Raw genomic sequence first — 144,179 nt, 5'->3', positions numbered from 1 at the left:
GAGCTACTTGTATGTGGTGGTGTCTGACTAGCAATGTGGAAACGTAGTGCTTAGCTGGAATTATTATTGGATGTTTTTCTTCTTCTTGAAGATCAGCTGAAGATATCCGACCTCCGACTCTGATCTTCATCTATGACTGGACTTTGCTTAGGAATTTCCCATCCTTCTAAGATGTGAGTGATTTCTTCTTTGAACTTCTCAAGCTGAACACATCGTACAATGGTGATCTTGGCTTGAGTGAATTCTGCTGAAATGTTACCTTTCTTACAGCAGTGCCAATGTTTACAAGTGACTGAGCATGCAGAATGGGAGTAGGACCTGGCAACATGAGTAAGTGTAGCAATACCTCTCACAAGAGATTTCCATGTTGAAAAGTGCTCGAACCGGTGTGATCCTAGAGACTTTTCTGTCACCTTTGTTGCATAAGTTGTAAGCCTGTGTTCTAACTTCACTATTCCCGTCTGGTTCAATGAGCTCAAAGCATCTTGCATCCAACTCTTGTAGTGCGTCTGTGTGTCTGAGGAAAGATGGTCCGGACAGCCAACTGGTGTGCTGTAGGAGTGCTGCTGGAATAACTCTAGTTCCATGATCTGCTGGGTTTTGTTCTGTACTCACATAATGCCATTGATGTGGCTGTGTAGACTTTCTGATGTGTGCAACTCTGTTTGAGACATATAGATAGAATCTTCGAGATTGCAAATGTAGCCAAGTACCACTCTGCTGTCAGTAAAGAACTTAACTGCTTGTAGATCAACATCCAACTCATTAGAGATCAGCTCTCCCATCTCCACTGCTAAGATGGCAGCACACAATTCCAAACGTGGGATTGTGTGAGCAGGGCGTGGAGCCAACTTGGATTTGCCAATGATAAAGCCAACATGACTTTGTCCACAAGTGTCTACAACTCTAAGATAGGCTACAGCTGCTATGGCCATCGTAGAGGCATCTGAGAAAATATATACCTCTCTTTTCTGTGTGAGTGATGGTGAGACCTGTGCATATGGTCTATGAACGCAGAGCTGCTCGAGATCAATTAGAGAATCAGTCCAGGTCTTCCACTGCATCTCTTTGTCTACTGGAAGGGGAGCGTCCCATTCACACTGCTCAGCAGAAAGTTCTCTCACTAATGCTTTCCCTTGCATGGTTACAGGAGCAGCAAATCCAAGAGGATCATACAGGCTACTGATAGTGGACAAAGTGCCTCTGCGAGTGAAGGGCTTTACTTTGCGTGAAACTTGGAAGGTAAAACTGTCAGTTTCTAAATCCCAACTCACCCCTAGACTTCGCTGAAGTGGCAGAGGATCGACTCCTATTTCCAGGTCTTTTAAGTCTTTCGCCCTGTCCTCTACAGGAAAGGCTTCCATGACTTGACGGCGATTGGAGGCTACCTTGTGTAATCTGAGATTGCACTCGGCCAGCATTTCCCTCGTTCCTTTCAAGAGACTAACTGCCTCTGCTTCTGTGTTCACAGACGTCAATCCGTCATCGACGTAAAAGTTTCTCATGATAAACTGCCTGGCATCTACACCATGTTCTCTCTCACCTTACTCAGCTGTACGTCTTAAGCCATAAATGGCCACTGCTGGCGACAGGCTGTTACCAAAGACGTGCACTTTCATTCTGAATTCTGTTATTTCTTTGCTGCCACCTGATCCTTATGGAAGTGCATGAGGACAACTAAGAGTGAGTTATTTAAATCTGGGCCGCTCAGAAGAGTATCATTCAAGGATATCCCATCGTACTGAGCGCTTGAATCAAAGACCACTCTTATCTGCTCTGGTTTTTGAGGATGGTACACACCAAATATAGGGAGATACCAACAATCTTCACCTTGTTTCAGAGGTGGAGCCGACTCAGCCTGATCACTATCAAACATTTACTGCATGAAGGTGAAAAAGTGCTCTCTCATGCCTGGGCTTTTCTCCAGTGTGCGCTGCAGATTATGAAGACGTTTAAGTGCCTGCACTTTGTTGTTTGGGAGAGGTTGTTCGAGGGGAGTGAAATGGCAGTGGTGCTACCCAGTGGTTCTCATCATCCATATACATCTCTTTATCCATGATATCAAGAAAGATCTTATCTTCAACTGACAGACCAGGCTTGTCATCATCAGGGTTTCTCTGGAACACAGCATCTTCAAATTTGTCTGGGTCTACGTTAACGTGTACGTCAGCTTGTGACAGAAGGCCTGCTTGAGGCCGCTGTGAAAGAACATTCAATCTCTCCTCTGGATGTTATTTCTGCAGGGACTGAGAAAGGACGAGCGCCCGTTCTGTAAGATGTTGGTTTTGAAGATACTAACATCGCTGGGTTTATGGGCACCACCCAGACAAACTTCTCCTACAACGACCCAGCCCAGGTCTAGGCGCTGTGCATATGGTGTGTTGAGGGGTCTGTTATACTGCTCGCGTACTTTATGCAAGCTGAGAATGTCCCTTCCTAGCAGGAGGAGAATAGGAGCACTGGGATCAATTTCTGGGATTTTGCCTGCTATGGGTCTAAGGTGAGGGTAGTACTGTGCAATCTCTGGCATTGGGATTTCGGACCTGTCATCTGGCAGCATGTCACATTCAATTAGAGTTGGAAGCATTACCTGAGTTTCCCCACTGATTGACTCAATTATGAACTTGCTTGCTCTCCGCCCTGTAACCTCCACAGTGCCTGAACATGTAGGGAGGTGACTCTCCATGGATGTCAATTAATTCAAAGAACTCAGATTTTGCCAGTGACCGGTTACTCTGGTCATCCAAAACTGCATACATCCTCTCAGCTTTCTCAGGATGACTGGAAGGATATACATTTACCAGACAGATCTTGGAACAGGATCTAGGTCTGAAAGACTCATCACAAATCTCTGTGCACTTTGCTGTAACTGGAACTGCTGCAATTTCTTATCTCTCCCCGCCATGCTCTCTCTCAGGTTTGGAGCTTTCTACTAACCAGGGAGGTAGACCAGGATGCAGAGCAGAGGTAAGTGTGTCACTGTTGCACTCTATACATTTGACGGACACTTTGCAGTCTTTTGCTGTGCGGTCAGTGGAACCACAGCATCTGAAACAAATGGACTTCTCCTTCAGGTATGCCTTCCATTCGTCTATATGCTTGCTTCTAAACCCACGGCACTTGGATAATGGATGTGGCTTGTTGTGAATAGGACATTGATTGTGTGGCTCAACTGTTCTATTTTCCTGATTGACACATTTAGCTACAGGCATAGCTGCTACCTCAGTCTTTCTCACTGACACAGGCATCTTTTTACTGTAACTCACTGGCTTCTCTGTCTTCGGAGATGTCAGGTTTGTGGATGTAGAGAACGCAAAGCTTGGATCATTTCTTGTCTTTGCATGACTGCAGATGAATTGTGTAAAGAAACTGAAGGGTGGAAAGGATACACGATGGTCTTCTTTATACCTAGAGCCCTGACTAGGGGTGGGAATCTCTAGGCACCTCACGATTCGATTCGATTCGATTACGATTCAGAGGGCTGCGATGCGATTATAAAACGATTATGGATGCATCTCGATGCATCTTTTTTTTTCTATATAGCATTTATATTTTCTCACTGTGTGAGCTCAAGTTTCAAGTTTATTTGTCATTTGCACAACATGTCAGGACATTTATGCATTGAAATGCTTGTGGTGAGGCTCAGCTAATCACTCTTCAGAAAGTAAATAAGTAAAAATACAAATACAAGAAAAACCAACTGAAATATTAAATATACACAAAATACAGAGACAATATACGTTTTAAAGTGACTAAGTGACTCAGTGTTGTTATTTAAAGTGACTTGGTACTTTTAACGCAAAGTATTTGTAATGATCCATAATGAATTTACTTCCAGTATCTTTTTTAATAAAACAAATGGAAGTAATGTGGCAGGTGAACTAGAAGGCTCTCATTCAGTGCTCTCATTTGGAGCACGAGAAGCTGCTGCTACTCGTCTGCGATAAAATGCGCAGTTACGGTGAAATAAGATCCTGGGGTGATGGATGTCCACGCAGCACGTTACAGATATTCTACCCGTTTTCTTTAATGATTTTATAACTTCGGTTTTGGTCTCGCTGTAGAGACGGGGGGTGGGGTGGGGGATCGCTGTGTCAGTAAAGTATCTTTGAGACGGGTCGTGTGCAACATAGCGCGAAAGCCCTGTTTCGCAACGACTGAGATCCGGCGTGCAAACTGCAGGTCACATAGCAGCGATGCGTTATTCGCATTTATAAGCAGCGCAGTTGGTTTCCTGGTACGTTAAATCTGCAACGAGAGACTGTCAAACAGTAAATAGTTGCGAAGCCTTTAGTCAGCTTCTCTTTCGAATTCTCCCATTCCACCTTAAATGGTGCCGCATTTACCTTCGGTGCCTCAGTCAGAATTTAAGGTGGAACGGGTAAATTCGAACAAGAAGCTGGAGAATAAGAAGCGACTTCAGCCTCATAAAACAGTCGAACATTTTACAAGAAACTGATCTACTTCTGAGGAAAAGTTTTCTGTCGGAGATGGGAGGAAAGCGGCTACAGCTGAAGCTTAAAGCAGAGCAAAGTAAATCCGCATTTTCTTTTACATTGTTTAGTCTATACTAGGACATTATCACATACTGGACATTAAATGTTGCGGCTCCCAAGGTGGTTTGATTTTTGTTGAAAGGACAAAATGTCTCTTCTTATCATTTGGGTTGTGACTCCTGACCTAACCTGGCTTTAACACAGAGGGAGCCGGTCAGATTTCTCACTCATCCAGTAGTGTTTTTGTTATGTGCCGCCACAGACTGTCCGGGCGCTACACTTCCAAGTTCTGCCTTTTGCGTTCCGTCAACATTACTTTATAAGTTAAATATTTAGAAAATCGATTTTTGACATTTGTGAAGCGATTCAGAATCGTTCACGTCCGCATCGCGATGCATCTAAGAATCGATTTTTTCCCGCACCCCTAGCCCTGACTGATCCATTTTTCTTGCAAACTGTAGGGAAGCTTTTCAATAATAGGACTGACACCTCGCGCTGCGTCCAGATATGCCAGACCAGGTAAACGCCCTTCTGATTTTGCAGATTCAATCTCCAGCAAGACATCTCCGAGCTCTCTTAGTCTTTGACTATCTTTGTTTGAGATTCTAGGGAACTCTTCAAGTTTCTTTAGCAGGGCATGCTCTATGACTTCGGGACACCCGTAACATTCTTCTGATCTCTGCCACAACATGTTACCACCAGCTACAGGATTATGAACATGCACTGACCTGATTCTTTTGGCTTGCAGAGATGACTCGGGCCCGAGCCATTTTGTCAAGAGGTCTAGTTCTTCCCTAGTGTTTAAGTCTAGATCTCTTGTGACACTTTGGAAGGAGGATTTCCACGCCCAGTAATTTTCCGGACGATCATCGAATTTCAGCAGCCCGGAACACACCATCTCTTTGCGTATCAGGTATTTGTTTAGATCACTTGGTTACGAGTTCTGAAATGCATGGTCAGAGAGGCTGGAAGCATGAGAGCGTGGAAGAGGGTAATAACGTGGCTGAGCTGCGTTTGTCATGTGACGATGCATGGGCTTTAAGTGGCACTGAAGTTGTATTTGGCAGAGGAACTTCAACATCCCTAGGAGTTGACTGTGGAAGCAATGGAGGTTGCTGCTGAGCATACTGTACAAAGGAGTGACTATGTACATACTCATTAGTGCGCTGAACTGGGTCTTGAGTAGTTATTTGAGCTAACCCTTCAAGATGCTCCTCTTCAATTTCTGCTGCTGCCTCATACACGGCTGCCTCAGCTGAGGCTGCAACTGCTGCTCTCTTTAACTGAAGCACATATAAGTTTGCTTCGACGTCTGCTTTGCGCCTTGCTGCTTCCGCGGTAATCTTTTGCTGCTCTTCCTCAATTTTTGCCTTCTCTTATATAATAGCAGCCTCTTTTTCAGCGTACGTGAACTGCGCATGAGCTGCCTCTGCTTTGGCTCTTGCTCTGGTAGCTGCTGCGCTGGCTGAAGTCCGGCTTGTTCGCCCAGAGGATCTAGAGCCAGAGATCTGTGACTTTATCTCAAAGGTTTGCTGCGTTAGCTCGGACTTCATGACTTGTTCCAATTTACTTGAGCACAGTAGGCTGTCTGTAACAGTTCCCTTGTTTTCACCTGCTGAAGTGATGACTTTTTACTATTCTGCCCTCGCAAATGCGTGTTTGAGCAAAGCTAGACAGATAGCGAACAGGAATTCCAAGAAGAATCAAGATCTTTGTAAAAGGAGTGGCTTTACTGAGGACTTCGGGTTCAATCACATCCTTTGTTTTTTGTTTGATTCTTTCCGTTCATTCTTACTTGTAAAACTGCAAATACAAATGAAATATACTTTTTAGTACATGAGTACATGAGAAATAAAGACATTAATGAGCTAACATTTGTCTCCAAGTATGAACTGCTTTTAACCATGTAAATAGTTCGCTATATTACCCTTGTAGATATTCACAGAAGTAAGCATAAATTTTAACCAGTAATACTGCGTAAGTAAAGTAAATAATCAGACTACGGTCACTGCAGTAACAGTCACGGGTTACAGACCAAAGCTAACATACGGTGCAGTAAGCCTGGACATGCTAGCATATACACCGATACAGCACAGACTGAACTAACACAAAATACACAGTGCAAACGCTACCATAGAAATGTAATTTCTCGTTTTTAGGCTTCTACAAGCTGTTAACATTGCTCAAGTTTTAATATTTTATAGACTTACAGGCATATATTTTCCTAGGCTCAAACGAAAAGGGGAGAATGAGGAAGTCCGTGCACACTACAGCTTGCCTGAACTATGACTGCAAACAAAATGGAGGAAGACTTGCTAAATGCAAATTGAATGCCTGCAGTACACAAAAAACAGTCATGCTCATATTTACTGAGTGTGTTTTTAATGAAGAGACTTCGTTAGAGCTTCACTGAGGTTCGCTCATATTCCCAGCTGCCCCGTTTGCACTCGTGACTCAATTTAATGATATGGTCTTTAATTTTCCCCTCAGTGCACCAAACAGAGCCGCATCTCAGGCAGAATTACGGCAGAAGTCCAGCTCTATTTAAAATCATCCTCTGTCTGCTCAGCCAGAGATTTTAATAAGCAAATTATTCAACATCCATATAGTCAGTGTAATTACTTTTTTGTGTACCAACATCAAAACAGCCTTTAAGTTCCACACAAATGCAGGTTTCATTTAAAATGAACACTTAAAAAAGGAAATGTGGCTTTAATTTGCAATGATCTTGTGTTTTGGCCTTAAACATCCCTTAGTAGAACTCATATAGGTAGAAAATCATAGATGATTGAAATTAGATCTAAATTTGATGTTATACATTATATATAGTACTGCTACTACTTCTACTACTACTACTACTAATAATAATAATACTAATAATAGTAATAATAATGATGATGATGATAATGATAATTTTGTGGCCATAATTGCTGACTCTAAACTGTCAGATGAATCTGGCCCTGAATTAACTCTTACAGTGCTCTGTGAATACAGCACTGATATTTTGGTTAATTGAATTTTATTTTGTATAGCACAGTTTGATTAATGAAACATCCTGCAATCAAAAAAAATAAATAAATAAAAATAAAAAATACAAACAAAATGCTGAATATACTATAACTGTTTTTGTGCAGAGTACAGAGTGTTACAGTTTGGTAGAAAACTGTAACTTTGTCTTAAATAAAAATGTTCAGAACCTGATACGTTTTGTCCTGTGAACATTCTTCTCTCGAATATCACTGGATCCTCTGAATTACGAGGTCGCTAAAAAGTTGAAATATGAATATTGCTACATGTAAGCTAAAGCTACTGCGCACTGAATTCGCGTCATTAGACTGGCTGTCTCCTTAAGCGGGTTTTGGCAGCGTACATTTCCATGTACAGACTGAGGGAAGATGAAAAGAAGTCAGAACAAATTCAGCAGGTTTCCCTGCAGTTCTCTGTTCTTCATCTGATGCTCACTGAAACACGATAGATCTATTCTTTTACCTTGATTTGAAAAGATCTACAAACGTACCTGCACTCGGGCTAATCCAGTACAGACTCCGCTTAAAATATCACTGCTGACCCCCGATAAACTGATTGAGGCTCTCACAATATCCTAATTATTATTTTAATGCTGGTAAAATTTTTCTGAGGACATTCGCCAGCTTTTTGTTCGACTTTTCCCGTTCCATCTTAAGTGGTGCAGCAGTCACGTTTTGAACTGCTGCGCCATTTAAGGTGGAATGGGAAAATTCGAACAAGCAGCAGCGTAAAAGTAGCTGACTTCAGCTTCATGGAGGGTTTAAAGGCATGATATGAGGAGGTTTCTCTATTTCCACTTAACAGCTGAGTAACATTAACTTATTTTGCTGTTTCACAGAACCGACGGGTCAGTATTTTGTCTCGTTTGCTAATAGACCACTGTAGTCGTGCGTCATAGTCCTCGTTATGCCCATATTAGGAACTCTGGGTCTGAGCTCCATTTCTTTATGGCCAGAATGAATAGGGTTTTCGAAAAATCGCCTCTGTCGCACCCTGTGTTAAATAAAAATGTTCAGAACCTGATACGTTTTGTCCTGTGTACATTTTTCTCCCAAATACCATTGGATCCTCTGAATTACGAGGTCGTTAAAGAGCCTTAATACTAATATTGCTACATGCGAGCTAAAGCTACTGCGCATCAATTTGATGTCACTAAGCTACTCGAAACGAAGGCGGGCTGTGGCGGTGCTATCACGAGCCGTGCTACCTTATCAAAATCTTCTACCGTAGCGCACATGCCTAGATGCCGCGTTGGGTCCAGTCAGGCACGTCAACGGCGCTGCCATTTTAGGGTGGTCAGCATCGCTCCTGAACTGCATTCAGTACCATTAGAGTGACAGTTTAAGAAAGATACTGTCAAAAATTATACTATTTAAAGAATATTGCACTCAGGCAGTGAGATAGGATTATATAACGGAGGGAACGCAGCAATCCACGCTTATTTTGTGTGATGAGTATTTTTTGCTGGTTTATTAAGCTTATTTCATTTAATAGTCTATTCAGGGGATCTTAACTTTATGTAGTAGTTATTTATTTACAATGATGGTTATTGCTTTTAGCTATAGGTAAATTATAGCATTCCTTAATCCGTGTAGATATTCATAATAGATTAACATAAGTTAGCACCTTACACGAAGCTGAAGCTAAAGCTTAAGTTTCTTATTTGCCAGCTTCTTGTTCGAATTCCCACCTTAAATGATGCATCAGCCAGCATCTTGTTTGAATTTTCCCGTTCCACCTTAAATGGTGCAGATTCAGGCACCAGAAAGAACCTCGCGATTAGGAAGCCAATTTTAGCTTCATCCTTCTTACTGTGTTTTGGGGGGTTTATTTTATGTGTATTAAGATTAGAAGTGATTCCCACACTGATGGATTTGCTGATGTGTGTTAGATTATGTTCCTCGCGCTAAACTTGGTTTTTAACGTCAGGTGCAGACTGAATACTTTCCCGCTGGTCCGGACGGATAATTAGCACAGTTATTAAAGAAATAAAAGCTACCGAGAGAAAATCGGGTAATAAGGTAGGTGTGGCCGATTTAATCCAGAGAATTCATCATCTCTCAGTACAAGCGAATTTGTTCACAATTGGATCTTGACAGCTCCAACATGGCGGACGCGCAGACGTATCACCCCAGATAGAGAACAACAGGAAACGCGGCATCTAGGTATGTATATCTATGGTAGCGCATATTTACAGGTATACCCGTAAATAAAACCTCTAGGTAGAATATTTTGATAGGCTAAAACTCCTTATCAAAAATGCTCCCCATGTTAAAACTACGAGGCTGAATTAAGTTTCTTGTTGGAATGTTCCCGTTCCACCTTAAATGGTGCAGCAGCTGTGACTAGTTAGCTATCACAAACATTAGCAAACGAGACAAAATACTGACCTGTCGGTTCTGTGAAACAGCAAAAATAGTTAATGTTACTCAGCTGTTAAGCGGGAAAAGAGAAACCTCCTCATATCATGCCTTTAAACCCTCCATGAAACTTAAGTCAGCTTCTTTTTCGCGGCTGCTTGTTCGAATTTTCCCGTTCTATCTTAAACGGCGCAGCAGTTCAGAACGTGAATGCTGCACCATTTAAGGTGGAACGGGAGAAGTTGAACAAAAAGCTGGCGAATGTCTTGAGAAATCAGAAAATGTTACCAACATTAAAATAATAATTAGGATATTGTGAGAGCCTAAATCAGTTTATCAGGGGTGAGCAGTGATATTAAGCGGAGTCTGTACTGGATTAGCCCGAGTGCAGGTACATTCGTAGATCTTTTCAAATCAAGCTAGAAGAAAAGATCTATCGTGTTTCAGTGAGCATCAGATGAGGAACAGAGAACTGCAGGGAAACCTGCTGATTTTGTTCTGACTTCTTTTCATCTTCCCTCAGTCTGTACATGGAAATGTTTTCTGCCAAAACCCGCTTAAGGAGGCTGCCAGTTAAATGGCGTGAATTCAGTGCGCAGTAGCTTTAGCTTACATGTAGCAATATTCATGTTTCAACTCTTTAACGACCCCGTAATTCAGAGGATCCAGTGATATTCGAGAGAAGAATGTTCACAGGACAAAACGTATTGGGTTCTGAAGATTTTTATTAAACACAGAGCCGGGGTTCCTAATATGGGCATAAGAACACGGTGCCGACTACAAAATGACGACACGACTACAGTGGTCTATGTTTGTGATAGGTAGTCACAGCTGCTGCACCATTTAAGGTGCAACGGGAACATTCAAACAAGAGGCTGGTGAAAAAAGAAGCTTAATTCAGCCTCGTAGTTTTTGATAAGGAGTTTTAGCCTATCAAAATATCCAACCTAGAGGTTATATTTATGGTTATACCCGTAAATACGCGCTAAGGTAGAAGATTTTGATAAGGTAGCACAGCTCGTCAGAGCACCGGCACAGCCCGCCTTAGTTTCGTGTAGCTTAGTGACATCAAATTGATGCGCAGTAGCTTTAGCTCGCATGTAGCAATTGGTATTATAGCTCTTTAACGACCTCGTAATTCAGAGGATTCAGTAGTATTCGGGACAAAAATGTACACAGGACAAAACGTATCAGGTTCTGAACATTTTCATTTAACCCAATGAGTTGTTTTTTGTGATATCACAAAAACTATGAGCTGGGCTGTTTGTGCAGTTTAGTTCCATATATGGACTGTATTGTCCCTCAAACTCTTATTTTGGAAAAAGGAAGGAAAATCCAGTTTTCCCTTGTATGGGCCCTTTAAAGTCAGCCTTTATAGGGCACCATGGATTGGTCATTTCCCAGCATGCCTAGAATTGTGGTGCTGTTTGAATTTCAAGCCAGCTGCTGTTTTCAGTGTTGGAAACTCCAGAGCGGAGCTGCAGGTGGTCCTAGGGGTCTGGCCCGGTGGGGGAAATGGCAGGACCCAGCGGGGCAGCTGCTGAAGTTGCCTGATAGTTTCAGAGTGGATTTGTCGCTCTGGTGGCTCGGACAGTTCCTTGCTGTGAGAGGGAGGAACCGCAGCGTCTCTCAGCAGATTTATTCATGAGCAGAACATCCACAAACACTGACCTCCAACATCACAGGGTCTGAATACGAACGAGGAGCTGAGATCGACCAAAATGAGGAATGTTTTACCCCAAACTGCCTCCATGCTCATACGAATGTGTTCTGAACCGTTCGATTTATTCTGCGTACAGTCTGTGTTTACGCAGAGCTAATCCACAGATGTTTCACTCCACAAACAGCTATCTGAGCTAAATCACAAATAGCAATGCATAAAAAGCCTTAAACAGCATGCAGAACAAACAGAGCTGAGATGCAGAGCTGAGTTTCTCCTCTCATGCAGGTGCCTATGTTAATAATTAAAGGGCAAAAATAGCCCATTTTGTATTCATTGTTTTTTAGTGAATTCATGGAGACTCTTTTATTTATATATACTCACCTATTCAGCCTACAGCAGCTCAGCTCTGCCTGTTCTTGCTGCAGCTGTAAGCAGTATTTCAGCTTTGTGAATGAGGCACAATACAAGGCAGCCAATCAGAACAGAGCTTGTTTACATATATGAGTTCTAAAGGCACAGTAATTAAAAAGTCTGTTTAATTCTAAGAGATAGAGAAGCATGAAAAAGGTAATGTAGTAATGATTTATGACTTTTCATGGTACATAAAACCGTGTGAGGGTCATTATGAGGGCCTAGTGCGAGGGTAACTGTGAGGGCTTAGTGCAAGAGTCCATGCGAGCATCATTGTGAGGGCCCAGTGCGAGGGTCCATGCGAGCATCATTGTGAGGGCCCAGTGTGAGGGTTCGTGCAAGGGTCATTGTGAGTGCCCAGTGCGAGGGTCTGAGTAAGGGTCATTGTGAGGGCTCCATGTGAGGCTTAGTGTGAAGGTCCATGTGAGGGTCACTGTGAGGGCTCTGTGCAAGGGCCTAGTGCAAAGGTAACTGAAGGCTTAGTGCGAGGGTCCATGCAAGGGTCATTGTGAGGGTCCGGTATGAGGCTACGTGCGAGGGTCATTATGAGGGCCCAGTGCGAGGGTAACTGTGACGGGTTCAGAGCGATGGTCCATGTGAGGGTCACTGTGAGGGCCCAGTACGAGGGTTGGTGTAAGGGTCATTGTGAGGGTCCATGTGTGGTTCACTATGAGTTCTTATTGCAAGGGTCACTGTAAAGGCTTAGTGCAAGGGTCCATGTAAGGTTTATTGTGAGGGCCCAGCATGAGGCTTTGTGCGAGGGTCATTATGAGGGCCCATCGCGAGGGTAACTGTGAGGGCTCAGGGCGAGGGTCCATGTGAGTGTCATTGTGAGAGCTCTATGTGAGGGTCATTGTGAGGGTCCGTGTAAGGGTCATTGTGAGGGTTCCATGTGTGGCTCAGTGTGAGGGTCACTGTGAGGGCTCAGTGCAAGGGCCTAGTGCAAGTGTCATTGTGAGGGCTCTGTGCAAGGGTGATTATGAAAGCTCCATATGAAGCCCAGTACGAGGGTCCATGTGAGGGTCACTGTGAGGGCTCAGCATGAGGCTCCGTGCGAGGGTCATTATGAGGGCCCAGTGTGAGGGTAACTGTGATGGGTTCAGTGCGATGGTCCATGTGAGTGTCATTGTGAGGGCCCAGTGCGAGGGTTGGTGCAAGGGTCATTGTGAGAGCTCCATGTGAGGCTCAGTGTGAGGGTCATTGTGAAGGCCCAGTGCGAGGGTCCATGTGTGGGTCACTATGAGTGCTTATTGCAAGGGCCTACTGCAAGGGTCACTGTGAAGGCTTAGTGCAAGGGTCCATGCAAGGTTTATTGTGAGGGCCCAGCATGAGGCTTTGTGCAAGGGTCATTATGAGGGCCCATCGTGAGGGTAACTGTGAGGGCTCAGGGCGAGGGTCCATGTTAGTGTCATTGTGAGAACTCCATGTGAGGGTCTGTGTAAGGGTCATTGTGAAGGTTCCATGTGTGGCTCAGTGTGAGGGTCATTGTGAAGGCCCTGTGCGAGGGTCCATGCGAGTGTCATTGTGAGGGCCCAGTGCGAGGGTCTGTGCAAGGGTCATTGTGAGAGCTCTGTGTGAGGGTCTGAGTAAGGGTCATTGTCAGGGTTCCATGTGAGGCTCGGTGTGAGGGTCCATGTGAGGGTCACTGTGAAGGCTCAGTGCAAGGCCTAGTGCAAGGGTCCGTGCAAGGGTCACTGTGAGGGCCCAGGATTAGGCTCCATGCAAGGATCATTATGAGGGCCCAGTGTGAGGGTAACTGTGGGGGCTCAGTGCAAGGGTCTGTGCAAGCGTCATTGTGAGGGCTCCGTGCAAGGGTGATTATGAAAGCTCCATATGAGGCCCAGTGCGAGGGTCCATGTGAGGGTCACTGTGAGGGCTCAGCATGAGGCTCTGTGCGAGGGTCTGTGTGAGGCTCATTGTGAGGGTCTGTGCTGTCTTGATGCCTTACTGTCCTTCTGTAAAACCGTGAATAACTCCGGGAGCCCCAGTTTGGTAGTTTACAGTGTTTGAGCAGCTAAAGATCTGAGCTATGAACTTTGGGCTAAATTGAGTGAGTTGACTCCTGAGCTCCTGACGTCAGCAGATTTCAGTTCAGCTCCAGAACAGAATCTTCTCAGTTATCGTTCGTATCATGCGGAGTGTCAGAACTTCTCAACAGTGTCGCTCTGAAGCCACTGACTTCTAGAGGGTAGAAATGATCCAGAGCTACTGGGAATAAAAACTTTTTGCTTAACCTTAATAAAAGTTAATAAGACAAAGCTTAAGTGGTTTTCTGTCTCTTGTAAAGTTATCATTTTAGAAATGAGAGTTTCTTTTTCTGACAGTGATGATCTACAAAGTGCTCAGTAATGGAAATGGAACATTCTAGAAATCAATCTGAAATCAGGACAGGTAGCAGCTTTACCTCAGCATGAAACTCCACTGAGTTTAATTCGTTATTAGCCATGTTAGCGTTGTGGCTGAGGTGTTGAGCTGCTCTTTGACTGAACGGTGATGCTCTTCTGACCTGCTGACCTGCCACTGCAGTCTGAGTTCAGTCCTGCAGCTCTAAAGGCCTGAAAGAGGCTGTTTGTCCTCTCAGCCGCAGTCGGCACTGTTGGACTGTGTCAGTGCCCCTTGCTGGCTGTGGCTGATGGTTCCACAGGGCAAAATGGAGCTCCAGAGTCCAGCTGAGCTCTGTGTGTGTGTATGTGTAGATTATCTCAATATTCATTTCTTTAGTATCAAACATTCCTGGAAGTTTTGTATATTAATGGCAGAAAGTGATATTTGTGCTGTGATTAAATACATTACACTTTATTCTGATGGTTTCCTGTAAATTAACTGGAAAAACAGCATTAGGATTAGTTTGAGTGGGATTAGGATTGAGGTAAATTAAGCATTAATATCAGGGTTTAAATAGATTCAGTGTTAGGATTAGGGTTTGAGTAGATTAAGCATGAGGATTAGGGTTTGAGTAGATTAAGCGTGAGGATTAGGGTTTGAGTAGAATTAAGCATTGGGATTAGAGTTTGAGTAGATTAAGTGTTGGGATTAAAGTTTGAGTAGATTAAGCGTTGAGATTAGGGTTTGAGTAGGTTTAGGATTGAGGTTAGGATTGGGGTTAAAGTGAGTTTGAGATTAGGATTAGGGAAAAGTTGAGATTAATTTAACAGATATTTAATTAAATGTCATTTAAGGGTAATGTAAATGAGACTACCAAGTGTCTACAGTGGAACATCAGAATCAGAAGGCTTTAAATATTCCCAGTTTTGCAAACTGCACTTCATTAAACGTCCTGCTGATGATGGAATGTGTGTGTGTGTGTGTGTGTTTGAGTGACCCAGTTGGCTCTGTGCCAATTCTATTAGGCCCAGAAGCCACAAACACACACTGTCTGGTTCCTGCACATGTGTGTTGGACAACTCCACTTTTTTTTTTCAAAGCGACTAGTTATGATTGCAGTTCTGTACTTTAATATTGTAAAAACAGTTTCATGGCATCAGTGAAACGTGTTGTTTGCCCCTCTCAGTGTAACAGCACACACTGCAGTGTTGGACTGACTCCCAGTGCTCCTCTACTCAGTGAGACTCTGTCACTGGACTGAAAACAGTTCAAACTCTCCTGTTTTTACTTCTGATTTATTTCAGTGCAGTTGTACAGTTTGCGGAGGAGCTGGTTTAATCTGGCGCAGTTTAATTACACCAATACAGTGCTTTGTTCTTATGTGTTTTCCCAGAAAAACACAACTGTGTGTGGGTCAGTGGTGTGTGTGTGGTGTGTTCCTGTGCTGTTTCTGTGTGTGTTCGTTCATGTGCTGTTTCTCTGTGTGTGTGTGTGTGTGTGTGTGTGTGTGTGTGTTCGTTCCTGTGCCATTTCTCTGTGTGTGTGTGTGGTGAGTGTGTCGGGGCTGAGCAATGCCCCCTGGCCAACATCTGCTCTCTGAGGCTCTGACTGACTCTTTCGGTGTGATGTTAGTTTATAATCTGAGTGACCTGTATTTACAGATTTATGCCTGAAAGACAAACGGCAGCCCAAATTCACTTCATTCAGATCAGATATCCGCTGTAGTCCTGAACTCTGTATTGGTGCTAAGAGGAGCTCTTGGTGTTTAAAGCAGATGGAATCAAACCTGCACTGCGGTGTTTGGATCTATAGGTCACGGGATAGTTAGAACAACCTTTACAGACCTTTTCTGTTAATCTAATCCAGCTCCAGCAGAGTTTAAGAGTTCATCCGAACAGCTTCCTCTTCAGATGAGCTCTAAGAGAGAGCAGCGTTTAACATCTGCATTTAAATCAGTGGTGGCTGGTGATCCAGGCTGAGTATTAAGGACAAAAAAGGCAAAATGAAAATACTGAGAGAAATGAGGAGGATGAGAAAGAAACAGAGGAAGAAAAACATCAAGATAAAGAAAGAGATAGAAAGGAGGAGGAATGACTGGGCAAATGAGCAGGAGAAGGTGAGTGAGATGTAGAAGTATTGACAGATAGATGTGCAGGTGGAAGAAGATGGACAGAAAGAGCAGAAAGAATAAAGGATGTGTTGAGGCCTCAGACTCTGACCCATCAGCTTTCGTTAATTCTCCTGATGTCCAACAGAGTGTCCACTGTCACTGCGTGTTATTGAGAACTCACTGGAAATGCCCGTAGGGTTCTCAGTAACACACAGTGACGGGAGACAGAAGGAACCCATCTTGTTCCTGCTCTCACAGTTCTTCTCTTACTAACAAAGAAGTTCCAGCTCCCTGCAGTGTATGTGCAGTCATCGAACATCAAGAACCAATGGGTCAGAGGATTCACACCTCTGCAGCCCCCAACTGGACTCTGGACAGAGCTGGATTTGAAGGACCACAGGCCTCAGGAGATGGAGAACTTTTGATGGAGAGACGGTGTTCGGTGTTATGTCTTTGTGAAATCCTAGTAGTATGTTAGCGCTACACTAATGGTAAGGCACATAAACATTTACACATGGTTGTTCTAGATTAATCACTGATATTTAAAGCTTGTAAAAGACGTTCAATATGTTTTAAAGACATTCCAGATGTTTTATCTGAAGCTTGTAACAGACATTATCATATATCTGAGCTTGTCTGTATCAGTGTTACGGTGACTCTTTTAGTAAAGAGTCCTGACATGGAGCTGCTGCCACGGTTTTCCTAACAACTAACTGGAATACTGCTTAGGCTATGGCTCACATTCATACTCAGTGACATATCTAGGACTTCCAGAATGATTAGAGAAGAGATGCCCAGTCCCAGTCCTGGAGATCTACCACCCTGAAGTTTTCAGATCCAGCATACCTGGCTCTAATATTCAGATGCCCCTGAAGGCCTTCATTACCTGAATCAGTTGTGTCCTGGCCTGAAGTGATGTTTTTCTCACAAAATTTGTCAAAAATCAGAGCGGGATTGGTTGGTTCCTCTGTCACTTCCTAATTATGTTGGCAGTTAATCTAACATATAAGGCCTTCAGTCCAGCTCCTGAAGTCCTAACCAATGAGAGAGCAGCTCGGCTGTATCTACCTAGATACCGCAGAGAGAACAACCCTGACTGAACAATTTTCTGTTCTGTGTTTTAAGATTTTAATTAAATAAAAATGACATTTTTTAGTTCCCAGAAATCATTTGACCTTCTCTGAAGACCCTGAAGGCCATGATGGTCCCACACTGGGTAAATGCATGTTTCATAAATCTGAAAATAAAACTGCTTTAATGTTCTAAAGCTGTAGAGCCTCTGTAGTCCTGACTGTAAACATCAGCATTGTGTTCTGGATGTGGCCTTTTGGTCCTGAAGGTCTTTATCATTCAATCATCACTCTGACTCAGGAGAGGGTTTTTGGGAGGCGGAGTTGGAGCTGCTGGAAGCTGCAGACATTTCTCCTCAGTAACGGGCTGCTGTGTGTTAGTGATGGAAAGCATCTCAATGTGAATAAGCAGCGGCGAGACAAATCTGTTTCCTAATGTATCAGAGCGCACTGCTGTTTGCACTTGCTGATCTGTAGATGTTTTTATTTGAAGCTCCAGGAATAACGTTTATCCATTTCTTTTTATTATTTTTTGGTGACTGATTGAAGGTGCAGTGTGTCATGGTGGGAACTCTGATGATGTAATATTTTACATACAAAATATATGAAAAACAATAATAATAATAATTGTTTTTCAAAATTGTCATTCAAATTAAGAGTTTGTGACCAGAATTACAGAACCATACAAGAGAATTTAGAGTTCTGAATTTTGAGAGAGTCTTAGATGCTCTAACTTCTTTCATCAGATGTTAGCTTTGAGTCCAGGGCCTGTTTCCACCTAAGGTTTAATTCTCCTGAACATGTGTGGTTAAGCATAAAACTAGAAACTCCATGTAAGGCATCAGTAATGATTTAGTAATGATTTCATTGATTTAGTAATGATTTCATTGATTAGCCGATCAGGCTTCAGTTCAAACACTCTATCTGGAGACTGATGATAAACACTTCCAGTCACATTTTCTGTCAATTATTATTTTGACCAGTGGTTTTCATACCACTCCCTCTTCTATGTCATGAGGCCCTTAAAATGCACTGTAAATCGCTCTGATCTTCGGATCTTTGATCTCATGCCTTGATCTATAATTTTCTGATATTCTGATTTCTGCTGTAAGTCAATACAAACTTTTGCCTCCTCAAAGCAAGAAGGGCCCGAGTTCAATTTCCTGGCTGGGCGATCAGGGTTCTTTCTGTGTGGAGTTTGCACGTTCTCCCCTTGTCTGCCTGGGTTTCCTCTGGGTGCTCCTCATGTGTCCTGTGGTGCAAGTATGATCATGTCCTGTTGATAAGTCTTATGTGGGTGTGGATCGGGGTTGGAATTGGGTGGGGGGGGGGTGCTTTCCTTTAAATGATAAAATAATAACAAAATGAATAACAAAAACTACAACAACACGGTGTTGCTTTAAAAAAGAAATTATTCAAATTTTGCAAGAACTTTGGGCCTCATTTCAAGTTTCTTCTTAAGTGTGTTCTTGAGAAATGTCCTAAGAAAAACTCTATATCAGATTCATGACGTGTTCTTAAAACATAGAACTGTTCTCACCTTTGTGCTCTTGAGTGAGTGTACATTCTGTTTTTACCTAGAACAAATCCCAAATAAGTGGGATTTAAGAAGAAATTCTTAAGAACGGTTGGTAAGTGAGGGTCAGTGTCATCACATTATTTACTGAGATCTGATCTGATGCAGCAATTCTGTGTCTGATCAAACCGGCTCTGAGACTGAAGAGCGGCTGTTTTGTCATTAGTGGTGGATGTGTGTGACTGTGTAGACATTCAGCTGCTCTGCTGGTTTGTTAAAGTTTTGTTTCAGGGGCTGAACTGAAGTGTTGTTGTCAGTGCAGTGGACAGTGTCGAGCCCTGAGTGCAGTGAAAGCTGTGTTTCAGATCTTCGGCGATCGTCATGTAGTTTATTTAAAGAGCTCTCAGCTCTGATTCAGACAGATGGTGTCCTTTTTACTCTGTGTGGTCAGTATGTCCCACCTGAGATGGCGCTAAGGGTCTGCTTTACAGGTGAGATGGGGACAGTGGGCTGTGTTCTGTGTTTTGGGTTCTCAGCTTTTTGATTTTCCGGTTCTAATGCTGGAGTTGAAAGTTGCTCCCCGTCCAGTTGTGTGTGTGTGTCTGTGTTGCCCCCTCACAGGTCTTCTGTAATCCATTCAATATATAAGTATATATAAGTATGAAGAACACAGCCTGCCTGACAGAACATTTCTCTTTCACACATTAATTTAGCACACACGCTTCTCAGAAACAGTTCAGTCGTGTTTATTACTAAGACCAAATGACAGCATGTGTAATTCACTATCCCACTGTCACATCTGTGTGTGTGTGTTTTATTTGAACACATCTTTACCAATAAACACACATGCTTTTTACACACCTGAAAATATACAGCGGAGGTTTCAAGGATTCAGTAAAATACACTGATATTAAGATATTAACCATTCACTGATGTTTACTAATATTCACCGATATTCACTAATATTTACTGATATTTACTAATATTCAAACACTCTGACTGTAGTGAGTCCTGTGGATGTTGAATTTTGGAAATTGTAGGTTCTTCATTATTAGATGATGAACTGTGTTTTTTCTCACCTCCTGATCCCGATGGCCTGTAGGTGGCAGCGTCGTCATGCCAATGGAAAGCCTTGGCTGCGTTTCACTGGATACCTGTCTGATCAGATCTCTGATCATCAGCTTGGTGAAGTGTGTGTGTATGTGTGTATGTGTGTGTGTTATTGATCTGCTCCAGTGCAGCAGAGTTTGCCTTCAACAATCACCCCCAAACTTACACAACAGTAAATTTACTTTTAGCCAAACCTACCACAAATACCCATAATTCAAAAACAACTACCCAAAAATGAAACAAAATTACCCACAAATTAGCCAAAAATATTTTTAAAAATTACTCGAAAAGTTCCTAAAAGTGTGTGCGTGTTGTCGGTAATGATCAAATCAGTCCAGTTCAGTTCATACTTAAACATATCATCAGAAATATTTTTCTATTTTTTCTATTTTTTAGTTAAGATTCTTGTGCAACGCATTTGATTGATCTTTTTAAGTGGTTATTATTCTGTGTCGTGTGATATATATTTTAAGTATTATTATTAAGTATTATTCTTCAAATTTTTATTATTATTATTATTATTATTATTATTATTATTCAATACTTCTGTTTTTTTCTATTCTACTCAAATCTGATTTACGAAACTTACATTTTGATGTAATTGTTTATCTTCCCAGATAAATAAACAGAAATGACCTTCCGTTTTTACTGAGGACTGATCAGTTTATTAGTGCTTTTAGAAGAGTTTAGTTTAAAGGTGAAGCCGACTGAGGCAGTCCGGCAGGTGAAGCCACTAAACTGTCTGTAAGTGTACTAAAGTCAAACTAAATTCACATTAAAGCAGATTATATTTTGTTTCTGCTGCTGTTTATGTTCTGCAGCTCGAGGTGTCACAGCCAGACCATAATACTCTCTCTCTCACATATGCACAGCAATCTTCTGCTCGAGCGAGTGGACTAATGCATCGCTATGGAAACCATCACACACATACACACACACACACACAAAAACACTCATGTGATGGTGATGGTTTCCATAGCGATGCATTAGGAAGGTGCTGAATTCCTGATCAGAATAAAGTTCCAGGTGTGATCACAACAGGTAAATGCAGTGCATGCTGGGAAATGTCTCTGTGTCTGAGCCCCGGAGCTGTTTATGGAAATGCTGGATTTAATAATGACTCCTCACACACATGACTGGGGGGGTTATTTTACACTAACACTGATATTAATAACAACAATAATAATTTTATTTATAGAGCACATTACAAACATGAAGCAGCTCATACTGCTTCATAATCAAATATTAACTTTGTAAAGTAACAGCAAAAATATTAAACAATAAATGAAAAGTAGTAATAAACCATAGTAAAACCATATTAATAAAATTACTATTAAAATAAAGGAATGTAAAATAAGATCAAATAAACAAAATCAAATAAAAAGATAAACTGAAAGCAAGATAAATGAAGCCAAATATTTAAAAAATAAAAAGCAAAAAATATAAAACACTGTAAAATTAGCAATGAAAATAGTAACGGAAAGATCTTTGGAATGAAATACTATTTTAAAATATATAAAACCAAAAACAATCAAAATGTAAAAACAGTAATAAAAGATAAATAAAATTAAAGTAAAATAATTTGGAGAAAAAAACACTGTTCAAAGCTCAAAATAATGAAGTAAAATAATCAAGTAAACTAAAAAGATAATAAAACTGAATAAAATTTGTCTTTATCATTTAAAATAACAGCTGAATCATAAAAAAAAGTTTTCAGATGTTTATTAAAAGTGAGTTCTGTGTTTTGCAGAAGATTTAGAATTCAAGGAAATAAATAGCACATTTTTTAAATAATCGTGATTGCAGTATTGACCAAAGTAATGGTGATTATGATTTTTGCCATAATTGAGCAGCCCCCCGACACAACACAGCTGTACTCTGACTGAACTACACTCTCAGAAATAAAGGTACTAAACTCTCACTGGGTCAGTTCCCCTCCTGTCACTGGGGTGGGACCCTCAAGGGTGCATCCTACACATCTGTACCATAATGACTCCACACACCCCGTCTCGTCTCTGGGCTTTTTATTTTATTGTTCTGTTTTAAAACATTAGGTTATGAAAAGGTACACATATGTACTTTTCACCTGGAAAAACCTATTTATGGTGCATAATTAGACCTTAAAACCACTGTTGTACCTTTGAGGGAACATTTACACTGTTTGTACTTTGCACAGAACCTTTATTTCTAACAGTGTATCAGTTGAGTGGAATGAGGAAATGTTCCAGGTGGGGTTTAGGGTTTGGCTCCTGTCAGCATCACCATTCCAAACAAACGACAAACAAGCGCAGCCTGGCATCTGAGGCTGAGCGCCGCCAGAGGTGCAGCTGTGTTTCTGATCGCTGCTGTACAGCAGGTGAGACAGGCTGACAGGTAAGGCTCAGAATGGGTGACAGATTTGGCACTGGATCTAATTTATGTGCCACAGCCAGATACACTAATGATGTGTTATGCTGAACATGTTAATAATTAATAATAACTTTCTGAAGAAATAATCCTGACTTAAAAATAAGAGGGGAAAACCAGCGAGAGCTCTGACCTCATACTGACAGCAGCAGAGAGAACATCAGATTTACATTCCACTCATCAGACATCCGCATACGCACTGTTTAGGGAAGGATTAGCCAGCTATGATTAACTTTTAACCCTCTGGGTTCCACAAACTTGCCCACTCGTCAAATTCTCTGTTTCTATATCTGTGTCTGTATCTTTGTGATGATCCAGTTTAGAAATCCAGTTCAAACATTTCCTGAATCTGTAGAGTCGCCCTTTCCATTCCTTCTCATCACAAGATTGTACATGATTCACATCTGGAATTATGAGGCTATGAAGAGGGGCTGAGATACACGTCATCCGCCTCTCACCGTGTGGAACTGGTGGATTTGTGTGTCCGTCTACATTTTTTCTACATTTATGTGAAACTGACCAAAGGACACTCAGGAAATCTCTAAGGACTGACCCATCACGCCGGAAACCCTTCATTCTTCATTCAGTCCACATTGGAGATACATGTGAAATGGCGTGCAGAGAGTTTATAACTGCTGAGGTTGCTGCAGCAGTTTTGGAAAGTAGCGATGAAGTTAACAGAGCATTATGAAACATATGAGGATCATGTTATATGAAAAGCCGTTACAAGGAGAATTTAAGAAGCTATGAACAAATCGAGAAAATGGCCTCAGAGAGTTAAATGTCCTGTTTTGTATAAAATTGACATTAATCTCTTTTTTCCCAGTGAACATGAAATGCAGTTCTGAGTGTTGTGGAGCTCCATCAGCTGAACTGAGTAATAATTTTATGCTTCAGAAACATTGATGTTGAAGATGGAAGTAAGTTTTATTTACAAAATCAGAAGCTGGATGTTGGTCTTTGTAGGTGAGTGAACAGGTCAATGTTTATAAAAGTGCTATTATTGTGTTTTCTGTGTTGTTTGTGTTTATTGTGTTTAAATGTGCATCATTGTAGACAGATCTAAAATTTATTTATTAATTCATTTACTTATTTCTGCTTCTTAGTGTCCTGCTAATAATTTTAAAACGTTTTATATTATTCCAAACCTTTGAATGATGGTGTAAGTGGACCTGCAGGATAAGACAGACGAGAATGTTCACAGAGATCAGAATGAGGAACCAGGAAGCGAGGACCTGAGAAACGGGGAATCTGGAACACAGGAAGTAGGACAGTGACACAAAAGGATTATTTATCTCCAGTCATAACAGCACAGGAGCAGACAGTGATGAAGGGGCGGAGACAGAAGCTTCCAGAAAGAGTAAGTGCTGAAGTTTGAGTGCTGACGTGTTAAGCGTCAGTGTTAACAAAGTGTTAAATCACCTTCAGCACTTCAGAGAAACTGCTGCACCTGAAACACACCTTCACTCTAAGAACTGCACATAAACATCTGAGACACACACAGCAGATGACACTTCACACACTTTACTGACCAGTACAGTTAGTGCACTAAGTTAAGCCAGCTCCAACACTGCGGCTCACTGAAGCTTTGAGTCACTTTTACAGCACATTCGTATTATTTTCTATAAAATCTTAGCTGTACAGAGTAGATTTAAATCTTACAGACAGCAAAATGTATTTTTTATATATTTAATTCAATATTTAAAGCATTTTGTGTTTTTATGTACTGAGAAGTCTATACAGTATCTATTTCTATCCTAAAATTTAATTACTGCTTTTCATTAATGAGGCATTCTGAATATGAATTTGTTTGGGGGGCTTTGTGTTTACATCTATGATGCCTGGTGTTGCGACGCTGTTGTGGTCTAAAAACACTGCTCACCGTTAGCCGAGTTTATGGCTATTAAGTGCAGGCCATTCTACATCCCGAGGGAATTTACTGTTATAATCTTCGCTGTTTATATTCCTCTGAGCTCCAATAACAGCAATAGGAGTGAGGCACTGAATGAGCTGTATCGACACATCAGTGAGCAGCAGACAGCCCACCCTGATGCTTTTCTCATCTTGGCTGGAGATTTCAATCATGCAGACCCAAAAAGTGTGTTTCCAAAAATATATCAGCACAAACTTTTCAACACAGGGAAAAAACACACTGGACCATGTTTACACCACCCAGAAAGAAGCTTACAAAGCCATTCCCCTCCCCCACCTTGGCGTCTCTGACCACATCACTGTTATGCTAATGCCAGCATACAGACCACTGGTTAAAGTCACCAAACCAGTTCATAAGCAGGTACGAGTGTGGCTGGAAGGGTCTTCAGAGACATGTCAGGACTGTTTTAACACCACAGACTGGAATGTGGCTGGGGCTGAACACTTCACTGCGCAACTGGCTGTTAGACTTCCTGACTGGGAGACCACAGGCAGTACGGGCCGGCAACAACACATCCCGCACCATCACACTGAATACGGGGACCCCCCAAGGATGTGTACTGAGACCCCTCCTATTCACTCTGATGTCCCACGACTGCACACCGTCGCACAGCTCCAACCTCTTCATCAAGTTCGTGGATGACACGACTGTGGTGGGTCTCATCAGAAACAATGATGAGACAAACTACAGGAGCGAGGTGAGCCGCCTGGCCTTGTGGTGTAGACACAACAATCTCCATCTGAACATTGATAAGACGAAGGAGATCGTTGTGGACTTCAGGAGAACGTGCACCCAGCATGCTCCTCTGACCATCTACGGTGCTGCTGTGGAGAGGGTGAACAGCACCAAGTTCCTGGGCGTGCACGTCACAGAGGACCTCTCCTGGGCCAACAACACAGCATCACTGGCCAGAAGGGCTCATCAGCGCCTCTACTTCCTCCGCAAACTGAGAAGAGCCAGAACCCCAGCCCCCATCATGTGTACCTTCTACAGAGGTACCATCGAGAGCATCCTGACCAGCTGCATCACCGTGTGGTATGGCGCCTGCACCGTGTCCTGCCGCAAGACACTCCAGCGCATCATGAGAGCAGCTGAGAAGATCGTTGGCACCTCCCTCCCCTCCCTCCAAGAGATATACAACTCCCGTCTTACCCGAAAAGCCCTCTGCATGGCAGGTGATACCACTCACCCACTACACAGCTTCTTCAGCCTGCTGCCATCAGGGAGGAGACTGCGGAGTCTCCGGGCCAGGACCAGCAGACTGGGGGACAGCTTCATCCACCAGGCTGTCAGGATGCTGAACTCTCTCCCTACTTTGCCCCTTTAGAATTTCATTCTGGACGTTAATTTTATAAGAACTTCGATACAGGTATAGATCTTCATTCATCTGCTTTAGTTCTGTATTAATATCTGTGTTTTCCATTAGAGATTTTATTTTGCTAAATAATGACTGATTTAAGGTTTTTCCTTCTAAACTGTGAGATAATACACTGAACCTCTTTGTGCTGTACACCCTAAGAACTGAATACAGAACCACCAACACTCAGAGGTTAAAACTGTTGTGTGTGGTTCTTTAAAACAAAGATGTGGTACAAGGTGGTTCTATATAGCACCAAAGACGGTTTCACTGTTGTTCAAAGTCAGAGAACCTGTTGTTTTGCTGTGTAAAACCCTTTTAGCTGAGAGCGTGGCGAGTTTGTCAGTGCTGGTGACTCTCCATCTCTGCTGTGTTTGAAGGTCATGATTAGCTCTAAAGTCCATCTTGAATAGAACCTCAGAGTTATCAGAACCCACTGTGTTCTCTTTCAGCTGAATTTTCTGCTTTGGGGGGGGACTTTGTCTCTTTGTCTGAGTCGGTACCTCTCGGCATTCGGCCTGGATTTTTGGGGGTGGGGTTGGTGCTCATTAATATGCATAATGCAGTGTTGACTGACAGCTCTTTAGGAATCTTCCTGGTTGTTGTTGATGATTGTGGAAGTTCATTCTGTTTCTGCTCTGTGGGGGGGTGGAGCTTGTGCCCCAAGTGACCTTTTGGCTTTATACACACACACACACACACACACTCTGACAGTCTCAGTTCTGTTATTGAACTAAAAGATCATCCAGATACGTCAGTAAAAGATCTGTTTATAGAGAAATCAACACGGATCAGAATTATTATAATAAACTAGCAGTGAAAAAAGCTCATTAACTGTAATAAAACACTTTTCAAAAAAACATTTTTTTTTTGAAAACTATAATGTCCACTCACAAACTACACAAACTGAACAGAAGGACTGAAAATAAAGCTTTAGTTGTAGTGTTTTCAAAGTGAATGAGAGTTTAGAAGTGTGTTTCTGTGTTTGTGTTTGGTCTTTAAGTAAAGCTGTAGCTGAGCTGAGTTCAGTCACTGCTGTGTTCATTTTATTCAACTCTCATAAAATACCTGCTATTACAGTGCTAAGACAACTAAAACTGAAACTAAATACAAACTAAACTAAAATTATTACTGTTCAGAAAATAAAAAATAAAATAATTCATGCAGCCTTAAAACTAAACTGAAATCAAAAACCAAAATGAAAAACTAAATTAAACTAATGGAAATTTAGAAACTCTTAATATTGCTGACACAGAGAAACAGAACTTTTCGGTCAGACAGGAGGACAGTGGGGACAGATGTTGAGGTTTAAGTTGTTATTCTTTACTCTAATCAGACACTGAAACAGTAAAATGCATCCATAGTTAAAAAACAAGCTCAGGATAAGTCTGAGTGCTGTGAGTCTGTTTAATTTTTTCCTCTGAGCTTCACGTTTTACATCTGTGTTCTTTTAAAAACGGTCGTAATTCATTTCTACATGATGGTGTTCCAGCCCCTCTCACAGTTAAACAGGCCGATTGTGTTACTCTGCCTTTAAGACTAATATATACAGTCAGGTCCATAAATATTCGGATTTCGATAGTTATTTCAGCTGTCTGCCACAGCATATTGGAGTTAAAATTAAATAATGAACATCAGGATAAAGTGCGGCTTTAATCTAAGAATATTTATGTCCAATCATTTTCATATATAGCCACCCATTTTTAGGGGCTCAAAAGTAATTGTACAGTTGGCTGCCATCATTAAAATCAAAACAAGCCCATCAGAGAGAGCAGGAACATTAGGAGCAACCAGATCAGCTATTTAGTACATTCTTAAACAGAAAGATCACACTGAGGAAACACCAGAAGACCTTGAGGACCACAGACAACACTCACTGAAGGTAAAACACAATGAGAACAAGCAGGAAGTGAAGACAGCTGCAGTAAAGGTCTGACAGACCATCACCAGGGACGAAGCCCAGTGTCTGCTGATGTCTACGGGTTCTGGCCCAAAGCTAGACACCGTTGGTCACTCACTTCATGCACCTTGAGTATCAGGATTATATGTGGATGAGGCCACATAAAAATGCAAGTGTAAACACAGCCAAGATGCATTTAAAACAGAGACAAATCTGATCATTCAGACCCCTTCAGGAGATGGACTGAGACATTCGAACCACGTGTTACAGCACTGACCGGAACCCCTCCCAGTACAACAGAAACTCTTCCCAGTAGAACAGAAACTTCTCCCAGTACAACCAAAACCCCTCCCAGTACAACATAAACTCCTCCCAGTACAACCAAAACCCTTCCCAGTAAAACAGAAACTCCTCCCAGTACAACCAAAACCCCTCCCATCACAACAGAAACTCCTTCCAGCACAGCCGAAACCCCTTCTAGCAGAACAGAAACCCCTCCAGTACAACTGAAACTCGTCCCAACACAACTGAAACTCCTCTCAGTGAAACCAAAACCCCTTCTAGAACAGAAACCCCTCCCAGTACAACTGAAACTCCTCCCAGTACAACAGAAACTCCTCCCAGTAAAACTGAAACCCCTCCCAGTAGAACAGAAACTCCTCCCAGTACAACCAAAACCCTTCCCAGTACAACCAAAACCCTTCCCAGTACAATAGAAACTCCCCCCAGTACAACCAAAACCCCTCCCAGCACAACGGAAACTCCTTTCAGCACAGCCGAAACCCCTTCTAGTAGAACAGAAACTCCTCCAGTACAACTGAAACTCCTCCCAGTACAACTGAAACTCCTCCCAGTACAACCAAAACTTCTCCCAGTACAACAGAAACTCCTCCCCGTACAACCAAAACCCCTTCTAGTAAATCAAAAACCCCTCCCAGTACAACTGAAACACCTCCCAGCACAGCCAAAACCCCTCCCAGTAGAACAGAAACTCCTCCCAGCACAGCTGAAACCCCTTCCAAAACTGGAAGGGGACAAAACAAAATGTTTATTATCAACATGTAAAATGACCTTGAAAATATGAGGAAGGTCAGAGGTCAATGTTTTGCCCGCCCCCGTCCACCCACCACAGAGAAGAGGGAGTGTTGAAAGGCTCTCTGATGAAGTGAAAGGCCTCACTGAGGCTTTCATTAGTGTTAGACAGACTGTTTGAGCTAGTTGGTCAGTAATGCTCGGCCGGCTTCTCTCTGCAATCCAAGTGTTTCTGTGTTATATTGGAAGAGTAATTGTGCTGGACAGTGATTGGCCGTTCCGGAGCTGCTACTAATTGTAGTCTGCTGTGGCTCTGCGTCCGCTTGGCATCATTATGCAGGTTTGGATGATGTTCAGCTTCTGAACTACAAACAGCTCTGAGGAGCATAAATACAGTCACGCAGAGCCGGCTCACCAAAAACTCAGAGTAATGACGTTGGTCTGCAGTGTCCACCTCTCTCTCACTCTTTCTCTCTATCTATCTAAGAAGAAAGAGGGAGTAGAATAACTGCGCTAGCATTAGCCTGCCCTAGCTAATGGGACCCAGACTGTGAATGGATCTCAGCTGACAGCTGTGATGGAGAAGGAGGTGTGTTCTCTCCAAAATTACACCCCAGCTCCAAACATCCGCCGTCTCCGTCTCTGCTGGCTTTCACATTCCAACATAGTGTGTCAGGTGTGTGTTTGCGTGTTTGCCAGCTCTCCAGCTGAAAGCCTCGCAGGCCAGTGAAGTGAAGTAGAGCATCCTTCTCCTGCCAGACCACCGTCCACTCAACACACCAAACCATAAAGATTCTGCACCTTCTGGATGATGTAGACCTCATGAAGACCTCACTAGTCAGTCGTCACTGTCCAGAGAAAAACATCTCCAATTATAGTAACTTCACAGGGAAAAACAGGTATAACATTCTTTACATTAATGTAAATTATGTAAATTAATAAAAATAGCTTTTAATCTAAGTGATTTTGGAGCATCTCTATTAATCCATTCATCATCAAAACTTTACACGAGGTAAAGGACAGCTGCTCTGTTCAAATGATGCAGAAAAGTAAAGTCTAAAAATATGGAAATACTCCTTTTTTTTGTTTGGAAAGTGACAAAATGTTTCTGAAGTTAAAGGACTTAAAATCTAACCAAAGCTCTGAGGCTGCGTTCACAGGTAACAGTGACCACTCTGATCTTTTCTAACAGATTTCTGCTGTTATCTGATTATGAAGTGCTCGTGTAAACACACACTCTGGTTTCTTAGATTAGATGAAGGTCTATAAATCTGATTAAGAAATCTGATAAAGAGGCTTGATATGAGCTCAGTAATGGGGTTTCTCAGTGCATGTAATCCCTCACTCTGATTTCTTTCATTTCTCTCAGTCTGCACATGTGTGAAAACAGAGCGCTGACCCAGAAGCAGCAAGCAGCGTTTAACACAGCACAACACTTTTGGAGCGATGCTGAAACAACTACATGCTCGAGGACATGAGGGATTTAAATATTCTTCATCTTTTAGATGATGTTTGTTTATATTTTCAGCTAAAGTGACTCAAAAAGCCATGGTGTGCAGTTTGAGTTTTACAATGCGTTTACGTCATGTCTTACTCTGTGAGTTTATTGGTCAGTTGTAAAGCAGAAATTTGATCACTGCCTGACTCATGTAGACCTGGAGTTTCCCCATTGTCTGATTACACAAGAGCATGAAAACACACTGAACCAGTTACTGACACAATCTGATTTTCTGCAGTTATCAGATTATTAAGTGTAAACACACCAAACCAGTTATTAACCAGTTGTTACAATGGTTACGCTTCACGTCTTTCACTTTAGAGGATGAGCTTAATGAGCTCAGGTGGTGTAAACAATCAATTTAACAGTGATTCAAAATCATGTTTAAAAGGATATTTTCAAATGACAACAGACACAAAAGGAGCCTCTTTATCTGGTACATCACTGTTTTGGCTCTGAGTTTGTGTCCCTTTACTTGCACAGCAGGTAAACTGAGGGTACTGAGCTTCCTCTTTCTGTTTGATCAGCTTTCGCAATTAACAGAGAAATTCACAATTGTAACTTTTTAACAATAAACTTTATTCAGTGGGGACATTTTAGTGTCTGCTTTTTGTTCACACAGCTCATTTTGGAGTTTATTGATTGATGTTTGTCATCCTCAGAGTGAAATTTGTTGTAAAAATGTTCAAAACAAATAATGATATAAAACAAACATAGCAAAACATTCACAACCACTTAAACTTCACTTTAAGAGTTCATGATTTTTACTGCATTTGTGACAAACAATCTCCTGTAAATGTTTTTAGAGCCCTTGGCATCCTTCATCTCCCACATGATGGAAGCAGATCAAACTGTGAAAAATAAATTAACCTTAAGCTGTTTGTACCCAAATCGTCCCTGTGATTTTACACTTTCTGATATTCTACAGGTTCAACATTGATATCCCCCTAAACCTACAGCCCCTCTGAGAGAAAGAGGGCGTGTATGCTGGGGTGTGGATTCCAGTGGTGAAGTGCTGTATTTGCTCAATGAGTGTGAGTATCAAATATAGGGCACATTAAAAAAGATAATGTGAAAGATCAAACAAACAAACAAATTGGATTTGGGAAATAAATCAGATTTGGATCATTTTGAGCTGCAGTCTGAATGTGGGCTCAGATAAAGATTTGGATACAGACTCTGAGAAATAAGCAGAATAATGGAGCATAAAGCAGGACTGAAGAGGACGAGCGGGAGGAGGAGCTGCGCTGGAGTGCAGCAATGACTCTCTCCTCCAGTCTGTCACAAAGCACTTCCACAGAGAATGTGAGTGGAGATGTAGGTCAGACCTGTCAGACCCAGCCTGCCCTCACGCTAACTGATGAGTCCCCTTACACCCCCCTAGCCTCAGGGGAAACAACCCCCCATCAGGGGCTGTAGTGTGTGTGTTCAGACTCACCACTCAGAGGAGAGAGGTGAGACAGCAGCAGTGTGAGATGGCTATGAGGTGGAAGAGCTTCTGCAGTGCTGTTAGAACCATCTAGATAAAACCACAGTCAGCTCGCTACAGCGCAGAACTGTGGAAACCAACATAAAGGGGACTACAGGGAACAATGGGGACATATGGGGATCTACACAGAACTGTGGGGAGTGACAGGGAGATATAGGGAACTACAGGGAACTGTGGGGAATGACAGGGAACGAGAAGGAAATATAGGGAACTGTGGGAAAAGAAGGAGATATAGATAACTACAGGGAACTGTGGGGAATGACAGGGAAATATAGGGAACCACAGGGAACTGTGGGAAATGACTGGAAAATATTAAGATCTATAGAGAACTGTGGGGAATTACATGGAAATATAGGGAACCACAGGTAACTGTGGGAAAAGAAGGAGATATAGATAATTACAGGGAACTGTGGGGAATCACAGGTAAATATAGGGAACTACAGGGAACTGTGGGAAAAGATGGAGATATAGAGAACTACAGGGAACTGTGGGGAATGACCTGGAAATATAGGGAACTACAAGGAACTGTAAGGAATGGCACGGAAATATAGGGAACTACAGGGAACTGTGGGAATGAGAGGGAAATATAAGAAACTACAGGGAACTATGGGGGACTGTTGAGAATGACATGGGAATATAGAGGGACTGTGGGGCAGATGGTGAAATGTAAGGAACTACAGGGAACTGTGGGGAATGACAGGGAAATATAGGGAACTACAGGGAACTGTGAGAAAAGACAGGGAGATATAGGGAACTACAGGGAACTGTGGGGAATGACAGGGAATGATAAGGAAATATAGGGAACTGTGGGAACAGAAGGAGATACAGAAAACTACAGAGAACTGTAGGGAATGACATGGAAATATAGGGAACTACAGGGAACTGTGAGGAATGACACGGAAATATAGGGAAGTACAGGGAACTGTGGGAATGACAGGGATATATAAGAAACTTCAGGGAACTGTGGGGGACTGTTGAGAACAACATGGAAATATAGAGGGACTGTGGGGCAGACGGTAAAATATAAGGAACTACAGGAAACTAGGCAATTACAGGGAAATATAGGGAACTACAGGGAACTGTGGGAAATGACAGGGAGATATAGGGAACTACAGGGAACTGTGGGGGGTGATGGAGAAATATTAGGGAACTACAGGGAACTTTGGGGACTGTAGGGGGATGATGGAATGATATAGAGAACTACAGGGAACTGTGGGGAACTACAGGGAATGAAAAGGAAATATAGGGAACTACAGGGAATTGTGGTGGACTCTGGGGAAGGATGGGGAAATATAGGGAACTGTATAGAAAACTATGCAGAGCTGAGGGGAATGATGGGGAACTGGGGAAATTGTGGGAAACTTTGACAAACTGGAGGATTGTTGGGAAATATGTTTAGCTCTGAGGAACTATGGGAAGTGTGAAAACTATAGTAAATTATGGGGAACAGTGAGGGACTATGGAATCAACCAGGAAATGTGGGGGCTGTTGGGGGACAGTGGGTAACTGTATAAACTGTGGAGAACTATGGAGGGCTGTGGGGAACTGTGGATAACTACAAGGAACTGTGGAACTTTGAAGAACCATACGGAACTGTGCTGAACTGTGGAGACATTGACTGTACTGAGTCTGAGGAACCACTGACATTAGTGAGTCTCATGAACTATTAGCTTTGAGTTTTTTGGGTTGGATAAAGAATTTAACCCCCTAAACTCTTAGAGTCTGAATGTGTGTCTGCACACCTGGTCCTCAGGTCCTCACTCTCATAATTTATGCATCATTGTTTTCAGTCGATACTGAATAGTTCACAGTAGTTACTGAGTAATAATCCTCTAGAGGAGCTGGTTATATCTGGAGGGTTAATAGATATTGTGGTGAATATAAGATTTATACATCAGTAAATCCTGCAGTAACTTTGTCTCCTGAGTAACATCAGCCTTCAGTGAGTCCTTCACACACTCTGATACTGTTCATCATCAAAAATCAGCCACTTTGATCAGTCATGCGAATGTATTGATTACTGCCAGGATTCTGAGCACAGCAGCCTCAGTTCCGTCTGTCTGATCCAGGTCCTGTAAATAGAATGTTTAGGCCCTTAAAACTGATCCAGGGCCAGTCTGATACACTGACCACTGATCCAGGACCAGTCTGACACACTGACCACTAATACAGGACCGGTCTGATACACTGATCACTGATCCAGGACCAGTCTGACACACTGATCACTGATCCAGGACCATTGTGACACACTGATCAATGATCCAGGCCCAGTCTGACACATTGATCATTGATCCAGGACAAGTCTGATACACTGACCACTGATCCAGGACAAGTCTGATACAGTGATCCAGGACAAGTCTGATACACTGACCACTGATTGAGGCCCAGTCTGACACATTGATCATTGATCCAGGATCACTCTGACCACTGATCACTGATCCAGGACAAGTTGGATACACTGATCCAGGACCACTCTGACACTGATCACTGATCCAGGACAAGTCTGATACACTGATCACTGATCCAGGACCAATCTGATACACTGATCACTGATCCAAGCCCAGTATGACATACTGATCACTGATCCAGGGCCAGTCTGATACAATGACCACTGATCCAGGACCAGTCTGATACAATGACCACTGATCCAGGACAAGTCTGATACACTGACCACTGATTCAGGAAAAGTCTGATACACTGATCACTGATCCATGACCATTCTGACACACTGATCAATGATCCAGGTCCAGTCTGACACACTGATCACTGATCCAGGACAAGTCTGATACACAGATCCAGGACCAGTCTGATACACTGACCACTGATTCAGGCCCAGTCTGACACATTGATCATTGATCCAGGATCACTCTGACCACTGATCACTGATCCAGGACAAGTTGGATACACTGATCCAGGACCACTCTGACACACTGATCACTGATCCAGGACCAGTCTGATACACTGACCACTGATCCAGGACACGTCTGATACACTGATCAATGATCCAGGTCCAGTCTGACACACTGATCGTTGATCCAGGACAAGTCTGATACAGTGATCCAGGACCAGGCTAATACACTGACCATTGATCCAGGCCCAGTCTGACACATTGATCCAGGATCACTCTGACCACTGATCACTGATCCAAGACAAGTTGGATACACTGATCCAGGACCAGCCTGATACACTGACCACTGATCCAGGACCAGTCTGACACACTGATTACTGATCCAGGACAAGTCTGATACAGTGATCCAGGACCAGTCTGATACACTGATCGCTGATCCAGGACCATTCTGACACACTGATCACTGATCCAGGTCCAGTCTGACACACTGATCAATGATCCAGGACAAGTCTGATACACTGATCACTGATCCAGGACCACTCTGACACACTGATTACTGATCCAGGGCAAGTCTGATACACTGATCACTGATCCAGGACAAGTCTGATACACTGATCACTGATCCAAGCCCAGTATGACACACTGATCACTGATCCAGGACCACTCTGACACACTGATCACTGATCCAGGACAAGTCTGATACACTGATCACTGATCCAGGCCCAGTCTGACACACTGATCACTGATCCAGGACAAGTCTGATACACTGACCACTGATCCAGGACCATTGTGACACACTGATCACTGATCCAGGCCCAGTCTGACACACTGATTGTTGATCCAGGACCAGTCTGACACACTGATCACTGATCCAAGACAAGTCTGATACACTGATCCAGGACCACTCTGACACACTGATCCAGGACCAGTCTGATACACGGATTACTGATCCAGGGCAAGTCTGATACACTGATCACTGATCCAGGACAAGTCTGTTACACTGATCACTGATCCAAGCCCAGTATGACACACTGATCACTGATCCAGGACCACTCTGACACACTGATCACTGATCCAGGACAAGTCTGATACACTGATCACTGATCCAGGCCCAGTCTGACACACTGATCACTGATCCAGGACAAGTCTGATACACTGACCACTGATCCAGGACCATTCTGACACACTGATCAATGATCCAGGCCCAGTCTGACACACTGATTGTTGATCCAGGACCAGTCTGACACATTGATCACTGATCCAAGACAAGTCTGATACACTGATCCAGGACCACTCTGACACACTGATCCAGGACCAGTCTGATACACTGATCCAGGACAAGTCTGATACACTGATCACTGATCCAGTCTGATGCTCTTTAATCTACACAAACAACATAAACATGAACAGTCAGAAGACAAACACCAATATTTCAACAATCTGCACTTTTCACTCTCTACTTTCTGCAGAAATGATGAAGTAAAAACTAGATTTTCCACAATAAACAAAAGAATATGATGCACTTTCACAAATACATCAATCCAATTGTGGTGCAACTTTCACTAAATCCCTCCCCTAAATATTCAATGACCAATCATAGCTTAGCAACTTCAACTAGGCCTCTGACAAACCTTCAGAAGTAAAGAGGGTGTTGTAACCTTTAGAGGAAATTTTTTGATCAGAGATCTGATATTAGCAGTTTGGATGGAGAGACATTTTCCTGAAGAATATCTGACAGCATTTTTACTTTTGATACTTAAGTGCATTTAAAAGCAAGTGCTTTTATACTTTCACTCCAGTTCTGGGTTTGAGAACTTTGTCCATCACTGATCAGAACCAGCAGGACGAGAGGATGAACAGCGAGAGGATCTGAGAGGGTTTTTGATGTTGAGCAGCTGTTTTACAGACAAACTCCTCCTGAGCTGAGATCAGACAAGGCTGTGAAGTTTTAATTAAAACTCTGATTAAAGAGAGACCTGAGACCTTACTGAGAGGAGAACGTCAATTCTTCATCAAGGTGGTCTCGTCTTTGAGGAGGAGTCAAGTCTCTGTAGTTCTTTATTCTAATTAAGGTGATTGATCTGTTTCTGAGTTTCTCTGCGAGTTCCTCTGCGGGTTCTGCAGAAATGCAGATGTTTTTTGAACTAAACAAAACCCCACAGGAGTATTTAATGTAAAATATTTGAACAATACAACACAATCAGTAACTATAATATAAAATGCCAACGCAGGAAAATAAAGTACAGACGGACGAAGCCAACTGTGGACTGTAGGGTTATTGAAAGCCGCCCGGCGGCTCAGCTCAGTGTTCTTCAGCTGGATTTGGCTTCACTCAGTTTATCACCACACTAGAGCTTTATTCCGGATCAAGTCCGTTTGCTCTTCGAGTTCGGTACATTTGGTCGAGTGTGAAAGCTGTTTTTGAGCCAGGAGCGGAACAGAGAACCGATCTCTGGTCCTCCTGAAATCGGTGGTCTGGGGGAAATCTGGTAGGTTCGCTGTGCGTGTGGAAGCTCTCTGGCTCCCGGCACCGCGTGTGGGTCCGTGTGACTTGTTCATTCTGTGTCTCCTTTTCGGGTGTGGGATGGGGGAGAGGACTGCTGTGGACAGAAAGAGCTGCTCTTCACCACTTCAGTGTTTGTGTCGAAGTAAATTAATAAACAGCAGCAAACGGATGAAGCTGTGCTTGACCATTCTGCAAACCTGCACACAGAAAAGTGACGTTTGGAATTGTGCAGTCAATCTGGATGGAATTTTTGTGTGTGAAAGTGAACCAGTGATAATGAGCCCCTCTCCCCAACGAGCCCAGAATCTGCCTTGGACTCAAGAATTATTTCATAATAATAATAATAATGTCACTTCTCTGACATAAGTTACAGCACATCTCTCTCTCAGCATCTTCGGGACATCCACTATGAAAAAAAGCAATTTCTAAAATAAAAATTAATAAATAAAATTTCTAAAACATTTTGATTTAAAATGAAAAAAGGACAAACAAAAGGCTGAATATGAAATATTAATATTATTGAATTTGTATGTTGCATTGAAAACATGACTGAAAACTCTGAGTACTTGAAGTCTGCAAAATTGGTTAAGTCATGTGCAAGTGTTTTGCTGAAATTCCATATTCATTTTCTGAGTGTAAATAAGTTACACTCCTCTACAGAGACACACTACTGCAAGGTTTAAAACACAATTACTATTTATTTACTGAATTTAACAGATTTTGGGGGAATAAAACATAAAATGTGACACATTTTGTTTTATTTTTTCCCAATTATCTTCCAATTAAATAGAAATTGTGCTAAAATTTGCAGTGTATCTCTGCAGAGGATTACTCACACTCACACCCGGCCCATTGAGATGAGAAACATGAAAATGTTTATTTGGATTCTTAAATTCCCCAGCCCAGATGAAAAGAAGACAGAAGACCTGCACTGACATCATAAATATGCATTTATTCTTAAAAAGCTACAAAAATGTCTCTTCTGTGGTGGTGGTCATTTGCTGGGTATAATTCTTCCATCGTTGGGGCTTTGACTCAGAGCGCCGAAACTGTGTGAAGGCCACAGCTGCAGAATAAACACAGAAAAGTTTCAATGTGCTGTGAGAAAGTTTCTAAACCAAAACATCATGAACTTTGCCTGCTTGTTAAAGCAATATTTTGTTGAATAATCCCCCCAGGTTCCCCCCAATTATCCCAAATGTAGCAGATCAGCCAAGACATGTTTGGTGTGTGAAGTTGCTTATTTCATTTTAGCGCTGGAGCTACGAGGCTAATGCAGCTAACAGATAATGGGAGCTTATAGCCCACCAATTAGCCAATAAGCATAGTGCTAATGGCATGCCTAAATGATCGCACACCCGCCTCAAACATGCTGATGAAATTGCCTTCCCCATTCGTCAGCTTCTTATTCTAATTTTCAGTTCCACCTTAAATGGTGCAGCAGTTACATTCTGGCATCTGAGGCTTCATGTCTCAGAGTGAGTGGAGCTGTTCAGTATTTGTAATAAACTTGATTATGTGGTTGATATAAATACTGAGGCTATGTGAGGAAAAGTCTCTCTTTTTCACCTTTAAACAGACTCGTCCTCTGATCAGAGCATATGGGATCGGGCCGTAGCTACGGGAGTCTGAGGAGTTATGAAGGTTATCACCCTCCAACCACACGTGACCTCGTGGCACCTACAGCACAACAACACAAAACAAAAACAGGAACACAAAGTGCATTTCCGCACTGCACTGACCCCCCACAGTGAGCATCAACCATTTAAACTCTGAGATGCGTCCAGAAAGATGAAGAGTTTGTTTAAATTAATGTCCAGAATGAAGCTCTAAAAAAAAATGATCAGAATGAAGTTCTAATAAAATAAATATTAAGAACATATTTTAGCATATGCCAATGTGCTAACTTTGATAAGAATGACTGGAAGTTAACAGTGAAACATTAGCATTAGCCCATGCAAATCAATCGCCGTTCACTCATTAGCCAGGTTAAGAATGTACTACTTTATGCTACAATCTTTATAATATAAATCTTAAGAACCCTGAATTTTTAAAGTTTTGGTATGAGTTTCTAGAGAAATTTTCTCGAGTCAGAATTGTCACAGTGGTGGTGATAGGAACCAGACGTCCACCTCTAAAAGCTCCCTCACAGAAAGTTATTACATCAAATGGTTATGAATTTACTGCCTGATGACTGAGACACTGCTTTATGATAATTTCGAGAAAAACTCCATTCATGGTGGAGGGATACCTGCAGGGTGTTGTGGGGCAAAATAGTCCCCAAAGAAACTTATTATTTCAAGATTCTCCACTATTTTCCCATCATCAACATTCCATATAAAACTCAGAAGACACGTGTAGGTTCACTGGTGGTTTTTGATAGTAAATAAAATGTCTATATTTGTGTTGTAGTCATGGCAACCCCTGGTTCCTATCACCACCACTGTAGAGACATCTGAACCATTTCACACTAAACCACTCTGAATCTCTCTGTTTACATCTCCCACACTCAGTTATGGGGGAAATTTGTTGAAATTGGTAGAAAAGCCAGTTTTTAGTGAATATCTTTGAATGAATTGCAGCAACACAGAATATAAACAGCCGATAAAGCTGAAGACTCCTGAAGTCTAGTACGTGTACAGTGACAGGTGAGCTTTTATAGGCAACTTGTATTATTTTTGCTGTTTGACAGGCTTCTATATATCTAACCCCCCCATCCCCACCGGCCTCAAATCACCCCTCCACCCTCTCCATCAGCTGCTCTACTCAGCTGGCACTAACTCTAACTGCCCTGAAATTACAGGCAGGCCGCGCATACAGAGAGAGAAAACTGTAATACCAAAAAGCAATAACAGCTGTTTGAGGCTGCTGAAGGATAATACCTGAAAAAGGCCTTCGCTGCTTTGAAAGGTGAATATTTTAGGCAGAATCCATACATGAGAAATTCACTGAGTGCAGGATAAAAACTCCAGGACGGAGATAGTCTCTCTCTGCTGAGACTGTTACTGCAGAAAAAATCAGCCTCGTCTACAGTCTGACGCAGACACATAAACACAGCAGCACTCACGAAAGTGTGTGTCTTAAAGCTGTCCGAGGGTCCGCTGGTGCACACCTTATCCCCCTCCAGGCCCACCACTCTCTTACAGATGTTCATCCTCGGATTAAAAGGACTTTTAGCTATGACGATATCGCCTCTGCAAAACACAACCACAGCAGCACACCACAGCAAGCTTAACGTATAGCAACATCATCATTGTTGTCATCATCATCATCATCTTCACTCACTTCTCTATCCTGTACAGGTGTCTGCTGATGCGCTCGGAGAAAACCACGTCATGGTTAGTGATGGTCGGCTCCATAGATGGTCCAGAACACTGCGGGAAAATACACACACTGACCATACATTAATAATACGCTAATCACTAATCAGTTATATCTGTTTCTAATAAATTGATCTGAATTTAATGAAAAATCATTCAGATTGTGATTCCGATTCTAATAAAGTATTTCTGATTGATTTTGATTCTAATAAAATTAAATGATTGTAACTAAACTCATATCTGAATAAACTAAATCAGATTCTGATTCTAATCAAAAGATTTCTGATTCTAATAATGATTCTGATATTGTGATTCTAATAAAGTGATTTGGATTCTGATTCTGATTCTAATAATATTTCTTATAGTAAATAAACTCACCATAACAAACTCTCCTATGTACTCGAATGCGCAGTGTGCTAAACAGCCGTACTGGATGGTGAAGCCGACAAAGCCAAGCGTTTTCCCCAAAACACTGTACAGCATTGCAACAGCGCAGCAAAGTCTGCAAACACACACACACACACACACACACACACACACACACACACACACACACACACACAGTAACTGTAATAGAGTTCCTCCACTCTTACATACAGCTGGATCTGTTCCAAACCTGCAGATGAATAACAGAAGTTTTAGGCTATTAACTCTTTTATGTAAATAATAAATGTATATAACAGTACATTAAGTACAGTACACTAATATTAGTATATAACAACAGTATTAGCTCTGTTACAGTAACATTTTGTTGGGTGACTCTTTATCTGGATGATCCACTGTAGAGGCATTTCTTACTTTCAACTCACATTCAACTAATTACATCGCCCACTCCTCCACCCACCTCCCTGGCCTTAAGACCCAGTGAACCCAGGGGGTTCTGGGTGGTTTAGAACACATACATACAGAACCACAGTGTGTGGAACAGCTGACTGAAGACTTACAGGTGCGGACGGCTCTGTTTGATCTGTGAAAGTAAATCCATCATTACTTATTTACACACGCTGACCTTGAGTTTAACCCCTCACTGACCATCAAATGCACACCTGCACTGACAGGTGAGCCCACCAAATAATGGCCTTCTCCTTCTCCTCCTCCTTATATCTCAACCACTGAATTACGCAGAAACTTTTGAAAAATTAGTGGAATTCCCCTTTAGGTAGAAGATCAACAATAAAAAAGGACCGAAATGATATCTTTTTACATAATGAATATAATGATCATATTACTATTATTATTATTTTAATATTAATAATGATTTCATGAATATAATTTTTTGTAATATGGTTCCTGGTGTCTGATGTTCCTCATTTAAACGGTGAAAGCTCCACATGGCTGATGTTTTTACTGTTGATCTACTGATCAGACTGAGCACTGCAGAAGCAAACAGCATTTTAATCAGTTTCTCATTAAAATTATATATAAAGTGTTAGAATTAGACACTTTGTTTTAGGCCTGTTTAATCTTTGTTTTCTGTCAAAACATTCTGTCTTTTTTCTCTTTAGGCCGGAAACCCAAAGTGCCACTTCTGATCACTTGTGGCTGAAACTGGGCCTTGTTCACCTCATTCACACAAATTTCACAAAACAAATTTCTTCTTAAATCCCACTTACGCAGTTTTGAGAAAGATTCTGACATTCACCAATATTTTCTTATTTGGGATTTGTTCTTAGGTAAGAACAGAATCTACACACTCTAGACCACAAAGGTAAGAACAGTTCTGCGCTGTAAGGACACGTTATGAATCTGCTGTAGACTTTTTGTGTGAGTATTAGCACAATAACACGGATCAGATTAAAGACACACACCAAAGAGCCGTAGAGTTTTAAAGAAGCTCTGAGTTAAAGAGCTGCATTTTTTAGATGTTTATTAAAAGTGAGATCTGAGCTCAACTGTCTAATAAAAGGTGAACTGAGCTACACAGTGTAGAAGCAGAATAACTATTACTATAATAATAATTTTACTGAAGGTGTTTGCATAAGGTCAGTATCTGCAGACCTAAGGTCATAAACAGACAGACATTCAGAAGCTTTAAGACAGACAGACATTCAGAACTTTAAAAACCAGCAGCAGAGCTTTTAAATCTCTCTAAAAGATCCAGGTGGTCAGTGCAGTGTGTAAACAGGGGTGATATGCGCTCTATGTGTAGGTGCTGTGAGGATCCGTGCTGCTGCGTTCTGTACGAGTTGTAGAGGATGAACTGTTTTCTCCAGTAAGAAGATCATTACAATGATCAACTCTGAACAAATGCAGCAAAAAGTTTCTCTGCATCACTCTGAGAGAGAAAATGCTGAACTTTAGTGATTTTCTCACATGATAAAAAGATGCTTTAGTGACTGTGTTTAAATGCAGATTAAACACAGCTCAGAGTCTAAGATCACACCCAGGTTTCCTACTGCAGCTAACCTAATAAAAAGAACCAGAGCTAAAGAACCGAGGTTTAAGAACAAACTTAGGGAGATATTTGTGATTGAGACCCACTAAACTGTCTTCCGTGGTCAGTTTTGATTTCAGGTTCCGTCCAGCAGAGCCAAGCGCTGAGAAGCGTCTGAGGAGCATATGCGTATATGTGCTGTCCGGCTGTGTTCTGGACCTCAGTGACAGCAGATGGTTCATTGGGAGCGTCCCCGAGTCGGACTCACCTTCAGTCAGGCGGAAAGCTCCAGCACTGGAGCAGAGCTGTTTCTCCTGACCAGGCTGTGGGTGTAATTACAGTGCTCTGAGAGAGGATATCTGGTCACAATGGAACAGGAATAAGAATAAGGCTGCTGGCCGGCGCATCAGTCAGTGTGTAATGGGATTAACCGGAATTCAGCACCTTCCGCAGCTCTCACAGACGTGTTTGGGTGAGTGGGTTTGGGGTGGTCTGCAGAATTAAAGCCAGCTAGCCATGCAGAAGCTGAAGTAGACCCCAGGGGAGGTGGCAGGGCTTTGGGTCTGCTTCAGCTTCTGCTTCGCTAGCTGGCTTTAATTGCAGGATGGAGGAACCGGAGGAGAACATGAATCCGTATTCCTCTGAACATCCGGCAGAGCTTCACCCTCTATGGTTCTGTCACGGTTTCAGAAAGAGCACCTCAAACCTCAATTCCAACGATATTTCAATGAAAATAGAACAAAGACGGGATGTTTAATGTTTACCTTCATCATGTCGTTGTTTTTTATAAATATTCGCTCATTCTGAAAATGATGCCTCCAACACGTTCAGAAACAGTTGGGCTTTAAGACTAGGGTTTAAGACAGGGCTGGGCAATACGACGATATTTTATCATTATCATGATAAACCACATCGCAGTGTGCTTTTCTGAGCGTCTCATGGATATGGTCAGTACACACTTAAAAATGATGGTTCTTCAAGGGTTCTTTAGTAAAGAAAGTTGTTTCTGTATAGGATCATAAACACTCAACAAACCCTTTGCATGATTAAACAGTTCTTTGCATCATGCAGGGGTTCTTCAGATTAGGAGAATGTGTTGTAGATGGTTCTATGTAGCACCAAAAAGGGTTCTTTTTCTTTTGTTATGTCAAGCTTGTAATAATAGAAGAACCCTTTTGGTGCTATACAGAACTCTTTTCTAAAAAGGTTTTATATAGAACCAATTACAGCACTTTCTCCATCAATCTGAAGAACCATTACACAATGCAAAGAACCATTTAATCATGCAAAGGGTTCTTTGAGTGTTCATAATTCTATTTAGAACCATTTTCTTTACTAAAGAACCCTTGGAGAAGCATCATTTTTAAGTGTGTACTTAAAGAACACTAGAACTCCTGCCAACTGCATGTTTCATTATAAAAAGAGTGTGATTAGGCTGTAACTGCTTTAGTGCAGTACAGTGTCTTTGAACAAAATCATTGTATTCATAGTTTTTATAGTAATTTTTTAAATGTAACATTACTGGTTCTTTTGTCTGTTCCAACTAATCAAAAAATTAATATGGTGCTACATATCATGTACTGTGATGGTACGTATTGTGTACTTAGAAAACGTCTTTGTGTACCGTGATATTTTTTTTGCCACCCCTTCTAGAAACGCTGTAAAATATTCAAAAACATCTTAAACAGGTGATTCAATCATGATTGTGTAAAAACGGAGTGTCCAGGAAAGGCCAACGGGCGTAAAGATGGGTTAAGATTACAGGAGGGCGATATGGCAAAAATATTATATCATGATACCTCAAAACATTTTTACGATACAAGATATTTCATTTTTCTGAGATTTAATCAGTTGGAAGAGACAAAACTGAACTTGTAATGTCACATTTAAAAAATACTATAATAATAATAATAATCTTCAACTATAATGATTTTTATTCAGTGTTTCACAAACTGCACTAAATCCAGTTAAACACGTCTAATGATGCTCACTGTCTAATGAATTAGTCAGTCAGTCTTTAAGCACGGCTGATTTCTACGATACACTCAGAACACTGAATGATGTTCAGGTGGTCAGTGTTGGTCAGGATTAGGACTGAATGTAATGAGATCATGTGGTCAGTGAGTCGATGCAGAGTCTACTCACTCTTAGTTCAGACTATGTCTGTATTACCCACAATACCCCTGTGCATTCAGAACAAACAGCACTGCATTTCCCATAATTCCCTGGGTGAGGTGAACAAACTCTGTGCTACAGTCAGATCATTAACAACAAATCCGTGCTAATCCCGGATTACATGGTGTTAATATACATACACAATGAAAACGTAAAATCAGCGTTCAGACCATCTGCAGCCTCGCGGGGATTCCCAGAATGCCGAGGAGTGGGTCCAAATCTAACACTCCTTTAATCCTCATCATCTGATAGAAAAACAACTTAATCTAATCCAGCCAATAAACTCTGAGATCCCCTCTTCACTGTAATCTACAGTACTATTACACTGATACGGAGTTTATAACCACAGTACAGCACAGAGCCACTGCAGAACAAACCTGATCACATTTACATCAAACACAGAAAAGGATTTGGTTTAATTGGTGGGGCTAAACTGCTGTAGGCTGAATGGATGAGGCTAAACTGCTGTGGGCTGAATGGATGGGGCTAAACTGCTGTGGGCTGAATGGGTGGAGCTAAACTGCTGTAGGCTGAATTGGCGGGGCTAAATGGCTGTAGGCTAAATTGGTGGGGCAAAACTGCTGTAGGCTGAGTGGGTGGGGCTAAACTGCTATAGGCTGAAAGGGTGGGGCTAAACTGCTGTGGGCTGAATGGTTGGGCTAAACTGCTGTGGGCTGAATGGGTGGAGCTAAACTGCTGTAGGCTGAAAGGGTGGATGTAAATAAGTAGGTTTTTGTGACATCACAGACACAATAAATTGTTTTTGCAGGTTAGCTTCTATATTTATGGCTGTACTGGAGAGTAAACGGTACATTCTGAAACTTTAACTGCTGTCGGAAGAAAACCTTGTATCTCCAATTTTGCCGTTTTTCAATTTTTGACATAATTTGAAAATGCCTGGGCTGCTTCTTTTGGTCCATGAAGAATGGACCATTGAAACAGCCCAAAATTACTTGGAAAAAATTTGCTTCCATTGACTTACATTAAAAGTAAAGTAGGTTTTTTCCTTTTCCTGTAAAGTTACCATTTTGGAGATACGAGGTTTTCTTCCAACAGCAGCGATATTCTGTGTCACACTGGTTATTTACGGTGTTTTCACACTTATCCCGAATACTCAAGTCTGCACTCAGGACTCTGGGCTCACCCGGGGGAGGGGCTCATTATCACTGGTTTGCTTTCACATAAGAATTCCATCTGAATCGTGGATCGATTGTGCAATTCCACACGCCACTTTTCTGTGTGCAGAGGATCAGTGAGTGACAAGGGAAACCATCTCAGCTACTCACTGCACCTGAACACACTGAACCCACACACACAAGTATTTTATAATTTAATACAATATAGAATATACAGTGTAAAATATAACTTGTATAACTATAACTGACCCTGGGTGCTCAAACTTTTGCATACAACTGAAAACTGTTCTAGAATGTTCAATATTCATTAAAGGAGTCTATAAAACTCACTCGCTGGCATCACTCTGTCATTTTAAAGTTTTAATCTCTAATCTCTGTCAGACAGCCTGTAACTGATGTATCTAACTGATTCCAACTTTTCCTTTCTCCTTTTATTTAATTGTATTATTTTTCAAATAATCTTCTCATTTAATGTTATTTAGCTGATTAAAATCTTAATATGATCTTAGTCCTATTACTGTTTTTATTTTTGTATTGTTTTTATTACTTATTTTTCTTATTTATTTGTATTACTTATTTTACTTTAATAATCCATTTAACTTGACTGTATTAAATTTCAGTCTGCCTTATTTATCCTTTCTTCTTGAAATTGTATTAATTCTAATTTCATTTTTATTTTTATTTTTAATGATGTTTGTTCTCTCAGAGCTTCTCTCCCTTTCCCTCACTCTACATTCAAATAGATTTTTTTTTTAATGTAAAGTGACCTACAGTGGGTGTGAGAAAGGTGCTGAATAAATGAAACATTCTTCTTCTTATTATTATTATCATTATTTTTTTTAACGTGACACTACACTATTTAGAGCTGTGCATTTTTTCAATGTAAATAAGTTAAACATCCTCTACAGAGACGCACTACTGCACATTTTACTACACAATTACTGATTATTTGCTAAATTTAACACACTGGGGAAAAAATACAACCTAAAATATGGAAAGGTTATGGCACATATATTTTATTCCCAATGTGTTAAACCCACCGCAAATAAACAGGAATAATGTAAAATAATGTTTAAGTTTATTCCTGTAGAAATGTGTTCACTTATTTCCACTGAGAAAATTAACATGTTAACTGAGTGCTCAGACCTTTATGAAATTGTTATAATTCTGTAATAACTGAGACTCGGTGTGGATTCGATTATCTGTTTAATACAGTAAGGTTTGATGGGGTGGATGGAGAGCTCTGGTGTCGAGAGGAGCCAGTCCAAATAAAATCTGTACTGCTTTTGATTCTGTACTTTAAAATTAGGGAAGCATGAGGCGGACAGGTTTTTGGGAGTGGGGGGGGCTTAAGGAGATTACAGCGGGGGTCCAGGCAGAGTTAAATAACACAGCGCTCCCCAGAGGACCCAGATGGTGCAGGTGGGATGGGGACGCAGTCTGGACGGCAGAAGAACGCTCGGGGTGAACACATCAGGCTTTCTTTCTGCTCAGCGGCTCCTTAATGATTACTGGGAGGAGCACCGGGAGATCAATCAGAGCAGATATCAGAATCAGGCCACACTGCATCACTGCACACAGGGCTACAGCAGTCAGAACACAATCATGAATTTTAAATCCAGGTTATGCCTAAGATCAACAAAAGGTGGAGACTAATCCGCGCTCAGAGTGAACATTAACAAAAGCAGAGCTATTTAAGAGCAGCTGATCCGCTGTGAGAAAAATAGCGCTGAATATAGTGACTAATCTTTATTGTAATGACCTTTAGCTGCTGAAACAGTGATGAAAACCTGATCTTTATCAGAGCGCAGCGACGCAGAACATCCACAGCAATGCAGCTCCGCTCTAAACAGTGTTATTATCAACCTCTTCCACGTGGCAGGACTGGACGCAGGACAATTCACAACTTTTAGAATGCTCCACAACTCAGTACTTTTCTCCATACAGTACAAATAAGAAGATGGTAAAAATGTGCCTTATATTATTGTTCATCATTGTTTACATTTTCAGTTTATTACAAAATTCCACTTCATAGACGTACTCTATTTAAAACAAAAGCTGATAACAGTGTCCCGATTTAACTCTGGTCACATGATAACAAGTTAGTTATAATATAAAAATATAAATTACTACAATTCGATACATGTGAGATAAGATATGCTGTGATACAATTCAAATACGATATGATACGATATGTTATGCAGTGATACAATTTGAAATGATACGATACGTTGCAAAACAAATCGATACAATACAAAATAACATGTTAAGCCACAATACAATTCAATACAATATGATATGATGCGTTATGCAGCGATACAAGTTGATACAAAACGGAACAATACAATATGCAGCGATATAATTTGATACAATGCAAATGATACAATTCGAGACCCTGTGATACAATCTGATATAATAACTCCAAGGCACGATACACTGTAATACTTACACTGCATGGCCCCCTGTACTGTTACAGCCCTCAGTGTGGGGGTTATTTGTGCTCAGTCTGGACGCGTGTCTCTTTCTTTACTTTTAAAGCTACTGTTCAGCTGAAATCACATCATAAAAGTCTGTTGTTTTTGGAAAATACAGGAATAATACCCACCACGTTCCAGAGGAACGCTCAGATCCGACACAATTCCTCTCCTTTCAGCGCTGCACTGATGAGTATCACACTTCCCTCCTGACTGTGTTCTTAACCCCGACCTGCAGAACCCTGCGCAGGAAACCCAAACACAGCCTTCAGGAAACCAATGACATGTTATGACTGTTTGTGTATTACAGAGCGCGGACAGACACATTCTGATAAAACTGACTGAGCACACACAATACAATAACATACTACACAACTGATCACTATATTTATCACACAGCTGAGCCGGACTGAGCAGCGCAGTGTGTTTCTGAAAGTGACTGACAGGTTTAACAGTGTTTACAGATATAAAGATTCCTAAAACAGATAAAAACAGCACTGAATCACGCAAGTTAGAACCAAGAAATACTTTCAAACTGATTTTGGGTTCTGATACAGCAAATTATCAAAGCTGGTCTGAGTTTACAGGCGTCAAACAATCGTTTTCAAAATCACCCTGACACAGACTGTCAGTCTGAGGGAGCAGATATGTTTCCGAGTAAAGCATAAACTCCACAGAGATCCTGTTAGATCCTACATCACATTGTCTACAGTGATCTTAACTCTATTTAAACAAAAATGTAGTGACCTATGCTGATCGGATTGGTATGGTAGAGCTGCTCCTGGTGATCACAGCACTGTCCAGAACTACTAATATTACAGTTACAGGAATTAAACTCCATCAGAGCAACAGAACATCAATAATCTACTCATAAACAGACTGAACTGTAAACTGCAGATACAGTCCAAAATGCTACTGTAACAACATTGACCTCAGATCAAAAAAGTACAGCCATTTGTCTGTCTATCTATCTGTATATCTATATACATGTGTCTTAAGTGCTGTGGAAAAAGTATTTGCCCCTTCCCAATCTCTTTTATTTTTATATGTTTGTCACATTTCACATGTCACGGGAATGTTTCAGATCATCAAACTATTAATATTACCCACAAAATGCTGTTTTCAATGGATGATTTCATTTATTGAAGGAAAAGTGCTGTTCAGCCCTACCTGGCCAAACTGGTTAACTAAATTCAACTGACTATTGGGTTTAATTTCACTGACCACACCCAGACATGACTACTGCCAGACCTGCTGAATCTAAACATCACTTAAATAGAACCTGTCTGGCAATGTGAAAGAGCTAGAACGTCTCAAAAAGCAGCTCATGATGCCACGTTCTAGAAAGATTCAAATACAGAAGAAAGTGAACGAAAGAAGTCAAAGAAGTCATTGAAACCTAAGGTCTGGAAAAGGTTACAAAGCCATTGCTGAGGCTCTGGGACAATGAAGGTTTGGAGTAGCCAAGTCAAAGTCCTAATTTGAACCCCATTGAGATGCTGAGGCAAGACCTTAAACATGCTCAAAACCTTCCAATGTGACTGAATTAAAGTTAAAGAATTAAAGAGTTCTGTAAAGAAGAGTGGGCCAGAATTCCTCCACAGTGATGTAAAAGACTCCTCGCAAATTATCACAAATGTCTGATTGCAGTTGTTACTGCCGAGGGCAACACAACCGGTTATTTGTTTTAGGGGCAATTACTTTTTCACACGGGTGATATAGATTTTGAATAATTCTTCAATAAATGGAATGATCATTTAAAACTGCATGTTGTGTTTACTCATGTTGTCTTTACCTTATATTAAAATTAGTTGTATGATCTAAAACCTTTAAGTGTGACAAATTAGCAAAAATGGAAGAAATTGGGTCAGGGCAAATACTTTTTCACAGCATTGTATCAATCTGTCTATCTCTATCTATCTGTTCATCAATCTATCATCTATCCCTCCATCTTTCTCGCCCGTCATCTATATTTCCATGTATCTGTCCATCTTTCTATCCATCAGTCTATCAATCTGTCTGTCTCTGAAGTGAAACTGATCATACAGATGTTTAAATTCATGTTAGTGTGATTATGACGATGTTATTTATTGATCTAATTGTTCTAATGATGGTGATCTGATCAGATCCACAGCAGCAGATTAACTGTCTGCACTCCATCAGTCTTTTGTTCAGACTAAATAATTTACCCTTCAGGAATACTCAGGAGCTTTCAGGAATATTCGTGAAAATTCAGGAACTTGCAGGAATATTCAGGAATAATACAGTTTCAGTTTGTGATATTTACTCTGAATTCTGTCAGTTATAACAGCTCTCGGTTGATTTATATTAATTAAGCGCTCACTGTCATAACACACACACACACACACAGCGGTGATATTATAACAGCACGAAGAGCTCAGGATACAACTATTCAAGGTTTTAATCCTCCTTATTTTAAGTTTTAACCTATTTAAAATACCCCCTCGTGACCTCTTGCCCCGTAACTGCCCCGCCCAGCGCTCGCTCACTGTGTCGGTGCGTTGTTTATGTTTAGTTTAGTCATTAAAACTATTCAATCCGTTATTAAACTCTGATTACTGTAATTGTTCCCTGTTTGGTGGGATTAATTCAGTGTGTTCTCAATAGTCGGTCTGTTCATTACTACTCCTGTATATTTAAACTCTTCAGTATTCATTTATTACCTCTATTTTTGTTATTATTATTTCACTTCTAACCTCCACAGTCGTTTGCTCTTTTGCTCCACTTCCGTCCTCTTTGCCCTCGCGCTCCGAACGCATTAACACGCGCTGCTCTGATTGGTCCGGAGGCAGTAAGCCGCTCTCTGATTGGAGGAGTGCTTTGATGCCGCTCTCTGATTGGTGGATCATGTATGACGTCATCGCCCTCTTTCGGGTGCGTGTGCAATGTGATGGCGGCGCCCGTGCAGACTCAGGCGTGCAGCAGCTTTCGGAGGAGCGCAGGGCGCGCGCAGCTCCGCGGGACACGGACTACCGGCCGCGCGCTGCTCACCACCTCCAGCGGAGTGACGGGGCTGGATCGCGCGCTGGGTGGGCAAAGAGAGGGAGAGAGGGATAGACAGAGATGCAGTAGGGCAGAAAACTAAACATAAACAACGCACTGACACAGTGAGCGCGCGCTGGGCGGGGCAGTTACGGGGCAAGAGGTCACGAGGGGGTATTTTAAATAGGTTAAAACTTAAAATAAGGAGGATTAAAACCTTCCTGCAGTACTAAACGCACCACTAACATCACTGACACGCTTAAAGTCAGGACCTCACTGACGCTCCTGTGTCTGAATGCAATCAGATCCTCACAGCAATGTTCCAACATCCAGTGTAAGAAGAAGAGTAGAGGCTGTTACTTAAGCAAAAACTCCCCATCAACAGCCTTCATTTCAAAATAAACTCTGGAGATCAAACGCTACAAAAGTAGTGGCTACGTAAAGGGAAACTCCACCAATTTTTCAAAGTTTCCCGTAACTCAGTGTGTGAGATTGAGTGGTTCAGGGTGGTTTGTTGTGAAATGGTTCAAATTTCTTTACAGTGGTGGTGATAGGAGCCAGGGGTCGCCATGACTACAACACAAATATAGACATTTTAGTTACTATCCAGAACCACCATTGAACCTACACGTGTCTTCTGAGTTTATGTGGAATGTTGATGGGAAAATTGTGGAAAATCTGAAGTAATAAGTTTTCTTTGGGGACTATTTTATAAATCCATTTTGTCAGTTCTTTTTTGTAAATCCATCAGCATTTTACTGAAGTACATGGAGCTGAGGAAAAGTTTTGACACACCTCTGTTAATCTGCTCAGTAAATTCTTATTCATAATCATTAAAATAATCATTAATGAATATGTTTATAATATACATCTGTTTGTGTTTCTGTGTCTGTAGGTGGTGGCTTAGCAGTTGGAAGCCTGCTGCTAATCGGTGAGCTCAGAATACAAATCACAGCTGTGAAAACTGTTTAAATCTGTTTATCTGGACAGTAGATGTGTTTTTATCAGTTAACACGCTGTATAACATTAGAATAAATATAAATAAACACTGCACTATAAACGCTGTATAACATTAGAATAAACACAAATATAACATAATAAATATTACGGAACTATGAATATAACATGAAAGTAAATGTAAATATAATGTCAAGTCGAAATGTGTTGTTTGTCAGTAAAGTTATGAATATATAGGTTAGAAGAACACTGGTTTCTGGTTCCTGGACGTCTCGCTGCTCTCCAGCATCACAGGGATCTGTTCAGTACTATCTAATTTATGAAAGTATTGGTCAGATAAAGCAGATACTGTAACTGCAAATACTGGACGTCCTCGAGGAGAGGGCAGGAAATCTATAAAAATGGACAAAAGTACAAACAAAATTCAGGCCTCTAAATGCTACTACTGGTTTTAGCATGCTAACTGCTGGATTTAAGCCTCCACTGTCATTTAGATACTTTAGTCTCTTTTGTATATTATCTCTGTATGAATCAGAATTACTGTTAAAAATACAGTGAATATTACAGACGCCCTGAAGAGCTGTCAATTAGCACGTTTTATGAGCTGTTACAGTAACAGTTATTGTGTTGTGTGTATGAGCTGTTACAGTAACAGTTGTGTTGTGTGTATGAGCTGTTACAGTAATAGTTGTTGTGTTGTGTATATGAGCTGTTACTCTAATAGTTAAAGTAATAATTATGTTGTTGGGTATGAGCTGTTACAGTAACAGTTATTGTGTTATGTGTATGAGCTCTTACAATAATAGTTACAGTAATATATATTGTATATATTAGCTGCTACAGTAATAGCTACAGTAATAGTTATTGTGTTGTGTATATGAGTTGTTACAGTAATAGTTAAAGTAATAATTATTTTGTTGTGTATGAGCTGTTACAGTAAATTATTGTGTTATGTGTATGAGCTCTTACAATAATAGTTACAGTAATAGTTGTTGTGTTGTATATATTAGCTGCTACAGTAATAGTTACAGTAATAGTTGTGTTGTGTATATGAGCTGTTACAGTAATAGTTATTGTGTTGTATGTATGAGCTGTTACAGTAACAGCTGTGTTGTGTATATGAGCTCTTACAGTAATAGTTACAGCAATAGTTGTTGTGTTGTGTATATGAGCTGTTACAGTAATAGTTACAGTAATAGTTGTTGTGTTGTGTATATGAGCTGTTACAGTCATAGTTATTGTGTGTTTGTTGTGGAGGAGCTTTAAGTTGCATTTGTGCTGCTGTCATTCTGAATCAATGTGATTCTGACAGGTAGCATATGGAAACAGCACTGACACACATTTATCCTGCAGCTTGCACACCCCCTTTCTCTCTCTCTCGCTCGTTAAAAGCGAGTCAAACACTTTTGCTCCTCACATAAAAGGAGGACCCCTCCTCCCCTTTCTCTCTATCTCTCTCTCTCTCTCTCTCTCTCTGTCTCTCTCTCTCTCTGTGGCACTTGATTGCCCAGAGTGACTGATACATCCCACGATTCTGTTCTCTCTGCACTGCTCCTTCACTCTGTCCATCCTAACTGCCCCCCCACTAGGCTAATAGCCCCTGCGGGTTTCATTTGTGCTCCTCCATAGAAACAGCAGCACAATAACGGCCCCCGGCCCCTGAGGGCCCGTCTGGGGGATATTGTGAGGAACTCAGAAAGCCACAAAGGGAACTGACCCAGAAACACATCAATAAGGGACGGGTATGGGGATGGAGATAGGGGGGCTTGTTTGGGGGTTCCTCAGTGACAGGTTGGGGGGGCTATTGGGGGGAATTGGGGGGCTCAAGGGAGGGTTCCTGTAGGGGGAGTTTGGGGTCTGCGGGGAGGTTCCTCAGTGACAGTGTGAAGAGCTGTGGAATGGTTTCTCAGAGACGGAAGGAGGATCAGAACGTATAAGAAATATTTTGCTCGTTTGCTTCTGATTTACATTATTGTTATTTTTATATCTTGAAATTATAATGTTTATGAAAGTGTTATTATTGTTTATATTATAATATAATGTTATTATCGTCACTGCTGTCATTAACTAAACAGTTATTATGCTTTAGCAGTTTTGTACTGGAAACTCCTGAATTAAAGAGTAACTACACCCCACTATTTTCAGCTCCATCCCTGGCTCAAATTTTGAAAAATGCTCAAAAATGGGAAGGTCAAGCTGTTCATGGCTGTTACATCTGATTCAGTTCCGCCTCAAATTCACATTCCCCTTCATAAATCGAACCCTCGGTGCGTGCAGTCACTGAACAGAAATTAACGGCAAGCAACACTGGAACTATGGAATGCAAAATGAGATAAGAGGTTGACACAGTCGGTAACAATGGCCATTTAACCTTTCCTGAACCGTTTCACTTTCTGTAGCACCAGTGTTGCTTGCTGTTGATGTCTGTTCAGTTAGAGTGCTCTGTAATGTTCATATGATCCACGCAGTCATTCTGACAGACTAATATACTACAGGAATTATAGGGGGCAATATGCCTTCTATTGTTTCATTTAAAAAGTGCTCTGTAATGTTTATATGATCCACACAATATAATATAATAATCCACACAGTCATTCTGACAGACTGTAATACCCTACAGGAAGTGTAGGGGCGATATGACTTCTATTGTTTCATTTAAAAAGTGCTCTATATTTTGTAAAATGCGTGTTTTAATGATTAGCTTTAAACACTCAGTCTGAGAACTGTGTACAAATTATGAAAATTAAAGTTAAATTTATTCTCAGATCTTTGTGATTTGGAGAGAATTTGGTCACTTAGTTTGGAGAACATTTCTAAAAAGGTTTAACAAAAATACATTTTTTAATGTATTTATTTATTTTTTTTTTATTATTTAGTGTTTCTGTCAGTTCATATTACAACTCCCCTCTGTAAAACATGATTGATTTGATTGACATAAAAATTTATTGTGATGAAATTTTATGGTACTATATTAACACTAAAAATGTACATAATAATTTTATTTTGCCGTGCCCACTGGTGACATCATCAAAAATAAAAAGATGTTTTAGAGACGGGACTAAAAGTCATGTTCATTTAAATGGAAGACTACAGAGAATGAATTGTGATGAATATAAGCAGAAATCTGAAATAAAAAGATAAAAGATTCATTTTAGATTTCAAAATGAGTGTAAATTCAGTTTGATGATTCTGTGTTAAACTGTGTTTACGTTGTAGAGGAGGATCAGACTGATAGCTACTCGAGGCTGCTACTGCAGTACTTCCTGGCGGAGGGCGTGGTCTGCGGACATCAGCTCTACCTGGCCTCCGCCCGAGACCACCCTGACGACATCATACAGGTATTGTTCAAAAATCTGTTGCACACTTAAAATATGACCTGCACCTCTTTGGAATCTGATATATTCTCCATCAGCCCTGTCCACTGTTCATCACTGCCCCTCACACAGTAACATAAAAGCACAAAGAAAACACCTTAAAACACCTGAACTTTAAAGGGGAACTCCACCAGTTTTTTAAAAATTTCTTATAATTCAATGGTTAAGATGTAAACAGAGTCATTCAAAGTGGTTTGGTGATCTTCTAAATTTTATATGGAATGTTAATGATGGTAAAATAGTGGAAAATCTGAAATAATAAGTTTTCTTTTGGGACTATTTTGCCTCACAGCACCCTGCATGTATTCTTCCACCATGAATGGATTTTGAGGCCAAAATCTTCTCAAAACTATTATAAAACAATGTCGCAGACATCAGGCAGCGTATTCATAACAATTTCATGTAACAACTTTCTGTGAGGGAGCTTTTAGAGGTGGATGTCTGGTTCCTATCACCACCACTGTGAACAATTCTGTAAGTTTGTCTAGAAGGGAGCGTTTCACACCAAACCACTCTGAACGACTCTGTTCGGATCCTGCCAGTTTAACTAGGAATTCTAAAAAAATTGGTCAGTTTTACCTGTCCACCTGCAGTAGTGAAGGCAACACCTGGGCTGTTGTGATGGTAGTGTTTGATTGCATTCAGCTTTCACAAGAGCACTAGTGAGGTCAGGTACCGATGTTGCATGGTCAGTTCTGGATCACTCCAACACATCCCAAAGGTATTGGATGGACCTCCATCATTCCAGAGAACACAGTTCCACTGCTCCACAGCCCAATGCCAGGGGCTTTATACCCCTCCAGCCCATGCTTGGCATTGGGCATGGAGAGCTTAGGCTCATGTGAAGCTACTGCAGAGCATCCCTTTCTATTGGTCAGTGCTTTTCTGTGGAGATTATACAAGCTGAACATCTGTGTTAGCAATGAGAGCTTAAAGTAGCTCATTAGAAGAACTGTCTGGATACTTTTGGACACACTGCTTTTCCACCGTCCATTAACTGTACCTTTATTTTCTTTTCTCTGTCCTATCTGACTGTACCTGTCTCTATACCTGTTTCTATGCCTGTCTCTGTACCTGTTTCTAAGCCTGTCTCTGTACCTGTCTCTGTTCCCTTTTTCTATACCTGTCTCTGTACCTGTTTCTGTACCTGTCTTTGTTCCTGTTTCTGTACCTATTTCTGTACTTGTCTCTGTACCTGTTTCTATACCTGTCTCTATATCTATTTCTATACCTGTCTCTGTACCTGTTTCTATACCTGTCTCTATACCTGTTTCTGTACCTGTTTCTATACCTGTCTCTGTATCTGTTTCTATACCTGTCTCTGTACCTGTTTCTGTACCTATTTCTGTACCAGTTTCTATATTTGTCTCTGTACCTATTCCTATACCTGTCTCTGTGCCTGTCTCTGTGCCTGTCTCTGTACCTGTTTCTATACTTGTCTCTGTACCTGTCTCCGTACCTGTTACTATGTTTATTTTGTCTGCCTCGCTCTCATCATCTTTCATTAACATTTCCGAGAATGCCACAGTGCTGGTTTCGCTGCTCTGGGGGGTTTTACCTGTGTCCCTTAAAGAGGCTAACCTTAATGATAGTGGACAGGAGGTGCTGACTAGTCTTGAGAGTGTGTCATCAATGAGACTGTGCAGTTACACTCGAGTATGAGCTGTAATTCTGGCTGTTATTTATTAGACTGTGGTTTATTATTGTTATTATCTGATCTGTGTGGAATCCTTGAGGAGACCGAGGCCTTTTCTCCTTAACTCAGAGGGTTTCACTGCTTGATTACAAATTTTACATAGAGAATGAACAGCCAGTTTAGGTGTTTGGTCTGTATTCTGCTGTTTCTCTTAAATGATATTTGCTTATTTTAAAGGCTTCTGTTCATTTTCCTCTCTGATTACTCAGTTTTATTTGTGTTTGATTTTTGTTTGGTAGGATCTTCCGTTACCGATTTTGGATGATGATGTCACGCCAAATCTGGGTGAACTTCTCCCATCTGCAGACGCACAGCCTCCAGATGCCATGAAGATCGCCTGGCGCTACCAGAACCTTCCAAAAGTTCAGGTACACGCTCACTTACATTTTAAATTAAGTTTATTAAAAGTCCATTCACCCACTGAAATATGCGGTTCTGAGCACGGTGGGTAATCGTGACAGCAACATTTGCACAGGGACACGGTTCCACATGGAACATTCAAAATCTGGACTGAGCACATCACGGTTAGCTAACTGTGCTCAGAGCCACAGAACTGTTCAGTGGGATGACTTATCAACGTAGCTATTCACTGATTGGTTCTGTTTATGTCGGTATTGTGCTACAGCATCCTGCTGCATTTTTTCAAACTCAAATTAAATCAGTTTAGTTTGTTCACACGAACGCCAAATAAATGAAAACAGTGCACAATTTTAAATTTACCATTCACTAAATTCCAATGTTTCAGTCTAACACCAATTTCTAAATGTTAAACAGCACTGATAACCAGGAGAGAGTAGCTGGTTAGCATTAGCTTAGCTAGCATGCTGCCAGCTCTGCCAACCACAGGACAGGTTTGATTCTGACTAACAGAGGATACAATGAAGCAGCTTTAGATGGTAATGACTCTGAGGAAGCGAAGTCAAGTGTTGCGGTTTGCGCTTTATTTACACTTTTTCTTGCTGCCGTCCGCCGCACTGGCTCTCTCTGCTCGCCGCTGTTTTGTTGCTGAACCGTACTGAATGTGTCTGGGCCACTAAACAGTCAGATATGCTGTTTGCTGTCACACAGAGGCTTTTAGTGAGACACAAATACAGATGCGTGCTTTTTATGCTTTTTAGAATGCAGCAGTCAAACACACAGGCTAGCGAGCTAGCTCATTCATTCTCACTAGCAAGCTAGCTACTTTTGCAAGTGACCTACATTTTGTATTTCAGCTGAAGGACTGTACTGATGTGCAATGTGTTTTATGCTGTGTTATAAGCTATTATATTCAGTGTTGTGTGTTGTATCATGTTGATGACTGTGATGACTGTGATTGACTATGATGACTGATTGACTATGATGACTGATTGACTGTGATGACTGTGATTGACTGTAATTGTGAAAACTATGATTGATGATTGATCCGAATCACCGGCTCATATAATTTTTTATGAGTATATTTATGACAGTGTGTTCAGCGGCAGTCAGAGTGTGTTTAGTTCTCTGGCTGTGTGAAGTGTAGCGCTGTTTTAACTTGCTCTGCTTTGTTGAGGTTGACGTGATGGGTCAGTTTGGGTGTCAGTTTCACCTCTGACTCCGTCTCTGTAGCTGTGTTTCCTCATTTCTCTGACTTTGTAGAGTTTTATTGTGCAGGAATGTGTGTGTGTGAGTATGAGAGATTGTTTCTGCAATAAATCTATCACCGTGAGCACCCTCCCCCAATACACACCGTTCCAAATAGGTTCTGAAGCCTCCATTTACTGCAGCAGGATTACTCACACTAAGCCCGCTCAGACCGGGGTGGGTCGGGGTAGGGAATGGTTCATTCACTGTCAGCTCTGACACACAATGACCCCCAAAATGCCTCCAACATACTTCCCCCAACACTATTTCCTCCCCGCCCCCGCTCAGAGAAAGTCTCCTACTGTCTCTAATCCTCAAAACACTGCAGTTCAGAGATTTACCCTCTCTCACTCTCACTACATTACACTCTCACTCTCTATCACTCTCTCTCTCTCTCTTTCTTTCTCTCTCTATAACTCTCTCTCTCTCTCTCTTACTCTCACTATCACACCATTACTCTCTCTCTGTCACTTTTGGACTCTCTTTTTCTCACTATCACTCTATTAGTCTCTCTCTCTCACTCTAGAACTGCCTCAGTCTAATTTTGTTTAGAGTTTTAAAGAGTTGTACAAAGTAAAACAGAGATCTGTAGAATTAGAGTTCTAAAGAGTTCTATAGAGTCCTGTAGAGTTCTGTAGAGTTCTAGAAACTTTTATAGTTCTGTAGAGTTCTAGAAAGTTCCATAGAGTTCTATGGAGTCCTTTAGAGTTCTGTAGAGTTCTTAGATTAAGTCCAGTCAGGCAATTGTTGATCTGACCTGAGTTCAGCAGCAGCATTTTGGGGTCACTGATCCACATCAGAGCAGATTAGGGGCTCATTACGAGCTCTGGGGCTCCAACCCCCCTGCCCCTGAACAGATACCAACCCCCCCACTCCCCCAAATGACAGCAGAAAAAACATCTGCCTGCTCGTCAGTGTGCTTTTGTACGCCAGAGTGGTCAGTGTGGTCAGAAGGAGATTCTCTAAGTTCTCAGCAGAGTAAGAAGTGCACAGTAAACTGCAGAAGTGGCTTAGAAAGAAACAAAAACAAACAAAACCTGCACTTTAACTCTTTAAACTGACTCAGAGTCTGCGCTAAAAAGCTGGAAAATTTTTATTCAGTTTGTGTCACAAACTCACATGAATATGAACATAATTCACACATCGGTGATGTTTAGTTGTTATTCTGATAAAACAAATCACTTATAATCTCTCACTGATCAGAATGAGCTCACATGCTCAGTAATGTCAGACGGTATTTAATCCTCCTGCAACTTTTACTCAGTGATGAGAAACTCAGTGCAGCTCTGATTCTGACTGATGCTCTTCACTGTGTTCAGTATGAACCTGCAGCGCTGCAGCTCCTCCAGCAGCAGATCAAACAGCTTAAAGAGAAACATTCTCAGAATGTATCACTGGCCAGACGCTCGGTTCCATAGAGTTAAACACCGTTATAGTTGTAGATTTAGGGCTGTCTCTGTTGGTGCTGAAGTCTGAGTTCATGAATAAAAGGTGACGTTTCTTCTCCTTGTTGATGTTTCTGATCTTTCCAGACCGAGCTGGCCTCCTCATCTCGTTTTGGACATTACTATGACCTCTCTAAGCGGATGGACTCGCAGATGCTGCAGGCCACTCAGTTCCACACCTTCTACCTTCCGGAGGAAACAGAGAAGTGGAGCAGGTGAGCAGAACTTAAGCAGCACCTTCACTTCAGTCAACAGCTCAACTCTTAGGAGTCTGTTATTAGTTACTGTTTTCGGTAAAATAATTAGTGATTATTAGTCTATTAGGAGCTGTTATTGTCATTCTTAGAGTTATTAAATTACAGAATGTTGTGATTATTTAAATGTAATATAAAGTGCAATTACATAGTTACATAAAAATTTACATAATATTTCCATTCTGAATGAACAGGTTTAAAATTATTTCTGTTTGTATTAAAAGTCAAAAACAAATAATACTTATTAATAGGTAATATTTATAAAGGCATATTAAAATATCTTCTCTTCTACTCACGGACACTGATGTGATGGATTGAAAGTTTAGAATCTGCACTTTCCACAGTTTCTCCACTGTGGTGAATACTACAAATTAGATGTTAGAATTTAGATGTTGGATGACGCATGTTAAATGATGGAAGTTAGATGATGAATGTTGGATGATGGATGATGAATGTTGGATGTTGGGGGTTGGATGTTTGTAATGTCCTCCTCTTGTGATGTCCAAGGTTTCTGAGGAACCGTGACTGAGGCTGGTTTTTATGGTGTAGATGGACTCTAATAAAGCACTGAACTCATGCTCCTGCTGGGCGATGGCCGAGAGGCTGGATGGTGTTTGGTGAGTGCGGTGTTTGCGGTGTGGAGGTTTTTTACGGTTGTGAGGCGCTCAGAGCGTTTCAAACATTAAAGCCTGCCGGTTACCTCCACAGCGCAAACAAATCAATCTGGAGCTCCGGCTTTATGGAGCTCTCTGAGCTTTTTATGTCTGCAAACAGACGCGTGTCTGTTTATCAGCGTTAGTGCTGCAGCCGGCCCTGTTTGCTTGGGGGAGTGTGTGTTCCTGAGGCCTCAGTCAGTCTGAGAGCGTTCGTCCAGTCGGGAATCACTTGACGCTGAGGTTGGGTTGACGTACTTTCAGGAATTCTGTCGTCACTTTTCCTGACGCTGCGTTACTGTTGAGTTTATTATTGTTTTATGGTGATGCTGCCATAAAGCTTTTAGCTTTTAGCCTTTATCTGTATTTTCCAGCAGGCTGATGGATAGAGAGTCTCAGTGAAGAGCTGATCCACAGCTGTGACTCACACAGGCAGCCTGGAGCTGTTAGAACTGCTGCGATTGATCAACAATGAAAAGCTGTCAGTAAATAAAAACAGTAAATGATTACAGTTTGTATACAGAATGAGCTGAAGGATTTTCTCATAGAAACCGTTAAAGTTCCACATGGGTCATATTTTCACTATTAATCTGAGAAAATCAGTTTCTCATTCAAGATTTAAGATTGCGTTATTGTTATATATAAATATATATTTAAAATACAATTAAGGTTATACATTACATATAAAAATAAATGTAGTTTGTGATGTCACAACACATGGAGGTTTGGTTGGATCTAATTGGTCTACCTCATCTATAACTCTGTGTTATTAAGTTTAATAAAAAAAAAAATTGCAGCTTTCATGACTTGAAAATTTCACTCTTAAGTTGCGATTTTAATATATAAAATAGTAATTTATTTAGCCCCATCAGTCAACAAGCAGAAGTAAATAGAAGTCACACCAAACAGTGCAGGAATGAGGCAGATGGTACAGTAACACTGCGTTGTGAAGTGAGTTTGACTCTGGGTTGTAGTCATGTTTAATCTCTCATTTGTCAAATATTTGGCTTTTTTTGTCTTTCAAGCAAAAAGCAAAATGTTTCATCTGAAAAGTGGATGAAAGTTCAGCACATCGTTTTCTACAACTTTTTTTTTTTGGGGGGACTCCCCCAGTTAGGACTCCCCCAGTCACATGAAGCCAGCCACTGCATCTTTTCGAACTTTTCGAAGTTCTGTTATGTCAGCTAACAGACGCCTGTGCTGACTAGCATTGCGTTAAGTGATGGGGGGAGAAGGAGGGGCCTTTCTGCCTACCCAAAGAGAGCGAGGCCAGCTGTGCTCTCTTGGCCTCCCGGCCACGGATGGCTGTAGCATCACCAGGGATCGAACTTACGATCTCCTTATGATAGGGCCAACATTTAGACGGTTGCGCCGTTTATGTCTAAATGTGCAATTTAATTAGACTAAATTAATGTAATGCTCTATAACAGCTCGGATCCAGTTTTCTGGTTCTAGATTTAGCGGTCACAGGAAAGAATGACAGTAAGTGGCCAAACAGTCACGCCAACAGGTCAGTTAACTACCCGTTAATCACAACATCCAGGAGCAGAAACTGGATTTATGATATGGATCTGAAGAATTCAGCTTCATAATGTTTATATGATCCTCACTGGCTCTCTGACCGAAGACATCTGAATAATTGCAGCACTGTACTGAACTCAGACCCCCATTTGTTTACTTCGTTTCTTGTCAAAACGGTCATGTCCACTGGATAAATAGTTTGTCAGTTGTAAAAAATTCATGTGACAGCAAGTAAATGAACTAATTATATTAGGCTGAACTAAATACTTTAGATGAATGATTAGTCAAAGTATTTATTTGAGTTGAATAAAACTAGTTCAGTTGCTTGTGAGCATAATTTTGGTTGAACTAACAAACCTTTTTTTATATTGTAAAAGTTATTGTTTTTTCAGGAGATATCTGAGAGGAGATCAGATATAAGATAATCAAAGTGTGTAATGAAGGAGAAAGACAAGGAGAATAAGTGAGTTTCCAAAACTGGAGTGCAAAAACTGATTAAGAACTATAGAGAAAATGTGCCTCCTAACAACCACCTGGAAGACCTGCCCCCATCAGCCACTAACATGGTTTGAATGTTTGATTGACTGATGAGTCTATATTTGTGCTTTAATGTTGAGAAGCAGAAAATGATCAACCAACTTCTAAGACTGAACTTTGGAGGTGTGTCTGCAGATTTCTTTGAGAAACTGAAAGGGAGCCTCCTGAAAAGAATGGAAACAGTAATAAAGGTAAAGACTGACACACTGAACACTCACACAGCTTAGATTCGAGTTAGCCGTCGTATGATTTTCTGTTAAATGTGTTTTCTGCTTTTTTCCTGATATTTAAAAATATGTGTGCTTGTAATAAAGAGTGTCTCTGAACTTTGTGCATTATAGTCATTTAATTGAATAATAGTCTGTAGATTCATTGATTACAGCAGTAATTATTAGTTGGAGCTCCACTTGCTGTGAGACAGTAAAATCTTTTTCTCCGGTATTTCATAGCTTTGGGAGCTGATCAGAGTTCCTGCCTTCACAAAATTATCCTGAAGATTCAATGCCACTGTGACGTCTCCATACATACCCCAGGCCCATCCTCTCTCCGCTGTGGAGAAACTGAGCGTCGTTTTCCAGGCTGTTAAATCGCTCTGTTTCACTCCTGCTGTAATTGGCACTAATTGCTCTCCAGGTGAAGCCAAGCCTGTTGTTTCAGACGGAGGATTAATTAGCTCACCTGTTGGCCGTTAACCTCCACGGACTGAGCCTTTACTGAGCGTGCTCAGTGGGAATGGGGGGTTTAAGGGTGGGCTCTGATTCCTGCTCCCACAGACCTTCACGGTGCAAGGTCGGTGTGCGCGGCTGTGTTTGCCGAGGAGTAAACAAGCACTGCGATGTAGCTGATGGTCTGAAAGGTGCTGCAGGAAGCTGTGATCTCGTCTTGGTTTAGATACAGTTCTTAGTCGGTGGGTGATTCACGGCTTTCTCCACAGTTTCCTAGAAGACACGGAAGGCACAGATGGCAGGAGAAGCTCTCACACTGTTGAACAGCACAGCAACACACGCAAAGACGTGCGAAGAGTCTGAGATGAGTCGTGAAATGACCTAAAGTGACTGAGTTCAGCGATAACTGAGACGCTGTAGTGAGTCAGCGTAGCTGCAGAAGCCTCACTGATGTCCAGAAAACGTCCAATAAATCATAAAATTTGTGTCAACTCTTACATCATAGTACAATACAAATCAGTTTGGATTATTCTTATGACGTCACCCGATCACGCAGCCACTGTTTGGCAGTGCAATGATAGTAGTGTATGAGCTAACAGAACTAATTTTTAAAGCATATTATCTGATATATTTGAGTGTTTTGACATTTTTTTTTCTTTTGTTGCCGCAGTAACAAATTCTACCTAAACGGCTGAGATTTACAGCTGTGTTTCTTCTGCTGCGTCCCAAACGGCAGACTAGCTCACTAGACAGTGTGTAAAAACAGTGCAGCTCCATTAGAAATGCACTCATTATAACACTGCTGAGCCCAGAACGAGTCGGTTTGCATATGAGTTAGCTGTGGAAATGTTTCATCATTCTTAAAACAAACTCCATTTTTTAACAATTTAAAAAATTGAGCAATAAAAATTGTCTAAAATAACTCACTCCATTTTTTCTTCTGCTGTAAATTTACTGTTTTGGAGATACAAGGTTTTGTTCTTACAGCGATGATTTGCTGTGTGCTTGTTTGTGATATAAAAATCATCTTTTACCTGATTAATTAACAACTTTCAAGTGAACATTTGCGCTTTCGAAACTACACTGTGAGTTTATTCCACACCATTATGTAGAGGAACTAAAGGTACTTGATAACGGTGCAGATCTGCCCCCTGATTTAACCTGGAAACGCTGGTGGCAGTGATGGAAAAATCACTGTTCCGTTCTGTTTCAACACACTCGCTGACTGAAGCCTCAGGGGACTCGGCAGAGATGACAGCGGGGCAAAACTCTTAATTAATTTGATTTCATTAGCACTGTGTTAATGTGGGTCTGCAGACAGGCGGAGTCAGGCTGGCCTTCTGCTTTTCTCTAGAGAAGCAGCTTTGTGCATCGTGACTGCACAAGCCGGCCTGTTGAAACGCATGTTGATCTGTGGTGAAAGTTAATTTGTAAGCAGATCTTCACCAGAACTCAGCACGTTTCAGCAGTTCCTGCAAAGTCATTCAGAACCTTTAAAGAACGACTTTGTCTGCATTTTTCCCAATACAGCTTTTCCTCCTGCTTAATTATTCCCATTATTTTTTCTTTGGGTGACGATAAAATTAATTTCATGCTACAGTCGGTTCAGACAGAATTTTGTCGGCCACAGTCAGCTCAGACAGAATTTTGTGGGCTACAGTCGGGTTCAGACAGAATTTTGTGGTCTATAGTCGAGTACAGACAGATTTTTATGGACTACAGTTGCTTCTGACAGAATTTTGTGGGCTACAGTCAAATTCAGACAGAATTTCCGTGCCACAGTTGTGTTTAGACAAAATTTTGTGGGCTACATTCGGGTTCAGACAGACCTTTAGGGGTACAGTTGGGTTCAGAGAGAACTTTGTGGGCTACAGTTGGGTTCAGGCAGAATTTTGTCATCTACAGTCACGTTCAGGCTGTATTTTGCGGGCTACAGTTGGTTCCGACAGAATTTTGTGGGTTACAGTTGGGTTCAGACAGAATTTTGTGGGTTACAGTCGAGTTCAGGCAGATTTTTGTGGGCTGCAGTGGGTTCAGACAGAATTTTGTGGGCTACAGTTGAATTCAGACAGAATTTTGTTGTCTACAGTTGAGTTCAGACAGATTTTTGTGGACTACAGTCAGTTCAGACAGAATTTTGTGGTCTACAGTCAAGTTCAGACAGTTTTTTGTCGACTACAGTCGGATTCAGACAAAATTTCCGTGCCACAGTTGTGTTCAGGCAGAATTTTGTGGGCTACAATCAGTTCAGACAGAATTTTGTGGGCTACAGGTGGTTCAGACAGAATTTTGTGGGGCTACAGTTGTGTTCAGACATAATTTTGTGGGCTACAGTCGAATGCAGGCAGATTTTTGTGGACTACAGTTGGTTCAGACAGAATTTTGTGGGCTACAATCGAGTTCAGACAGAATTTTGGGGGTACAGCTGGGTTCAGGCAGATTTTTGTGGACTACAGTCAGTTCAGACAGAATTTTGTTGGCTACAGTCGGTTTCAGACAGAATTTCCATGCCACAGTTGTGTTCAGATAGAATTTTCAGCAGTTCATGCAAAGTCAGTCAGAACCTTTAAAGAACGACTTTGTCAGTTTTTTTCCCAATAGAGATTTTTCTCCTGCTTAATTATTCCCATTATTTTTTCTTTGGACGACGGTAAAATTAATTTCATGCTACAGTCGGCTCAGAAAGAATTTTGTGGGCTACATTCGGATTTAGACAGAATTTTTGTGCTACAGCCTGGTTCAGATGGAATTTTGTGAAGCTACAGTCGGTTTCAGATAGAACTTTGTGCGGCTACAATCGAGTTCAGACAGAATTTTGGGGGTACAGCTGGGTTCAGACAGATTTTTGTGGACTAGAGTCGATTCAGAGAGAATTTTGTGGGCTACAGTCAAATTCAGACAGAACTTCTGTGCCACATTTGTGTTCGGACAGAATTTTGTGGGCTACACTCAGGTTCAGACAGAACTTTTGGGGGTACAGTTGGGTTCAGACAGAACTTTGTGGGCTACAGTTGAGTTCAGGCAGATTTTTGTGGACTACAGTCGTTTCTGACAGAATTTTGTGGGCTACAGTTGGGTTCAGACAGAATTTCTGCGCCACGGTTGTGTTCAGACAGAATTTTGTGGGTTACAGTCGAGTTCAGACAGAATTTTGGGGGTACAGTTGGGTTCAGACAGAACTTTGTGGGCTACAGTTGGGTTCAGGCAGAATTTTGTGGGGCTACAGTTGGGTCCAGACAGAACTTTGTGGGCTACAGTCAGGTTCAGACAGAATTTTGTGGACTACAGTTGGTTCAGACAGAATTTTGTGGGCTACAGTCAGGTTCAGGCAGAATTTTGTGGGGCTACAGTTGGTTCATACAGAATTTTGTTGGCTACAGTCGAATTCAGACAGATTTTTGTGGACTACAGTCGGTTCAGACAGACTTTTGTGTGCTACAGTTGAATTCAAACAGAATTTTGTGGGGCTACAGTCGAGTTCATACAGAATTTTGTGGGCTACAGTCAGGTTGAGAGAATTTTGTGGGGCTACAATTGTGTTCAAACATAATTTTGTGGGCTACAGTTGGGTTCAGACAGAACTTTGTGGGCTACAGTTGGTTTCAGGCAGAATTTTGTCATCTGCAATCGGGTTCAGACAGGTTTTTGTGGTCTACAGTTGAGTTCAGGCAGATTTTTGTGGACTACAGTTGGTTCAGACAGAATTTTTTAGGCTACAGTTGAGTTCAGACAGAATTTTGTTGTCTTCAGTCGAGTTCAGACAGGTTTTTGTGGACTGCAGTCGGTTCAGACAGAATTTTGTGGGCTACAGTCGAATTCAGACAAAATTTCCATGCCACAGTTGTGTTTAGACAGAATTTTGTGGGTTACAGTCAAATTCAGACAGAAATTTGGGGGTACAGTTGGGTTTAGACAGAACCTTGTGGGCTACAATCAGGTTCAGGCAGAATGTTGTGGGGCTACAGTTGTGTTCAGACAGTATTTTGTTGGCTACAGTCGGGTTCAGACAGAATTTTGTGGACTACAGTCAGGTTCCGACAGAATTTTGTGGGCTACAGTTGGTTCATACAGAATTTTGTGGGCTACAGTCAGTTCAGAGTTTTTTGGGCTACAGTCAGGTTGAGACAGAATTTTGTGGGGCTACAGTTGGGTTCAGACAGAATTTTGTGGGCTACAGTCAAATTCAGACAGAATTTTGTGGGCTTCAGTTGGGTTCAGACAGATTCTTGGGCCTACAGTCAGTTCAGAAGAATTTTGTGGGCTACGGTCGGGTTCAGAAAGAATTTTGTTGTGTACGGTTGGTTCAGAATAATTTTGTGGGCTACGGTCGGGTTCAGAAAGAATTTTGGGGGTACAGTTGGGTCCAGACAGAACTTTGTGGGCTACAGTTGTGTACATTCAGAATTTTGTCATCTACAGTCGGGGTTGAGACAGAATTTTGATGTCTACAGTCGGGTTCAGACAGAACTTTGTGGGCTACAGTCAGGTTCAGGCAGAATTTTGTCATCTACAGTCGGATTTCAGACAGAATTTTGTTGTCTACAGTCGGGTTCAGACAGAATTTTGTGGTCTACAGTCGAGTTCAGGCAGATTTCTGTGGACTACAGTTGGTTCAGACAGAATTTTGTGTGCTACAGTCGAATTCAGACAGAATTTTGTGGGGCAACAGTTGAGTTCAGATGGAATTTTATGGGGCTACAGTCATGTTCATACAGAACTTTGTGAGCTACATTCAGGTTCAGACAGAACTTTAGGGGTACAGTTGCGTTTACACAGAACTTTGTGGGCTACGGTTGGGTTCAGGCAGAATTTTGTCATCTACAGTCAGGTTCAGGCAGATTTTTGTAGAATAGAGCTGATTCAGGCTGAATTTTGTGGGGCTACAGTCGGTTCAGACAGAATTTTGTGGGCTACAGTTGTGTTCAGGCAGAATTTTGTGGTCTACACTCGAGTTCAGGCAGATTTTTGTGGACTGCAGTTGGTTCAGACAGAATTTTGCGGGCTATAGTCAAATTCAGACAGAATTTTGTGGGCTACAGTTGGTTCAGACAGAATTTTGTGGGCTACAGTCAGTTCAGAGTCTTTTGGGCTACAGTCACGTTGAGACACAATTTTGTGGGACTACAGTCGAGTTCAGACAGAATTTTGTGGGCTACAGTCGAATTCAGACAGAATTTTGTGGGCTACAGTCGGGTTCAGACAGAATTTTGTTGTCTACGGTCGGTTCAAACAGAATTTTGTAGGCTACAGTCGGGTTCAGAAAGAACTTTTGGGGGTACAGTTGGGTCCAGACAGAACTTTGTGGGCTTCAGTCGGGTTAAGGCAGAATTTTGTCATCTACAGTCGGGGTTCAGACAGAATTTTGTTGCCTACAGTCGGGTTCAGACAGAATTTTGTGGTCTACAGTCGAGTTCAGGCAGATTTCTGTGGACTACAGTTGGTTCGGACAGATTTTTGTGGACTACAGTCAGTTCAGACAGAATTTTGTTGGCTACAGTCGGTTTCAGACAGAATTTCCGTGCCACAGTTGTGTTCAGACAGAATTTTCAGCAGTTGATGCAAAGTCAGTCAGAACCTTTAAAGAACGACTTTGTCAGTTTTTTTCCCAATACAGATTTTTCTCCTGCTTAATTATTCCCATTATTTTTTCTTTGGATGACGGTAAAATTAATTTCATGCTACAGTCGGTTCAGAAAGAATTTTGTGGGCTACATTCGGATTTAGACAGAATTTTCGTGCTACAGCCTGGTTCAGGTGGAATTTTGTGGGCTACAGTCGGTTTCACATAGAACTTTGTGCGGCTACAATCGAGTTTTGGGGGTACAGCTGGGTTCAGACAGATTTTTGTGGACTACAGTCGATTCAGAGAGAATTTTGTGGGCTACAGTCAAATTCAGACAGAATTTCTGTGCCACAGTTGTGTTCAGATAGAATTTTGTGGGCTACACTCAGGTTCAGACAGAACTTTTGGGGGTACAGTTGGGTCCAGATAGAATTTTGTGGTCTACAGTTGAGTTCAGGCAGATTTTTGTGGACTACAGTCGGTTCTGACAGAACTTTGTGGGCTACAGTCGAATTCAGACAGAATTTCTGTGCCACAGTTGTGTTTAGACAGAATTTTGTGGGTTACAGTCGAGTTCAGACAGAATTTTGGGGGTACAGTTGGGTTCAGACAGAACTTTGTGGGCTACAGTTGGGTTCAGACAGAACTTTGTGGGCTACAGTCGGGTTTAGACAGATTCTTGGGGCTACAGTCGGTCCAGACAGAATTTTGTGGGGCTACAGTCAGGTTCAGGCAGAATTTTGTGGGGCTACAGTTGGGTTCAGACCGAATTTTTTTGTCTACAGTCGAATTCAGACAGATTTTTGTGGACTACAGTCGGTTCAGACAGACTTTTGTGTGCTACAGTTGAATTCAGACAGAATTTTGTGGGGCAACAGTCGAGTTCAGACAGATTTTTATGGGCTACAGTTGGTTCATACAGAATTTTGTGGGCTACAGTCAGGTTGAGAGAATTTTGTGGGGCTACAGTTGGGTTCAGACAAAATTCTTTTGGGCTACAGTCGGATTCAGACAGAATTTTGTGGGGCTACAGTTGTGTTCAAACATAATTTTGTGGGCTACAGTTGGGTTCAGACAGAACTTTGTGGGCTACAGTCGGTTTCACGCAGAATTTTGTCATCTGCAGTCGGGTTCAGACAGGTTTTTGTGGTCTACGGTTGAGTTCAGGCAGATTTTTATGGAATACAGTTGGTTCAGACAGAATTTTTTAGGCTACAGTTGAATTCAGACAAAATTTTGTTGTCTTCAGTCGAGTTCAGACAGGTTTTTGTGGACTGCAGTCGGTTCTGACAGAATTTTGTGGGCTACAGTCGAATTCAGACAGAATTTCCATGCCACAGTTGTGTTTAGACAGAATTTTGTGGGTTACAGTTGGGTTCAGACAGTATTTTGTTGGCTACAGTCAGGTTCAGACAGAATTTTGTGGACTACAGTCAGGTTCCGACAGAATTTTGTGGGCTACAGTTGGTTCATACAGAATTTTGTGGGCTACAGTCAGTTCAGAGTTTTTTGGGCTACAGTCAGGTTGAGACAGAATTTTGTGGGGCTACAGTTGGGTTCATACAGAATTTTGTGGGCTACAGTTAAATTCAGACAGAATTTTGTGGGCTACAGTTGGGTTCAGACAGATTCTTGGGGCTACAGTCGGTTCAGAAGAATTTTGTGGACTACGGTCGGGTTCAGAAAGAATTTTGGGGCTACAGTTGGGTCCAGATAGAACTTTGTGGGCTACAGTTGGGTTCAGGCAGAATTTTGTCATCTACAGTCGGGGTTCAGACAGAATTTTGTTGTCTACAGTCGGGTTCAGACAGAACTTTGTGGGCTACAGTTGGGTCCAGGCAGAATTTTGTCATCTACAATCGGGGTTCAGACAGAATTTTGTTGTCTACAGTCGGGTTCAGACAGAATTTTGTGGGGCAACAGTTGAGTTCAGACGGAATTTTATGGGGCTACAGTCATGTTCATACAGAATTTTGTGGGCTACAGTCGGTTCGGACGGAATTTTGTGGGCTACAATCGGGTTCAGACAGATTTTTGGGGCTACAGTCGGTCCAGACAGAATTTTGTGGGCTGCAGTTGAATTCAAACAGAATTTCCGTGCCACAGTTGTGTACAGTCAGAATTTTGTGGGCTACATTCAGGTTCGACATTTGAATTCAGACAGAATTTCCGTGCCACAGTTGTGTACAGTCAGAATTTTGTCATCTACATTCAGGTTCAGACAGAACTTCAGGGGTACAGTTGCGTTTAGACAGAACTTTGTGGGCTACAGTTGGGTTCAGGCAGAATTTTGTCATCTACAGTCAGGTTCAGGCAGATTTTTGTAGAATAGAGCTGATTCAGGCTGAATTTTGTGGGGCTACAGTCAGTTCAGACAGAATTTTGTGGGCTACAGTTGTGTTCAGACAGAATTTTGTGGGCTACACTCGAGTTCAGGCAGATTTTTGTGGACTGCAGTTGGTTCAGACAGAATTTTGCGGGTTACAGTCAAATTCAGACAGAATTTTGTGGGCTACAGTTGGTTCAGACAGAATTTTGTGGGCTACAGTCAGTTCAGAGTCTTTTGGGCTACAGTCGAGTTCAGACAGAACTTTGTGGGCTACAGTCGAATTCAGACAGAATTTTGTAGGCTACAGTCGGGTTCAGACAGAATTTTGTTGTCTACGGTCGGTTCAAACAGAATTTTGTGGGCTACGGTCGGTTCAAACAGAATTTTGTGGGCTACAGTCGGTTCAGAAAGAACTTTTGGGGGTACAGTTGGGTCCAGACAGAACTTTGTGGGCTATAGTCGGGTTCAGGCAGAATTTTGTCATCTATAGTCGGGGTTCAGACAGAATTTTCTTGTCTACAGTCGGGTCAGACAGAATTTTGTGGTCTACAGTCGAGTTCAGGCAGATTTCTGTGTACTACAGTTGGTATAGACAGAATTTTATGGTCTACAGTTGAGTTCAGGCAGAATTTTGCGGGCTACGGTCAAATTCAGACCGAATTTTGTGGGCTACAGTTGGCTCATACAGAATTTTGTGGGCTACTGTCGAATTCAGACAGAATTTTGTGGGGCAACAGTTGAGTTCAGACAGGTTTTTGTGGACTACAGTCGGTTCTGACAGAATTTCCATGCCACAGTTGTGTTTAAACAGAATTTTGTGGGTTACAGTCAGGTTTAGACAGAATTTTTGGGGTACAGTTGGGCTAAGACAGAACTTTGTGGGCTACAATTAGGTTCAGGCAGAACTTTGTGGGGCTACAGTTGGGTTCAGACAGTATTTTGTTGGCTACAGTCGGGTTCAGACAGATTCTTGGGGCTACAGTCGGTCCAGACAGAATTTTGTGGGCTACAGTCAGGTTCAGACAGAATTTTGTGGGCTACAGTTGGTTCAGACAGAATTTTATGGTCTACAGTCGAGTTCAGGCAGATTTCTGCGGGCTACAGTCAAATTCAGACAGAATTTTGTGGGCTACAGTCGAATTCATACAGACTTTTGTGTGCTACAGTTGAGTTCAGAGTTTTTTGGGCTACATTCAGGTTGAGACAGAATTTTGTGGGGCTACAGTCGAGTTCAGACAGAATTTTGTCATCTGCAGTCGAATTCAGACAGAATTTTGTGGGCTACAGTCGAGTTCAGGCCGATTTTTGTGGACTACAGTTGGTTCAGACAGAATTTTGTGAGCTACAGTTGAATTCAGACCGAATTTTCTTGTCTACAGTCGAATTCAGACATAATTTTGTGGACTACACTCGGTTCAGACAGACTTTTGTGTGCTACAGTTGAATTCAGATAGAATTTTGTGGGGCTACAGTCGAGTTCAGACAGGTTTTTGTGGGCTACAGTTGGTTCATACAGAATTTTGTGGGCTACAGTCAGGTTGAGAGAATTTTATGGGGCTACAGTTGGGTTCAGACAAAATTCTTTTGGGCTACAGTCGGGTTCAGAAAGAATTTTGTGGGGCTACAGTTGTGTGCAAACATAATTTTGTGGTCTACAGTTGAGTTCAGACAGAACTTTGTGGGCTACAGTCGGTTTCAGGCAGAATTTTGTCATCTGCAGGGCTCCTGAGTGGCGCAACCATCTAAGCGTTGGCCCTATCATCAGGAGATCACGAGTTCGATCCCTGGTGATGCTACAGCCATCCGTAGCCGGGAGTCCGAGAGAGCACAATTGGCCTCGCTCTCTCTTGGTGGGTGGGATGGCGGCCCTTCTCCCCCCATCACTCACTCAGCGCGATGCTAGTCAGCGCAGGCGTCTGTTAGCTGACGTAACAGATCTGGCAGTTGGCGCTTTCCTCCGAGCGCGTTCAGCTGTCCAGTGACGTTGCGTGAGTGGCAGCTCGAAAAGAAAGTGGTGGCTGGCTTCACAGGTCTCGGAGGAAACCTGTGTTAGCTTTCACCCTCCTAGCGTTGATAGCATTGTGTGACTGGGGGAGTCCTAACTAGCGGGGTGGAATTGGCTACGACTAAGTTGGGGAGAAAATTGGGGTAAAAAAAAGTCGGGTTCAGACAGAATTTTCTGGTCTACAGTTGAATTCAGATAGAATTTTGTTGTCTTCAGTCGAGTTCAGACAGGTTTTTCTGGACTGCAGTCGGTTCTGACAGAATTTTGGGGGTACAGTTGGGTTTAGACAGAACCTTGTGGGCTACAATCAGGTTCAGGCAGAATTTTGTGGGGCTACAGTTGGGTTCAGACAGAATTTTGTGGGCTACAGTCAAATTCAGACAATTTTGTCGGCTACAGTCGAATTCAGACAGAATTTTGTGGGCTACAGTTGGTTCATACAGAATTTTGTGGGCTACAGTAAGTTCAGAGTTTTTTGGGCTACAGTCAGGTTGAGACAGAATTTTGTGGGGCTACAGTTGGGTTCATACAGAATTTTGTGGGCTACAGTCAAATTCAGACAGAATTTTGTGGGCTACAGTTGGTTCATACAGAATTTTGTGGGCTACAGTCAGTTCAGAGTTTTTTTTGGGCTACAGTCAGGTTGATACAGAATTTTGTGGAGCTACAGTCAAGTTCAGACAGAATTTTGTGGGCTACAGTCGAACTCAGACAGAATTTTGTGGGCTACAGTCGGGTTCAGACAGATTCTTGGGGCTACAGTCGGTTCAGAAGAATTTTATGGGCTACGGTCGGGTTCAGACAGAATTTTGTTGTCTATGATCGGTTCAAACAGAATTTTGTGGGCTACAGTCGGGTTCAGAAAGAACTTTTCGGGGTACAGTTGGGTCCAGACAGAACTTTGTGGGCTACAGTCGGGTTCAGGCAGAATTTTTTCATCTACAGTTGGGGTTCAGACAGAATTTTGTTGTCTACAGTCGGTTCAGACAGAATTTTGTGTGCTACAGGCGAATTCAGACAGAATTTTTTGGGGCAACAGTTGAGTTCAGATGGAATTTTATGGGGCTACAGTCATGTTCATACAGAATTTTGTGGGCTACATTCGCTTTCAAACAGAATTTTGTGGGCTCCAATCAGATTCAGACAGAATTTTGTGGGGCTACAGTCAGGTTCAGACTGAATTTTGTCAGCTACAGTCGGTTCAGAGTAGAATTTTTTGGGCTACAGTCGGTTTAGATAAAATTTTGTGGGCTACATTCGGTTTCAAACAGAATTTTGTGGGCTCCAATCAGGTTCAGACAGAATTTTGTCGGCTACAGTCGCTTTCAGACTAAATTTTGTGGTCTACGATCGTGTTCAGACAGAATTTTGGGGCTACAATTGGGTTCAAACAGAAATTTGTGGGCTACAGTCGAATTTTTTGGGGCTAAAATGGGTTAAGAGAGAATTTTTTGAGGCTACAATCGGTTTAGACAGAATTTGGTGGGGCTACAGTCGGTTCCGACAGAATTTTGTGGGCTACAGTCGAGTTCAGACAGAATTTTGGGGCTACATATATGTTCAGACAGAATTTTTTTGGCTACGCTCGGGTTCAGACAGAATTTTGTGGGGCTACAGTCGGTTCAAACAGAATTTTTTGGGCTACAGTCGGGTTCTGACAGAATTTTGTGGGGCTACAGTCGAGTTCAGACAGATTTTTGTGTGGCTACAGTCAGTTCAGACAGAATTTTGTAGGATTCAGACAAGGTTAGGATAGCTACTGAAAAATTAGTAGTTAGCTATTTTGTAGCTACTTTGCCAAAATTTGTAGCTAGCTACTTTTTGAAAAGTAGTGCACTACTTTTTAGCTACTTTCAAAGCGCGGTTGTCAGAATGTTTGTGAATCTCCACCTGACACCGCAAACAAGCCCAACTTAAAGTGTGAACAAGACACTGCATTTAATCATGTACCAGAAAGAAACATACAAATGAAAAGCTGCAAATATACAAAAAGATCACCAATAAGTAATTGTAACCAACAATCAAACTTACACGACCAAAGGTGTGATATCCAACAAAAATGTAGATTAAGTAAAAGCAAAGTCAATCATTACAGGTGTTTTCCTTAAAAAAATCAACAAAAATAACCGAATACAAACCAAACAATTTTGTGCAAAGCATTGTCAACTGTTAAAAATAAAAGTGCTCCAATTTAAATATTTCAGCAAGAAATGTACAGACATGACATTCAGAGTCCTTTGTTGAACTTCAGCAACACTTCAGCCTCAAAATTGTTATCAGTGACCCTGGCTCTGCGGAGTATTATTAGTAATAGTCTATTACGAAATTGTTTTTTTCCAATTTAGCTAAGGCAGGGGTCAGCTTATAACTGCTGCGGAGTAGTATTAGTAATAGTCTATTACGAAAATGTTTTTTTTTCACTTTAGCTAAAGCAGGGGTCAGCTTATAACTGCCAACAGGGCCGTAACTAGGATCAGAATTTTTGTGAGGTCCATTTTGCAGAAATGTTAATAAGTTTCTCCTTTTGTTTTTTTATTCAATCACTGCTCCTTTTTTACCCATCTATAACTGTTATGCACCTTTTTCTTTCATTTGTTCCTTCTTCATCCCTCCATTCTTCCATAAACTGCTATTAATGTTCCATAAACTTATTTGACTTAAATTGCCCTGTTTAAGTTTAATTAATCATTTAACTATTTATTTATGTGTTTATTTTCAGCTAAAAAATACATTAAACCTACATTAAATCAGGCGATAGTTTAAATCTGATTTTGTTTCATTTACCTCTCTCTCTATCTTTGCTTGTCTCTTTTGCATCCCTGTACTAACTGATTATTGTAAAAGCACACATTAAACATATGTTAAAAAGGCTGTCTGTACCAAAGCCCAGCTAAAGGGAAAGGCGGCTACTCATATAGTTAATGAGACAAAATATAGTCTAATGTACCTGCTGATTTCTAAATGTTTGCTACATGATACTATACCGTGTATATGCTGGTTAACAGTGAACTTTCTTATGTTGCTTGTAGTATGAGTAGGTAACACAATATAACTTCACATCTAATCTCTAATATAGCCTACTATGGAGCCTGTAGCCTAAACTGAGGAGCTACTGGAGCTAGACTAAAGTGTGCTGATTTGGCTAGCCACATTACGAGCAGTCCAAACAAAAAATGAAATATAAGGTTTTCATTTTACAATCTTAATGTTAATTGTGCTCAAACTCTCAGCTAGCTACATTTTTGCCATAGCGATGTTATGTGTTAGCTTATAGCGTGTGTGCTGCATACCTGAACAGCTCAAGAAGTCAAAGTTACTCTGGTTCTCTGGGCTGTGTAGCGTCTCGTACAGAGACAAACAGCAGGCAGATCGGTCTATGGCAGGGCCACAGCTGTACTGAGGTCAGCTGAGAACCTATAACTGCTCGCTGTGTAGTTTCAGCGCTTTTTGAATCTTATAAAATCCTGAGAAACTTCTGAGGAGCTTGGAGTCCTAACGCTAGTTATGAACGTCAGAGGCACTGATTACTGAAGTAATTGTGGACAGCAACATTCAATAAGCGGCGATTGGAGGGTTGAGAAAATAACGCGGAGCTTGGCAGATTTTGACTGGCGTAATATTCTGTCCCCAGATTTAAGACGAACATCAATAATTTGGAGACGAATGGATTTATTTGCATTTATAATCACTCCAGCCGGTTTCCGGATGCGTTTAATCTGCAACGAGAAACTGTCAAACACTAAGGCTACGTTTACCCAGCAGGTAAAAGTGGCCCAAATCCGATCTTTTTCCTCATATGTGACACAGATGTGTCATTTGTGTGGCAGTATGAACAGCAAAAAACCGATACGTATCCGATCTGCGGCAATGCGACTCTGTCTGAACAGCCAGATCGGAATTCATGCGACTTTTACGTCAATCCAACTCGACATTCGTCATAATTTCGCGCTGCTGAGACTCATAAACATTTAGGCTGATGTTTCTGTACTAAAAAAAATTAGAAGAGGCTTATCGCAGCCGCTCCGTGTTCAAAGAGGTTTCGAACGGAACAGCCGAACGCGGCCGGAGGAGACCGAGGCTGCAGCGTCAAGAATCCGAGGACACGAACCAAAGAAGTGGCCGTGGCAGAATAACGTTTTTCGGCGAACTCAAACACACAGTTGTCAACCACTGGAACTTTATAATCGCTCCTGTGATGCTGGCGAAGACGAAACTGAAAGCTCCGGGAGCGACTGGCGTTCGCTGGCTGTCATGACTGTTTACCTCTGGACGAGCCGCCACATGAAGCACTGTTCTTTTGCGCATGCGGGTCGGTTTAGGAGCGTGATCTGTTCAGACTGATGTCGCATACAGATCACATTTAAAAGATAAAGGGAACAGCCAAACAAAAAAAATGGTGAGAAAATCGGTTTTGTGCGGAGTCCCGCTGGTGACATCCTGTATAAATAAAAATAATGCATGGGAACGAGATCCTAATGCGTGGCCACAACTTAGTAAGGCGTGGGAATGAGATGATTAAGTCGTGGCCACGACTTAGTAAGGCGTGGGAACGAGATCACGGCTTACTAAGTCGTGGCCACGCATTAGGATCTCGTTCCCACGCTTTACTAAGTCGTAGCCACGACTTAATCATCTCATTCCCATGCCACTTTTACCTGCTGTGTAAACGTAGAAGTCATGAAGTCAGCTTCTCGTTCGAATTCTCCCGTTCCACCTTGGCGCAGCAGTAACGTATTCTGGCGCCTCATGCACCATTTAAGGTGAAACGGGACAATTTGAACAAGAAACTGGTAAATGAGAATCTGACTTCAGCCTCGGAAAAAGTCGGACGTTACGAGACATCTTACGTTTTAAAGTTTCCTTACTGATGTGCGAGAGAAGCGGCTACAGCTGAGCTAAAGCTTAAAGCAGAGCAAAGTAAGCCTGCGTTTTCGTTTATATTATGTTTTTAGCCTATACTAGCACTTTAGCACACACTGAGACTTATTTACAGCCAAGACTGTAAAATGGATATAAAATGCTTGCTGACCCCTAAGCTAAGCCTGTAAGGGGTGATCAGCGCGTTGGGGCAGTGCATGACTGTTTGCTCGAACTGTCTGCAGCTCAGTCAGACACAAGCCCAGTGAACGACCGCGCTCTGTGGTTCAGATTTTGCGCGGATCGCCTGAAGCCTGTAGCGAAATCGTAGTGAAAATGATTGCTATAGCTACACAATAATTTGTAGGCGCTACAGCTATTAGCTACATTTCATACAGCTACAAAAAGTAGCGCGCTGCTTAGCTACTCCCCCATCCCTGGATTCAGACAGAATTTTGTGTGGCTACAGTTGAGTTCAGGCAGAATTTTGTGGGGTACAGTTGGTTCAGACAGAATTTTGTGGGCTACAGTTGAGTTCAGTGAGAATTTTGTGGGGTACATTCAGTTTAGACAGAATTTTGTGGGCTACAGTCAGGTTCAGACAGAGTTTTGTGGGCTACAGTTGAGTTCAGGCAGAATTTTGTGGGATACAGTTGGTTCAGACAGAATTTTGTGGGCAACAATCAGTTCAGACAGAACTTTGTGGGGCTACAGTTGGATTCAGACAGAATTTTGTGGGCTACAGTCAGTTTAGATAAAATTTTGTGGGCTACATTCGGTTTCAAACAGAATTTTGTGGACTATAGTCAGGTTCAGACAGAATTTTATGGGCTACATTTAGGTTCAGACAGAATTTTGTGGGGCTACAGTCAGGTTTAGACAGAATTTTGTGGTGCTACAGTCAGATTCAGACAGAATTTTGTGGGCTACATTTGGTTCGAACAGAATATTTTGGGCTACAGTCAGTTCAGACAGAATTTTATGGGGCTACAGTCGGTTTACGCAGAATTTTGTGGGCTCCAAATTTCAGACTTGTTTAACTCTGTCCTTTCTCGTCCTCTGTTTTTCTAGCTCTTTAGGACCCTATTCTGGTTTGCTGCGGTCAATTCAGACAGTTATCCGGAATGAAGGCTTTGATGGGTCCAGTTCACAGGTTGGTCTCTTTCTAAAATATGAGTTTTGATCAGAGAAATGGGTGATTTGTTTATTAAGGGCATTTGAAAACACTTTTTTAAATAAGTGTATATGTAAATCTTTATTTACGTCAGGAAATCTCAAACATTTTTTATAGATGTATGAAAGGAAATCTAATAGAGTTTTAACGCATTTTAAAGCTTAGACAATTGTACAGTTTATACACTGAGCTTGTCAGCGTCAGCGCTGCATATATCGTCAAAAAATGTTGCTTCAACATAGAACAGAAAGTTTCACACACTTAAAAAGCAGCTGTTGCTCAGATGACAGAAAAAAAAATCTTTTTGACATTGTTTGTGTGTTTTAGCTAACAGGACCTCTGACTCTCGTTCCTCAGGGACCATCCACCCAAAACAGTGTTTTTATAAGGCAGATGTTCTGCAGTGTTGAGGGTCCCGGTGTTGCTGTGTGTAGTTTAGGATGTTGGTGATGGTGGGAGGAGGACTGTATTTTACTGATTCGGCTGATTCACTGTTTGATTGTCTCTCATGTTGCTTTTTGCCGTAACCCCTCTCCCTCCCCCTCGCTGGGCGTCATTTTACACCCATTGTGCTCTTGTTCTTCTTGTCATTTTTTCTCTGTTGTGTGTCTTCCTCTTTCTCTGTCTTAGGGGAGCGGGGCGGCTCCCTTGGGCTTTTCCCCCTTTAAGCCAGTCCCTTTAGCAGCGCAGTAAACAGGCTGAGACAGACACTGAGCAATACGGCTGCTCTCTGTTCATATTCATTAGCTCCTTCTGAGGTGCACGGGGGCTGAATAACCCCCCCTCACCCCCAATCCCTCCTCCTGCACCCAGTTCTAACTTTTATATGACTTTAATGCGGTTATTTCTGATCTGATTATATATGAATTTTAAATAAAAACATTTCCACCCAGTGTGAGTAAAATTAGCGCTGCTCAAACTCCTGGATCAGGACCAGACATTCGGCCAACGGCCCATCAAAAATCTCAGGTCTTCACCTGAAGTCTGGTTCAGTTCACTGCAGGTGGGGACGTTTTTATGATGGTCCACATCAAAACGAGGTAGCTCAGCATCAGAGCATGATCTCCTTCTTCTAGCAGCTCGTCAGTGCTGAACTGCCCACATAAACCCACTTACGCAGCTTTGATGAAGATTCACCTACATACAGAATCTACACACACTCAAGAGCACAAAGGTGAGAACAGTTCTGCACTTTAAGAACACGTCAGGAATCTGACATAGACTTTTTTTAGGACCTTTCTCAAGAACACACTGAAGAACAAACTCAGGAACTCATTGCTGAATGAAGCCAGATGTTCCTGCAGCATGTGCAGCTGTGACAGTAAATACAGAGCATTAAAATAATAGCAAAGCGTTTGATTTGAACAAATGAATCACAGAAAGTGTTTTTGGCGGCTTGACTGCTCAAAACTGATAAACTATTCAATCATAAAGATGCAGAGAAGAGAAGGTGTTAAGAACCTTTATTTCAATACAAAACAGAATGGAACATTCATATCAATATAAAGGTTAAATGTTAAAAATTGTTTTTGCCTCTAGTACTTTTTGTAACTGAGCGCTTTTATCCCCACCAAATATCTGCCAATCATGGAACACACACTGCAGTGCTGCAGCATGAAACCAACTGAAGAACCAAATCACAAACCAGTTCAGAGCAGCCAAAACTGCGCTCAAATAAAAGTGTTATACATTAAAATCATAGTTACTTGAGTAGACATAAAAGTAATCTTTTAAATTTTAAACTTGAGGAAAAGTAAGAAAATATTTTCTAAAAAAAAACTATGGTGAGTTACTTCATCTGGTTTCATTGAATTATGAAAATAGAACTGCTGTACTGTCAGTGATTTAGGACGTACATGTAAAAAAGATAAAATAAAATAAACTGTCCAAAACATAATTTCGTTTCAAATTCACTTAAGTAAAATACACAGAAAAGGAAAAAAGCTGTTTGCAAACTTGGATAAGAACGAATTTCTGCATTCTATTACAACAACAGACAATAATAAATTAAAGGAAACACAGCTCAACTGCTCTGTTCTGGAGTTTATAAATATTTATAAACACGTTCTGCTGTCGTTCTCTTCAGCACAGCTTCTGAAGCAGATTCCAGTTTAATTCTTTTACTGTCCCTGCAGACTAGCACTCTTAAAGAAGATGGTTCTTCAGGTATTCGTTAGTAAAGACAACAGTTCTATGTAGAACCAAGAGCACCAACAACCATTTGCATCCTTAAATGGTTGTCTGCATGCTGAAAGTGTTCCTTAAATTGTTGGTGAATGGTTCTGTATAGCACCAAAAAAGGGATCTGCTATTGTTACAATATCAAGCTTGTTACAATAGAAAAACCCTTTTTGGTGCTATATAGAATCCTTTTTTAAAAAGTTCCATCTAGAACCATATACAACACATTCTCCATCAATCTGAAGAACCATTTCATCTGCAAAAGCATTCAAAGGGTTCTTTGAGTGTTCATGGTTCTATATAGAACCGTTTTCTTTTCTAAAGAACCCTTGAAGTAGCATCTTTTTAAGAGTATAGCTTACAGTGGTGTTGAAATGTGTCTGTGTTGGTGAAATTACATTCTTGGTTTGTTTTGGTTTTGAAAGTTACTTTAAAAAACGTTACATTGACTCAGAAACAGTTGAGAAGTTTAAAACCGTTTATAATAGTTCAGCGAATACAGATCTGACTCCATCCTGTAATGATCTAGGCTCCGATCTAAGTGCTAGATTACGGGATACCCTTGACATTCTCACACTAGTAAAAAGGAAGAAAAGCTTGCACACTCTTAAAAATCCATGGATGAATGCAGAAATACGCCAGCTTAAGAGAAATTGTCATAAATCAGAGGGCTTATGGAGGAAAACTAAACTGCAGGTACATTATGACATTCTCAAAGATCAGATCTCAATCTGTAATAATGCTATGAAAATATCCAGACAGTCATACCTCTCTAGTGTAATTAATAGACACAAAGATAATACCAAAATCCTTTTTCCCACCATAGACTGACTAATCAACCCTAACTTGACTGCTAGTGCGTTTCACGGTGGTTTATCTTCTAAAGTCTGTGAAGAGTTCACAATTCATTTTCAAAATAAAATAGACCTGATACGACAGGGTGTAGCTCTGCTGACTGAAACAAGCTCCTATAATGTTCCTGAAAAGCCACCAACATCAGTATTGACATCTTTCTCTGTTATCAACTATTAGGAGCTTACAACTGTTTTAAACAAACTACGTTCATCCAAATGTGATCTTGACCCTGTTCCTACTTCATTCCTTAAGATGGTTTTTGATTGTCTTCACAATGATGTTTAACTATTGTAAATTGTTCTTTGTCAATAGGTGTTTTTCCAGAAGCTTTTAAAACTGCCCTGGTTAAGCCTCTGCTAAAAAAGAGTAGCATGGATCCTTCTGTACTAAATAATTTTAGACCAATTTCAAACCTACCTTTTCTAAGTAAAGTCTTAGAAAAAGCTGTTTTCAAGCAACTAAATGCGTATCTAATAAATAAGTTGTATGAGAAGTTTCAGTCAGGTTTTTGTTCTAACCGTAGTACAGAGACAGCATTGATTCGCGTTATGAATGACCTCATGCACAGCGCTGAGCCTCTATTTTGGTTTTATTAGATCTTAGTGCAGCTTTTGATACAGTTGACCACAAGATTTTAACCCAGCGTCTTGAATGCTGGGTGGGCCCCTCGGGCAGTTTTAGAATGGTTTAAATCATATTTAAGTAATAGGCAGTTCATGGTTTCACTTGGAAATCATTCATCAAAAAGATTGGGATTTCCTGTCCTGAGTCCCTCAAGGTTCAGTCTTAGGGCCTTTGCTTTTCTCTTTGTACATGCTACCTCTAGGTGATGTCATTAGGAAGCATAGTATAAATTTTCATAGCTATGCTGATGACACCCAGCTATACATTACTATTCCTTCTCAAGATCAAGACTCTGTAGATAGACTAACCAGCTGTGTGTTAGATATTTCTCATTGGTTGTTGTGAAATTTTCTACAGTTAAATCATGAAAAAACTGAAATACTGATCATTGGTACAGAAACTCAGAGAAAAATGATTTCTGAGAAACTCGGTTCTGTAGCTTCATATACCAAACCTGAAGTATGAAACCTGGGTGTGATCTTAGACTCTGAGCTCTGTTTTATCCCGTATGTAAACACAGTCACTAAAGTAGCTTTTTATTATTTGAGAAATATTGCGAAAGTTCTGCCTTTTCTCTCTCAGAGCGACACAGAGAAACTTGTTCATGCATTTGTTACAAGCAGACTTGAATACTGTAATGCTCTTCTTACTGGACTTCCTAAGAAAACTATACATCCCTTACAACTCGTGCAAAATGCAGCAGCGCGCATCCTAACAAAAACAAAACAGAGAGATCACATCACTCCCGTTTTGAAAGAACTGCACTGGCTGCCTGTATCATTCAGGATAGATTTTAAGGTTCTGCTACTAGTTTCTAAAGCTCAAAATGACCTAGCACCTGCTTACATCACAGAGTGTCTGTCTGTTTATGTTCTGACACGTAATCTAAGATCTGCAGATACTGACCTTCTAAAAATACCCTCTGTAAAATACAGAAAACAAGGAGAGGCCTCTTTCAGTTATTATGCTTCTAAACTGTGGAACTCAATTCCGCCTTTTATTAGACAGTCAAGCTCAGTGCTCACTTTTAAGAAGCATCTTAAAACGTATCTTAAAACGTATCTTAACTTAGCATTTAATTAAAACTCTACGTCTCGTGGTATTTATCTTCTAATTTGATCTGTTTCATTTTCTTCTGATTCTAAATAAATACTAATGATTTCTTGTATAACTGTTTTACCACCTATCTGTAAAGCACCTTGAGCTGCCACCGGCATGAAAAGTGCTATATAAATTATTATTATTATTATTATTATTATTATTATTATTATCACACATCAGTCTGAGAAACCAGAGACGCCTGAACATAATCTCTCTGAGCAAATATCTGCTAATACTAATAAGATTCTGATGTCATATAAACAGAGGAGTTTTAATTATACACAGTGATTTTCAGTGATTTTGAGTGATTTAGCTGAAGCTGTTGTAAAACCTAGATTAGAAAGCTGGAATGCTCGTGCTGATCAGCTGTCAGTTAAAATGATGATGAGTGAATGTTGACAAAGTTAATTATCTAGCTAACATTAGCTAAAACTATGGCCAAACTCAACGCAAGTATGCAAAAGCAAATGACGGCGCTCGGCTAACGCACTGCAAATACTCTGTCCTTCTGTACAAACTCGCTGTGCGCTGTTATGCTACTGTGGTGGTTAAAACACTCAGTACTGAAGGGGGCGCTAGAGGACAAATCAGAGAGGATCTACTGTTATTCCGGCAGCTAAACATGGACAGTAGAGAGTGAGCTGCTTTACCTTCCACTGGAATGGAAAGGCCATAATGGATCATATGTTTATGTTTATGTAAGCCGTCTTTGTGTGAGACTCAGCTGCTTGTCTGCTGTGGCAGTTGAGAAACAGTGTGAGACCACTTGGATAGGCTTGGCTCTCATTATAGCGCCCTTTGCTGTATCGGTCAGAATGCAGCTCGCACTTGCATTGCGTTATGAAATGTGTCGTGAGACATTTTTGAATGCAACTACATGCAAATCCCCATTTGCGTAGCTCAAAGCATCTGCATTCGCATCCTTGCGTGAAGTAAGTTACGGAGCTAAGAGCTAGCTAACATTTCTGTTGTTGCTCTCCCTCAGAGCAAACTTGGTCAAGACAGGCTGCTAAATTTTAGCTACAGCATAAGCTAGCTGTTAGAGTTTGTGGGTAACTATGTTAGCCAGCTAAACAGCTGACATTAGCTTTAATTAATTAGCCAGCACAGTTTAGAATGAGTTGCGGCAAAATACATACATGCTGTTTCAAAAACAAAATTAATATGTTGTTGCATGCTTGAGTTAAAGGTGCAGCGCGATTTAACTAGAGATATTTTTGACACTTTTTGGGTCTTTGTTTTTTTGGGGGCAGCTCTGACCACCCAAACTCTTGAAAACTCTTAAGTAGCTGCATTTACTTTCCTTATTAAAATCTTTTAGTTTTTGTGTGTTTTTTCAGTATTTTTGTAGGTTTTAAACCTCTCTCTCTTTAACACACACACACCTACAGGCAGTGTGAGTAAAGTGAGACAGGAAGCCCCGCCCCCTACAAGAAGAGCTGAGCCCGGTCTGGAGGAGGCCTGGCTGAGAGAAGTTTGTTTAGTTTAGATGTTGGTGACTGGGGGTCAGTGTGGAGCTCTGGACGGCGATGGAGCCGCACTGAATCGACAGCTTTGGTCAGCACGTCATGTGACCAAATCAAATAACAAAGTATAATACAGATGAGGACCTCCAGAGAACCCACCTTTCTGAGCTGCAGATAAGCTTTTGGAGTATAGCTCTTATTGTTTTAGAACCGACGATGAGCAGAAAACACTTCATCAGAACTGCGGCAGATTTCACCCATAGTTCTGTTTCTGATCAGGTTAATCTCTGCAGCGTCTGTACGATCAAACTCATCGCTGGTACACACTTAAAACGATGGGTTTTTAAGCCTCTTTTTGAAAAGGGTTCTATATAGCACCCAAAGGGTTCTTATATTGTTACAAGCTTGACATTGTGACAATAGCAGAACCCTTTTTAGTGCTATATAGAACACATTCTCCATCAGTGTGAAGAACCGATTTACCGTGCAGAGAACCCTTTAATCATGCAAAGAGTTCTTTGAGCTGTTACTGCTGTAATAGTTACACTGAAATACTGAATCGACAGTAATACAGGCTGCAATCTTTTAGCAGATATGGTGCGAAATGCGGTGAAGTCTGTGATTTAAAGCTTTCCTAAATTACACCTTCTCACACGCCCCAACCTCCTGCCCCATATTGTTTATATAAACAATACACTGTGTTTATACCTGATATGTTTTATTGAATCATTTTTAGAATAGGTAATGTACAGTGTAGTGGTTTCTGTGACACCCAAACACACAGAATACTGAAAGTCAGATTTGAAGCAGGAACTTCATCTTTACTGCATCTTTAACACGACACAGTGATTAACAAACTGAGCTGCAGCGGCCGCCTGTTCATGCGGCACTTCTGGATAATAACGTCTTTATTAATACAGTGGAAAAATGAAAAAAGATAGAAACAAGTCTTTATTACCAACATGTATCAGAAGAGACAACATAGAAATCTGTACAGATCTTTAATAATCAGTTCAGCTCACTGAGAGATTTTTACTGCTGCTATGAAAAATATAAAAGAAATCATCAGCGCTCGAGAAAAATTACGTCTCCACAGACGAGAGTCTCAGGGTAAGCTGTGGAAACGTGTTATTAATAATAATAATGATAATAATAGTGAATATTTCTTCTATAATCCAGGGTAAAGTGTGGAATATGTTGTTAGTAATAATAGTAATAATAATAATATCTTATATTTCAGGGTAAAGTGCGGAACGTGTTGCGTTTGGGTCTCCACTCTTTGGGCTCCGCCCTCTGGGGGGACGATGTGTGTTTAAGCGAAAGCCCCGCCCATGGCCACACCCTCACCACCTTCCTGTATGCCCTGCGAGCCCTGCTGCGCTCCTCCCTCTCTGTCGCCGTGGTGACCGTACCTGCCCACCTCATACAGGTAGAAGCTCGGAGAGGGTTATTGATGAGTCTGATTGATCAGCCTGAATAGAATTTCATAAACAAACAAACAAACACTGATGTAAGCTTATATGTACTGAAAATGAACCATAATTAATTTCAAATATCTGCATCTAATAAACTAAACTAATACTGTTCAAATATCCAGCAAGACAGTATTTAATATTGTCATATATAAAAATTTAAAAATAAAGTTTAAAATAGTTCATCATGTGTGGAATATGAGATTTAGGTGTGTGATTAAACATTCAATTATCATCTGTCTGTCTGAAATATTAAATATACGGATGATTCTGATGAGCTGGTTCAGAATCAGTATCATTTGCTCTCCTGTACAGACAGTTTGTCACTAACCCAAACCGAAAAACAGTTGAAATTTACCGTTTTTTGATGTAAAAACAATCGATGTACTTGCATTTACCCTCCAACTTGTCCTACAGCGTTTTAAGCCCAGTCACAGTAAAGCAGTGTTTCAGCCCCACTGTCAATCAGAACAGAGACCATTTACATATTTCAGTCTGACAGGCACAGTAACAGAAATCATTATCATCTAATTCAATATTACGGTATTTGTAACTCTTCAGCCTTAAAGCACCACGTTTCTTTGATGTTCAGTAAAATTGATACATGCAGTACTGTGTTGAAATAATAAAGTGATGAGAGTAAAAGAAAGAGCACAGCTGCATGAAAACTGCATTATACTCACTCACCAGCACAAACACTGAAATATTCAACAACAGCACAGAAATAAAATACAACCCTCTCTCTCTTTCTCTCTCTCTCTCTCTCTCTCTCTCTCTGTCTTTTTCTCTCTCTGTAGAGTAAGTCAGTGTTGGGGAGGATGGTGAAGCTGAGTGATGCGGTTGTTGCTCTGGAGTCGTTCTGCAGTTCTGAGCGAGAGACCAGCGCTGTGTACAGAGAATATCACGGTGAGAGAGACGCTGTAAACTGTCGTAATAGTAGATAGACTGTCGGCTCCTGTTAGTGTCTCTGTTCAATCAGCCGTATTCCTCCGCAGACAGACAGACAGACAGATGCACAGACGGACAGACACACACAGAGACACACAGACAGACAGTCAGACAGACTCCTCCCCTAAACAGCCTTCAGTATCACTGAGCTGCACAATCAATATTAATATTTATATTTCTTCATCTTCATTAAGTCCTCTCTGTGGACGAGAGACAGCAACTCTCTCTATTTCTCTCTCTCTCTTCCTCCCTCTCTCTCTTTTCCTTTCTCTATTTCTACTTTCTCTCCTGCTCTCTTGTCCTGTAATTAAAATTCTTCCTTGTTTCTCTGTGCAGTATAAGTGTGTGTGAGTGTGTGTGTGTGTGAATGTGTGTGTGTAGGCTGTTTTTTCTTGTGTAGCACTGAGCGTGCTGGGAGTCCTGTCAAAGCCAGTCAGGCTCAGCCAGTCAGCCTAGCGTACAGGCTAAAGCTAACAGGCCTACACACACACACACAGTGTGTGTCCAACTGTTGCTCTGTCTTTCATCTCCTCTTGGTTTATTTATTATTATTTTTTTCTCATTTTGACTCGAGCTGAATGATTGATCTGTTTTATCTCAAAATCACAGTTTGAAAGAAATGTATCAATAAATTCTGAAAATGATGCATATTACTGAATATGTTTATATGGATGACGGTGGCTTGTTAAGGTTCCCCTGATATTATTTACAGCAGAACTGTAATGTTTCTTTTTTTTCCCGATTTTTTTTTGTCGCATCCAGTTCCACCCACTAGTTAGGACTCCATCATTAGTTGTTAGTTTATCATCACCCTCCTAGTTCAGGTGGTATCATGTGAGTTATGCATGGGACTGGATACGACTAAATTGGGGAGAAAATTGAAAAAATAGCAAAAGAAGACAAAGAACCAAATGAGCTGCGGTAGCTCAAGGGGAGGAGACCACATATTTAAGTCTAATAAAAAAATCAGCTTAAAAATGCATAAAAAATGCATAAAAATGCCAAAATGTATCCCTTATTTTCTGAAAGATTGAGAGAGAGAGAGAGAGAGAGAGAGAGAGAGAGAGGATATTCATTTTTCTCCATATAAACGTAAAAAGCTGCCTGCCGAACTGACCACACGCCGGCGTCAGACGCTCCTCTACAAACCAGAAATCAGTGTCCAGTACAGGGAGATGCAGCCCACACCGGTGATGACAACAGGACACAGGTGTGTCATGCTGAGTTCTTTAGTGTTCTTGATAAACTGCAACAAGAAACCAAAACTAACCAGATCAAATCTATAACAAAAACATGAACCTTTATTCGGACATTCAGGTGAGAAAACACTCTCACAGCTGCAGAGTCTGCTGTAAACCGCTCTGAGAGGTGTTAGTGCCCCTCACTGGTTGCTGTTCAGGAGCAATGAAGCTTTACTGAAACAGATGTTGAGGAGCAGCAGAGATTCTCTGATGTTAGTGAAGATGATAATCTGCTGTTTGGGAAGCATAACATCCAGCTCAGCCAATCAGATCACACCACGTAAGTTATAAGCCAATCATACCTCAACCTTGACGTCAGAAAAGCTCTACCAAGTGTTACGAGTTCTCTTCAGCAAAATGACTTCAGCAGTCATTAACGCTAGAACTTTACAAAAATTAGTTTAGAATAATTTGTCACTGATCGCTGCTGTTCTAGTACTGAATAGTATAAACTACACTCCTAAAGTAGATGGTTCTTTAAGGGTTCTTTAGTAAATAAAATGGTTCTATATAGAACCATGAACACTCAAAGAACCCTTTGTATAATGCATGTTCTTTGTATGGTGAAATGGTTCTTTAGATTGATGGAGAATGTGCTGAATATTGTTCTGTGTAAGACCACAAAGCGTTCCTCTATTGTTACAAGCTTGACATTGTAGCGATAGCAGAACTGTAAACAGCTGTTTAGTTTTGCTGTTCCACTGTTACTGCTGGTCAGTTAAATGTTCTGCTGCAGCTCATTTTTCTGAAGCCACTGTCAGTAAAGCTGATTGATTGAGTGCGTTCGGACTGGATTGGACCGTCTGATGAAGCTGGTTGTTCCTTAATAGCAGCACGACAGGAAACACGCTGGTTATTTTTAATCACTCTCAGCCGTACGCCAGCTTACATCTGATCTATGATCTTTACAAGTAACAGTGATAATGAGACTCACTGCAGTGACAAATTACCTGTAGAGTTTTTACTGAACTGGGAAAATCTGCTGTTATCTGCAGCGCAGTGAGCTGGAGTCTCCGAAACTCACTCGCTGGCATCACTCAGTTATTACACACTTAATCTCTAACCATCTTCAGACAGCATGTAACTGACTTAGTTTATTACACTTTATTATGTATTTTTCCAATCATTTTATTTTATTGTTATTTTTGTTCTATTTTAATATATATTCTTTTTCACATCCCCAATATATATATATATATATATATATATATATATATATATATATATAGTTAGATTTTACTGTTAATCTTTTCATGTAGTTCTGTTTATATTGGTTTGAACTGATTAAACTTAATTTTAGTTTCTTTTTCAGTCTCTTTGTGCTTTAAATGCTTGACTGCAGTGAAAATGAGGGTCAAACTCAGTGTGTTTCCCAGTGAAAAGAAAGGTTGACTGATTGATTGAAGTTAGATTTGTGAGTGGTTCAGATTGTCAGTAAGGTGTTAGACTCCTCGTTACTCTGTTTACACCAAGGACCACCGTCTTTCAGGGGGAGGGGCTCTGAGATCAGCCTTATAACGTATTATTATACACACTGAACAGGAGAGCACCTGTACAGTCTGAGGGCAAAAGGTCTGTGCGATGTCTCTGTTTGATATGGTCAGTGCTGACTGTGCGTTTGTGTTCTTGCAGGTCTTCTCCACATTCGGCAGGTTCCCCACCTGAACTGCCTGGTCTGTGAAGTTCCTGACAACAAAGATCTGGCGTTTAAACTCAAGAGGAAGCAGTTCAGCATCGAGGTGAGAATTTAACACTGCTCCCCCAACAGTAAAACCATCATCTCCTGATGAGAACATCTGGGGAGAACCGTGGGAAATTTGGGCTAAGTGTGGAGGAACGTAGACTTTTCAGAGTTTGGACATTTCCTTCAGAATCTCTCTAAGCAAGGAACAGTTTGGATGAGTGTCTTCTAATATAGTTTGTACAGAAACATCAGCCCAGATGTTGATGAGATCTCAGCAGCACAAAATTATGACAAATGTTGGGTAGTTTGAAGTCGTTTGAATTCCGATCTGGCTGTTCAGAGTCGCACTGCTGCATACCTGATATGTATCAGATTTCAGTACCACCTATGAAAGATGTCCCGAATCAGAACTGAAAATGTTAAATTCAGTATTTTTACTGTGCACACTGACACACAGGCAGTACACCTGTGTCACATATGAAGAAAAAAATCAGATTTGGGCCACTTTGACCTGCTGTGTGAATAGTACCTTAGTGGCACATTTGTAGCAGTTCAGCACCAAAGTTTGAAGCCCTTAAGACCGACACAAAATCATTGTTAGTCATGTGAAATGTTGTTGCATTTAATTTTATATGGATAGAACATGATGTGAACAATTCAGTTTGTGTAACAAACTACATTTTTATCAGAAACTCTTGAAAATGAATATAATTCACACAGTGGCGCTTTATCGTTACTCTGATTAAATAAATCAGTAATGAGCTCTTACTGATCTGGATGATAACAGCAGTAAAGGAGGCTTGTGCGTCTCTTACACACTGATAGGAAACGCATCAGAATGCTCCGGTTCTTCATGCTGATGTTGATGAAGGGGTGGACGGGCTCGTCGGGTTCATGTGGTTGGCAGGTTGTCCCCAGACGTGTTTTTTCATTACAAGATCATTTCTGGCCTCACGAGACTGTTTACGCTGTTAACAGTGTGTGTGAGACCCAGGGGGAGGGGTTGGGGGTGTGACTGAGTCTGACCTTTGACCTGTTTAGCATTGGCTTTGACTCACTAGCACAATAACACAATAGCATTAATATCATTACCCTTTTTATGCACTGACCACTTCACTCATTCACTCTCTCACTTACTCACTCACTCACTCACTGAAGAATAAATGTAGGTGCCGGTCTGAAGCCCCTCGTAAACCCTCATTAAGTTCCATTATAACAGTGTTTAACACGCTCAGTCCAGCAGTCTGGAGTGTTTTTGTGTAAAATGTATCATCATGTTTAACTCCAGCTTTCTAAAAGCTGCTGTGTTCAGAGCTTGTAGGAGTTTTTATGATTTTATATTATGTTTGTATGTTTGTATTTGGGGTTGTCCGTGTTTGAGGTGAACATGCTTCATGTGTTGCAGCTCCAGTAGAGACGTCCAAAATCACACACATGCAGAAATTTTCTTCACTGTCACTCGGACTGTGTGTGTGTGTTTGTGTGTGAGTATGTGTGTGTGTTCATTCACATTCCAGCTGCATCAGCCCTGTGTGTGTGTTTGTGTGTGATGCTGTGATTGACAGCAGTAATTGAATTAAGCTGATACTCTGTGCTTGTGTTTTTATATATTATATATGTGGAGCACCTCACACTCGTCTTTATTGAGCTGTTTTCTCTCTGATGAGTGTGTGCTGCAGTGACTGACAGGCAGGCTTAAACTCTGAGGTCAGAGAGAGAGTGTGTGTCAATTAGGATTATGCGAAGTCAGGATTCTAAGAAAGAAGGAAAGGAAGAGCCTGTAAATGCGTAATACGTGTATGTGTACATAACGGCCATTTTGAATGTAAATTAAATAAATGAAGGGGGCACAGTGTTGTATATAATATATAGGTGTGTAGGTGTGTGTGTGTGTGTGTGTGTGTGTTGTTTGTGAGAGTGAGACTCACTTCAGCTGGTGGTTGACGATCACTCAGTTACCCAGCATGCCTTGGGGCCAGAATTAACCCCTTCCCTGTTTCAGCCGGTAGAGTTTAGACACACACACACATACACACTGACAGTGAGGAGTATGAGAGGAGTGAGTTATTAGTGTTATTGCTTCAGTGGTGAGAATATCTTCATTATTGATGCAACAGTACTGACCTTATTGAACTGATCAGGTATCAGCTGGACGTGTTATGCTTTGAAATGAACTCTTTAGTTTTAACAGCAGATGTGAAAGATACAGATTCAGAATCTGAAAAGAAGAATTCAGAATTCAGTATCACTGAATCAGGGATCCGAATTGGTTTCAGGAGGGAAAAACGTGGATCGGTGTGTCCTTAATCTTCACATCTGGGTGTGGGTCAAGCCAAAGGGTCAGCATGAGGGTTAACATTGAGGTTAGTATAAGGGTTATTGTGAGGGTTATTGTGAGGCTTAGCGTCAGGGTTAGCCGGAGAGTTAGTATGAGGGTTAAAATGGGGGCTAATATGTAGGTTAAAATGAAGGTTAACAAAGGGTCAGCGTGAGGGTTAACATGTAGGTTAGTATAAAGGTTATCATGAGGGTTACTGTGAGGCTTAGCATCAGGTTTAGCATGAGGGTTACTAAAGTGTTAGCATAACGGTTAGCCCTAAAGTTATGATGAACGTTAACACAAGGTTTTATATGAAGACTAAAATGAAGGAAGGTTAGTGTGAGGGTTAACATGAAGGTTAACATAAAAGGTTAGCATGAAGGTTAGCATGAATTAAAAAAAAAGCTTGCTGTGATTGGTGTGTCTCTGGCTTTGTCTCAAATGCTAATGAAATGATTCCAGTCAGCACCTGTGTTGGCAAATTGCGATAAATATGTCACAGCTGACTCAGAGGTTTTATAATGACAGCCACATTCCGTTTGGAATTGTTTTTTGACTATGTTTTGTCATTATTGTGAAGGCTCTGCTCCTCAGGCTAGGCTATGATTGATTAGTTGCGTCCAGGCCAGGCTGCTGCCACTTTGCAGCTGCTATTAGCTGTGTCTGAGCCAGCAAGCCGCACAAACCACGCGTTCCTAACGTTCAGGACACTTCGTTCTGAGAAACAGAAAGTTACAGATGGAGAGGAAGCTGAATCAGGGCCCGGAATTTCATGGATAATCTACAGTGAATAGCAGATCATGTGTTAATGAAGTGTAGAGAGCGATACAGCTTCTATTGTTTTGTTAAAAAAAGCTCTCTATAATGTTCATATGATCCACACAGTCATTCTGACAGACTGTAATACACTGCAGGAAGTGTAGGGGGCGATATGGCTTCTATTGTTTTATTTGAAAAGCGCTCTATAATGTTTCACAGACATTCTTTGAAAGATGGCAAATGAAGGCAGAACTTTGAGATACATAAACTTTAACTTCAGCCTCAAGTTCCGTTGTAGCTTCAGCTCCAGGTTTAATTTAGTTCTGCTGTATCTTCAGGTTCAGCTGCAGGTTCTGCTTCAGCTACGAGTTAAACTGTAGCATCAGGTTCAGTTTCAGATTCAGACTCAGCAGGTTCAGGAGTTCCTCCTTGGCTCCTCTCCCGCAGCTGCTGTGTGGAGAATCTTTAATAATTTAGCCTTCATCTAAATTCAGAAGGTCCTGTGGTAGTCTGGTGGGTGGATGTGTGTGTGTGTGAGAGAGAGAAGGTGTGTGTGTGTGTGTGTGTACGTGCGTGTGTGTGTGCAGATCTATAATTCAGAATTCTGTATCTGCAGCTCTCCTGTACAGAACCACAGCTTCAGCCTTCAGCCTCTGTTTACACTCTACACAACTCTATACAACATAACACAACTCAGCTCTACACGACTATACACAACATAACACAACTCATCTCTACACAACTACAGAGTTTTGTTGTTTAGGACGGTCGCCACACTCAAATATAAAGAACGCTTCTGAAGTGAAGTGTGTTTTTCGGAGTAGCTGCTGTAAACACACTGTCACTCCTATCTGTTTTCTTTCATCAGCGAATCCCAAACCCTCAACACAGACTCCTCCCAGCCCGACCGCTCAGGGCTGGAATTTTGATCCGAGCTCTCCTGTACAGAACCTTCAGAGCTTCAGCCTTCAGCCTCTGTTTACACTCTACACAACTCTATACAACATAACACAACTCAGCTCTACACGACTATACACAACATAACACAACTCATCTCTACACAACTACAGAGTTGTCCTTTAGTTTACGTCCCGCGAAATCACTACTAAAAATAACATTCCCACACTCGGACTCCGCTCCGCCTCTAGCTGTACAATTTAGATGGACAGAGTGATCATGTTTTACGGCTAAACCTGTTTGGCCTGTTAGAGCGCAGGATGATACTGAGCATCTATTATGAAGAATGGTCCAGTTGATTTCCTTAAATAAATTGAAAGGTTCACTTTCCCAGAGTAAACGGTCTTATTTGTACCTTTATATAATTCAGTGTTTTCAAATAGGAATTAAAATCAGAATTCTGGAATCACTGTGATTGAAGTTGATGCAACTTAAAATATGTAACTGCGCCAAAAAATGAAATAATTATGTTCCCTAATTAAAGGTACCGAAGGCACACCCTTGAGGATTCCACACCAGCCACACTTTAGTAACTTTCTAGAATGTGTTTGTTTCATTTGTTTTGATTGTTTTTACATTGTGGTGTTACAGTGCAACAGTTTAAACAGGTGAGTGTCCACTGGTTGGTCAGGAGTTTGGCAGTTTGACTCCTTTAGCGCCAGAAGACGAACTAAAACTTTAAGCACTGCTGATGTCAGTTCTACCTATCAGATACATTCTGTGGACCATGTGCCAAAACATTTTATCAAATGTTCTTTTATTGAAGGGGAGATACTAAACACACCCACTTGACATTCATGCCCACGATACACTGTGTGAACAGTCAGAGCTGAGTTGAGCCAAATGAAGTTGTGATCTAGTGAAGCAGCAATTTCACCATCTGACAAACGACTTACCAAAAAACATTTTTTGTGTTTTACTTTATTTGTTTAGTTGTATTTATTGTTATAAAACTTTTGTATATTCAAAAACATAACTGTGAGCACATTCAGTTTCACGACTTCTACACTTACATCTTTAAAATGCCTCTAGCGTGTGTGTGTAGTTGTATTTAACACCTGTATGCACTTGTTCCTACAGTGACAACCTTTTACGCTTTAGCAGGTAATTGTAAAGCGTTCGACACAAGTCACATGATCACTTTATCCTGCTCTGTTAGAGGTACAGTTATAGTCTCATATTATTATCAGCCTGTATAGTGACTCAGTTACTCAGAGGACTTCTGATGTTTGAGGATTGATCAGTATTATGGGATGGCTGCATTTCCGGTTGAAGTGGTACACACAGCTAACGGCTAACAGAACACTGAACTAGTAAGATGTAAATTTTGTCTTTAATTAGAATGTAAATTTCTACGTTTTGATGAAGACATCAGTTGTCATGTTGCCACATTATTCTTTCCTTTTTCCCCTTTGTCACTCTTGTGAATCTTCTCACATGTTTTGGCGGACCCCTCGCAGACCCTCACCGTACTGAGGCCAATTACGCCCACATTACCTTTTGTTTGTTTCTGTGTTTTTCTCCTTTTTTGAGCTCAGGTCTCAGAGCCACTCCTGGGGGAGGTGGAGGAAGAGCCAGGATGAAGACTGTGTCCATTCTGAGCCAGAGTTTCACATGTGCATCGATTACTTCTGCTGAATATTCCTCAATGTGAATGAGTTATACGTGTGAGAATTTATTTGCCTTTGAAAGCTGGTGTAGGAGAGAGAGCAAACATATGCAAAACTCTGCCAGGAACGAGCAGAAAAATCATTGTTCATTTACTCTCTTTTGACAGTGGACAAATTAATAGCTTTTGCAGTGAACAATATGACCACCTAGGGACGCCTGCTTTATGCCTCGTCTCGCGGAGGCTGGCCCCGCTGGACCGGTTCAATTAAGCGTGCCAGCTTGTTTAAGCATGCTAATGTCCTCCTGAGGGTGGGGCCAAGTCTGCTGATTAGTTTTCTGGCTGGATTTTGCATTTATTTGCTCTATTATTGGGTGGGAGGTATTGTTAACGAGGTTAGTTGGGGAGAAACTCTGAGACCAAATGCTTAGTCAAAGTCTTTATTTTACTCTTCTTACTAAAACACGCTACCGTTGTGGTTCACCTGACTGCAAAACTCTCAAAACCGCTTAACGCTGTACGGTAGCAGTGCTGTGTCAGACACCCCCTTCATTTATTTACGATTCAGCTTTTGTTTTTCAGCGACAAAAAAAGCAGACAACATTTAACAGAAAATGACTCAGCATCTTAATCTAATCTCAGCTGTGTGAGTGTTGAGTTTGTCACTCTTTACCTTTATTCCAGCTTCCATTCTTTTCAGGAAACTCGCTTTCAGTTTCTCAAAGAAATCTGCAGACACACGTCCAGTTCAGTCTTAGAAGTTGGTTGATCATTTTCTGAAATAATCCAAACACATTCAATGATGTTGAGGTCTGGACTCTTGGGTGGTCAGTCCATTGTTCAGCTTCTTTGTTTGATGTGTATGTTTCCTTTTCTCAGTAAGGGCTTCTTGACAGCTATACATCTTTTCAGACCCATAACGCTGAGTTGTCTTCTCACAGTGGACAGAAACATCTGTGGATATTTTTTAGATCTGAAGCAGCTTGATTTTCTCCTCTCTCTCAAAGATGAAAGCTTTAAGTGCTGTGTGGAGAAGGGGGTGTGGCCGAGCGTTGAATGCAGGACGGAGAAGCCGGTCGGGCTGAACCAGTGGGCTAAGTAGCTGATGATATTCACCTGTGTTTTGTTTCTGCCAGCCTACTTATAGTCTTCTCTTCCCTCAGTAGGGAGTAGGCAGAGCCCAGAGAGAGAAGGAGACCTGTGAAGGCCGAGCTGAGCTGAAGTAAACAAAAAAGAAAGAAAGAAAGAGAGGACTGAAAAGTCCCAGCGAGCGTCTTGTCTTAGTTTGTCTGTGGGCTGAAAAGCCGAGTGGTGTTTGTGTTGTGTATAAATAATAAAAAAAGCTCTCCGTCTTCACACCTGCCCCAGCATCCTCCCTCCACCCATTATGAAAGTTGCCACAGTGCTGCCGAAACCTGAGAGGATTGGACGAACATCGCCGTGGAGTCCTCACTGCTTGGAGAGATAGTCAAAGCACACTCCCTCCTGCAGCAGACACAGCATCAAGCTCTCCTGGACGTCCAGCGGGAAAACCAGGCCTGCTTCGAGGCCCTGGCTCAGGGCCAAGAGGTGGACAGGAAGCTTCTCCAGAGTTTGTTGACAGCCACCGTACTCCAGCTCCGGCTACCATCTCCATCTCGAAGATGACTCCACAAGACGATGCTCGACCAGTTCATCGCCCGCTTACCCGCGGAGATGGCTGCTTGGGTCCAGTGCCATCAACCGGAATCTCTGGACGAGGTCACAAACCTGGCAGAGGTGCACATGGCGGCGTATTCGGGGGCAGGAACCCCCACCCAGCCAATACCTCTCTCTCGTTCTCTCTCTGGGCTCTGCCACCTACTGAGGGAAGAGATGTCTATAAGTAGGCTGGCAGAAACAAGGCCCATGTGAATATCATCAGCTACTTAGCCCGCTGGTTCAGCCCGACCGGCTTCTCCGTCCTGCATTCGACGCTCGGCCATGCCCCCTTCTCCACATGCTGTTTATCAGTTGGACTTCCCTCAGCTGAACCACCTCTGACCTTTAGGTGGCCACTTCATATATTTTATTAACCAGTGACCTCACATTCCTCCGTGATGATGAAATGAAGGAAACATTTTCCTGCCGTCCACAAGGCGTACGTTACTGTCCAAAACCACTTGCCATATTAATTTTTGTAATTTTATATACAAGTATTGATGTATTTTATATACAAGTGTGGGTTTAAGTATTACAATTCACCATAAGATATTGTTTAATGATTTATTCCACATTTCAAGATTTCTCTATATATGAAGAGAATATAATTTATATAATAATTCATTTTTTGTCAAGATGTCTGCTTTAGATTTGATCCCCACGTTCAAATTCTGATCATGTAACAGCAGCACTCACTGTTAGCTGAGCTGTTCATCCTGTTCGGGTTAATCATCATCAACCTGAGTGAAGAGCTTCAGTTCAAAGTAGCTCATTTTAAATAGTCATGACAATTCCTGCCCAAACTAAAACCAAAGAACTAAAAGAAACAAACATAATGTAAAAATAAATGCATAAATAGGTAATAAAGAAAATATACTATTATTGACAAAAACTGCTTTTAGTAAGACAAAACTGAACTGACGATAAATAAAAATAGTAAAATAAACGCACTAAAATGAGTTTGATACTTTATTGTAGTCTTTTGTAATCTTTTGGAATTTTTCAGCCAATTTTGTTTCTCTTTCAGATGAAAATAGTTTTTAGCTAAGAGTTTTCTTTAAAGATAAGCAGCTTTTGAAGATTAAATATGGGTGTCATTATTAGCCGGTACTCAGCGCATCCCTATCAGTGTGGGGGAAGTAAAAGTCTTTAGGCTGAGTGTTTACAACATTGCTGGCGTTGATGGCTCTGAGTGTGTCTGTTTCACTGGAACTAATTTGTACACACTCACTAATTGATTTGTCACACACACACACCTTCACCCGCGAGCTGCTCAGGCAAACCTGTCAGAAAAGGTGTGTGTGTGTGTCTGTGTGTGTAACTCTCCCTGATCAGCCTGAAGCAGCTGAGAATGCACCGTCCCCAACCCCCCGCCCGTGAGAGCTGCTGGTTTTTTACAGCAGCTGCCCACAGCCAGGGAGGAGCCTGTACGTTCCACAGCGTTTCCTCCATCTTGGCAGGAATGTCTGAAATGTAGATGTATTTTCCTGCTGGGTGTGATGGCTAAGCTCCCACTCTCAGAGGAATCACAGAGAAATTCTGATTGGTTCATTCCGGTTCACTGTGTCACTTCACATCCATCAGTTTCTTTCAGAACGCTCAGCCATTTCTCAGGCCTGCAGGTGTGTCTGTCAGCCAAAACACATGTTGATCCCCCCAGCCAATCAGCTTCCAGTGGGTGTGGCATGTAATCAGGCGATGTGGGTGTGGCCTGTTGGCAAGTGTGTTAGCTTCCACAGGTGATGTGAGAATGGGTTGGCCCTCAGCCACCTCACGCTTTATTTAATTCAGCAGTTAAGGTCTGGAACATGGAGCTGTGAGAGCACAATGAGCTCAGGAGAGGATGTGTGAGGAGATGTTAGATGGTGTGAGGAGGTGTTAGGAGGTGTGAAGAGATTTTAGATGGTGTGAGGAGGTGTTAGGAGGTGTGAAGGGATGTTAGATGGTGTGAGGAGGTGTTAGAAGGTGTGACGACATTTTAAAAGGTTGGAGCAGGTGTTAGAAGGTGTGAGAAGCTGTTAGGAGGTTTTAGGACGTGTAAGAAGGTTTAAGAAGGTGTTAGAAGATGTGAGAAGCTGTTAGGAAGTTTTAGAAGGTGTTAGAAGGTTTAAGGAGGTGTTAGAAGGCGTGAGAAGCTGTTAGGAGGTTTTAGGAGGCTGAGAAGGTTTGAGGAGGTGTTAGAAGGTGTGAGAAGCTGTTAGGAGGTGTTAGGGGTGTGAGGAGGTGTGAGAAGGTTGTAGGAGGTTTTACAAGGTGTGAGAGGGTGTGCGGGGTGTGAGTAAGTGTTAGCACGTGTGAGAAGATCTGAGAAGGTGTGAGGACAAGTGTCCATCAGTATTTATTATTATTGTGTCACTTCTTTGGGACAAGTCCAAATGTTCTAAAATTTGTGTAGTTAATAGGTCTAAAAAATGAAACAGCAAATTAAGATTTTTGATATGCAAATTAGCTTTTCTGTAATGTTTTACATTCTCATAAGAATTCTGCTCTCCACAGTGGACGTGCACCTGAACTGGCGTCTTATGTTTCAGTCAGAATTTCTTATCTGTTCAGTCTAGAGAAGGAAGTGTAGAAAGTGTACTAAAGCTGGCTAAAAGTTACTGCACATCAGAGAAGCTCCGCACCGTGCTGACAGAGGGTCTCTGGTGCCAGGTAGCGCAGCTAAAGCACCCAGTGAACATCACAGAAAAACACTGATAAACATCAAACTCATTTTACATTATTCAGCATAATATAGTGAATTTGTTAGGTTTGGTATCAGATAACTAACTCTTCACAAACTCACTGTTTTCCAGCTAAAATACAAAGTGGCTGGGCTAATAAGAATCCAAAATCCTAAACTGTTACGTAACAGTCTAGGCTCATTAACATTTACGGCAAATTATTTAGACTAAGACAAGACCAAGTCCAAATGATGCTGAGACTGAGATGAGATGGAGACCAAATAATGTTGAGACTGAGACAAGACAGAGTCCAAATGATGTCAAGACTGAGACGAGACAAAAACCAAATGATGATGAGACCCATTTCAAATGATGTAGAGACTAAGACATGACCAAGTCCAAATGATGTTGAGACTGAGACGAGACCAAGTCCAAATGATGTCGAGACTGAGAATGTTGATTTACACTCCGGAGACCAGACTACAACACTAGTCTGGAGAATCAAATCTCTCCTCGGTGTGAGTTAAACAGTTGTGAGTGAGATCAGAGCTGGACTCTGCAGGACTGCAGTGAACCTCTGTGCACAAATAAATCCATAAACAGCAGACGCTCAGCCATGTGCTGGGGGGCCCAGGGTGAAGGTGAGTGCTGTGGATGTTTAATGACTGGGTGTTGGAGGTAAAGCTTCATTAATGCTGACGCTCTGCAGACCCTGCAGGACACACCTGCACATCACATACACACGGCCTGCAGGGATGACGGGGGACTGCAGGAAAAACAGCACTCTGCTCTCTAGTGCCCCCTAAACAGTGTTCTGTTTCTGTCTCTGTCTGTTTTAGTTACTTCTGTAAACAGACTTCAGCTTAGGAGGTTGTACAGCAAGAACCTCCTAAAATGATACCAAAAGGTCTTCATTTGTAATCTAAAGCAGCAGCGCAGAATGCGATACAGAGCCACGTATGCCTGAGTGACATGTCTGTGGCTGTGAAATGAACAGAAACAACCACGAACCTCAGATCACATACAGCACAGTAACGTCATCTGTTTCGTTTTTGACAGTTGCAACACAAAGCACGTCTACAGACATGTAAGCAAAATGCTAATGGCTAAGCGCTAATCACAGCAGCTTCAAGCTAATAACTCACTGCAACTGCAAACTAACCACATCGGCTTTAGGTTAAACTCAAAATCCAGAGACCTACTCCACGCAGTTTCAGTAAGGAGCTCAGGATCACTAGTTGTTTGCTTTCTCTATATTGGGGAGGTATCAGTGTTATTGTGCAGCCAGCTGATGAAGTTCTCACTGTAGAGTCCTAACTCTAGAACAGACTAAGTTCTTGCTCTAGGACAGACTGAGTTCTCGCTAAGTGAGAGACTGAGTTCTTACTCTAGAACAGACTGAGTTCTCACTGTAGGACGGACTGTGTTCTTGCTCTAGAACAGACAGAGTTCTTGCTTACGGACAGACTGATTTTTCACATGTAGGACAGACTCCGTATGAACTCACTGTGAACTCTGACTGAGACAGAAATAAACTCGTTGTGATAAACAGAGAGAGAGAGTGTAAATCACTGTTTTCTGTGCAGCAACCCCTCTGGTTATTTAGGGGAATACATGTTAATGTAGAGTTAAACATGTTCAGCCTGATGGCTGGAGTGAGAGTGTTTGTGTCTGTCTGTGTGTGTGTGTGTGTGTGTGTGTGTGTGTGTGTTTATTTTTTTATTTTTTGTTGCTATGGTTATGACTCCCCCCTCTGCAGTATGAAGGACTGAGTGTTTCTCTTTGTGGCTGGAGTGTGAACTCTTCCCTGGTTATTGTTCACAGTTACAGAGTCTGATAGATTGACCTCGATTCATTATCTCTCTCTTTCTCTCTTTCTCTCTCTCTGTCTTTCTCTCTCTCTCTCTCTGTGTGTGTGTTCTGTTTATCACAGTGTTTACCTCACTGTCACACTCAGCACTCTTCTGTTTTTTTAACCCTTAAATGATCAAGTGAATGAACTTTTAGCCTCAGTTTGTTTCCTCATCAGATCCAAGAAAGAGGAAAACTTTACTTTAGAACATGTTCACTCAGAAAAGTGAACCCTGACTTTAAATGGAACACAGTTTTACAGTTAAATATAAAGTTCAGAATAAGGTAAAGTTCCAGGGTGAAGGTCAGATTAGGGTCAGTAATAAGAGAGGATTTTGTTGTGTTTTAATTAAGATGTATCTTGTTCTGTTACAGCAAATAAACAGTAATGTTATCTAGTACCAGTGTTTCTGCTTTGGCTGTATTCAGATCAGTCTGTGTGTGTGGGGCGGTGACAGTGTTCTATAGAGGAGACAGAGAATGGCACAGAGAGAGAGAGTGCAAAGGGGGTTAGGAGAGTAAGAGAGTAGGGTGAAAAGAGTGAGAGACAGAGAGGGTGAAAGCAGAGAGGGAATTTCTGATGTAGATGTTGTTAAAGTTCACTGTTTTTTAACCTTGTTTAAATCGGAGAATTAATAAGCTCTTATTGAGACTGTCTGTCTGGTGGATCAGTGTAGTTGAGGTGAAGAAGCTGAGAGCTCAGCTCTGTGTGTCTCTGAGGGTCCATGTTAGAGTTTATTACGGTGTAGTACAGATTTAGAGTGGAGGAAGGCGGTGGTGGGATTTTGGAAGGTGCTGAATCAGAACAGGAAACTGGAAATAATCTGTATTAGTATTTAAAATAGTGCAGCTTGAGTTGATGATGTTTGTAAGCTGTAATCCTGCAGCACTTCCCTCAGTGCTGAGAGAACACTGTAGAGAACGACAGGAACGGGGTTAAATTACTCTTTAAATCACCCTGAAAGAGGAACGCTGAGGTGCGTGGGCGTGTTTGTTCCGCAGGATTAGAGTCAGGCTAGTTCAGCAAAGTCCCAAATTCCTCTAAAACGTTAAAATCTGTTTTGAAAAAACATCACAGTTCACTAAGCTTTACTGGCTGACTGTTCAGTGGGATCTCTCTGATCAGTCCGTTCAGTTCTAAACTTCAGATTCTTCTAGTGAATGACCTCGCAAACCTCACGGTGTTGGGAGCCAAAACTACCTTCTGCCTCATCTTGTGTTTGATATTAACAGTGACCTTGGCAGTGATGGTGGCTAAGGTGGCGGTGATGGTGGTGATGTTGGCATTGATGGTGGTGATTGTGGCAGTGATGGTGGTGATGTTGGCAGGTGTGGTGGTGATGTTGGAGGTGATTGTGGTGATGTCAGTGGTAATGGTGGTGATGTTGAATGTGATTTTGGCCATGGTGGTCATTTTGGTGGTGTTGACAATAATGATGATGTTGCAGGTGATGTTGGCAGTGATGGTGATGGTGCTGATGGTAGCAGTGATGGTGGTGATTTAGGAGGTGATTTTGGTGATGTTAGCTGTGATGGTGGTGATGATGGTGATGATGTTAGTGATAATGCTGGCGGAGATATTGATAGTGGTATTAGTGATGATGCTGGCAGAGATGTTGATGATGTCAATGATGTTACTGGTAGAGATGTTGATGAGGATGTCAGTGGTAATGCTGGCCGGGATGTTGATAGTGATGTTGGTGATGATGCTGGCAGAGATGTTGATGGTGATGTCAGTGATGTTGCTGGCAGAGATGTTGGTAAGGATGTTAGAGATGATGCTGGTCGAGATGTTGATGTTAATGTCAGTAATGATGCTGGCGGAGATGTTGATGGTGATGTCAATGATGTTACTGGTAGAGGTGTTGGTGAGCATGTTAGAGATGATGCTGGCAGAGATGTTGATGAGAATGTCAGTGATGATGTTGGTGAAAATGTTGATGAGGATGTCAGTGATGATGTTGGCAGAGATGTTGGTGAGGATGTTAGAGATGATGCTGGAGGAGATATTGATGAGTATGTTAGTGATGATGCTGGTGGAGATGTTGATGGTGATGTCAGGGATGATGCTAGCAGAGATATTGATGTCAGTGATGATGCTGGCGGAGATGTTGATGGTGATGTTTGTGATGATGCTGGAGGAGATGTTGATGTCAGTGATGATACTGGTGGAGATGTTCATGATAATGTCAGTGATGCCTGTTGAGTCAAAACCAAAGATGTATAACAGACTCAGTTGAAAGTGAAACCCAAACTTAGCAAAGCGCCAATAGCGAGTTCCTCACGGTACATTTCTACTTAATTTGAGTTTGATGTTTGGTTGTTTTGCCAAGTGAGATCTTACTGACAGAAGGAAAAGAAAAACATGACCTCTGTGGAAGACGTAACTCTCGCGACCTATTGCGGGAAAGGGGAAAAAAAACAACAAGCTGTATCTGCATTGGAAAATACCGCAGCAAACCCGAGCGCAAAAAAGAACTCTTTCACGTCTGAAAAGTGCAGTTCCAAAGCCGGACGAAGCCATATAGTAGCTCGTGGAAAGAAAAGTGCTGCTGAAGAATTGAGCAAAGAGGAGAAGAAGGAGGAAATCGTGGTGTGAAGAGGAATGCTTCAGCTCATTGTTTAACTGCAAAATGGCACTGGTAGGACTGATCGTAGCCACTAGCAGGGTGTTAAAAAGAAAGTTCATCAAATAAACCTCTGAAAGAAAGCAAACTTTGTGCTTCTTGGGGATGTCGAATGAATATTCAGTATTCAGTAGTGGATACAAGCGCCCTTGTTGCAGTTAGAATATAGGCCTTTTTCAAGTTAGGGCAGGGGTTGAAGAAATAACCCAGATAACTTGCCAATGCCAGCAGAGATGGTGGTGGTGATATCAGTGATGATGCTGGCAGTGATCTTGGTGGTGATGTTGGGAGATGTTGGTGTTAAGCAGTAATGCTGGTGGTGATACTGCTGGTGTAGTTTTTAGTTCCTCTCACCTTCCATATACATCATCAGACAGGGAGTTTTCTATTTTTTAAACTGAAATATATCACTCTAGAGATGCTGCATCATTGCTGTTACAGTATATATGTTTACAGCAGGTGTAGTTGTAGTGGATTGTGATGATATGGCTGTATTTTTCAATTTGGCTGGGGTTTCTTTTTACTGATACCTGAGCAGGTTTCTCTGTATGTTTGAATTTGGCCCCTATGTTCTCAGACTTGTATACTTCAGGGGCCATATTACAGAACATTCTTATCTTTTTGTCTTAACTTAAGATCTGACAGGTCAAGACAAGATTTTTCACAATTCGTATTACAGAAGCAAATCTCATCTTAATTTAAGAATCTTATCTTACAGCATCTTTTCTTATCTCAAGTTAGGAAATCTTAACTTACTCGATTGAAGTCGGCAGTCAACTGTCGTGTCTGTTCCATAGCAACCGACCATACGTGCACAGCTGAAACGTAAATACGTAATCAAGTTAGTTAGCTAGTCAGACAGCTAGCTAACGTGAGCTGCCGTTACTGGTCAAGTAAAACTAAAGCGCAATAAACTGAAAGTTAAGAATATTGTGTCAGCGCTTATTGCTGTTAATCAGAGCGTTGCCGTCTCCACTTTCAGTTTAATTTCCCAAACGCTTTAGCCGAGCGCGCTAACGTTATTCCTTCTGAAAAAACAGACGCACGTTCAGCCCTGTATCCTCATTATTCACCACCATCAGTGTAATATTTTATCTGATGAGTTTTCATCAACAATAACACACAAAGATAATAAAAGGCGATGGCTGCAGTGTCTGGGGCTTTTAAACGCTGTTAGAAAAAAAAAACAAGTCAAAGCAATGTAGATAAATGTAGCATCATTTTACTACTTATAGTGAACTGTGCTGCCTATCACTGTATAAAACAATAGAATCAGACGATTAAAACAGAAGTTAAGACAGCTCCGGGGTTGTCTTGAAGTTAAGAAATATTTAGGATATTTTGGCAACTTTGGATGTTTCTGTAATACGGTTTTCTTATCTGGAAATAAGATAAGATTATAGACTTAAGAACTGTTGTTCTCTAATGGCTTCTGTCCTAACAAAGCAGATCTCAGACAAAAGTTTCTCTAAAAGAACTAAATGGTCACACATGTTCTTACAGGCTAAGATCACAATGATAGCCCAGAAACCAGAGGGACTTTAGAAGAGCTTTAAATTGTTTAGCTGATAATCTCCTGTTGTTTCCTGAAGTAATTATAGATATTCTGTGGTTGTTTAAGGTGGATTTATAGAAGACTTGTGGGCCGTGCATATAAATTACAGTAAACATGATAATCATCAGTTATTAATGCTGACTCAAAAACAGTTAATTATGCTTTTAATCTATTTTTATAACGTTTTAATAAGGAAATTATCTGACAGCTGATTTTTATTTTTTAACATTTTAAACAAAAACATGACCATGAATGTAATCACATTTTGGTGGTCTTTTATTGTTCCTTTGATGAAACTAAAAAAAAATAAGCATTTCCACAGCAATGTGTGTTCAAAAACTGTCGCAGTGAATCAACGGTAAAGGCAGCATGAAGTGATGGAAACACAGCAGTTAAACATACTGATCTGTTTCACACAGACTCTCCAGACTGAAAGTCAAACTTTGTTATAATGGACACTTGATGAGGGTCAACAAGGGGCTTCAGGCCAGGGCCTACATGGGCCTACATGGGCCTACACTCCTTCAGGGAGAGTGAGTGAGTGAGTGAGTGAGTGAGTGAGGGAGTGAGGGAGGGAGGGAGGTTTGCTCTTTTTACACTCATCTGTAATAATACAGTTAACACTTTTTCTTAATTTTCACTAATTTTATGCCTCTTGCATTTTCTAAATACCCACACCATACCCTCCCTGCCTCTCTCTCACTCTCTGTCTCTCTCTTTCTCTCTTCTACTCTCCTTCTCTCTCTCTCCCCCTCCCCCCTTTCTCTCCCCCCTCACTCTTTCTCTCTTCCCCTCCTTCTCCCCCTCCCCCCTTCCCCCCTCCTCTTTGCCACTCTCTCTCTCCCTCTCTGTACAGAAGCTGCATTTGCCTCCTGATTTGTCGGAGACGGTCAGTCGGGTCAGTGAAAGTAAAGCAGAGTGTTCTTCAGGCTGTGGTTCTGCCCCCAGTGGCCATGCGCAGCTCGACTTCTAGAATGTTCTACACCCGTCCAACCGTGTGCGCTGCAGTTCTGTGTGAATGCTGTGATGATGAGCTCAGTGTGAGCACTGGGATCCACTTCCACCGCGCGCCGTCTATTTATTATTTATCCTGCAGGTTATTAAATATCTCTGATTGTTGCACCTGAAAACTGCTGTAATCTTTATTTCTCCACCTTTTTCCTCTGACTGGTAGAGGTGCGTGTAGGAAACACCAAATCTTTCCAGACTTGTTTTGTACTCTGTGTTTTTGAATAAGTAAATGAACCTGATTAACTTCTCTTATTTAATTAATCAGTGTGTGTTTCTGTTATTTGAAGCACAAAATTGTTAATAATTAATTAAAGCAGTGTAGAATTTAAAAACATTCAGTGAATTTTTCACAATCTCTCCATAGTTCAGTGTGTGAGATGTAAACAGAGTGATTCAGAGTGGTTTGGTGTGAAATGGTTCAGATGTCTTTACAGTGGTGGTGATGGGAACCAGGAGTCACCATGACTACAGCACAAATATAGACATTTTATTTACTATCCAAAACCACTAGTGAACCTTCATGTATCTTCTGAGTTTTATATGGAATGTTGATGATGGAAAATAGTAGAAAATCTGAAATAATAAGTTTTCTTCGGGGACTGTTTTGCCTCACAGTGCCCTGCATATTATGTATCTCTCTGCCATAAATGGACAGTCCTCAAAACTGTCGTAACAATGTCTCAGACATCAGGCAATGTATTCATAAGCATTTCATGTAATAACTTTATGTAAGGGAGCTTTTAGAGGTGGATGGTGGATGTCTGGTTTCTATCACCACCACTTTGAACAATTCTGACTTGGCAAGTTTCTCTAGAACAGAGTGTTTCACACTAAACCACTCTGAACCACTCTGTTTACCAAATAAATGAATAAGTAATTTCAAAAATACAGACAAGAAAATCACAAGACAGAAGATCCTGTACAAAATGTTTTCTTTTATATAATTTCCACAAAATACATTTAGAAAGCTTTAAATAAAATTAAATTGAAATATTTCTGTTTTCATTAAGCATTTCTCCAACACATTAAAACTCAGAAATAAACATAGTTATTATAAACACAGAGACGCTCTTTAATCATAAATAAAAGACTTGATTAAACTGCAGTGAGAGACTCAAAGCTGACGAACTACAGCGTAAAACAAGTTTTTCAGCTGTTTTTGTTTTGTTTTTTACAAAAACAACACAAACATACAAAAGAAATAAAAGTGTAATAGATGAAAATGCTTTGGTCTGTTTTTACAATCAGCAGTGGTTCAGTTCTGATATGTACTCGTAAACAGCTGGCAAAACTCGCAAACAATTTTTCCTAATTATTTATTAAGGAATTAAATAGTTAAACCGATTTGAGTGACAGACACTATAATATAACATCTGTTGGTGCTACAACGCGTTCCTGACCTGAAGAAAGGAAAATTTATGATAAAAATCAAAAAGCCAAAAAACATAGAAACAAAGATTATTTTTCAGGGCGAAAGAAACGAGATTTTGAGAATCATTCCGGGGAAGACGAAGTACTTAAACATTTAAACAACAGGATTTTACTTTTACATTAAAGTCAACTTTAATGTTACCAAATAAATGTCTTCTGGCGAAAGTCTTCATGTGATAAAAAAAAAGATTTAATCTGTTTATCTGGAGCAGTCTTTATTTGGTTAAGAAATAAAACCACTCAGTTCAGGCTGACCGCAGCTCTGTCCTTCTACCAGCTCTCCTCAGCTTCATCCAGAGAAGTGTGATAGTGTCTGTAGTGGTCAGTGAAGTGGGTCAGTGTGGACCAAACAGGACGGTGGTGATGTTCCATGATCAATAAATCCAGAACTGAAAGTGTCCAGTTGTTGAAATAAAGGCCAGCGCGGTGTCTGTATATCCAACACTGTTTCTTTTCTTCCATAAAGTAATTATATAGAAATGAAACAAATACCCAAAAACTGAAAAATTTTGTTCCAGAATGTTTTTCATTGCGGCACTTTAGACGACGATGTGGCTTTTCCTTTTTTCCACTTGTAGTGCCGTTGGGGGAGGGAGGGTGAGTCTGGGGAGGGCTGTTTTGGGAGGGGTGGGGGTTTGGGGCAGCTGTTTAAGTGCGGGGGAGGGGTATTGTTGTGGAGGTCAGAGGGTGAAGTAGAGTTTCTCTTTACTGCAGTCTGGACCAAAACTGAGAAATATCCGGTTCTCCTCCGGGGACCTGGACCGGGACAGACACTCCGGGGGAGATAAGTCCTAAACGCAAACAGAATGTCCATCAGTCAGACAGTCTTGTCCACCTTGTCCATTACAACCGCCTCAACACTCTCCATTCTGCACTGAGAAACCAACTGAGGATCTTTTACAGTTCTCTACACTCTCAAACATACAGGTGCCACAAAGAGGTCTTTGTGCGATGTCTTACAAGAACCGCTTTTGGTTCCATGAAGAACATTTCAATGTATATTTTTTTTATAGTACCATTTTTATAAATCTATGGAGGGTATAAAGGCAGAACAAAGACATGAGAGTCATATGGTGTCAACCTGTCGGTACCTATCAGTGTGATTTAGTTAAACAGTCTTAAATCTAAGGCTTGTTACATACTAAGGCTATTATTCAGTAACTACAGGGACTTGAGTGCAAACTGGTTGAGCTACTCCTAGGTAATAGAAGTGTGTAATAAAACTTTGGGCCCACCACCGGCTAGCCATTTAAGCCATTTAAGGGGTTAAGCAATCTTGGAACTCACCATCATGATACCCAAACATTGACCCAGCGCTAGTGTGATCAGAGCTGTAACGGCTAAACGATTGTAAAAATGTGGTTATATCTGTATATTATATAAAACACAGTCATTAATTAATATTTTGTTAAATATAAATGTGCTGTTTACAGATAAATGATCAAATTTATAGCTATCATTCCTGCTGCAGCTCTGCTAAGCTTATTTGCCTGTATGTATAAAGTCGAAATATATATGTAATGAAATACATTAAACGGTATTTCAGTACTTAAATAAAGGAAGCGAATAGACTAAAAGGAGAGAAAGTGCATCTGCGCACACAGAGCAAGTTCAGAAATAAATACAGAATAAATACAAAGTTCATAAAGACTGCAGTGTTTAAAAGCCTTTCTGTGACATCACCAAACCTGTACAGTCTCTGCCTACCTGTAGAGGTCGTACCAGAAGTTGCCATTGATTGGCTGTTCATGTGTGCCTGCATATGAGGGGGTGTGTACGTGTCGTAGCTCCGCCCATTCACTGACGGACTGGTGGGCAGCATGCAGGAGTATGAGGATGTCTGGCTGGGCTATAAAGAGAGAATATATGAAAATATGTGATTTTATATATTTACGGTGATGAGACGCTAAAGTGTCGTTCTTTCGGCACTGACAGAACGTTGCTTTCAGTGAGGAGCATAAATGAAGCTGAGCTTGGTGATGGAATCATTAAGTTTTGAATATGTTTTGCGTTTATTATTGACGAGCGCGGGGGGCCAACAGTACATCACACACAGTATATAAAAAGAGGCTGTAATTACTTGCATAGGGAGGTTATTAGCCATGGTAAAGGAGGGCATGGGCGGCAGGCCGCTGTAGGAGTTCGTCAGAGCCGTGTCAGACCTGGCCAGCATAGAGCCTGACGTAAAGGACACTGCAAGAGACAAAACAAACCTGCATTGCTTCACCAAAATCTGCCAAGAAAAACACTTTCTTCACAAACTGTAGCTCTGTCGGGACTTAGCTGAGCACAGATGCTTCAGATTTGTAATTAAAGCACAGAACAGACCATAATGTCAAAGAGGATAGGTCACAGATATGTTGCTTGTTTTTTTTTTTTGACTGAATCTCTGACCTGATCGGTCCAAGAGCAGGATCTGTTGCAGATGAAGTTTTTTCACCTGGATTGAAACAGAATAAGCTGCTGTGTGTGGAATTCAGCAGCTCAGTGTGCAGAGTGAAGATCGCTAAACGCCACGCCCCGCCCCGAGTAGGCATCAATGTCTGAGCCATATATTTATAGTGTGGGGTGTAACCAGGTGTGTTTTAGTGTATAGAATGTATTTGGGTTTACTGGGTGTTACCAGGTGTGTTTGGGTTTATCAGGTTTGTTTGGGTTTACCAACTGTTACTGGGTGTTAAGGGTATATCTGGGCTTACTGGATGTTACTGATTGTGTTTGGGCTTACTGGGTGTTACCAGGTACGTTTGGGCTTTCTGAATGTTATTGAGTGTTACTGGGAGTAACAGGGTAAGTATGGGATACTGAGTGTTACTGGGTGTGTATGGGATACTGAGTATTACCAGGTGTTACTGGGAGTTACTGAGTGTTACTGGGTGAGTTTGAGACACTGAGTGTTACCAGATGCTACTGTGTTACTGTTTGGGCTTACCGGGTGTGCTGGACTGAGGGATTTGCTGATAAACGCTGGTGCTGAAGCTGCTGCTGATTGGAATGTGGCTGGAGTTGTTGCTGGCTTGCCGGCGCTGATTCCTCAGCTTTTCTTCTCTTCTCCATTTAGCTCGTCTGTTTGAGAACCAAACCTATACACCATGCAGGAACAGTCACACCTGAATTCCTGTGAACAGGTGTGTTTCTTTCTTTGTTTTTTTTTTTACCTGTATTCTTGCCTCTGGGAGGTCGATTTTGGCTGCAAGTCTTTCCCTTGCGAAAACGTCAGGATAGTGAGTTCTTTCAAATTCTGGAATTGATGTAAAAGCAGGAGACGATATTCAGTGAACTTCAGTTTGATTCTGAAGGTGCAGCAAATGCAGTTTTATTTCTTACCTTTCTCCAGCGCCTCTATCTGTTCCTGAGTGAAGGACGTGCGGTTTCTTTGTAATTTTCTTTTCAGCTGCAGCCGCATCTGCGTCTCATCTGAGTCTTCTCCGTTGGAGCTGATGGAGTTTGTGTTTTCACCACCGTTATCCTGCTGCTGGCAACCATCTGCAAGAAAATGTATTAAAGACATTATTATCAGTGTTTCATAATCCCACTCCTGATGACCCACTGCCCTACGCACTTCCAACTACTCGCCCAGTCAACCAGATCTAGCTTATCAGCAGATTATAGAGATCTTCATGAGCTGGATATGGTGTGTTTGGTTATCGGCTACAATTTTGCAACATTTCCCCAAAATCCATAGCATGGAAATGCAAAAATATCACTTTTTAATGATCAGTGGCTCCTGAGAACATTTTAAAAAGGAAAAAAAAATACATCAACAAAATCAGTGCTTGGTTCTCTGAAGGTTAAAGATCTAGATTGTCTCCCTACACGCAGAAGGAGTCTTCAGTGCTGAGGACTTTATGGGTGTCCAGGGGCCTATTGAGGTGACCACCAGCACTTGAATAGAAGGAGCTGCTTTTCATACGACACAAAGCACCAGAAAAAGGGGAACCATTAAACCCCACGGTCAGAGAAACGCTGCCAGGACCTGCTGCAAAGCTGGAATTCTCCTGGTGACACAATTGGAAAGGAACAACAAAAGGATTCTCTGGAGACGTGCAGAGCTCACCATTGTGTAACACAAGAATCTGGTCAACAGGCCTTTCAGCTCACTGTGTTAACCTCTACTCACCACTGTCATTAATCAAAGTACTCTCGGCTGGAACCATTAAGCTCCTGTTAGGATTTATATCTCTCACCAGAGACACTCCGCTCTCCAGCAGGATCTGACTCTCGGCTTCAAGAAGAAGATTCCATCTTTACATTAAAAGGCCCTAAATGGCTAATTTAAGTTTTAAAATTTATGATTAGTTAAGGATTGTTTGGATGTTTGGTAGCTGATTAGATGGGGATTTTAATAATTTCTCACAGCCTGCCCAGTTTCATTTTCAGCAAACTGCTGTACTGCTTGATAATAATAAGAGAATTTATTATTTACCCAAAAAGGTTGGTGTGTTTAAGTGTGTTCAGGGGTAGTCTGTCTGCCTTGACTGTGATGACTTTGGTAAGAGGAAATAATGAGCTGTCAGTCCTTCAGAGCTCGAGAGGCAAGAAGTCGGTGGTGTTTCTATATCTTTTGTACTCATTTGTTAGTACAGTGTGTATAAAAGGAATTAATAAAGTGGATTAATAAAGCAGATAAACAAAACTAATTAATAAAACTGATTCATAAAGTGGATTCATAAAGCAGATGGACAGAGTGGATGGTCATGCTCATGTTGGCCCATGCAGAGAGGCTAGTAAGATAAATTAATTTCAGATTAATAAGCAGTTAATAGTGAGTTCAGTGATCATTAATCATAGCAGTGAATTTTCCCATCACTCACTCCTACACAAAGCTTTGTTAATAAAAAGTTACTGTAGTATTTAATTATATTACTTACATTATTTTGACATTAACTGTTAATTCCTACTGTAGGACTCACTTCAGTGGACAATGAAATGTATGTAATTACAGATGAAGTGTTCCAGATCTTTTTCCCTTTTTACACATTTGTATATTTATTATTAGTAGTATTGATAATGTAGTTATTAAGAACAATAACTAAAACAGCTAATAGTCTTTTATTACAACTGCTTCCTTCAGTGATGGGCTGATGGTAATGAGGTGTAATTATTTGTAATAATGAATTACATTTGATTAGGTTTTATTCTTAGTCATGATTAGACTCACCTTGGTTTGGTTGCCCAGGCGCTGCTGGGTACCACCCGGGCCGTGCCCCCCACGCACCAGGCTGACCGTTCAGCATCCTCAGCTTATCGTACACACCATCTGCCCCCATCTGCTGCTTTTCACTGGCCAGGTTACGCAGGACACGGTTTATAGAGGAAACCTGAGGAAAATGGGCAAGAGAGAGAGAGTCAGGAGAGAGTATGAACACACTGCAGAACAAAACACATCTAAACCAGCTTTAAATCAGTACTAAATCAGTTCTAATCCAGCTCTGAACATGTACTAATCCAGCTCTGAACATGTACTAAACCAGTTCTAATCCAGTTTTGAACCTGTACTAATCCAGCTCTGAACCTGTACAAAACCAGTTCTAATCCAGGTCTGAACCTGTACTAACCCAGCTCTGAACCTGTACTAAACCAGTTCTAATCCAGCTCTGGACCTGTACCAATCCAGCTCTAAAATCTAGAACTGAAGCTGAGGTGAACAGGGAGTTTAGTTAAAACTTTGCTCTCACAGCTCTGACACAGTTTACTGTTCTATTCAGTTCAGTTTGATACAGTTCTGTTCAGCTCAGTTTGATTCAGTTCTATTCAGTTCAGTTTGATTCAGTTCTGTTTAGTTCTGTCCAGTTCTGTTTGATTCAGTTCTGTTTAGTTCTGTCCAGTTCAGTTTGATTTAGTTCTGTTCAGTTCAGTTTAATTCAGTTCTGTTCAGTTCACTCCAGTTCAGTTTGGTTTGGTTCAGTTAATTTCAGCTAATTTCAGTTTAATTTAGTTCAGTTCAGTTCAATCAGCCTTTATTTAAACTCGGAGTGCTGAGGGTGACCCATGTGTGCAGTGTAGTCGAGCAACAATGGACTGAAAAGAGTTATAAACGTGAAATAAACAGGAAAAACAGAAGAGCATATCAATCCAATAAAAAAGACAAACTAAAATGTAAACTAGTAATTTCAGTTTAATTCAGTTCAGTTTTTAGTTTGGTTCAGTTTCGTTTCATTTCAGTTCCTTTTGGTTTGGTTTGGTTCAGTTGCGTTCAATTCAGTTCAGTTTATTTTGGTTCAGTTTGGTTCTGTTCAGTTCTATTTGGTGGGTGTAAATGCAGAGTGAGTCAGAGTGTGGGGCATAGTCCAGTTACTTCCTCTGATAACCACAGAGCTTACACAGTTTCATGATGGATACTGAATTATTTATTGATAGTAAATTATTCATAGTAGATACTGAATATCTATTATTATTATTATTATTATTATTATTATTATTATTAATAATAATAATAATAATAATTTGAAGATGAGTAGTGCAGTTTATGCTGGTGATGCTGTAACAAACTGTAAGTTATGAAATAGAGTATAAAAGCTGTATGAGAAATTAAACTGAAGTGTTGTGTTAAGAAAGCTGTAATAGACACTCACGCTGGGGATGTTGTCGGTGGTGCAGATTCCTTCACTCAGCAGTCTGTCACGGATCTCCCAGGCGAAGATGGATGGACACTCACGTTTATACTGAGCGATTTTACTGACCACTTCAGGCGTCGCTACCCTCGGCTTACTGCCCCCGATGGCCCGCGGCCGGATAGAGCCGGTTTCATAATACCTGCCCAAGATCTTACTGACACAGCCGTTCGACACCTGCAAACAGACACACACACACATGCACACTCAGGTTAATTAATCAAGCCTTTAATAAACTGTTTTCTTTCTGTGAAACTGTTTTCAGAACAGCTGCATAATTCAGATAAGATGAGACTGATTTTTCTTTCTGCTCTGTGACTGATTCTTTAGTCTGATGAGCTGTTATAACTATTTTTGGTAAAGTTACCATCATAATTAGGCCTTGTTTTGTCTGTTGGAGTTTAAAATGAAAGAGAAAATAATTTTTACAGTGTGTGAGTTTAAACAGCCTGAAGTTTTATAATCATTACTGGGCAAATTCTTTAAAGCTGCACTCTGTAAGATGTTTTAGTTAAAATTAAAAGAAGTTTCATTACTGAGGAAGAAATAATCATTTAAAAGTCAGAGGCATCACGTTTTTCACACGATGAATGAAGATTATACTAGATTACACTTCATTATACTAATGAAGACATGACGATAATAGTAGGTAATTCACTCACATCATTTTATTTGCAGTTACACATTCCCTCCAGAGAGGTCCAAATCCCCAAAATTTACGTAGTACAGTTTTAGTCACAGTGGTGGACAAAGTGCACAAACCCAGAACTTCAGTGAAGGCGGTGATACTGTTCGTAAAATATAACTCCAGTAAAGTGTGAGTGAATGTTTTGTAGTTGTACTTTGAGTAAAAGCGGGAAGGTCTTACTATTAAATATACTTAAGTATTAAAAGTAAAACCCAGGCTCTATCAGCACTCTGATTTAAAATGACCCCACAGGGCATTATAGCATTTTCTTTAATTCTGAAAGCTTGTGAGAGACTACGATTGGATGCTCAGTATTTAGAGGCGGGGTTTAGTGAAAGGTGAGCTATGATTGGTTTTAATTGATTTGTAAAAGTGAATCATATTTTTTCATATGTTTTAGAAAATCTAGTTTTTACTCCACAATAATCTGCAGAAAGTAGTGGAATTTTAAGTAGGATATTTTACTGTGGAATGAAATTTTAACTTCTGAAGCTAAAAGTCTTCAAAGAATTCTAATATTTTAATAAAGCACAGATGTGTGAAAAAATGACTGAATTACACAAGTACACATGCTTTCTTACTGTCCACCACTAATTAGCCATGTGAATGTCATTAATAATAATAATAATAATAATAATAATAATAATAAAGTTGTACCTGCAGAATGCGGGAGATGTCGCAGGGTCGGGCTCCGCTGTGTGCAAGCTCTACGATCTTCTGCCTCGTCGTGTCCGGCAGTGGCCGGCCATTTACAAACACACCGCCGAGCTGGTTCACCCCACTGTGACCTACATACACACACACACAGTCAGTCTCTGAAGCTGCTTCAGGATTCAAACAGCTAATGTTGACACACAGGACACACTTTCAGTGAGATGGTCAGTACATTTGTTTTGCTTCTGGTTAGTCTGTCCTGAAACCTCATCTGACCGGCCTTCACTCAAATCAATGAAGTGTCAACTCAGCTTTAAAAACATTTGAGGTGCAGAATTCCATTCACATTCCAGCCAGAATTCCTTTCATATTCTAGCCAGAATTCTCTTCATATCCCAAATGGAATTCTCTTCACATTTCAGCCAGAATCCCTTTCACATTCCAGTTGGTGTTCCATTCATATTTCAGTAGGAACTCCATTTATATTCCAGACATAAAATTCATTTAAATTCCAGCCAGAATTCCCATTATATTTTGGTTGGAATTCTATCCATTTTCCAGCCAGAATTTCCTTCATTTTCCATATTATTAATTATACAAATGCAAACACAAAAATGCCACAAAACTGTAATAAAAGCTTTGAACAGAAACTCAGTCCATAAAACAGAACACTCGCACACTTCAAATCAGCCTTCAGGAAAAATACAAACTCCAGATTACAGCATCCAGCCAGAGTCCAGAGAGGCACTCTGACCTGGTGTTCTGAACCACCCGCAGTGCGTGTGTGTGTTCTCTTTGCACTCGCTGGAGTGTGTGCATGTGTGTGTGTGTTGTTGTTAGAGCTCCTTTAGAATAAAAGTGTTCAGAGCGGAATGCAGCTCAGAGGGAATATTCTGGATCCTGTCTGTGGAATTCTGTCAACTTTGATGTTAATTTTTGAAAATGGCTGAAAGTCAGCGCTGATGATTCACAGCGAAAAAATGAACAGATCAGACAGTGTGTGTGTGTGTGTGTGTGTGTGTGTGTGTGTGTGTGTGTGTCCCTCAGCCCTAAATGGGTCGTCCACTCTCATCTTCTCTCTCAGTTGACAGTACAGGAGAGTGTGTGTCTCAGTGCACAGCATATTAAAACTGACACACTTCTTTTGTCTTGTGCTTTTCTTTTTTTCTGTCCTTCGTATTTGGCAACAAATTTCCAGCATGCACTACACACACACACACATTTGAACAAACCAGCTTTCAGAGTCTCACACCAACTAACTTCCCAAAATAAATCTGACATTAAACTGCCCTCCGCTTGGCTCCTCTGTGACTCTGAACATTAATTATTAGAATTCATTACATTATTCTGCCAACACCTCAGCATGAGGAACACAAAGGAAAACTAGAATCAAGGGATAAAAGGGAAACCTTTCACCGTCAATTCACATTACTCTCGTGTTTATCAGCAGTAGAAAAAAATTGTCAGTGTTTTACATCACTGCAGTAAAATATTAATAAAATAAATGAGACCAAATCCAACAGTACAGAACCCTGTGCTTAACACATCAAAAAACACTTTAAACACTTTTAAACACATTTTAACACTCTTAAATGAGTCCTGATCGCTGTGCAGTGTGGAACGCTGAGCTGTTGTCAGCGGTTCGGTTCTCCAGCTTTAGTTCACACAGAACTGTAGTCATTCAACAACAACTGAAGCTGAAACATTACAGCCTCTCTAATCCAGCATGTGTGAAACTATGTAATGTGCTTCAGTACACACACACACTGTGCTAATCTCTGTTCATTTGTAAAACGAGATGAAAAACACAATCTGAAGAAAAAGCAAAAAACAGAAGCTACATGATGTACAGAGATTCAGTTCTGCTTTAAACTCTTCTTTAACTCCATAAACACACACTACGAATAAGAACTCCATTCTGTTCTGCTCTGAGCTCATTACTGTGTGTGTGTGTGTCTGTGTGTGTGTGTCTGTGTGTGTACATTTACTGTTTTGCATCATGGAGGCGACTCCGGATTCCCACGAAGTCTGATTATGCAACTCTGCATTAAAGAGAGAAATGAGAATAATCGGGACATTTATTGATGTGTTTATCGGCTCTAAACCCATTACTACAACACAACATCAACCTACATCATCTCTCTAAACACACAAACACAACATCCCTCTAAACATAACAATAAAATGTCCCTCCTACACAACACAACATGACCTACCTCTAAACACACCATCACAACAAAATGTCCTTCTATACACACCAACATAACACAGCGTTTCTCTAAACACACCAACAGAACACAAGATCCTTCTAAACACACATTAGTAGGGCTTCATGAACTGAAATCAGAACATTAGATGAGGGTAAATGCTGATCTCCACAGCACTTTGGCCTGGAAGGTCCCCGTTTGACATGAATGCTCTAAACACACTTACAAAACACAATGTCCCTCTAAACATACCAACACAACACAAAGTTCATCTAAACACACCAACACAACACAAAGTCCCTCTAAACACACAAACAACACAATGTCCCTCTAAACACACTTACAAACACTTGCCTTTAAATACACATAATATCCCTCTTATCCGCCAACACAACACAGTGTCCCCACCAAACACATGAACACAACACCTCTTTAAAAACTCCAACACGGCATGTCCCTGGTTTAGATCAGTTTGGTGTGGATGGGGTTTGGTTTAGATTAGTTTCATGTGGATGGGGTTTGGTTTAAATCAGTTTGGTGTGGATGGGGTTTGGCGTGGATAGGGTTTGGTTTAGATCAGTTTGGTGTGGATGGGGTTTGGTTTAGATCATTTTGATGTGGATGGGGTTGGTGTGGATGGGGTTTGGTGTGGATGGGGTTTGGTTTTAGATTAGTTTGGTGTGGATACGGTTTGGTGTTGGTATTTGCTGTTTGTTCTGGGTGGAGTTTGGTGTAGATCGGTTTGGTGTGGATGGAGTTTGGTGTGGATGGGATGTGGTTTAGATCAGTTTGGTGTGGATGGAGTTTGGTGTGGATGGGGTTTGGTTTAGATCAGTTTAGTGCGGATGGGGTTTGGTTTAGATCAATTTGGCGTGGATATGGTTTGGTGTGGGTGGGTTTTGGTTTAGATCAGTTTGGTGTGGATGGGGTTTGGTTTAGATCATTTTGGTGTGAATATTGTTTGGTGTAGATGGGGTTGGTGTGGATGGGGTTTGGTTTAGGTCAATTTGGTGTGGATGGGATTTGTTTTAGATCAGTTTGGTGTGGATATGGTTTGGTGTTGGTGTTTGCTGTTTGTTCTGAGTGGAGTTTGGTGTAGATCAGTTTGATGTGGATGGAGTTTGGTGTGGATGGGGTGTGGTTTAGATCAGTTTGGTGTGGATGGGGTTTGGTGTGGATGGGGTTTGGTTTAGATTAGTTTGGTGTGCATGGGGTTTGGTTTAGATCAATTTGGTGTGAATATGGTTTGATGTGGGTGGGTTTTGCTTTAGATCAGTTTGGGGTTGGTGGGGTTTGGTGTGGATGGGGTTTGGTTTGGATCAGTTTGGTGTGAATACAGTTTGGTGTTTGCTGTTTGTTCTGGGTGGGGTTTGGTGTAGATCAGTTTGGTGTGGATGGAGTTTGGTTTATAGAGTTTGGTGTGGATGGGGCTTGGTGTTGATGGTTTGTTGTAGATGGCTTTGGTGTTTATTCTGGGTGGGGTTTGGTGTGGATAGGGTTTGGTATGGAAATAGTTTGGTGTGGATGGATTTGGTGTTGGTAGGGTTTAGTGTAGATGGGGCTTGGTGGGAATAGGGTTTGGTAATGGTACAGTTTGGTGAGGATGGTGTTTGGTGTAGGTGCTTTTGTTGTTGGTGAAGATTTGTGTGGATGGTTCACATCAGGACAATAGATTCCAGGGACCTCGATTGGAGTCAAACAAAGACATTGCAGTGAAGAATTCACTAACACCCTAAACACACCAACACCATAAACACAACACCACAAAACACTAACACCCTAAACACACCAACACCCTAATCACACCAACACCATAATCACAACACCATAAATACATCCTGAACACACCAGCACTATAAACACAACAATGCCATAAATGCACTAACACCATAAACACATCAACAGCATAAACATAACAACCTCATAGACACCAACACCCTAAACACACTAACACCATAAACACACCAACACCATAAACACTTACTCCTTAAACGCAACACCATAAGTGCACCAACACCATAAACACTTACTCCCTAAGCACAACACCCAAAACACATCAACACTATCAACATTCCAATGCCACAAACACACCAACACCACAAATACACAACACCCTAAACACACTAATTATAATCACACCAACACACTAAACACACCAACACCATAAACACACTAACACCATAAACACACCAATGCAATACATACACTAACAAATAAAAATACCCAGAATACACTAATAAACACACTAACACCCTAAACACACTGACACCCTAAACACACTAACCAACACCATAAACACACTAAGACCCTAAATACACTAATGCAATAAACGCACAGACACCCTAGAACAACTGTCACAATACAAACGATAATACCATAAACGCTAACATTAAAACACTGACATAATGAACACACTAACATTAAAACACTAACATAATGAACACAATAACATTAAAACACTGACGCAATGAACACACTAAGGCCATAAATATACTGAAGCCACATAGACTAATACAGTGAACTCTAACATCATAAACGCACTAAGACCTTAAACACACTAACACTCTAAACACACTCTGGTCAGTCTAAAGGGAAATGTGTCCGCTGCGGTGAGGAGGGTGAGGACAGTAAGAACAATGAGGATGTCATTGGCTTTACTGTGAGGTTAAATTTTACTAAAGCCGATAATTAATTATTGTAACTAATGCATTCATTTATTTATTGGACTGTATGTTTATTTAATTTAAAGCACATTGCTCAGAAGAAAAATAAAAATATGTGTTTATTTTAAAGACACTGCAGTAAACAAAAAAGACAGAAAGCAGGTCAGTGAGTAAATAAATAATCAAATAAAAAAACATTTTACAGTCGACAGATTTATGATTGTAATTTTAATAAAAATGTGCAGGGTTAACAAAATCAGTTTTAAAGATTGTAAGTGTAAAAACAGTTTTGATCATTTTAAGAAACTGATATCCTGGAAGAATGTATCTTCTTATGAATATTTAACTTTGAATAAAAATTACAGCCTGAGAAAACGTTACAATGGCCAAAATATTTTATAGATTAGAGTCTGTAAATGTTTTACTTTGCAGTAATTACAGAGAAATTTACAGCGTTTGAAATGATGAACTGTTTTTAAAACTGTTAATTTTTTAAAACTTTAGAAATAATTTATATCGTTAAGAATCATTTCTAGCTCTAAAAGTACATGAGGAATATTTAATGTCTTAAAATAATAATTTATAGTATTTCAGAATGTTTATAGCTTTTAGAGGATGCCGATCTCAGTACAGAGTGTTTTTTGTGTTTATGATGGTTTATTTAAGGCGGTTTAGTTAATCCGGACTCTAATCTGCATTTCTGTAATCTCTCCATTAATCTTAGTGTTTCCTCATTAGCTGTATTCATATGGGCGCGGCGGGTAGTCCAGCATTAACACGCTAAAGCGACTCGTTCAGCGCTGTTAATCCGCTCGCGCTCTGCGGACACTCTGACACTGTAACTTTGGGGAAAATAAAACGGATAAATTAATCACGGTTTTATCAGAGAAAAGTTAATTTTTACATTTATCAGAACTGCATTCAAAATCTGTTTACATGAAAATAAAAATTCTCTAATTGGAAAATTTCCTTCACTCTAAAAACAGAAGAGTTAAAACAGCAGCTCGTTCTGTCTGTAAACTCGTTCAGTCTGAGTTACTTTTAACGCAGATTAACGCAGAATGTGTTCAATCAGAAAACAATCCGACACAAACACTTCAGACGGTCACACAGGCACGCTTGAGGTAATTTAACACAGAGTGTGAAATGTTTTCGTCGTAATAATAATAATAATAATAATAATAATAATAATTTAGGTTTTAATCTCAATACTGTAATGTTTATATTAAACATAATAAATAAAATTTGACCGAACTTTTTTCCAGCGCGCACTGACTGATCGGATTAGAGAGGTTTGAGCATAAAGAGGTTTAACATGTTTCTAGAATCATACGCGTGCGGCCACTTCAGAAGCAAAACCACTCCAAAGCCCTCACACTCACCCTGATCATAATAATAATAATAATAATAATAATAATAATAATAATAATAATAATAGTAACTGTTGTTTTAAACAAACTCACCTTTTTGCGGCATCGCGAGCTCCGCGCTGGAGGAGCAAAAACCTGCAGAAACACACATACACACTCACACACACACACTGAAAGAGAGAGAGAGATTGAAACTGAGAAGAGCTGACGAGAGAGAGAGAGAGAGAGAGAGAGAGAGAGAGAGAGGTGTAGAGTCAGTGCTCTCCGTTGATTGGTGATGGCTGTGTCTCCTCTCTGCCCCACTCAGGCACTAACAGCAGCGCGCCCGTGAGAGAGACAGAGAGAGTGCGCGCGCGGTGCTGTTAGTGTCTGAGTGTGTGTCATTATTGTTCCTCTTTTAAAAAGGTTCTTTAAAGAACCACAGATTTTACATCATTAACTGCAAAGACCCAGCTCTGCATTCAGAGGGTTTTTTGAGTTCTATTGGTTCTTTACGTAATCTCGTAATCTCACTAAAGAACCCACACGAAAAATATTTAAAGCGCAGAATGAACTGATATACAGGAACATCCAGCCTTTACTGTCAAACAAACAAACAAACTTGTCTACTGAGAGGGAGAGACATGTGTGTGTGTGTGTGTGTGTGTGTGTGTGTGTGTCTGTGTGTGTGTGTGTAGAGTGAATGGAGTGTGTGTTTGTGTGTAATGTCTGTGTGGAGTGTTTGTATGTGTGTGTGTGTGTGTTGTGTATGAAGTAGTAAATACGGCGTCTACCGTAACACCAAACACTTCACACGCTTCACACACTTCTGTAATCTGTTCTTTGTAATCTGTTTTCTGTAATCTGAACTCTGGACTCTTTACTCTGTACTTTCTAATCTATACTCTGTAATCCGCAATCTGTACTCTGTTATCTGTAATCTGTACCCTGTACTTTCTAATCTATACTCTGTAATCCGCAATCTCTACTCTGTAATCTGTAATCTGTACCCTGTACTTTCTAATCTATACTTTGTAATCCGTACTCTGTGACCTGGAATCTGTTAATCTGTGATGGTCCTGCAGGTGTTTTTATAATTCAGAAAAGGCTGCAAATCCTAAACTGAGAGGACCTCCGTGATGTCCAGCAGGTCAGAGCATCTGCCCTAAAGCTGCTCTGAAGCTCCAGAGAAAGTTTTGCTGCCCCTCCTACAGGGGGAGGGGTAATTAGTCCATCTGAATTAGCGATTAGCAGCTGCTAATTCTGAACACTAATCTCACCACATTTAGCCCTGGGGCTGAGTGAGGGGGAATTTGTCCCCCAGAAAAAAAGTTTAAAGGGGAAGGAGAGAGAGAGAGAGAGAGAGAGAGAGAGAGAGAGAGAGAGAGAGATGGACTCTGATGCTGATTGTGCACACAAACAAACCAAACTGTTTTACTTTTTTAATTTTTTTTTGGTAGAAATTCAGTTATTTTTCTTCTGTGCTGTGTGTACGTGTTTGTGTGTGTGTATGTATGTGTGTGTAAATGTGTGTGTGTATGTACGTGTGTTTTTGTTCATATATGTGTGTGTAAATGTGTGCGTGTGTGTGTGTGTGTGTATATGTGTGTGTACATGTGTGTGAGTGTGTGTGTATATGTCTGTGTGTCTGTTTTAGCTGATTTATTTTAAAGAACAGTTTCTTTTTTTTCCAAATAAAATAAACGTCCTGGTAAAATTCTGATTATTTAAATGTGAACATTGATTCCACACAAATGAAAAATGTTACACCAACTTAAATTAATTAATTAAGAACGTACACAGAACTTACACAGTAACAACTTACACAGTATTTATGCCCAGCCGTGTACACATTTAAATAAAGTACATTTTAAATAACTTTTAAGCATTTTTTTCAATATAATGCTGAAATGCTGAATCAATTACATTATTATTATTATTATTATTATTATTATTATTATTATTATTATTAATAATGAGACCTATTCTACAATAAACACATATATCTAACCCACACAGAATAAAAATAATTATATAATAAAGTAATTACATTTACTGTAAAAACTCCCTGCGATGGACTGGCGACCTGTCCACGGTGTTTCCTGCCTTCTGCCCAATGACTGCTTGAATAGGCTCCAGCCCCCACCCCCACCCCACGCGACCCAGAAGGATAAGCGGCTTAGAAAATGTGTGTGTGTGTGTGTGTGTGTGTGTGTGTGTGTGTGTGTGTGTGTGTGTTTGTGTGTGTGTGTAAAAGCAATAACCTAAACCTCAATAAATCTGTAAAATGTAAAAAAAAACGTATAGTTTTAATATGTCTCTGCTGCAAAAACCTGCCATGAATAAAAGTTGCCTTTAATGTAGAAATAAAAACAAATAAACAGAAATAGAAACATATGAAAGACTTTAAGGATTTCAGTGAGGTGTGGGTGACAAGAACTGCATGCTGATTGGCTGGAGTGCAGCTACATCGCTAGGCAATTAGAAAGGATAAATGAATTAGTTTCTTCCTGCTCAGTAACGTTTCAGTAAAGTTAAGACATTAATGTATAATAAGCAGATTTTATTACCATTCTCTCTGTGTGTGTTGTGTAAGTGTGTGTGTGTGTTGTGTAAGCGTGTATGTGTGGGTGTGTGTGTAAATATTATTTTATTTACTGCAAGCTCGTTCAGGTGGAAACCAAATGGTGAGCAGGAGAGCAGCTGCATCACTCAGGACACAAAACACACATTTTATCCACAGCATACACTTTATTCAGAACACACATATTGTATCACACTTTAATCAGAACATACACTTTATTATTTTATTACTTTATTCTAGTCTACTTATATTTCTATTTCCGTCACAATTTCAGTTCTGCTCAGTAAAGTTTCAGGTTCTGCTCAGTAAAGTGTAGGGTTTTGCTCAGTAACATCTATAAAGTTTCAGTAAAGTTCCAGGCTCTGCTCAGTAACATCAATAATTTTTCAGTAAAGTTCCAGGTTCTGTTCAGTAACGTTTCAGGTTCTGCTCAGTAAAGTTTCAGTAAAGCTTCAGGTTCTGCTCAGTAAAGTTTCAGTAAAGTTCCGGGTCGTGCTCAGTGAAGTTTGTTTTGTCAGTGAGGCTCCAGATAAAAGCAGAGGTGTTTGTGTAGAAATGAATCTGTACAGCAATATTAGTACGTAATGAGAAGATTTTGCAGCTGTTCTCTGAGAATAACTGTGTTTGGCTGCAGGTGATTCAGTTCTACTGATTTATAATAAAATAATGAATATGATGCTGTAATTAAAGCCTGTATGATTCAGAATAAGCTGATTAATGTGACTGTTCTGCAGGCGGATGGACAGCACTGCGCGTGGGTGTCGGTGGTGGTGGTGGGGGCGGTGGGGGACGGGTAGTTTGCTGAGCAAATTCACAACAGGCCGCTCAGCGTCTCTCAGGAAGTGTATATCCGCGCGCGTGTGTGTATTTCCATATTTGTCTGCAGCAGCTCCATTAACAGCCCAGAGAGCTCGCGGCTCTTCACGAGCACGCAGGAGACCACACGCGCGCGCACACAGAGAGAGCACATCACTTCGGGTCTCTTCACTTCCTGTAAATTTTGGGATGATTTTGATGATTTTGATGATGTTTTATTATTTCTGAATGATGTGATGTGAGCGCTCTCCGGACATCAGAACAGATCGCGCGCCCTCAGGACATCAGGCATCCTTTAGATGCTTTTATCTCATTATTTTATATTTTATCTTATTGCATTTATTAGTTTCTTTTATAGATATTTTTATTATTAAATTTTTTCTAATAATTTGACATTTTTCAGTGAACTTTATTGCGCTGTGACGCTTTTAGTTTATTTGCTCTGATTATACAGACTCTGTGATTCTACAGTCAGTCGAGAAAAAGCGCGTCAACACTTTACAGTGAAGATCAAACAGAGTTTAGAGAGAAAATCTCACTGTCATTGAAGAAATAGAGGGATGGAGGGATAAAAAGGATAGAGGGATAGAGGTAAGGACAGAGTGTTGGAGATTTGAAGGAATGGAGAGATGAAAGGATAGAGGGATGGAGAGATGGATGGAGAGATGTAAGTATAGAGGGATGGAGAGATGGAGGGATAGAGTGATGGTGAGATGGAGGGATGGAGAGATGAAAGGATAGAGTGATGGAGAGATGGAGTGGTGGAGAGAGACGGAGGGATTATCAGGAGCAGTTTGAAAATGTTTTGCCCCTTTTTGTCTCGTTGGACACAAATGACTAGGGTTGAAATCCTGCACGTGCTACGCAGGGTCTCCATCGGTCAGCGGTATTATGGCACCCTCTAGTGGTCGAAACGCAGAACACATTTTCAGCTGTAAAAAGCTTTTTGATCCTCGTATATCTAAATCTGGGGCTGTATTACAGAAACCTCCTATCTTTTTGTCTTAACTTAAGATCTGCAAGGTCAAGATACGATTTTTCACAAACTCGTATTACAGAAGCAAATCTTATCTTGATTTAGGAATCTTGTCTTATCTTACCTATCTCTTATCTCTATATAAAAGACTGGATGTCTAGTAACTTTCTTCTTCTTTACTCCGATAAAACAGAGGTTCTACTTCTTGCTCCAAAAGCAGCTAGAAACAGACTGTCTAATTTAACACTTAAACTTAACAATTTCTCAGTTGCATCAAGCTCGTCTGTAAAAAGCCTTGGTGTCATTATAGACCCTGATCTGTCCTTCGACGCACATATGACTAATATTACTAGAACAGCCTTCCTGCATCTCTGCAATATTGCTAAATTGAGAAATGCATTATCTCTACAGGATGCAGAAAAGTTAGTTCATGCATTTATTACTTCAAGGCTAGATTACTGTAAAGCCCTGCTGTCTGGATGTCCCAGCAAAAGCCTTAACAAGCTTCAGCTAGTCCAGAACGCTGCAGCCAGAGTTCTTACTAGAACCCGAAGGTTTGACCATATCAGCCCAGTTTTATCAGTCTTACACTGGTTACCCGTTAAATTTCGCATTGATTATAAAATTCTCTTACTGACATGTAAAGCTCTAAACAGACTCGCCCCTCAGTACCTGGGTGAACTTCGCTCTCACTATGAACCATCACGCCTACTTAGATCACAAGGTGCTGGCTTACTATTAGTACCTAGAATTAATAGTTACGTCAGGGGGGAGAGCTTTCTCATACAAAGCCCCCCAGCTTTGGAATAATCTTCCTGTTAATGTTTGGGACTCAGACACAGCCTCAGTCTTTAAGTCTAGGCTAAAAACTTACTTGTATAGTCAAGCCTTTGGCAATTAGTTTTCCCTGTCAGTTCTATACCTGCCAGAGTCTCTGCTGCTCTGCTAACACGTTAATCTGTGATCAGTCACCCATTACAGAACTGTCTGTGTGTTTTTCCTTTCCTTTCTTTATTTCCTTTGCCGAGTTGAACAGCTGCCCCTCCTGTGCATTCTGATGCTGCTGCCTCTCTGCCTTGATCGGGTGCCACCGCTGGCCAGCCCTCTGGACCAGCTTGACCACCACTGAGCTTCTTGCTGTACAACGCCGTGCAAACCTCACCCTCACAATCCCGACCTCACTGATGCTGCTGTTGCATAAACTAAACTAATCAAATTAATCATTTGAACTAATCAGTCATTCACCAACATTTAATGCTGAAGACTGATGCGCAGACTGTTGGTCACACAGCAACGCAGACAACGAAATGGCAAAGAGAAAGATTTAAGACAAACATCAATAATTTGGAGATAAACAGACTTTGCATTTATTTGCATTTATAAGCACTCAGATGGTTTCCTGATACGTTTAATCTGCAACAACTCGCGAAGATGAAGTCAGCTTCTCTTTCTCCTGCTTCTTGTTCGAATTCTCCCGTTCCACCTTAAATGCCGCAGCAGTACAATCTGGCACCTTGGGTACCATTTAAGGTGAAATGGGACAATTCGAGCGACAAGCTGGAGAATGAGAAGCTGAATTGAGCCTTGTAAAAAGTCAAACATTGAGAGACATTTTACAAGAAACTTGTGGAGAAGTTTCCTGAGATAGGAGAAAAGCGGCTATAGCTGACATTAGCATATACTGAGACATATTTACAGCCAAGATGGTAAAAATGGACATAAAATGTTGTGGCTCCCAGGTGGTTTAATTTTTGTTGAAAGGACAGAATGGCTCTTTTTAACATTTTGGTTGCCATCCCTGAGCTAAGCCTACCAATAAGGGGTTATCAGCGTGTGGGGCCAGCACGTGACCATTTGCTCGAACTGTCTGCGGATCAGTCAGGATTGCACAGCCGCCACCAGTCCAGTTAATGACCGCATTGTATAGTTCAGATTTTGCACGGATTGCCTGAAGCCAGTAGCGAAATTATAGTGGAAATTATCGCTATAGCTACACAAAAATTGTAGGTGCTACAGCTATTAATTACTTTTCATAAAACTGTAGCGGCTACAGCTATTGGCTACAAAAATTTGTAGTTAGCTACAAAAAGTAGCATGCTACTTAGCTACTCCCCCCATTCCTGAATGTTTTATCATCAACATTAACATACGAAGGTAATAGGAGGGGACTGTGGAGATCTGTGGTGGTGTCTGCAGTGTCTGAGATTTTTAAAAGGCTGTTAGAAAAAAAAACCCTCACAAGTCAAAGCATCATTTTCAATGTAGATAAATGTAATGTTATTATTCCAGTAATAGTGAACTGTGCTGCCTGACACTGTATAAAACAATAGAAACAGACAGTTAAAACAAAAGTTAAGACAGCTCTGGGTTGTCTTAAAGTTAGGACAAAATTTAGGAAATTCTATCTAGTTAGGATGTTTCTGTAATACTGTTTTCTTATCTGGGGTTAGGATAAGATTATAAACTTAAGAACTGTTATGCTGTAATAGCTTCTGTCCTAAATTCAATCCTAACTGAAGTTGTAATGGTGACTAAGCAGATAAGATGAGATTTCAGACAAGAAATTTCTGTAATATGGCCCCAGGAGCCCAAGCTTTATCATTATAATACAAATCAATTATTCGTATTATTCGAAATAGTTTGAATCAAATTCTGAACTAAATATTTTCACAATTACCGTAGGTCAAAACAATCTCTCTCTGTCTCTCTCTCTCTCTCTCTCTCTCTCTCTCTCTCTCTCTCTCTATTCAGGTGACTATTCATTTGAATTTATGAATTTACTTCCTAACTTATTATATTTTTGTCCAGTGTATTTGTGCTTCAGTTTGTACACAGTTCCACTCCTTTCAGTGATTTAGTGATTCAGTGAGTCTGACCTGAACGTTACATTTCTAAAATATTAATATCTATTGAATCAGCTTGTTCATATAGTTATATGAAGTGAATGTAATACAGTGTGAAGTGTGTCAGCTGTAACTCGAACATTGCTCAAGAATAATGTCCCATCATCATCATCATCATCATCATTGGCATAGTGCCAGCAGGTTCCTCATTCAGCCATGTCTCAGCCTCATTATTAACTTATTCTCAACTGAAACCGTGCTGCTGGTTCACAGAAACAGCACAATGAGAAAAACAGGTGTAGGTAAGGTTCACAGAGTGAATCTCCACTAAGCGAATCTCCACTTAGAGAACCTACTGAGTGAATCTCCACTGAGGGAATCTACTGAGTCAGTCTCCACTGAGTGAATCCCTACTTAGTGAACCCACAGAGTGAATCTCCTCTCAGTGAATCTCCCTAGAGTGAATCTCCACTAAGGGGATCTACATAGTGAATCTCTATTGGGTGACTCTCCACTAAGGGCATCTACTGAGTGAATCTCTACTGAGTGCATCTCCACTTAGAGGATCTACTAAATAAATCTCTACTGAATGAATCTTCAGTGGGGGAATCTCCACTGAGGGGATCTTTTTAGTAAATCTCAACTGTGTGAAAATCCACTGAAGAGATCTACTGTGGGGATCTACTCAGTGAATGTCCACTCAGGGGATCTCCACTGAGTGAATGTACTGAGTAAATCTTCACTGACAGAATGTACTGAGTGAACCTCCACTGAGGTGATCTACTGAGTGAATCTACAGAGTGACTCTGCACTGAGTGAATCTCCATTGTGTAAATCTTCACTGACAGAATGTACTGAGTGAACCTCCACTGAGGGGATCTACTGAGTGAATCTACAGAGTGACTCTGCACTGAGTGACTCTCCACTGAGTGAATACAGTGGGTGAGTCTCCACTGAGTAAATCTTGTCAAGTCAGGTGGTTGTTCTTATAACCTGTACATATTGTATCAAAATGTGGTTCCACAGGCCCCAAACACACCACAGCAGCACATTAGACACTACATAGAGCTATACAGAGCATCTGTAAACATACAGAACAATAAATATGCCAGACAGTAAACACTAAACAGGACAACAGAGGAATATACATTAATGCTTCGTATGTACATGCACTGAATAAATGTACACAACGTAAACAAAACAGGGGAGACAGAACAGACCTCTACAAAATGTTTGTGGGCCCGTTCTTCATTTACTTCTATTTTCTTTAAAAACATAAAGAGCAGCTGCAGAAACGCCGTCAGCCACACACTACACTTCCACACTGATACTGACACTGTGATGTTGTTAAATTCCAATAACAAACACAAATCTCTATTTTTTTGGATTATTATGAGTGTGCGCGTGCGTGAGCTTGCGTGTGTGTGTGTGTGTAGTGTGTGTGTGTATATATATATATAATATATATATATATATATATATATATATATATAAATATATATATATATATATATATATATATATATAATATATATATATGTGTGTGTGTGTGTGTGTGTGTGTGTGTGTGTGTGTGTGTGTATGTGTATGTATACGCGCACGCGCGCGAGCACGGGCACTTCGTGCGTCTCATCGTGCTACGTGGCGCTTTCTGGCCAATAGCAGTGCGGCGCTGAGGATTGTGGGAGCTGCAGGGGCGCCTGCGCCGGTTCATTCAAGTGTCTTACGGATTTCCAGTTCGGTTTGTTTCGTTTTTATTTTTTTTAGTTTTGTTTTGTTTAATGTAGCTTATTTGAGCTCTGCAGCCTCCATTAGGGCGCATGTTCATAACCGAGCGTAGCTGAGCTTGTTTTTTTGTTTTTCGGGGACTTTTATTATATTTGCAGACTTGCTTTTAGAGAATCGGCAGCCTGAACTGAGCAGACGGATAACTCTAATATTATTAATAACGCTAATAACGCTTTCTGCGTCAGTATACTCCTCGCCAGGCAGCAGAACCTTCGGAACCATTAGAACCATCAGAGCCTTCCTAGCATGGACGTGCTGAATGTTCTGTGTTTTTTCTCGCTGTGCTGGTGGTCGGTGCTCAGCAAACCCACCCTAAGGAAAGAGAGAGTTCATCATGATCCCGAACTCAGCAAACGGCTTCATGAGGACAACCAGAGCTACCAGTATGACCACGAAGCTTTTCTGGGGAAAGAGGAGGCCAAAACATTTGACCAGCTGACACCAGAGGAGAGCAAAGACAGATTAGGGTGAGATGTTTTAGCTTTTATCGGTTTTTTTTTTTTTTGCAGAAAATTCAAGATTTTAAATCCAAAAACTGAGGCTGAAGTAGGCTTCTTATTCGGAATTTTCCGTTCCACCTTAAATGTTGAATGCTGTAGCAGTTACACTCAGGCTGCTGCACCATTGACACAATTGACCATTTAAGGTTGAACGGAATGTTGCGCTGTAAGTGTTCTGTTTTCGTGCTACATGTGAATATTGCTTGTTTTTCTGTAGCACAGAGCTTGTGAACAGCCTGTGATTGCTGAACATGGTTCTCCTGTTCTCCTGGTTAGTGTGGGGTTCTAGGGCGCGGGTCCTTTTCCCTTTTCCTGTTCAATCTTCTCTGAACTGCTGTAAAAGTGGGAGGTCTCTCAACACCACAACGTGGCATCAGGGATAAAAATAAACTCTGTCTTTTTCTTATAGACAAAGTTTAAAACTACACTATATTAATTATGTTGAAAAAATAATAAACATAATATATTTTATTAATGTCTGAAAACAGTTTATAATATGATTAGAGTATCTTTCAAATGTCATATCCAGCACATCCAGAAGCCTGATCTTCTGTCTGTTCTGTCTGTTTAGGAAAATTGTAGATCGCATCGACGGAGATAGTAACGGATACATCACCACAGACGAGCTGAAGACTTGGATAAAGAGGGTTCAGAAGCGCTACGTGTACGAGAATGTGGCGAAAGTCTGGTCAGATTATGATCTCAACAAAGACAACAAAATCTCGTGGGAAGAATACAAGCAGGCGACATATGGATATTATCTAGGTGAGGTTAAAGGGTCAGCAGGTCTAGCCTAATGCCTGAACCAAAACAGGGCTAAGCGGTGGTCTCAGTTCAGGGTTTTGCAGGGGGTAGACAGTGATGCCAGTGTTTGGGTTGGGTGGAGTGGGAGCTGGCATGAAAATCTGGGTGGGTGTGAGTGTGTTTGTGAGGTGTGTGGCATCAGCCTGAGTGTTTGGGTGGGTGGGTGGTATGAGCGTCTGGTCAGGGCAGCATGAGCGTTTGGGTGGGTGGCTGGCAAAAGCGTTTAGGGGTGACACTGACATGGGGTGGGGTCAACATGAGCATTTTGGTGGGGGGTGGGTTGTACGGGGGTTGGGGTGGGGGCAGCATGAGCGTTTGGGGGGGAGATATGGAGCAGTGTGGATGTTTTGGTAGGAGATATTGCCGTTTTTTGGATTTTAGGCTGAAATACAATGTTCTACAGCTTTTGATTTTTGATTGTGAATAGCTGTTCGGCTTTTTGCTTTGCGGTGGAAGTGCATACTGTTTCTGAGATGTGTAAATGTTTAGGAATAAACTTCTGGCTTTTTTTGTGTGGCAAATTGATCAGTTCAATAAATCAACTGCAGAACAGCACATGATGGAAAGACATAATGAACACATCGGGCAGCATGGCCGATCAGCTGTTTTGGATCATGAGTTCTTTCTTTCTTTCTTTCTTTCTTTCTTTCTTGCTTTCTTGCTTGCTTGCTTGCTTTCTGTCTGTCTGTCTGTCTGTCTGCTGTGAGTCGCCCTGTAAAGCCTGAAACGTTCATTTAAAAATCAGAGCTGTTGAGTTTTTTTATACCACATAAAATATCTTGACGCGTTAATGTCACACACAAAATCAAAAAGAAGGCTCGGCTCGATGTTTAGGTCTCAAACTATTTCAAATTATCAGAAATGATTGCATGGTTGTTTGGGTGGGGGTGGTAGGGGCAGCATGGGCGGTTGGGAGGCATGGGTTAGCATGGGTGTGTGGATAGGTGACATTGGGGCCAGTGCTGACGTTTTGGCAAGGAGTGATGTTCAGAGCGTGAGGGCGTGCTTAATGTTTGCTCTGCTTATAGAATTTAAACGTTAATGTTGTGTTTTTGCAGCAAATCCTGAAGAGTTTGAGGACGCCACAGATCAGTTCAGCTTCAAGAAGATGCTTCCACGGGACGAGCGAAGGTTTAAAACCGCTGATCTGGATGGAGACCTGGCGGCTGAACGAGAAGAATTTACCGCTTTCCTTCACCCAGAGGAGTTCGACCACATGAAGGAAATTGTGGTCCTGGTAAGGAGGCATATTTGTGTTGTTGTTTTTTTTATATATATATATTTATACTTTTATCAGTGTGAAGACGCCAGCGCAAAAAAACAGACTAAGTGAAGAAGACTTAATGGAACATTTAAAACTCAGTGGTGTGTTTGTTAATTTGAAAAACACCAGCATGTGTACTAGAACATTAGTAAGTATTTGGGTTTTGCATTGTTTATAGATTGTGTTACTTGCGCTTATTTATTCTTTAAATAAGCTCACTGGACGTCTGTTTGCGGTCTTTACACTTGGTGGCTTGCTGTTACCTCTGAGATTAATAAAGTGATCTCTCTATCTATCTCTCTATCTATCTATCAGTTAACTGGTGTAAAGGTTATGACACAAATTATACCCTTAGAAGAATGTCAGCTAGTAAACTAGCCTCCTACTGGTGTGAACACTAAAGCATCCTAATGCATCTCCGACAGCAACAAAGTACCTTATAATAAACTGTATTATTACAACAGAGATAAAAGTGGCTGCAGAGCTTTCTTTTCTTTATTTGTTTATTAGTTGTGTTGGTGATTCATGTGAGAGTCCGCTTCACTTTTCTCACTCATAACATGCCAGAAATCTACCAGCAGTTCCTTTCTCTCGCTGCTGTTAAGTTGCAGATGTTTTTTCTGCATCACTTCACGTTCTTCACCGGCCTCCTGCACAGACTCGTCTCCATTATGAGTACGTCTTGCAGTAGAGTGCTGCTCATCACCATCTGAGTTCTGGCGTCTGACAAACTGGATCAGATTATCCATGATTCAGGAGATTGAACCTGAACCTGAGTTTATTTCCCAGTCGGAGAGGATAGATATTGAGAGTAAGCTCTGCAGGGCGAAGATCAGATCTTCATCCATATAAGGGAGCCCTTTAGCTCATCTGCCTAAAAATTCAGAGCTGTTTTAAAGACCAACTTCTCAGAGGTCTTCTGTTAATTCCATGTTACAGTGCTGCTCATTTAAACCCACTGAAATTCTCATTTTGTGTGTAAGCTAAAAGTTTTTTCTTTACATTTTTAGCACAACCTGTTTTATTATAAACCTCTTGTACCTCAGCAGAGCTGGTTTTACCTCACAGGTTTTCATAATATGTTTTTGGGCTGTTTTTGCAACATCAGGATCCTAAAATGACAGAAACACATTGATGGGTATTTATAGGTATCAAAAATGTTGCCAATTTGGTTTTCTGGTTTCTTTTTCAGGAAACAATGGAGGACATTGATAAGAACGGTGATGGTCATGTAGATGAGGATGAGTACATTGGTAAGACATATGTAGTTCTACATGTTCTACAGCTTTTGATTTTTGATTGTGAATCGGTGTTCAGCTTTCTCCTTTGCAGTGGAAATGCACACAGTTTCTGAGACATGTCAATGTTTAGGAATAAACTTTTGGCATTTTTTGTGTGCCAGGTTGGCCAGTGCATTAAAACATCTGCAGAACCTTTTTGAAAATGGTTCTATATAGCACCAAAAAGGATTCTGATATTGTGTACAAGCTGGACATCATAACAATAGAAGAACCCTTTTTGGTGCTATATAGAATCATTTTCAAAAAGGTTCTCTATAAAACCATCTACAGCACTTTCCGTCAGTATGAAGACCCATTTTAGAACAACTTTAGTCAGGTAAAGGGTTCTTTGATTGTTCATATCTGTTTTAGAGTGTAGTTTTATCTTTTGGGTCGTGTGATGTTGTACTGCAGTTTCTGTATTTCCATTTTCAATCACAAGATGTAAATGAAACATGCAAACAACTTCAAGCAACCTATATATATCACATGATTTATTGCCAACAATTTATTATTGATGTTATTAATAATGTGGATTAGTGGTTGCAGCTCTAATATGCTGACATCTGGCACATTTTCAGCCACTCTTTATTTTTTCTACTTTAAAAATATGTTGATTGGTTTCATTTACTTGAATTACGAGCTGAGAATCATTTAAGTTGTAATAAATAATTATTTTGGGAATCAGCAGAGTGAGTCTGTCACTGAACGATTCTGTCTGAATTAATGCTAGTTGTGGTTTTGCAGCGGACATGTTTGCTCATGAAGAAGGTGGTCCAGAGCCCGATTGGGTGAAGACCGAGAGAGACCAGTTCTCTGACTTCCGCGACCTGAATAAAGATGGAAAAATGGACCTGGAGGAGATCCGACACTGGATCCTGCCTCAGGATTATGACCACGCGCAGGCCGAGGCCCGACACCTGCTGTACGAGTCCGACACAGACAAGGTAATGAAAGCATCAAGCAGACTTATCTAAAGTTTAAATATTTTTTAATGATTAAATGTACATCTCAGCTTAAAGTGCTGCTGCAGTAGAAAACTGCAGAGATTAGCAGTTCACGGAGACATCGTTCACACCTGACATTAACATGCAACTCTGGGCGATCTGACCATAACTGGACAGCATTATCAGTCAATGATTCAATCAGTCAGTCAATCAATCAAACAATATTTAAACCAGGAGTACATTGAGGGTGACACTCACTTATGTAGCTGAGCCAATGCAGAAATCAGGGATTGAAAAAAATAGATTGTAAAAACATGAAATGCTAAAAAAAATAATAATCATCATCATAATACTAAAATAATAGTAAAAAAAAATCAGTCAAATCTAAATAAACCATTAAAATGGCAAATTGCAAACATAATAAATAACATGAAATTTGGATAAAATAATGAACACTTAATTAAATAAAAACTGGAACATATAAAACAATAACCTAGCCGTAACTAAAAAATAAAAGTTGATAAAGAAAAAGAATAATAAAAGTGACAATAACTAAAACATACCAAAATCATGTTAAAAGTTAACTAAAATCAACTAAACAGTGTCAGGCAGAGTGGAGGTGGTTAAAGAATAAAAGTTTAAAATGTTACTCCTGCGAGTGAAGCTTTAGAGGTTCCTGTACTGAACTCCAGCTCACTGGTGCTGCAGCTAAAAGCAGATTTTCCCAGTTCAGTAAAAACTCTCAGCACCTGAAGGCTGATTAGTCACTGAACCATTCTAATAAACTGCATTATTTACACTGAGCATTTGTCATACACTCAGTAAGAGCTTTATAGATACAAAGAAGCCAACGCCCAGACAGAGATGACCAGCTGACCTTTTCATACAGTCCACAGTGATGGTCTGTAAGTCACAAGTAATAAATCTTAAAGCAGAATGGTGTACAGAGTCTAGAGATTTCAGAGTAGTTGCAGCTGTACATCTGTATTTCACATCACCAAAATCCAGAATGGACAAAAGCGCTGCTTTAGTGATCTTGTTCCTTGTGTGGAAACTGGGTTTTGATGCAGGAAGCCAAGTTTGTGCCTCAGTTTACATGTAAGCTTGTTAACGTGGTACATAAGTGCATTTGTCATCTAGCCATATGTCAAGGTATTATACTTACTAACTCTTTCAATGTCAGATCCCTTCAGGGTTGTGATTTTAAAAGTATTAAAATCAATGTTAGCAGCTCTGGACAACAGCATAAATTATTTTTCCTAACATTAAAAGACTGGTTTATGATTGTAAAAAGTTGATTGTAAGGCATTAAAATAATGCTGCCGTAGAAAAAATGCACTACAGTATAGTCAGCCGAGCAGTACAAGATGGTGTCATCAGCATATAAATGCTGATATAAATGCTATAAATGTACTTTGCAATTGACAACGAAGGCGGCAATGTCATTAATATAAATATTAAATAGTAATGGTCCAAGGATTGAACTTTGAGGGCCCTCCTTAGTTACTGGTAGTAGCTATGATTTACTTTGTCCCAGGGCCACACGTTGCTGTCTGTCAGAGAGATCATTTCTAATCCAGTTGGTAGCTCAGTGTTCAAAACCAATATTTTGTAGACTTTTTAAGAGTAGGAAATGATCAACTGTATTAAAGGCTTTTGAGAGATCAATGAAAATAATTGCACAATGTTTCTTACTATGATTGACATTAAACTGATCATCTAAAATGAGAGTAGCAACAGAGATTTAGCTTCTCTCTGAAACCAGATTGGTAGTCTGACAAAACTGAATTTACAAGGTGAAATGTCCGGTGTGGATCATTAACTAGATATACTAAGATTTTGACTAAGCATGACAGTTTTGAGATGGATCTATAGTTATTAAGATCAGAGGCATCTCTTCCTTTGTGAAGTGAAATTACATGAGCTTTTTTCCTGATACTGGGAATTTTGCTTGATTAAAATATATAGATTACAAATATATGCAATGTGCTCTACGATGATGGGGTCAAAAGTTCCAGAAGTTTCAGAATAAAGAGGTCCAAATTGTCGTCTCCTGTACTTTGTTAAGGGAAGCGTTCGACCATATAACATCAGTAGAGTGGACTAGTGATGCAAGGCAACAAAATCACACCAAAATTTAGACACATTCAGCTGGGAACCAAAAAAAGCTGACAGTAAATAAAAACAGTAAAATAAAGGTACTGAAATGATTCCAGTGTTACAGAATGAGCTGAACTCCAGTGTCCTGAACAGGAGAGAATGGCTGTTCAACACTGACCTCCATGACGGTCAGTGATTCTGCTCTGTGTATGTGTTTGTGAGTGTTTTCATCATGTGATAATTTGAGTTACAGATGCTGTCGGTGCTGCAGGACTTTCCTTTAATCAACGCGTGCAAATAATATTCAATAAGTGTAAATATCAACTGATTTAATGAAGATCTTTAATGGAAATCATATAAATATCTCTGAGTAATTTCTTTTGGATCACCTTTTGGATAATAACATTTTTTAACCCTATTGTGAAGGTTGTTACTATAAACACGTGTGTTGGTTAGAGAATAAAACACAAAATGTGGCCTGTGCAAAAGTTATGCCATATTATATATTTTATGTTTTTACACTCAGTAAATACACAGTAATTGTGCATTAAAATGTGCAGAAGTGTGTTCTCTGTAGAGGGCGTGTTAACTTATTTACACTTACAAAATCCACAATATGTGTAATTTGACTTGGATATTCAAACTTTTAGATACGACTGTATAAAGAAAGCCTGTTATTAATGCACAATAACAGCACAGTTTAAATGAATGAAGTAAGGTTTTGGGCTTTTGTGTTCTTTAGGATCAAATGTTGACTAAAGAAGAGATCTTGGAGAACTGGAACATGTTTGTGGGCAGCCAGGCGACCAATTACGGTGAGGATTTAACCAGGAACCACGACGAGCTGTGAGCTGGACAGTGTCTGACCACATCGTGGTCCATCATGGTTCAGCGATGGTCATTGTCAGGTGATGGCCTTCTGGTGTAGAGCCTAAAATATGCATCCAGGATGATGATTTGAGTCTGACCGACTGACCGGCTGGCCTTTATGGATCTACCTCAGTGCCCAAACACTCGGTGAAGCCCACAGCCGTGACAGAAACTTCATCCCTTCCTCATCTGTTTATCCTTCACTGCTTTGTTTGTTCTTGCATGGATTCGGACACTCCACCGTTTATAGCTGACGCTAATTTTATTAGCCTGAAATGAGCCTGAATCACTGACTCTACCATGAAGCTCCAGCAGCTGTTTGTTTATTTCTGTGCCAAAATGTAAAAACAGCCTAAAGATTTAAGCTGTATTTATTTAGGCGTTTATTTGAGGACATTATCTAAATATTTATAACTTTGTGTAAGTGTTTTAAAGCAGTATTTGTGTCAGAGGCTTTTACAAACATCCAGTTACATTAGAATAACAGAGAATTACATTTTTAATGTTGACAGTGTCAGCCTGTAGAGGCTTCAGTTTTATTAAATTCTGATGTGGTTAAAACACTATTTGAATTTTGCTGCCTCGAGCCAAATGATTTTTATTTTGTTTGTTTCTCTTTTGTAGCACATTTGCTGTCTTATTTCTGAAAATACTGTTTAAATGTTTTTATTGTTCCATCTCATAAAGGGGTTGCATGTGTTATAGATTTAGACATCTGTGGTATTTGAGGTTTTATTTGAAGGTTTACACAAAAAGTAAAAAGACTTTATTTTTTATTTAAATAATAAATAATATGCAGAACACAACAATGTCCTTAAATCTAGTTCTTTTTCATATTGTATATGTGTATATATAATTTTTTTTTAACAATTACTGTACAAGTTCTTTTTTTAATGAAAAAGTCCAGATTCAGATTTTTTCCAGGATATAATATAAATTACAGTTGTGTTGTTCTCTGGGTTTTTCACATTAACGTTCAGAACATTACATTAATATTCAATTTTGCAGATTATACTGAAAGTTTTAAAAGTGAATATCAACATTTCAATAAAGTTCTGGTAATTGATGGTAATCACTGAAAATACCGATTATCTGAAAAACAGACTATCTGGTCCATTTTCTGATGGAAAATAAAAGTGAATGAAGTGTCCATTAAATGCTAATTAAATGCTGACAGTATAGAAGGGTGTTCCTATGCAGATAAGCTTTTTTAGTTTTGAATGATATAAATGTTTTGCTAATCACCACAGTGTATTCTGATTGCTGTAGTTTTGAATATGTTTTGACAGGCCTTTTTGATTAAAAATTAACACCTCGTCTGTTTTAAAAGCGTAGAGTCAGATCAGAATAAAGTCATCTCCTAGGACTTGATCAGTTTCAGAACACTTCAGAAATTGGCCCCAAAGGTCAAGCATATTCTACAAGCTGTCACCTCTATTGAGTATAACCTCTATTGTCACGTCTATTGAGCTCAAATGAGACCCACTTGATATATAAGCTTCTGGTCCAGTCTTTTTCTCTAATACTCTTACATTATTTTTCTGACCTTCATGCTCTAAAATTCTGACCATAGCCCTCTGAGCCTACCTCTGTAGTGCTAAAGCTTAACTCCTAAATCTGTGAAACTAAAACTAACTTTCTGATCAGTTTTAACTGATTTAACTCTGTGCTCTGATTCTAAACTTTTAACCCTGTCTGACCGTCACTCTGTTACCCAAACATGATAGCCCTGATGATTTGGCTCTAACTGTGCTCTCCAGCCGTAATTCTAGTACCATACTACTATAACTATTATACTGTACTATAACTGTATATAACTATAACTATATCCTCTCACTGTAATCCTTGCCCTAACTTTCTTACCCTAATTCTCTTACCTAACACTGTAAACTGGACCCTCTCTGATCCTAGGCCCAGCTTCAATCCTCTAACCCAAAATCTATATCCCTACTAATTTTAGAGCTAGTGACCCTAATTCTACAGACCCTAAAACCTAGCGAGACTAATCCTAACCCTAACTGAAAGGTGGCAACTGCTTAGCAATCACCTAGGACACCATAGCAGTTGCATAACAACCCTATAGCATAGGGTTAGGGGTAGGAAAATCAGAGCTATGGTTAGGAATAGGACAAGGGTTACACCTAGGGTCAGAGCTAGAGTTAGGCGTTAGGGTTAGGAAAATGATTACATGTAGGTCCGAAATTAGGGTAGGGATTAGGTTTGGGGCTGATTTTAAGATGTCACATGGGGTTAGCACTGTGACAAGTGTTAAATTTATAAGCAGAGCTAGTGTTAAGAATAGCACTAGGGTTCAGTTTAGGCGTTAGGGTTATGCATTAGGGTTAGGGTAAGGAAAATTATTACATGCAGGTCCAAAATTAGGGTAGGGAGTAGGTTTGGGGCTGAATTAAGGCAGTACTGCATAGCGTTTCCAGCCTTTCTAAAGCGCCTGAGCACTTGTGGATTTGAAAAGGCGTTTCACCATGAAGAAGTGCCTAAATCCACGACTTCATTATTGGTTTTGTCACCCAAGTGAAAGTAGTCAGATAAGTAAACGCTTTGGTATGAAAACAAACGCCTAAAACCAAGATTGAATGATTGCATAAACCGTATCATACAATTAATGTTCTTTCACATGAAAATGGGATTTACGGTCAGTACCTTCATATATTAAATGTGTTTTTTGGCAGAAATGTCTGTTCATAATTCTCATAATGTCATCGCGTGAAGAGGATCCTGTGTAGCACTTCTAGCCCTTCTAAAGCGTTTGAGCGCTTGGGGAGTGCAGTGAACGCTTTTCAGTGAAAACAAACGCCCAAAACCAAGATTGAATGATTGCACAGATCTAGTCACAAAAGTAAACGCTTAACTGTTCTTTCTCATGAAAATGTAATGTACGTTTACATTTGAAGTATTTTTACGGCAGAAATGTCGTTTCATGTTAATCATAATGTCTTCGCGTTAAGAGCATCCTGTACAGCGCTTCTAGCCTTTCTAAAGAGTTTGAGCGCTTGTGGTGTGCA

The 144,179-nt window shown here is 40.8% G+C and overlaps 4 protein-coding genes across 7 annotated transcripts; 2 read left to right on the top strand and 2 right to left on the bottom strand.

Annotated features, from left to right (window-relative positions):
* Window positions 1–37,988: 37,988 nt before the first annotated feature.
* immp1l (inner mitochondrial membrane peptidase subunit 1) lies at window positions 37,989–51,375 on the bottom strand. 2 transcript variants are annotated; one of them, XM_036586874.1, is made up of 7 exons: window positions 51,254–51,375; window positions 48,668–48,778; window positions 40,756–40,879; window positions 40,343–40,431; window positions 40,125–40,251; window positions 38,627–38,737; window positions 37,989–38,123 (listed from the first exon to the last, which is right to left on the bottom strand). In XM_036586874.1, the coding sequence occupies exons 3-7, from the start codon at window positions 40,858–40,860 to the stop codon at window positions 38,052–38,054; spliced, it is 504 nt and encodes a 167-aa protein (XP_036442767.1). In that variant the 5' UTR covers window positions 40,861–40,879; window positions 48,668–48,778; window positions 51,254–51,375; the 3' UTR covers window positions 37,989–38,051. The 2 variants fall into 2 exon arrangements, with proteins under 2 accessions (XP_036442767.1, XP_036442768.1); XM_036586875.1 differs by having other exon boundaries at window positions 51,221–51,292.
* A 67-nt stretch (window positions 51,376–51,442) lies between these two features.
* On the top strand, window positions 51,443–108,897 carry elp4 (elongator acetyltransferase complex subunit 4). Of its 2 annotated transcripts, XM_036586872.1 has the most exons (10): window positions 51,443–51,586; window positions 52,435–52,470; window positions 55,713–55,834; window positions 57,806–57,934; window positions 60,704–60,831; window positions 80,072–80,153; window positions 87,642–87,830; window positions 88,671–88,779; window positions 91,695–91,801; window positions 108,624–108,897. In XM_036586872.1, the coding sequence occupies exons 1-10, from the start codon at window positions 51,448–51,450 to the stop codon at window positions 108,738–108,740; spliced, it is 1,158 nt and encodes a 385-aa protein (XP_036442765.1). In that variant the 5' UTR covers window positions 51,443–51,447; the 3' UTR covers window positions 108,741–108,897. The 2 variants fall into 2 exon arrangements, with proteins under 2 accessions (XP_036442765.1, XP_036442766.1); XM_036586873.1 differs by lacking the exon at window positions 87,642–87,830.
* An 803-nt stretch (window positions 108,898–109,700) lies between these two features.
* On the bottom strand, window positions 109,701–124,739 carry pax6b (paired box 6b). 2 transcript variants are annotated; one of them, XM_036586727.1, is made up of 11 exons: window positions 124,499–124,739; window positions 120,154–120,207; window positions 118,169–118,299; window positions 116,785–117,000; window positions 115,371–115,530; window positions 113,537–113,695; window positions 113,368–113,450; window positions 113,142–113,292; window positions 112,290–112,402; window positions 111,917–112,058; window positions 109,701–111,000 (listed from the first exon to the last, which is right to left on the bottom strand). In XM_036586727.1, the coding sequence occupies exons 1-11, from the start codon at window positions 124,554–124,556 to the stop codon at window positions 110,915–110,917; spliced, it is 1,353 nt and encodes a 450-aa protein (XP_036442620.1). In that variant the 5' UTR covers window positions 124,557–124,739; the 3' UTR covers window positions 109,701–110,914. The 2 variants fall into 2 exon arrangements, with proteins under 2 accessions (XP_036442620.1, XP_036442619.1); XM_036586726.1 differs by lacking the exon at window positions 124,499–124,739 and having other exon boundaries at window positions 120,154–121,011.
* An 8,541-nt stretch (window positions 124,740–133,280) lies between these two features.
* Window positions 133,281–142,043, top strand: rcn1 (reticulocalbin 1, EF-hand calcium binding domain). The gene is made up of 6 exons (XM_036586930.1): window positions 133,281–133,858; window positions 134,463–134,656; window positions 135,754–135,932; window positions 137,152–137,212; window positions 137,987–138,186; window positions 141,029–142,043. The coding sequence occupies exons 1-6, from the start codon at window positions 133,638–133,640 to the stop codon at window positions 141,134–141,136; spliced, it is 963 nt and encodes a 320-aa protein (XP_036442823.1). The 5' UTR covers window positions 133,281–133,637; the 3' UTR covers window positions 141,137–142,043.
* Window positions 142,044–144,179: the final 2,136 nt, after the last annotated feature.

Source organism: Colossoma macropomum, unplaced genomic scaffold (assembly GCF_904425465.1).
Source record: "Colossoma macropomum unplaced genomic scaffold, Colossoma_macropomum, whole genome shotgun sequence".
Classification (NCBI taxonomy): domain Eukaryota; kingdom Metazoa; phylum Chordata; class Actinopteri; order Characiformes; family Serrasalmidae; genus Colossoma; species Colossoma macropomum.
This window is presented reverse-complemented; position numbering and strand designations above follow the sequence as displayed.

Coding starts and splice junctions, on each gene's coding strand:
- immp1l (XM_036586874.1), bottom strand. CDS start 40,860: ATGCTGTACAGTGTTTTGGGGAAAACGCTTGGCTTTGTCGGCTTCACC. Junction 40,432..40,755: donor ACATAGGAGAGTTTGTTATG/GTGAGTTTATTT, acceptor ATTTTCCCGCAG/TGTTCTGGACCATCTATGGA. Junction 40,252..40,342: donor CACCTGTACAGGATAGAGAA/GTGAGTGAAGAT, acceptor TGTGTTTTGCAG/AGGCGATATCGTCATAGCTA.
- elp4 (XM_036586872.1), top strand. CDS start 51,448: ATGGCGGCGCCCGTGCAGACTCAGGCGTGCAGCAGCTTTCGGAGGAGC. Junction 60,832..80,071: donor GAAACAGAGAAGTGGAGCAG/GTGAGCAGAACT, acceptor CTGTTTTTCTAG/CTCTTTAGGACCCTATTCTG. Junction 87,831..88,670: donor TACCTGCCCACCTCATACAG/GTAGAAGCTCGG, acceptor CTCTCTCTGTAG/AGTAAGTCAGTGTTGGGGAG.
- pax6b (XM_036586726.1), bottom strand. CDS start 120,274: ATGGGTTTAGAGCCGATAAACACATCAATAAATGTCCCGATTATTCTC. Junction 117,001..118,168: donor ACATCTCCCGCATTCTGCAG/GTACAACTTTAT, acceptor GTCTGTTTGCAG/GTGTCGAACGGCTGTGTCAG. Junction 112,403..113,141: donor CCCTCAGTCCAGCACACCCG/GTAAGCCCAAAC, acceptor TGTCTCTTGCAG/TGTCCTTTACGTCAGGCTCT.
- rcn1 (XM_036586930.1), top strand. CDS start 133,638: ATGGACGTGCTGAATGTTCTGTGTTTTTTCTCGCTGTGCTGGTGGTCG. Junction 133,859..134,462: donor GAGAGCAAAGACAGATTAGG/GTGAGATGTTTT, acceptor CTGTCTGTTTAG/GAAAATTGTAGATCGCATCG. Junction 137,213..137,986: donor AGATGAGGATGAGTACATTG/GTAAGACATATG, acceptor GTGGTTTTGCAG/CGGACATGTTTGCTCATGAA.